This window comes from Sphaerodactylus townsendi, linkage group LG07 (assembly GCF_021028975.2).
Source record: "Sphaerodactylus townsendi isolate TG3544 linkage group LG07, MPM_Stown_v2.3, whole genome shotgun sequence".
In the NCBI taxonomy this organism is placed as follows: domain Eukaryota; kingdom Metazoa; phylum Chordata; class Lepidosauria; order Squamata; family Sphaerodactylidae; genus Sphaerodactylus; species Sphaerodactylus townsendi.
This window is the reverse complement of record NC_059431.1, coordinates 38309549-38452212: the sequence shown is the minus strand read 5'-3', so window position 1 is coordinate 38452212 and position 142664 is coordinate 38309549. Positions and strand designations below refer to the sequence as shown.

General features: G+C 42.3%; 1 protein-coding gene across 1 annotated transcript; it reads left to right on the top strand.

Annotated features, from left to right (window-relative positions):
• The first annotated feature begins 49565 nt into the window (after positions 1 to 49565).
• MAP1B (microtubule associated protein 1B) lies at positions 49566 to 127862 on the top strand. Its single transcript, XM_048503755.1, has 7 exons — positions 49566 to 49915; positions 58731 to 58832; positions 108230 to 108312; positions 111581 to 111721; positions 115098 to 121332; positions 123634 to 123872; positions 125510 to 127862. The coding sequence occupies exons 1-7, from the start codon at positions 49738 to 49740 to the stop codon at positions 125663 to 125665; spliced, it is 7134 nt and encodes a 2377-aa protein (XP_048359712.1). The 5' UTR covers positions 49566 to 49737; the 3' UTR covers positions 125666 to 127862.
• Positions 127863 to 142664: the final 14802 nt, after the last annotated feature.

Sequence of the window (142664 nt, the reverse complement as noted above, 5' to 3'; positions counted from 1 at the left end):
TAAGCCATAGAATATGAAGAATAAGGATATTGAAATAAAGTCCAACCTGAGCATATGTAGAATGCTACCTGTGCCAGATGTCACTGAGGGCCAAGATTCTAACATATGGAAGAAACAAAGGAATCTCCTGAGGCAATAAGCATGCTGTCCAACAGATGGTGAGAAGGAACTGTGTCTAACTCTTGTATTAAATAACGTGCAGAAAGGACTCCATGAATGCTGGTGATATACTGGTAACCCCGGACAAGCAAAATATTATAAAGGAGCAGGACAGGCATTAAAAAGGCTAAAATGATATTTTCCTGTTTTGATATCTTGCCAATTTTATTCGTTTGTTGCTCTTTTCATCAGACTCCACTATTCCTATTTTTTGTATTTCATATTTCCTTTCCTTTCGGCCCTTCGGAATTTCCCCACAAAATGCTGTCTTCGTTACATTCTACTTGGGTAATGTCTGAAATCAGGGCTTCTGATTTTAGGCATCTGCAAAAGCACCTCTGTTGAAATACATGCTGTTTGTAAGAAAATGTTAACCTGATCTATATAGATTCAGAAAAACAGATGAACTTAACTAAGCAACATGTCATAAATAAATAAATGCCAGTAGGGAAGAGTCCATAGTTTTGGACAATCAGGGTGGTGTACTGTTTGAATGGGGAGATCCATTGCTATTCTGTCATTAAGGTCACTGGTTGATTGTGGGCTGATTAGTGTCTTTAAGACTAAACTACTTCACAGAGCTATTATGAAGAAAAAGTGGGAGGGAGGGGGAAAAACATATAAGCTGCCCTGAGCTCTTTGCAAAAAAGATTACATTAAAATGTATAATTTAATTAGCTTCCAAAGATGGTGGACATTGTTAGTTTGATGACCTTTCACATGAATCCTTTTGTACCTCATGTAGGTAAGTAATCATCACAAGTCATCTTTGCTCAGTTCCAAGAATTCTTGTGGTTTAATCATTCCTTGCCTTTATGAGGTAACAGGAAGGGTCAGCTAAACAGGAGCATGTTATCGCCTGATCTCATTCAATATCAGAACAAAATAGGGCCAATACTTGGAAGGGAGACCACCAAAGAAAGTTCTGCAGAGGAGGGCAATGGCCAACAACCTTTGCTTCTCACTTGCCTTGAAAGACCTTTGGTAGGGTTGCCATAAGTCGCCTGTGACTTTATGGCATTTCACATAGACAAAAGGGGAAGAATTGCCAAGTTGAGATTTGGGACAAAGAAAGCAGAACCTTGAGAACCTGAAGGAATGAAGCTTACAAGTCTGTTCCTTCACAGATATGCTAGAACATTTCTGTGAACAGATACCGCACTCCCCCACTAAAATTCCTCCCTACAAAGTTCCATAGTGGTTTCACTAACCAAGCACAGATTGTCCTGGGTGATACCCTGGATGGCTCCTTGTGGATAGTCTTGGGTACTCCTTGCAGTGGCCACTATATCCTCATTCTGAATATAGAAGACATGAGTGATTGCTTTAGCAGCCTTCCTTGTGAAGTGTAAGCAGTGATACCCACTGCCTCCTTTTTCTGAAGACAGGCCCAGGTATGAGCAGCATAGCAGCAAGTAATAATTCAAGATTGCACACAACTGCATTGCAACAACTGCTTTCTGTGTGATTCAAAGTCAACATCATGCCAGACAGAAACTAACTAACCTGCACTGCAGACATGGCTGAAGATCAAGAATTCATTTCTCATGTTGGATTATCCCCAGTTCTTTTTTCCAGAATGTATTTCTGTACAGCGATTGTACAAATGATGGCTTTATGCCACGTTGCAGAGATCTTTTAAGTCATTGTTGGCTGAAGGTTTATAAAAATGGGACAAAACACAGTGAGATCCTGGCTAGGTTCAATTAACCTACCTAAGTCAAGATTTTGGAGACAGGAATACATTTTTAAAAGGCTCATTCCAAAGTCTTAAGTTAAAATGTTAATCTGGAAAGGATTTTAAGACATTTGCTGCACCTTCTTTGTTTCTGAGATTATATATGAAGAAATTACTTATGGAAGGAAGAACACACTCATAATCCTTCATTAAAGGAACTTAGGATCCAGGAGCCTCTTCCATGTTAGACAATGGGTCATGAGATTTTTTAAAACTTTTACTTTGTTTCTAAAAGTTAAAGTGATAGCAGTACAACAGCTTTAGTAACAACAGAGATATCTTTCTTCCCTTGTTTCCCACCTATCCTCACAAAACAAACAGAAATAGCTTGTATTATCTGTGGCCTTTTCTGCACAACCAAAATGAAACATTTTGAGGCAAGAAATAAAACATTTCCTTCAAGGAGTTCTGCAAGGTTTTTAGCCCAAAATGTTTTATTTCCAGCTTGAAAATGTTTTAACTGCATTCTCAATTTTAGCTACTCTTTTGTTGAAATGTTTTTAAAATGTTTTGGCTTGCTGTGTGTATCTCTTTAAAATGTTTCCCATGCCTCTCAGCAGTCTCAGGAGTTCTTCCTTGGTGCCATTTTCTGAGCTGCCTTGCCTGTTTATTCAGGTTTTTTTATTTTGTGTTTGTGTGTGTGTGTGGGTGAGGGGGGGTTATATCTTTGAAGCTTCAAGTGAAGAGTCTAACATGAAGAGTCACAGCCAAGACTTTGAAGCATTGTAGCATTGGATCCATGGAGAAGTTTAAAAAAAACCCTGGAACAAGCACAAATGGTTGCCAGGAATTGTTTCAAGGAGGTGAGTGCAAACACACATGTGGGGGATTGAAAACGTTTTGCAAATGTTTTCCAAACATTTTCATTGAGTTGTGTGGAAAATGCCTATGTTGAATCATTCTACCATTTTTAAATCTTTGTTATTTCTACCAATGCTAAATGGTAGCATTTGTAAAAATTGTGAAACCATTGCTGTCTGAAGCTACTTGGGCCCCTTCCACACAGCAAATGTATAGCGGGTTACAGTGGGGATAAAGGAACCTGCTTTCCTGTTTTCGTGTTCACATGCATCCATGCAGGCAGTGATGGAGCCCACGGAAACAATGCAGGTTGCTGTTGCGCTTTTGCATGGAGGTAAGTCTTTTTATTATTATTTACCTCCCACCGATGCGTAGCTACACAGGTATTCACAAATGAACCCCCACAGCCATGCTGATGTCTCATGATACCACAATATGACCATTTGCACCTGCGTGGCTACACAGATATAAGCCGCAACATTTTTAAAAAGGAAAGTGCAGTCAAATAAAGTGCCTCCTGCCCGGCCGTTTGCTCACAAGTGACTGCTACCCAGAATTTTTCAAAAGACTCGTAAGTAGCACGATTCTCAAAAAACCCGGTGTGGCGATCCCCCTCCCCCTCCTGCGGTTGAGGCTGAGAAGCCGTCCCACCGTCCCTTTCCGAGGTGCTGGTGTCCTCGTCTCGAGCCCCGGTCTTTGGGGTTCGTAGAAATGTCAGTTGCCTGAACCACAGGGTGTCACGCAGGGAGGGGGGGAAAGAGCCCCTCCTTCCCTTCAGGTGCTTGTCCTACCCACAACTGGGGTCTTTCGCCCCTCCCCAAGAAGCTGCTGTCGCCTGGACTGGGCGTCCACGCTCGCACCCCAGAGATGCGGCGGCAGTCCCCAAGTGGTGCCTGCGTTCCGCCTCGCTGCCCTCCTTCACCGCTTCCCCATTCTCCCTTTCCTCTCCTTCCTTCCCTCCCTTCTCCTTCTTGGTCTCTCCCTTCTCTCCTTCTTCTGCTTCCTCCTCTTTCCACTCCTTCCCCGTCTCTCCTTCCCCTCCATCCATCTCCCCTCCGTCCAGGCACTGCCTTGCAGCCCCTCAGACTCCCATAACCGCACTTCCCTCTCCGAGCTCCCTCAACACCCTCCCTCGCCCCGTCATGACCAGCCCGCCTCTCCCGGCCGCCTCCCCCTTATATCCCTTCTTCCTGGCTTCTGGGGCGTTCCCGGCTTCATGGCTGCGCCCAGCTGTCGAGATGACAAGCCGCAGCTGCGCCGCCTCGTCCCCGCCCGACCGTTTCGGCACCCTGCCGGGGCTTCTCAGCTGGGGCGGGCCGCCGCCGGGCTCAGCTGCCGGCTCGCGGCGAGCCCCGCCCCCCGGCTGGTCGAGTCCAGGGCGCGTTGTTGCGGTGACCCCCGGACACCCGGTTTGGGAGAAATAACATGGGGTAGACTCGCTTTAGGGGCAGAATCTGTGCAAAGTGCCCCCCAATGGTTTTTTCCCATTCTAAACCCATGTTTATTGGCCCGTGTGGAGTGGGCCTTGATGGGATTGAAAGTTTCACTAATAGGGATCAATGAGCAAATCACTGGAGAAGAATTAAATCTGTCAAAGAGAAAGTCATTCCTGAGAAGTTTAGATGTAAAAAAGAGCAAAGTTAAATACATGGAACAAGAAAAGGGATCAAGAGAAGGATTTCTTGAAAAGTGAGGCACAAGATTGGGCTTTAAGCAGAATCCAGAATTCAGAGACCTTTATTAGTCATATGCAACAAAGAGACAGAATAGATAAATTAAATCCAGTAAAAACAGTAAAGGTAATGAGAGCAGAATGCCTCTCATCAAGGATGCCTAGTTCAAAACGCGTGGTAAAATTTTGGCTACCATTTCTGTTATTTCAGCCTCAGGGTTGTTGAGCAAAAGAGTCATTTTTGCATTGATGGAAATATCCGAGAACCCAACCAAGGTTAAGGCAGAGAAGTCAGGCCTAAAACAGTTATACTTTGGGCAGAAGAGCAAGATGTGATCAAGGGAGTCAATATAAGAAGGGCAGAAAGAGCAGTGTCTCTGGTGCCAAGGGATGTTTGAGAACTGGCTTTGAAATAGTGACGATTGAAAGGAATTGCATGTTGCTCTTGAAAATGCCCAAGGAATTGGTTCGGATAAAGGGCAACACAGAGCTTTCGGGGAATAATCCAGAAGTGCAAGAGTGAACAGGAACTCTGTACCTTGCTGAGAAGATAATGATATTCCTGCTTTAAGCAGGAAAAAGAAAAAAACAGAGAACAAGAAAACAACAACAAAAAAGAAAGGCCGTTTCCGCACGGCCGTGGAGGCGCCTCCACGCCGGCAGAATTCTCGCCGGCGTGGAGGCGGAGGCCGTTCGCATGGAAGCATGCGGGCGGCCTCCAGACAGGCTGGCAGACGGCAGGCGGGTCCGCACGGAGCCGCCTCTTCCCCCTTCCCCGTCCCACTCACCGTGTCCCCGTCGTCGGCCTGCTGGCCATCGCAGCCCCGCCCACGCTGCCCTCCGACCTCCAGGGGTCGGAGGACAGTGTGGCGAGGTAACGACTTCAACAGGCCGGCTGGCAACAACAACAGCGTGTTCCCGGCAGTGCTGTTCGCACCGCGCCGCCGGGAACACGCTGTTGAAGGAAAAACAACCCTTTAAAGGGTTGTTTTTCAGGGCGGCTTGACGCCGCCCTGGAGGAGGGGGAGCAGAGTCAGGTCGGCGCTGCTGCGTTGCAGCAGCGCCGCCTGTGCGAATGGCTCCCTGGGGACGGCGTTTATCCCGTCCCCAGGGCGCCATTAATGGGCCGTGCGGAAACGGCCAAAGAAAAAGAAAGTAACATAGTAGGAATTACAGATTTCAGAAACAAATAAGATCCAGAAAAGAAATTAAAAAATCAGACACAGGAAGATAGTTTCTTCTGGGATATCAGGGGAAATGAACTAATGATGCAGGAAGGAATTAAAGCATGAATGGAATACATTTTGCCAATAAAGAATTGATCAAAGACCTAAGTAGAACTAGAGAAAAAGTAATGATGGCCAGACATAGAGCTGCACGAAGAGTAGAAAAAAAAATGCAATTTGGACAAGATGAGTATCAAGGGACTAGAGCTCAGTTCAGAGATGCACTGGGACAGAGATGAGGCTAAAGCAGACAGTGGGGAGAGTTTCCCAAGAAGTCAAAGAAAGATCTGAAGGTCAGAAGCAGGAAGTGAGGACAAAAGGGGGCACTAGTTAAAGACACTAGGGAGGCAGAACAGGCAAACTTAAGCTAATCATGGGCTAGATCTCCTCACAGCTGACAAGGTGTCTAGACTAAATAGGCAACCTGCAAGCCAGAGCTTCACAGACAAATCTCTGAGGCATCTTGGTTGGCCCCAGCTGCTATTTGCTGAGGCCCAGTGAGGGACTTCTGAGCTGAAATTGAGAGACTATAGCCCAGAAAGCACTGTTGGGCAGCTATTCCAGATTCTCTCTGTGTTTTCTACAGCAGCTGGCCATGTGATCCATGTTATAAGGAATGAGGTTAATAGAGAGCCAATCTGGGTGCATTACAATAAAAAAGTAAGGTTGTTAATATGAAAAGAGGGGGGGGGGAGCAACCATGAACTGATAGTAAAAAAACAAAGAATGTTAGATTAGCACTGAAGTCAGAAGTTTCAAGGTTATAACTAGCAGGTAAAGGAGGTTAGATTCTAAAGTTCTGGAAGCCCAAGGAGGCAGAAAGGGGTATGATGGATAAGGGAGTTGCAGAGGGCAGGGGCATGAAGGCCCCTGAACACCACAAATGTCAGTCCCCCTCCCTTGCATGCCAACCCTTCCTCCCTCCCTTGCATGCCACCCCTCCCTCCCATTCCTCTCCCTCTGCTATGGTGGCTGGGCCATGTCCAGATGCCGGGGCCCCTCCCCCTCCCTCCCCTCCCTTGCATGCCACCCCTCCCTCCCCTTCCCTTGCATGCCATCCCTCCCTTCCCTTCACTAGGGTGGGTGGGCCATGTCCAGATGCCGGGCAGCCTCCCCCTCCCTTGCATGCTTCCCTCCCTTCCCTCTCCATCTGCTAGGGTGGACCACATGGACAGAATGGAGTGAGTGGAGAGGATGACCAGGTGCCTGATTTCTGAGGAATTCTGAAATTCTTGAAAATCTTTTCTGTGCAGAAATGTGTATGACCCTTGCATGTAAATTGCCACATGTGAAGCAACTCTTAAGACTCTTGAGAACTCTGGATGTGAATAAAGTCACTGCAAGATGTCATATTAGTATTAATTTTGTATAAAGGTTGATGGGACACAAGAAAACAGTCATGGGAATGCTGTTCACATTCGATGATTCTTAAAAGAACAAAATATGGAATTCATGATATGCATCTATTTTAGGAATTGATTATTGAAGAGCTTTACACATATGTAGTCACCATCCTGACTGAATAAAAACCTGTTCAGTTCCTTCAAAGTGCTTTCAGAGGATGAGCTTATTCTCTAGCAGGAATGGTTTTTTCTTTCAAGGGAGGTGCAAAGTGATCAGTATGAGGAGGTTACTTATTTATAATTTCCTGTCAGAGCTTACTTCCTAACAGAAAGGCAAAGGCTGAGATTAGGTCTCCCAAGAATAGCATTTATGAATTATTTAAGGGCCTTGGAAATGGCTATCAGACTGATACTGTAGAGCTTTAGTGATGCAGTATAGCCGCTATGTATTTCTTACACTAAAAGCTTATTTTCCAACAAGATTGGCCAGGATTTAGTTTTATTATATTTATATTCTAATTCCCCCCCAAGCAATTTATCTGTGTTTCCCAGGCAATGATCCATCACTCACTGAGTGGACATTAGGAATGGGGAGAACTTTGGTGTGACTGCTTTCCAAACTTGCGTTATTCAAACTCGTTACTTATACATGAACTGAGCCCCTTCACCTGACTGCCTAAATGGTACATTTGAAGTTAGACTCAAATGTCAGGGCTTGGTCATGCCTTCACCGATAAATATCATTTACTTCTTTGTTGCAAGTATCAGCCATGGTTGTACCTGCACATTATGAAATCTCTGTATTCTAAGTCAACTGAGAAGATGGCATGTACCCTCCAGGGTCTCAAGGTTTCAAGCACAGATCACACGCAAATTCGTGAAGCTCAACAGAGTTGAAAACTGACATGATGTTAGGTGGGAAGATCAGGGGGGCCGGCAGCGGGACGGGGAGATCAGGCGGCTGGGCAGGAAAAATAAACTGGTTCTGCTCCGGTGGTCTTTGCACGGTAGCGGGTTCATTGTGGGATTTCTAAAAAGAATTGCCAAATTGGCGGTTTTTGAAAATCCCAGGATGAGGAAAATATCGTGAGACAACCCTATTTTAGGACCAGGAACCATGCAAACTTCTGGGCCAAACTAGAATATTTCCCTTGCTCAACCTGGGATATTTGGACTGTGCAGAAACAACCTATGGAAGTAGTGATCCTGTTAAATCTGACAGCTAAGGATATCCTACTTTCTTCACACACATTTCAGGAACTAATTTATTCATAGATAGAAAATGGCTTACGGAGAGCAAGAAATCATCCTGTTTAATATTGCCACTGTAATTTCCACAAGAATCCTGCCTTATCTCATGACTATAGAACCAGTGTGTGATTATAAATATACAGCACAAATCACTTGTCTCTGTGTATGGATCTGTCACTTCAGCTTATTTATTTAATATACAATTCTGTAATATGGAAGATGTATGTGAAGACATATCAGTGAAGACTAAACAAATCCCAAAGGGATGCTGGGACAGTTCTTGCTGTGAAGCTGGATGAAATTAATTACATTAATTATATGGAGGGGAAGAGTGAGGATCATACTGAATGAAGAGAACAAAGTGGCAGCAGCTGGTCTTCAATTAGCACAACACTAGTACTCCAGCTGGGAAGACCCCCCCCCCCCTCTTGAAAGTACCCCAGGGTGATCTCACCAGTGGAACTAAGCTCACCTTTTCACCTGGAATGTATCACTTGTGGTTGTGGACATTTTAAATACAAGGTAGATAACAGGCTATAGTAGTTTTTCATCAATAATGCCTATCCCGCTCTGCTCTAGTTCAAATTATAATTGCAAGAAATGCAACATATTATTTAGATATGTGAAAACAGCAATGTTTTATACTCTTCTGAAGCATTTAAGGACAATTACTGTCTGGCTATTATTCTGTCACTGATGCTACTGCCTCTGTGATAGCAAAATGCTAAAATCAAATTTTGATTATGGGGCATAAAGCTATATGATATTGTATCATATATTCATGAAACTAGTGTAGCAATGGGGGAGGGAATAAAAGGCTACTGAGTTCATGCTGGTAGAAGCAAAGTCTTCTGTACCTTGTTAAACAGCAGCCAAAGACTGCCTCAAATGAAGAAAAATAGCTCAAATGTATTCTGGATAGGTGCACCCCTTCTGCAATCAGTTTACTACTGGTGGTCACATTTACCAAAGCAAATTTTTGCATTATAAAACTGAGGCTTAGGGAATCCTTTAAACACCCCTTTGAAGGCACAATCAGGGTAATTGTGCAGTAGTCAGGACAGAAGGCATATCTTTTTTTCTGGTCTTGACATTAATGGTTACAATAAAGCAGGGATTTGTTTGTTGCTTTGAGTACAGAATTTGGTGAAGATACACAGAGTACAAAACAGATCATGTATATTGGTATATTGTATATCGGTGTGCCTCTTTAGGTTTTAGCTGGGAATTTTTAATCAAGTGGGCAAAAGAGACACGGTGTTTGTGTGAAGTCTCCATCTTCAGATTGTCCCAGACAAAAATATCCCAGATACCATCTGGTGCACAAATCTGGTAGGTGTGACCAGACCATAAATATCTGTAGGAAGGTGGTAAGAACTTCTTAAAGTAAAGCAATCACAAAAAGTCAAGATAACGATTTATTAGAAAAGAAAACCCAGAAATTACAAGATGTTTCAAAGACAGATTAAAAAAAAAACAGGGAAAGTTAATGGAAAATACAAATGTTCCTACAAAGTCAGATCTCAAAACCAGGCAGGGCTCCCGGCTTACTTTTAAAGGTGTACTTAGTTTTCAAGATGACCTCATCAGCAGCATGGCTAAACTCCATGGGAAGAAAGTACAAGTTCAGCCATGCATGTTGCACCTGATTCACAGGAGCCTGACTTTGGGTGGCAAGCACATAAGAAATGCTGGGCCACTGTAAGTTACATCACTACACTCTACGTGGAAAAAAAATGGAAGAAAGAAATTGAGATGAAAGAAGTATTTTACAACATTCACAGTTCAATCCTATTTAGAAATTAATAGGCTTATACTGGAGTAACTCTAAATAGGATTGCACTTCGAATAAGAAAGAAATTTAAGATGTCCAGTGTCTGTGCTAAAATAAAGGAAATTTCATGTTCACGTTTCAGGAAACAGGCTTTTAGCAAGAGAGAGCTAGAAAAGCTTTGTCCTAAGCACAAAACGGAGTGGATCAAATTGATCTGGCTTCAAATGGCAGCCACTAAAGTGATTCCTGACAAATCCCCTTTGCAATGTCTATAAGGTATTGTGAGCAGTTCTTCAGGAAAGATATTAGTACTGCTTAAATGGGAGGTTACCTGTTCTCCAGTTCCCCTTCGAAAGTGGAATGCTAATCAAGAGTACAACCTGGGAAGAGAAGAAGAGTGCATTGTTGTGTATGCAGGATAAGCATGGGCAAAAACCCCACAGGGACAGAAATATTGTAGTAATTATCTGCTTTCCATTATCCTCCTGGTTAATATTGCCTGTTCCTTTTGAAGACTGGGTGATTCTTTCAATTCAAGTGCAAAAAATCCTCATATGTAATTGGAGGGAGACACCCCCACCCACGTTAGCCAATTTCTTTGGCTTTGTGTAACTGCTTACTGTGCTTTCAAATAAAAGAGAACAGTCACTATAGACACTGTCATATCACGTGGCATTTCGTCTGCCTTGGAGATATGAAATACCTTTTTAATGAGACTTTTCTCTTGCTTCTCTCCCCTCCCCCACCCCCTTTAAAATCAATCTTTAGACAATACGCTTACAATATAGCATATTTATCAGGTTTACTTGAATAGAACCAGAAGCTCATAGAAACCACCTTTCCATGAAAAAAAATACATATATACATCATATCAATTTATTTGAGGTGCATTGTAATGGTAACTTCAGATCCTTCTGCTGTTTGGTAGAGTATGTATAAAAGAGAGGAATAAGAAAAAACACTCAATGCTTAGCATAAAAGTGAAGAGAGATTATTCTGAAAATGGCATAATATGGACCAATAACTGAAATGTCCCCATTTATGGAAAAATTATATATAGACTATAGGAGCAATAATGCTTCTATATAAATAGGAATGTATCCTTTCACATTATCCAGGCCTCCAATTAATATCAAACCCTGTTGTCTGTACTCCTGTGTTCAGGCGTAAGGCACTTTTTGTGGTGGCACCACACCTTCAGAAGGTGCCCCCATTGAGGGGGTATCTCATTTCTGGAAGCTGCTCACCTACCACCTATGAACTCTCTTTTAGCACCTGGCTAAAACATATCTTCTTGAAAACATACCCAAACTTTTAGGGTTTTGTCTTATCAGCTTTTTAATGGTTTTCCTCTCTTTTGTGAATAATTTTTATGCTGTTTCTGTCTAATGGCTTATGTTTTGATACTGTGGGGTTTTCAAAATTGTAAGCTACCTCAAACAGGACTCTGAAGAGATAGCATAGAATTGACTAACTAACTAACTAACTAACTAACTAACTAACTGAATGAATGAATGAATGAATGAATGAATGAATGAATGAATGAATGAATGAAGCAGTTTAGGTGCATATCCCCATACTCCAGATAACCTTTTATTTTTATTTCTTTTAAAAAAATATTTATATTATCCCCCGTCTCTGCCATTCAAAGTAGCTAATGATAAAATCTATAAACCAAATTCATGTGAAATTTTTAAAAATATGAAGCAAGACAAACTTATGGGAAGCTCAGGATCAAGATGAAACAGCTTTTGCCAATTGGCCATGCTGGCAGGGGCTGATGGGAATTGTAGTCCATGAACATCTGGAGAGCTGCAGGTTGCAGACCCCTGTACTAATGGATCTTGGGCTATAGATAGGGTTGCCACGCATGGCATGACATGACCTGGCAACTGAGGGGGGATAGGTGAAGTGGAGACTTATGAAGAGGGTGACATAATCAGCCAGTGACACAACTTCTGGTAAACCTGGAAGCGACAGCATTGTGCCGGTGACTATTGCTATTGCTTTTAGGTCACATCAGAAGTTGCATCATTGCATAGGGATGGTGATTGGACCTGTCCTGCTGGAAGCCCCCTTTAAAGCCATCTGTACTAGTGGCTGTCACCAACAATGAATTCCATGATATAATTACTGACTGAATGAAGTAGTGTTTCTTTTCTGTCCTGAATCTGTTGTCCATCAACTTTTCTGGGTCTCCCTGAGTCAGTATTGTGTTAGAGGGTATATTTTAAAATCTGCCACTGACCAGGAAAATTTGTTGGAACAAATTGATTGGATTTGTATTTGGAAGGAAGAAAGGATTCAGTCCCTAGATCCATGACTTTCTAAACAGTGTTACAATGCTAAATTTGATGCAAAAGCAGCTAGTGTTATGAGGTACCCATTCTGGCTAAGTCAAATGGCATTCAAGTGTACATTGCATGTGCAACATTGTTTTCAAGATTTACATAGGTTTACCTAAGTACAGCTATATTTGTGAAATTTATGGAGGATGGGGGAGAGTCCTTGGCATAAATTCAAGCTCTATTGGAAGGGCATGCTGGAAAGACACAGCCTGGAAGCTGTGTTCTGTTTTGAGGAATAATTTACAATAAATCTGAAGGGTATTTCAGGAGAAAAATAATCTATTGGCTTGTTAGTGCGCTCCATGCAACTGCTTTCTAATGCTCTGTGCTCACAGATCTTCAAGAGCAGTGGTGCTTCCTCAGCATTTTCCTTGGTTTGATGTCCTGGCTCGTTTCTGCATTAGCTCAGCTAGTGGCACATCCTTAAAAAGCAAAGCTAGTTTCTGCCCTGAAAGCGTAACTCTTTTCAAGACAGGAAAGAAGCCAGGTTCCAGGTGACCTGGTGAAAAGGGAGGTCCTGTGACAGGCCCTTTCTTAAAAGGCAGTATGGACGCAGATTTCTCTCCAATTGGTTATTAATTGAAAAGATTGATATTGATAAAATATTACTTTCTAAGATAACAACAATTTGTGAATAGAAGTCATTCTATGAATTATAAGAATTATTGAAATTATTGAATCAATATGTTCAGGGCATGTATTCAGCCTGGAATGACTACATTGTAAGTGTTTTTCTTTGGAGAATTTGTACGTTTGTTGTTTGACATGTGTTTATTGTATTTTAATTAATAAAATTAATGACTTTTTAAAAAAAGAAGCCTTCTGTTTATAGTGGACATTGTTTTCATGGAATCATAGCGTTGGAGGAGACCACAAGGGCCACTGAGTTTTTAAAGTGATTGTTTTACATTTGCAAGCCTGTATGAAGAATAGCGGGACTGATAAGGTGTAAATAAATGAATAGCTATGAACTATCCAACATAGTGTAGTAGTGCTGGGTTTAGACTAGGAGACTTGGGAAGCTCATGGTCCTCATGAAAGCCACTGGACAATTTTAGTCCAACTTACTTGACTGGATGCTATTGGGAGAAATGGAGTTGGGACCACATAGGCTACACCAGTGTGCAATCTCTTTGGTGACCAGGAAAAAAAATTGGGGATAATAAGTTTTAGGTAGAAATTGTTTAAATTAATGTTTTCAATAAAAAAATTTTTGGGATATGGGGAGGTATTTTTCTCTCCAGTCCCAAGGGGAAGATTTTTATATTCTTGTGGCCCTGCAGCTGATATACTTCAGGAAGTGATTACTCCAATTTTTCTCCATAACTGAGCAATGAACATTTGTATATAATAATGCTAAACTGTGTTGAGTACTGTAACATCCAAAGCAGCTTTCTAGAAAGTAAGAAAGTCTGAAGATTAAAAGAGAGTGTAATCCTTCTGCCAAGTCACCCCATTCTAATCACATTAGTCATTCTACATGCTCAGTTGGACATTAATTAACTTGCAGTATTGCATGCTTCAGCCTAGGTACCAAAAACATGGGCTTTGATCCAGTAATTTGGCTCCTGCCCCACACCTCCCCCCCTCTCTCTCCCTACCTCTCTATAGATATATTTATTGTATATATTTATTGTAGTTGGGTGCCTCTGAGTTTATATAATAAGGTATATGTATTTTTAATTGTTTGTATCATGTAAGCCACCCTGAGCCCAATCTATGGGGAGAGGGCAGGGTAGAAGACCAATATATAACTAAATAAATAGAATTGTCTGTGTTGAAGGAGGAGTGGGCAATGAGGAAGGGGTCTGATTGCAATAAATCCACGTGCCATTATCCGCTCTGCTGCTTGGGAGGAAATGCCTGCAACTAGCTGCTACTGCCAGAATGCCCTGCAACAAGTTTAAGGCAGCAAAATGTTCCCTCGCCATGACCAGATGTCCACAGTAGCAACCACCAAGCAGGGAAGCACTCAGCAAGGTATGGGGACCCAAATGGATGGTGGCTGTTCTTGATGAGCTGGAAAGAGAAATCCCTTTGTTTCCAAATTAGAAAACACTGAAATGCATCATTAAATTTTAACACTGTATTCCAATAAAAAGGAGAGAGCTAGAGGAAATTGGACAAGTGATTGATGTAGGTCTGGCCCACTTCAATTCTATTAAACTAGTGACATGGCTGGTGAACGTAATGCATTCTCTAGGCTTGTGTAGCCAGTATGTTTTGATTCTTGGTTGCAGCACCCGCAAGAAACAAGGCATAGTAGCTGTAAGCAGGGACTGAAGGGAATTTTTTTTGTGCTAAATATAAGACAAAAGCCTATCAGAAATTAGAGTCAACCAATTAGGGTCTACTTTTTAGCAGAAGTAGCTGAAACTGTTAAGGATTAAAACTATATTTGTTGTGGGGTGAATGCTGTACAAATATGTCATCCATTAGTATGTGACTCGAGCCATTTGCTAAACCAAAATAAGCAAAAGGTATGTATACTGCAGCTGCTATCTGACTCAAAGTAAGAATTTAATACAATAGGAAGGTGCAACCCAACAGGTGCCCTAAGCAAGAGATACAATACTAGAAAACAGCAAAAGTCTAAAGCAACTTATACAGAAAAGCAATAAACAACCATATACAGTGAAACAAATAGTAATCCAACCGGTACAGCAACGAAATGTCCAATAAGAATATTCAAGTAGAAACAGCTCAGATGAGTACAAAAGGACAGACTTTCCAGATAACAATAATTCCTGTTTTGTATGAGAATAAAACCCCTTTTCTTCTTCAGCAAAGGGGCTGTATATATAATGTACTCTTTAAGGAACTGCATAGTGTTGGTTTTTGCCCACAACTGCTGTCTCCTTTGAGCATCATGCTGTCCGAAAGGACGCTCCGCAGGAGTTGGATTTGCAGTCAATATTCTGCAATAATGCCCCCTCCCAACCTCTAAATCAATTCAGCCAAGGTTCCAAGTCAAAGCGCATGTGTATTACATAGTTGCTACAACCTGTAGATGGCCTGAACACATAGATAGTGATGCTTCATTCTACGCTGTTAAGAACGGCTGCCTGCTTTTTAGAGAAAAAAATCTGTGCTGTTTTGAAAGCTCTATCGATTTTCCTCATTTGCTGTATCATGTCCTGCAGAGATGTGCCATTTACAGTTAATGCAATTCAAATTTGGATCTGGGAAATTTATGGTGCTTCTTCAATGTAAGCTTACCCTACAGCTCAAAGGCAATGAAGTGTCCAAAATGAGGAGCAAGGTTTCTCATTAGCAACTTGGCCAAGCCTGCATCTGTCATCTCAGAGCAGATCTAAGAGCAACATAGAGCTGTTCTATGCATTATGTCTTATTTAAATATTTTTCGGGGAAAGTTATGGGTAGGATCAGTGGTGGGATTCAGCAGGTTCGCACCACTTCGGCAGAGCCAGTTGTTAAAATGGTGCTTGAGAACAACCAGTTGTTAAATTATTTGAACCCCACCACCAGAACCGGTTGTTAAATTATTTGAATTCCACCACTGGGTAGGATCCATCCTTATGAAAATCTCTTCATTTTTCTTTTTGTGTGAAGATGTGAACATGGACTGATGTCTTGCGGGTTGGCATTGGATGTGTTTTGCTGTATTGGTTTGTTTTGTAGCTGTGGTGTTCTTTTAACATGCCAATAAAGGCTTTCTGTTTCTGTTTCTTCATTTTTCAAGAATGCAAAGCTGAGTATAATGTTTCTAAAGAACTAATTGCTTCAAAACTCAAAGTGTCAAGGATAAGTTAACAAGATGTCATTGACCTCATATGTTTAGGAAAGTGTAGCTGTTCTGAAGGCAAGCTTTACCAGCACTTTGAGAGCATGCAAGCAACATCATTGCCCATCTTCCCTGCACGCATACTGCTATGCCTATCTATCATTGTAAATGAGTGGAAATGTAGCATGTCTAACCTATACTTCTGTTATGCCCCAGTGACTATTGGAGGGGGTGCAGCCTGCATCTCTATTCCCTCTACTACTCATACATCCCTGCCTGTTTGCCTGCAAAGGGACACAAACCAAGTTCTGCATTTAATTGTATGGTGAGAGACTTTGTGCCTGGAGAAGGTCATGGGATGGATGAGGACCAGTGGTGGAATTCAGCGGGTTTGCCCACCAGCAGAACTGGTTGTTAAAATGGTGCTTGTAAACAACCAGTTGCTAAATTATTTGAATCCCACCACCAGAAGCAGTTGTTAAATTATTTGAATCCCACCAATAAATTGAAGCTCTATCCAGACAATACTGAGGTGCTGTTGGCCAATGGAGAAGCTGCTCAGGGACTACAGAGTCAATATGCTCTGGAGGGATTTGCATATCCCAAAGGAATATGTTCATAGTTTGGGGGTGTTACTGGATCCTGGACTATAGTTGGCAGCCTATGTCTCCTCCATTGTATGTAGCACCTTTTATCAGCTACAGCTTCCTTGCCAGGTACAGATGTTCCTTGAAACGTGTGATCTGGCCACAATGGTCCCATGCTCTGAGTGCTTTAGATTACTGTAGATTAGATCACTGTAACAGTAGATTACTGAACAGTTTGGAAACTTCAGTTGATCCAAAATGTAGCATCCAAATTCCTAACAGGAATTTGTCATAGGAATCATATTACTCATGTGCTGAAAGACCTGCCTGGGTTACTCACCTGTTTCTAGGCACAATGCATTTAATGCCCTAAATGTGTTGGGAACAGGATACCTAAAGGAATATCTCCTTCCATACTATCCAGCCTGCCACTTAAGTTCTGCTCTCTGTGCCCTCCCCCCCACACTTTCAGAGGTGACAGAGATAGCAGCTATAGGCAGGACAGGTTATGTGATGTCTTTGGACTGTCCTCCCCATTGAGACTTGCTTGGCACCTACTTAACTGTCCTTTAAGAACCAGGTCAAAATAACAGATCAGAAGGTTTCCAACTGTTCTTGAATGCTGGAAATAATTCTGGTCAGATTACGATTATTTATTATATTAAAGACTGGATAAACCTAGTTTTCATTATTAGCTGCAATAAGTACTGTTCAAAGCAGCCAGTTCACACATTCAGCAAAATGGTATCTGATGACAATGTTTACTCTTGAATTGCTTTATAAGTATGTATGGCCGTTTCCGCACAGCGGCAGAAACGGCTGGGTCGGTGCATTCCGCGCCGACCCGAAGACGCTGGGACCGTCCGCACGGACGGTCCTGGGAAGAGGCGGGACGCCGGCGCCGCGGAGTCCCTGCTCGAGCGGCGCAGGCCAGGGGGGCGTGTCCCCAGGCCTCGGCGACGCGCCGGAGGCCCAGGGACAAGGTAGAGGTGCCGGGTGGCGGGAGGCGGCGTGGAAGCTGCTGCCGTTCGCTCGGCAAGCGAAGCTGCCACGGGCGATTCCTCGAAAAGAACGCTTCCCAGCGTTCTGGGAAGGTACGCCGGCTTCCAGTGCCGGGCTGGCGGCGGCGCTGGTGAGCTGCGCGCTGCTGCTTTGCAGCTGCGCCCCTCAGTGCGAATAGGCGGCCTGGAGATGGGTGTTTTTACCGCCTCCGAGGCCGTCAGCTTTTCGCCTACGCAAGCTTTTGAAAGCGGCCCTATGAGATTTGGATAATTTGAGACAGAAGGGAAAGAACTAAACTTTTACATAGACTTTTATGAGAATACTTTGAATTCTTTAGGCATCTTTTTTTAAAATAACAGTTTAGCCTATGAAAATGAATCTTTCTAACATGCCTTAAACGTTGATGTTGTGACCAGTCTGACTTCATGCATTTTTCATCAAGATCCTGCAAGACTGTTTCTTGTTGTTATTTCACAATGCTGTTGTTTCACAGTCTATTAGCCTCCTTTACCTTCTTTAGCAATTGTAGGCCCTTCGTTTTAACCAGGCCATTCAGCCATTTGACATTTATAGGAAAACTCCTATTATCCCATAGTATATAAGGCAGTAACCAGTTATCCCTTTTGTAACTGGTGGCATTTGATAATTTATACAAACGACAAAATGGAAGCAATAAAATATTTTCCTTTCAGATAAACTTGACATTAACATTTTCTTTACTTTGCAAGGTTCTCCTGTAGAGAGAAATTTGGTTTACCATAAATCTACACCAACATCCTGCATCTCAGGATTTATTAGTGGAAAGAATATGTTCCCTCCAGCATAGTTAAGTCAGTGCTCTCCATATAACATTGGGCAATCTTTCCTAACTGCAAAACAGTGCAGCAGATGAAATATTGACAGGCAGCAAGGAGAGTTACGAGAAACTGCCTGCTTGGGGAGAAACGGCTTTAATCAAGGACAGAGCTGTTGCCTGCTCTGCCTGCCTTCTACCTTACAAATTAGTCTGTTGATGGAAACTAATAAATTAGATGCACCCGAATAACCGGGGGCAGCCATTGCTGCCGGGGTGAGCAACGGAGCGAAATATGGGCATGCATGGTTTTGGCGGAATGCTGCAGAACCGGGTGCAATGATTGGCTCCCAGCCGTAAAGGCGGGAGGAGCCAGGGTATATAAGGAAGCCTCGCTCAGTCCGCGCCCTTCCCGGCGGCGAGACCCAGCAAGGCATGGTAGTTTTTGGTTGGTGTCTCGTGTAAGGCCCGGAAGGAGACTGGTTGCGGCCCTTGCTCACTCTTTTTCTCTATCGCTTCCATTCTTACTCACCTTCCTTGTTTTTCCTCTCCTTTTCTTTCCTTTCCTTTGGTCGACAGCTGGTCTCGAAGTCGGAATGGGGCCAAAGCGGGCCAAGAGCAAGGAGCTCCCCGCGGGGGGGCCGGCACCTTCGGGCAGAGCCCGAGCCCTCTTCAACAGGGTCCGGGCCCAGACCGGCCCGGGGACTTTGGACGAGGGCCCTGTGGTGGGTCGCATCGGAGCGGCTGCGCGGGCGGCCACCGCCACGGCTTTGGGCCTGTCCCCGACCGGCAGGGGCAGGCCGGTGGGACGGGGGGCGCAGTCCTCCCAGGCTGGGGAGGCTCTTCCTTCGACTTCCGATGGCGCCGGAGCGGTCCCCCGGCCCAGGCCTGCCCGCGAGCCGGGCCCCGATTCCACCCTGGTCCGGAACCTGGTGGACACGCTGCTGCACCTTTCTCAAGCCCTCGGCGGAACGGCGGGGGATTCGGGGACCCCCTGCGGCGCAGGGGAATCTGAACCCACCGCGCCGACGGCGGCCGGCGCGGCGCGGGCGGGCACCACGGGTGGAACGGCGGAGGACCTCCAGCTTTCCCCACCAGTCAGCGCGTCCACGTCGGTGGACACGTCCGTCGGTCCCTCCGAGCGTGAGGGCCGGAGGAAGAAGCGGTCATCGCGGCGTTCCCGTTCCTCCAGACGGTCTTCCAGCTCTTCATCGTCGGGTGAGTCTACCGAGGACGATGACTTGCAGGCTAGCAGGGAGTTTTGGTTCCAAGGGGAGAAGGTGCCCGCCCTTTGGCTCTAGCGAAGCGTAGACGATTGGGGGAGGTGAGCGTGGCGCCGTCCCCTGGCCCGGCCCCTGACGACAACGGCAATCCTCCCGGGTCCCATCTCCCCAGGAAACTCCGGGAGCGGGCCCTTGACGGGTACTACGTGGATATTTTCAAGTTTCCTCGGCGGGAGGGGGAACATGGCTTGTCGGGTGGGAAGGCCGACAAAACACGGAGGGACCCAGCGGCGGCTGAGCGGAATTTCAACAACTGGTTGCAGGGTTTCACCGAATACCTAGCCCTCATCGGGGCCGCCTACCCCCTGCGGGCTTGGCACTTGGTGGCCCATATGGCCCATGTGCTGCGGGCCCGGGCGCTGGCCGGTGAACCCGCGGCTATAGCCTACGACGAGGCGATACGCAAGAACGCTTCCCATAAGAGCCGTTTCCGCTGGGATCTCATTCACGACCAAACATGGATGGTCGTGGTCCAGCCTGCCATGAAAGGGGCCGCGGAGCCCTCCTTCCCGGACAAGTCCGCCAGGGCTTACTCAGGGCGGGCGGGGGCCAAGGGGCTCTGTTGGGAATTTAATAGAGGCGCTTGCCAGCAGCCCAAATGCAGGTTTGAGCACGTTTGCTCCAACTGTTATGGAAATCACAGCGGGGCGGGCTGCCCCAAGACAGCCGGCCGCCCTCCCTTTTGGCAGGCCCGGTCCCCTGGCGCCAGGCCCTCCCAAAAAGATGCCGGTGGCCAGGGCAGCGTCGCCGCCGCCCAGAAGCACTGAACTCCTCGCCCCTCTGCAGTCTTTGGCCCCCACACCCGTCCGGGTGGGGGTGCTGCTGGACTGGCTGCAATATTATCCCGACAGGCGCGCGGCGCGCAGCGCGCATGCTGGGTGATGGTTTTTCGACAGGTTTCAGGATCCCTTATCGCGGCCTCAGGAAGGCCTACCAGGCAAGCAACTTGAAATCTGTTTGCGATCACCCGGGAGTGGTGGCTGACAAGCTTGCAAAGGAAATCAAGGCCGGTCGCATCGCCGGCCCCTTTAGCCACCCTACTCTCCCTAACCTTCGGGTCTCCCCCATTGGCATAGTGCCTAAGAAGTCCCCGGGGGAGTTTTGTTTAATTCAACACCTCTCCTACCCCCGGGGCGATTCAGTGAACGATTACATCGACCCTGAGCTTTGCACGGTCCGGTACGCCACCCTGGACGAGGCTGTCTGCCTCATCAGACAGGCCGGCACGGGTGCCTCCTTGGCAAAATGTGACATCCAGTCAGCTTTCCGGCTCCTGCCCATCTCCCCGCTGGTTTTCGAGCTCTTGGGCATCCACTTCCAGGGCATGTGGTACGTGGACAAGGCCATGCCAATGGGTTGCTCCTTTGCCTGTGCCGCTTTTGAGGCTTTCAGTAGTTTCCTCGAATGGGCCTTCAGGCAGCGGGTGCCCTCCGGGCTGGTGACCCATTACTTAGATGATTTCTTGTTAATCGGCAGGCAGGGCACCAGGGAGTGCGAGGTCGCCCTGCAGGCTTTCCAGACCATGGTTGCCGAGCTGGGGGTCCCCCTGGCCCCCAACAAGATGGAGGGCCCCTTCCCCGCCCTCAGCTACTTGGGCATCCACCTGGATACGGTACTAGGCACGTCATCACTCCCTGGCGATAAACTCCTGGCCTTAACCAACCTGCTTCAGTCCGTTCTCCCCTGCGCAAATGCAGAGTGCGCCTGGTGCAGTCCTTACTGAGCCACCTCAATTTCGCCTGCAGGGTGGTTGCACCGGGCAGGGCCTTCTGTTCCCGGCTGGCGAGATCGTTGTCTGGCTGCAAGTCCCTTGACCACCACATCAGGGTCTCCCGGGGCCTAAAAGACGACCTGCAGGTCTGGCTGTCCTTCCTTCAAGGCTTCAACGGCATCTCCTTGTGGCAGACACCTCTGGAGCCCGGCTTGGAGTTGCAGGTGCACTCTGATGCCTCCGGGGCTCACGGTTTTGGTGTGTATTTTCAGGGTCAGTGGGCACAGGGCCTCTGGCCTCCAGCGTGGCACACGCAGGGCATCACCAGGGACCTCACTTTCCTAGAACTTTTCCCCATCCTGGTGGCAGTGCACATTTGGCACGATCTCTGGCTCAACAAAAGGGTGCTTTTCTGGTGCGACAACCAGGCGGTGGTGCGCGTGGTGAACAGGCAGTCTAGCAAATCTGCACGGGTCATGCGTTTGGTTCGCAATCTTGTTCTTACCTGCCTCACCTATAACATTTCTTTTAAAGCTGCTTTCGTTCCAGGTTTGCAAAATGAGATCGCTGATGCTTTATCTTGCCAGCAGGTGGATCGATTCCGGCGTCTGGCCCCTGGGGCGGAGCTGTTCCTGGTGACAGTGCCGGCGTCCCTGTGGAACCTTGGCAGCGAGCCGTCATCACAGGTGTTTTGAACTCGTTGGCGCCGGCCACGCGTAGGCAATACGACAGAGCCGTGCGCGACTTCCGGAACTACGCAGTGTCCAAGGGGCGCCCTGTCCATGGCGGGGTGGGCACAGGCCTTCTACTTGAGTATTTGGTACAACTCCATGGGCGGGGGATGCACCCACGCTCCATGGGGGTGCAATTGGCGGGCATCGCCTTTTACTGCAGGGTTTCGGGCTTCCCAGATGTGACCAAGGCGTTCGTTGTTCGTCGGCTGGTGGCGGGCTGGCGGTGGGTGGGCCTCAGTCAGAGGGACCTCTGGCGCCCAGTCACCAGGGAGGTGTTAAGGGCGGTCACCGGGGAGCTGCAGCAGGTGTGCGCTTCACGCAATGAGCGGTTACTTTTCGCAGCCGCTTTCCATCTGGCGCACCATGGGGCTTTCAGGCCTGGGGAGCTAGTTGCCCCCACCAGGGACCGGCCGTCCAGCACCGCGCTGCAAAGGAAGCATTTAGTCCTGTCCGGGGACATGGTTCACGCGTGGCTTGCCCATTCCAAAACCGACCAGGAAGGCCGCGGTGTCTGGGTCACCATGCCGGCCCTGCCGGGCGACGCCACCTGCCCCCTCGCCTCCCTCATCTCTTGGCTCCGGCACAGGCCTCGCGTGGGTGGCATGCTCCTGATACACGAGGATGGTTCCCCCCTCACCAGGTTCCAGATGCTGGCGGTGTTCAGGGCATGCCTGGCTCGGGCCGGGCTGCCAGCCGCCGATTTCGGGCTGCACTCTTTCCGAATTGGGGCCGCCACGTCCGCGGCGCAGGAGGGCAGGGCCCAGGAGGATATCTGCACCTTGGGGAGGTGGCGGTCGGGGGCCTTTCGGGGTTACATTCGCCCCCATCTGACTTGTTGATTCTCTTCACAGTGCCTCCAGGGACGCCGCAGACTATTTTTCGACAGGTGTGGGTCATGGGGCACAGCCTCATCAACGGAGTCGGGGACTACGCCTGCTCATCTGACTGGGGCCAGCATCTCGGACTTGGGGATCACGTAAGAATCACATGGCTGGGGCAAGGGCACATGCTTTGGCATGAGCTGGAGCCCAAGCTCATCGAGTACATTTTTCAGTTGGCCACACCAGATCTCCTGGTCATCCACCTGGGGGAGGAGGATCTCCCGGCCAGGTCGGGCTTGGAGCTCCGTCATGCGGTGGCCACCACGCTTCGGAGCCTCGCCAGGCATCGGCCCGGCATGACTTTGGTTTGGTCCGAGCTGCTTCAGCGGGTCCACTGGCGGGGAGCGGTGGACCCCACTGCCGTGGACAGGGCTTGCAGGAAAGTAAATAAGGCGGCCGCCAAGGTGGTGCTCTCCCTCGGGGGAGCGGTGGCGGACCATGCTGAAATCACCCGGGACAACAAAGAACTGTTTGCGCCGGATGGCGTCCGCCTGTCCCGGTGGGGCATGGACTTATGGATTCAATCGGTCCGGTACACCCTTAACTGTTGGGTCTGGGCTAGACAGGCTCAGGCTTGAGGAGCTTGGGCGGGGAGCTGCAAGGGGGGCAGCTCATGGCGGGTTTGCAATGGGTTCGCACATCTGGGGGGAAAACAAGCCTTCCGGCTGGGTCTCCCAGGCTTGTGCCCTGTGGTAGGGCCGGGGGTGGGGCGGGCAGGCTGGCAGGCCGGCAGGCCGGGCCACTGCCCGACACCCCAGGGAGTGGGGTTGGGTCGGGCCGACAGGCGGCCATGGGCTTAGCCGGTGCCCGACACCCCAGCAAGCACGGGAGGAGGCCGGGCTGTCAGGCGGCCATGGGCTTAGCCGGTGCCCGCCTCCTCAGCATGGGCGGGAAGGGTGAAGCCAGAGTGCTATCTCTGGGGCTTCCCTTCCCGTCAGTCCCATGGATATTGGGATGTGATGTGCGACCCGTTTGCCGCCCAGCTCTAATGTACATAGTTCTGTTTTGATTGTGTTATTATATATTTAATAAACTGGGCTGCGGCCCATTCCTTTTCCAGCCTGTCGTTGTTGTGTGATTATTGGGCGAAGAAAGGTCTCACCATCTGCAGCAATTGTAAAATATGACAGTTTTATGTGGTTATTGTTCACATTGTAAGCTACTTTGAGTCTACACCAGAGGTGGGATCCAACCAGTTCTCACCACTTCTCTAGAAGTGGTCACTGATTTTTTCTGAGTGCCGAGAAGGGGTTACTAAAGCAACCTCCCTGCCCAATAGGGACTGGAGGTGCGTGTGTGTGGGGGCACCACTGTTTGAATCCCACCACCATCGGAACCTGTTATTAAAATTTTTGAATCCCACCACTGGTCTACAGTGAGTGGAGAAAAATGGATTAAAAGCAACAAACTAAATGAATAAATAAAGTTTCAACAAAAGTCCAGTATGAGAAAAGGGCTGAGCCACTGATGAATGAAAATGTTCTCCCACAACCACTGAAAGTTTTCTTACTCTAACTACCCACAGAAATGCAGAATGGTATAAAAAGCCTGCTTTAGTCAGAACTCGAAAGTGAAGCAGAGTCAGTACTTGGAAGAGAGGCCTCCAAGCAAGACTGCAGAGAAAGGCAATGGCAAACAATCTCAGCTTAATCACTTGCCTTGAAAACCCACCAGGGTCAGCTGTAACTTGACACACACACACACACACCCCATACTACCCACAAGTCTCAGAGGCCGTTTCTACATGAGCACTGAGGGGTGTGTGTGTGTTGGCATAGTTTATGCCAGCGCACCCCCACGGGACCGTTCGCATGGACGGTCCCGCTGGAAGCGGCGGCGGCGCAGCCTTTGCACAGGCTGTGCCGCTCCCAAACGCTCCTTACCTCCAGTCGCCTTCTTTCACGTTGTGGAGGCCAGGGGACATGCCCCCCCTTGCCAGAGCGATGACGCTAGAGAATGAGGCCAGGGGGCGTGTCTCCTGGCCTGCACAATGTGACAGAAGGTGACCGAAGGTAAGGAGCGTTTGGGAGGGCTGGGAGAGAAACACCGGCTTCCACCCGGTGCCGTTCAAATGGCACCGAATGGAAGCCAGCGTTTCCAAAATACCTCGCTCCCTGAGTGAAATTAAAAAACACAGTTTTGGCGGGAGCCGGGCGCCGCTGCAGCAATTTGGCAGCATTGCCTGTGCGAGCAGTCCCCGCGAAAACGCTGTTTTACCGTTCCACCGCTGCTGCTTTTGGTCCGTGTGGAAAGGGCCAGAGACTATAGAAAGCATTAGTTTATATTATTATCTTCACCTTTGTATTATCTCCACATTCAATAAGTCTATAACACATTCTGCAGTTTAAAAAATAAGACTCCAGAACAATATGATGGAATTACTGTGGCCACACCATGATTTGGAATTAAACTGCAATTATGCAATAAAAGTGTATCATTTCCATCATTTTTCCAAACAACTGAAGTACAGATTAAATTTCTACTGGCATCTTGTGCTAATGTCAGACCTATGTGAATCGTCATTTTATTTCATCTCAGAAAGCTTTGAGTTGAACCGAGGGATGGTGGTTGAGGTTTCTACATCTGAGCAGATTGTAAAGTGGCAATCCCAGGCATATGGACTCGGGAGTCAGGCTCTCTGAACTGAGTAAAACTTGCTTCTGAATAAACAAGCATGGATGCTTCAGTAAACACTTCAGGTTTTATGACCTGTAAGACACAACAGAGAGGGATTTGTTATCACCTCAGATGTAATACTTTTCAGGCTGTTCACACATCCAGCAAAGAGTTGCCAGTGATGTGTTATCAAACATGTCACATTCATGCATACAACAGCATAAACAGGAAAGTGAGAAGCCCAGTAGGAATGAGATTCAAGCTGCTCATCTTGTCCTTTGAAATCAAGAGTCAAAACGTCTTGGAATGAGGGATACATGAGAATCTATGAACAATTTTTTTTAAAAAAAACAGAGTTTTCGGACAAGAAGTTGAATTTTGGAAGAACTTGACACTTGATGGATGTGTCTTTCTATTGAGTTTTCCCCAGAAGTCCATACAAAATTGTAGTTTTCCCCAGAAGTCCATACAAAATTACTGGTAAATCCAGAAAAACTAAGATACGTGGAAAGAACTAGGTATTTTACGGATATAACGGGGGTTGGGGGGAGGGAAGGTACTGCTTTAGAAGCTCTGAAAAGAATGTGTCAAAAATGTGGTCTATATAGTCTCAATAAACCTCCATGTCTTTTAAAAATGAACCTGAATTCTCATCTAAGGAACATCATACTAGCTGTTCTGCCTATAGATGCAGAATAAGAAGAGCCAACACCTCAGATGGGAAATAAAATGAGCCAAGTTTATTCAATTATTTATTTACATTGATCAAAGGGGATTTGAAGCGCCCGCAGGACAAACCCCATTCCAAACCTGTTTGCAGTGCAGGCAATTGATGAGATGCAGAAGAGTTAGCCCTCCTCTTGTTTGCACATCTCTGAATTTATGTGAAAGGTTACCCTGACTCTAAGCCATACACACAGCTTAGGCTCCTCCTTGCCAAGTCTTCAGGATGCTGGAAGGAGGTGTGCCATTTCCTACCCCCCTAGCCACTCAGACGATTCCTGTTCCAGGTCCATGAATTTAATTTATTAATTTGATGTGCTCTGTTAGATTTATATCCTGACCATTTCTAGCCAAGGCCGGACTCAAGATGGCTTACAATAAAATGAAAATACAACATCAATAACATAAAATAATAAAATAGTATTAAAAACCTAACATTTTAGCACACTTTGTAAAAATCCAGCCTAGCAATTCACTCCATATTCAGTCCTGACATCAGTTTTGCTTTGTTTGTCAAAGGGAGAAATAAGAGGGGGATACACAGGTTGAAATGCACAAAATCAGATGAAGGTAAAGGTAAGGGTAAAGGAAGACTGGCTTATCATCTGACTTAAATGGGCTCATAGTTGACCTGTACCAAAGACCTGGTGGAACAACTCCATCTTACAGGTCCTGTGGAACTTATTAAGGTCCCACTGAGTCCTGGTGTCATCTGACAGAGTGTTCCACCAGGCTGGAGCCAGGGTCAAAAAAGTTCTGGCTTTGGTTGAGGCCAACTGATTGTCCTTGGAGCCATGGATCACCAGAAGATGACAATTGGAGGATTGGAGTGTCCTCTGTGAGCAATAAGGGGAGATGCAGTTTCAAAGAAGGCACCAAGTCTCCAGGTTTGGTCTGAGGGTTATTTCTTCATTATCCAAAAGATGCCCCTGGGTGTTCAACTAAGCTCTACTGTGTACCATTCAAGGAACATGACCCAAACTGCTGCCACCATCATGGAACTAATGCCTTGGCATTATGAAACTGGTAGATATCCTTCTACCCTTTTCAGAAAGAGTAGGTGAAAACCCAACTGAGCGAGTGTCAATCTGCCTGAGTGGAAAAATTCCTACTCAGCCCATAAATGGGTGGCCGGCTTGCACCCACTCTAAAATAAAGGGAAGGGAGGTTGGGTATCTCCCTCACCAATAGTCAAAAAGAGGAGGAATGAGACTCAGGCCTGCCCTTATATAGGCTTCACACACACACCCTTCCAAAATCATCACAAAGAATTCAGTATCCAGTTATTTGGTTCATCCTTCTGCTACAGTGGCAAATTGCACTCCTTTTCCAGCCTCTCTGAGATTCAGGAGCTGCCTTTATGTCGGCTGTTCTCTTCTGAAGTAATTATGTTCTGAAAAAACCTAATAGCTACAGGGGAAACATTTGTATTTTTATCACTTTTTAACAACTCAAGTGCAGGTTCAATTTCTATTTGTACCTTCCAGGATTATCAAGCCTGGGTGAATCATTCCTTTCCTCTGACATACAAATACATTCACCAGAAACAAGTTAAGGAGAAGCAGGAGACTTATAAAACCAAATATACACTGTCTGTGTCACTGTAGTGAAGACTGCACAGGGAAGAAATTTGTAATGCATCATAAATAGGATATAGGAACAAGCCCAAACAAACAACCCTTGAACAGAAGTTTCTCAGATAGTACCTCTGAATAAAAGGGATACGGAACCAGTCACCCTCTGCTGTAATCACAGTGCTTGAAACCATAACAGCATATGTTCCTACTGGCAAGGGATATCTCTTATCTCTCTGTGCCTTCCAGGGACAGCCTCAAGCTGTGTTTCTCCCTTGAGTCTTTAAATGATAATGCTTGTCAAAAGGGAGAATGTAGTAAGGCGGGTGGTGGTGGTAATCCATTCAGCCTGAGAGTTGGCCAGCTGTAATTTATGGCAAAAATTGCATAGTCTTTTGTTATGTATTGTAATGTAAACTAAGTTATGTGTCCCATAATATGAGATATGTTAAGGGGGTTCACATTTTCTTTTACTACATGTACACAGTATAAATGGCAAAGGTCAATGACATGATTGACTGCAGTTTTGTTCATAGTAGGGAGAGTTAATTAATTAATTATGCTTGTATACCGCCCTCCCCCGGAGGGCTCAGGGCGGTGAACAACAGAACATATAAATAGAGCACAAATTAAAATCAATAAATATCAGAATTAATTTAAAAAATCATTAGGAAAATGGCTCTATAGATATTAAAACCAGACCCCATTAAAATGCAGCGTACCAATACCAAAGCGCAACAGATGGCGTCCTACTAACAAATCCCCTAAAAGAGGGGGGGGACGGCAGGGTCCACAGATGTTATAAAAAGGGGGGGCATCAGCGGCCGGCCTCCCCAAAGGCCCGGTGGAACAGCTCAGTCTTGCAGGCCCTGTGGAACTTATTAAGATCCCGCAGGGCCCGCATAGCTGGAGGTAGAGCGTTCCACCAGGCAGGGGCCAGAGCTGTAAAGGCTCTGGCCTGGGTGGAGGCCAGCCGCATCATTGAGGGGCCAGGGATCACCAGCAGATTGGCCTCTGCTAAACACAGGGGCCGATTCAGGACATATGGGGCAAGATGGTCCTGTAGGTATGGAGGTTCCAGGCAGCGCAAGGCCTTAAAGGTTAACACCAGCACCTTGAAAATGATTCAGAATTCAACCGGCAACCAATGCAGACGGCACAACTCAGGTAAGATGTGGTTTCTGGCGGCACCCCCTGTGAGCAAACGAGCCACCGCATTCTGGACCAGCTTTAATTTCCAAATCAGGCGCAAGGGAAGGCCCGCGTAGAGCGAGTTGCAATTGTCTAGCCTGGAGGTGACCGTTGCATGGATCACAGTAGCCAGGTCCGCTTGGGAGAGGAAAGGGGCCAGCCGCTGGGTTTGACGAAGATGAAAAAACACAACCCAAATTACATGGGCCACCTGGGTCTCCATTGAAAGAGACAAATCCAGGTGGACCCCCAGGTTGCGAACGGAGGAGGCCGGTGCCAATGTAGCCCCCTCCCACACTGGCGGCTGAAAATCCCCAACCTCCCCCTCATAGTTCATAGCTGCCTTGAGTCTAGGCTCCGCTGGGATAGGGTTGGGTATAAATATAATAAAATAAAAATAAATTACAAAACCTGTAGATTAAAAACAACAACAACAGATTGACTGTGAACTCAGGCAACAGCCCTACTTTGAACAAGTATGGAAAACAACAAGCAGCATTGACAGCAGGTATTCAGGAGGTAACCTTCACGCCAATAGAAAGTACACCTTTTGCATTAAGCAAGCACAAGGGGAGAAAAAATGGTGCTTTTTGGGAGTCATAACTATATTTAAACTGACATGTGTAACTCCCATGTTCAGTGGGAGTACAGAAATGCTATGGAGAGAGAATTACATGCACGTGCAGTCACAAACAGACAGAAACGCTTTTGCATACCATGAGTTTTGCCAAATGCAGCCTTGTATTTCCATCTTCCCTGGAAGCTTCACTCTTTTATCTCAAACATGAGAAGGCCGGTATAGTGTCAGCATTTTCTAACACTACATCAGCTGCAGCCTACAGAGGGGTGCTGTGGAAAGATAAGGCAACTTAACACATGCTTAGAAAAATTCCTAAAGTATATTGCTTGGGATTTTCCACTGATGACACAGAAACATTTCAAGGGCCCATCTCTAAATTAAATTAAAGCCCAGTGATAGCTCAAGTTTGTAGGAGTCCTCTTATAAATTAATAGCAACACGCTCCTGAAATCTTCACTAGACATGAGCATATTTGCAGATGTTGTATTTTTACCTTTTATTTTAAAGGCTATTAAAATAAACAGGCAATCTTGAATGCTTCAATTAGTTTATGATTGTATGAAATCAGTACAGTGATATCAACTTCCTTTGTTTTGACTTTGGAGGTATATTTGCCCAATCATTGTGAGCGAGTTAACTGTGTCCAATTTAATTTTGCTATATCAGTCTCCCAAAGCTAAGAGCCTTACAGCAGTATGACACAGTCACACAAAGCACCCCGCCAGAGATGACAGTAGCTGACTCCTCTTTGTCTCCTTTTGCATACTGCTGTCTGGGAATTAATGACTGCTATCTATAAACTGAGACTGTCAGTGATATTTCCATGTGATGTTTTTGCTCCACCTTCCCACTCTAATTGCAGTGATCTTTTTGTGCTTGCTTCCACACAACGTCATGTTCATTCCAAGCACAACATATGTGGCTTCTGAGACTTTCCCCTTTAAACCACAGTAAGAAATAAAACCCCTTTGCTCCTATCAAACTGTGGGGGGCTGAAAGTGAGTATCTGTGTGGACATTTGACTCATAGCCAGTCTAGAGGTCAAAGCTAAACACTGTCTTCAAACATCACAGAGCTAAACTCCTTTTCCACCCTGTTCTGTCAGAATGGGGCAGGTGGGTGTTTTTGTTCTTCACCTCCAGCTCACTCTGGCTTCCACAGAGGGGTGATTCCCCTCCCCTCTGAGAAAGAAGCTAGTGAGTCTTGTGCTGGCAGGGATTCCCATACACACACTTGTGTCTGTTTGCACATACCAACATTTGCACAGTTGTGTGTGCATAACAGCTGAATAGATTTTTACACACAAGGTCAAGGGACTAACATGGTATAGTGCCAGTCACATCTTTGGTAGCAACGTTTACTGTCAAATATATATTGCCTTCAGAGTTAGACTTTTATTTGCTGCCATCCACATATTGTGCCAAATTTATTGTTTGATCAGATTAAATGATCCTGAGAGAATTTCAGGTATCATAAAGCAAGCTATATAAAACTCAACATCTGTCACAGTTGGGTGGCTACAGTGCCTGAACCAAACATATGGAAAGTACTTTCCATTGGTTTGCAAATCTTTAATTATGCCTGAAAAGATCAACACATAGCAGATTAAAATGCAAAACAAATGTTAAAAACATATTCAATAATTGTTCTGAGAAAACTGGAATCAGTTGTGGTAGTGATGGGAAGCGCTATAAGATCACATCTGACTTTTGGCAACCCTGTGGGGTTTTCAAGGCAAGAGATGAACCGAGGTGGTTTGCCATTGCCTGTCTCTAGCTAGTAACTCTAGAGCTCCTTGGGAGTCTCTTGTTCAAATACTAACTAGAATGGACCCTACTTTCCTGCTCAGCTGCCCAGGTGCCTCCCTGCCTGAGCTGGTGGAGTCAGTCTTGAAGGTGATGGTTCTGGGGGGTTTCAATCTCCACATCAAGGATGCCTCTGACGGTCCAGTTCTGGACCTCATGGCCACCATGACAACTGTCTCAATTTGTTTCTGGCTTGACAAACTCAGTTGGATGTAGTCTCAATCTGGCCTCTGGCAGGTTGGATGTAATCTGTTAATTGGGGGACTTTAGGTCTGTCCTTTGTCATGGATGGATCATTACCTGGTGAACTTTGGGTTTCAGGTGTCACTTCCTCATTGCAGGGGTAGGGGATCAATTCAGAGGTTCCGCCCCTGGAGGAGCATAAAATCCCAATGGGGTCTCAGCATAACTGTCAACACTGCTGCCACATTGCTCTTTGGCCAATCAGGGAAGGTTTTTATTCCTTGGGATACTTTCAGATTTCTGCTTCTTTTTGGTGTCTGTCCAGAGAGTATAAATTGCAGTGCTGGGTCCTGGGCAGCCCATTCTGTTCCAGACTGAGGTTTTGAGTGATAGTTTGAGATTTGCCTTTGGCTCTTGAACTTGTCCTCCCTGTGTCTGATCTCTGAAGCATTTTTCTTCGGTGGATAACCTGCACATTGGAGTCCTTCCTGCCTCATGGAAAAGATGTTGAAGTATTTAGCTGAACCAGTTTAACATTTGAAAAATAATTTTCTTGTTTTAATTGCTGTTTGATTTAGTTGGGTGCTTGGGCTGGGGTGGGGGGAGGACGTCTAGAACCCAGGCTTGACCTGGTTCTTTAAAAGTTAAAATAAAATTACAAATTTGACTACTTGTTTTTTTCTTGTTCTATGAAAGTTAAATAATTGGGTAAATGCTCTTCCCACATTAACCTAGTTGTAATGGCAGTTTCCCAGTTCAGTTGTTAGCCCCTCATCAGTCCCTGATGTCATCACCCCAATCCAGAAGCCTCCACTGAACCCTAGCAGCTATGCGGTGGAGGGAGATGTTGGAGGTAATTTCAGGGTCACCCTCCCCATGGTCCAAACCCAAACTGCAAGCTGACAGTGACAGCTGCATCTAAATTGTTCCTTATCTTGTTGGAGATGAAAAGACCCACTAGGATAGAGCATAGTTTAAAATATTAACCAGAGGAGGAGAACCCAGAGGAGTGCCACAAGCTGTGAAGCCTTCAGTCAACAACTGTTCCTGAGACCCACCTAACAGTATTCCTTTTGAGTTCAGAACAGGAGAAGAAGATGGCAGGAAAGGGCAGAAGACCACCGAAAAGAGGCACTGCAAATCACCAGGTATGTTCATTTGCCAGTTTATTCAGGGATTAGTTTTATACTATATAAAAGTTGGCAAACAATACACACATAATTTTGATTTTTCTTTCATAAGAAATATGGTGAGGGCTGCAGGAATCTTAGCAGAATTGGGCAGCACAACATTCCTCAATCATAAATCCATCTCCATAACTCAGCACGGTAGACATGCAACTTTAATAATCTCCTTTCTTTCAAACAGAAATAGAGATTCAAGTGTTACCTGGAAACCTGATATTAGCAATTGTTGTAAATGTGTTTTCTCTCTTTTTAAACTTCACTTTAAGACCCTGACACCCAACAGTGTTGCTGGGGGAAGGGGTGTGTGTGATGAAAGGTGGCCACAGCTCCAACAGCGCAACCTGCACTGCAACCTACAGTGTGAGGCAGTAGTGGTGTGAGCCTCCTGAGAGAGGAGGATGAGGGTACACAGAGTACACCCTCCCTCTCCCCTTTGAAGCCCCCCTCCAAGGAACAGTGGTAGATTTGGATGGAGCAACGAATCTGAAAAGATTTCACAGAAGCAGGTACTGTAACAGTTTTCCCCCTCCAATAGGTTGAGTATTTGTATGTGTGCCAGATTGTCTTGTTACCTTGTGTGGGAAAGGTATTGCCCCATCCCCACAGTCTGGATATCTGGCCTAGAGGTCTGAGGTGGTTGTGCCGCTGGACTGTGTACACGTTCTGGTGTTGTAGTTTGATGCTTTGTCTGGTGAGAGTCAGGACTGGCAAACGTGTTCCCTCTCTTGGCGTTACAGTGTTGTGTATTCCTTTGGTTCTGTTAGGGTTTGTGATGGGTTCGTTGTTGTGTGGTTAGTTGTATGGTGAATTGGTTTTTTTATGTTGTTGTGATGTTAGCTGTAGGGGTGTGGGTGTGGGGGCATTGGGAAGGGAGGGCATGCTACTCTACTTTTCTCCTGGAGGAAAAATGCTCCATCCAATTGAAACAGCGGGAGAATGGGGGAAGAGTTGCTGTTCTGCTCCAATTGCATTGTGCTGGAGATTTTGGGAAGGCCTCTGGTGAGGATGTTGTTCCCGGTAGAGGCACCAAATTTGCCACACAGCTTCTGGTGACTCTCCTCACAGGAACCACCCAAGTTGGGTGGACTGTCCAATTGTACAAACACCAACTTTTCCTTCACTTGGGTGCCCATAGAATTGGACCCCTCCAGCTAAACTTCAGCAAATTTGGGTAGTTCCTATGAGGGGAGTCACCAGAAGCTGTGTGGCAAATTTGATGCCTTCACCTGGAACAAAAACCCTACCAGAGTTACACACCCACCAAATTCCAGCACAATGCAATTGAAGCAGAACAGCAAGGTCCATGTAAGTCTACAGTGGGAAAAAGCTGACCTTTTCCCCACACATAGGCTCATTCTGCACATGCAGAATAATGCACTTTCAAACTGCTTTCAGTGCTCTTTGAAGCTGTGCGGAATAGCAAAATCCACTTGCAAACAGTTGTGAAAGTGGTTTGAAAATGCATTATTTTGCGTGTGCGGAAGGGGCCCTAGATTCTTTCTGAAGCCTAACAAATTCTCCTATTGGAATTGACGGGGTTCCATTGGAAGCAATGAGAGATGGCAACTACCCCTTTGGGGATCCATAGCATTGGACCCCAGGAACCAAACTTCACCAAAGTAAGGTTTTTAATTTATTTTCTGTATCATTTTTCTACCAGGGCAACTTACAGAAGATTTCCAAGAGATCTCTCACCTAGGTACTGGCAAGATTCTTACCTGTTGTGTCATTTCTCCTCCAACTATCCTAGAATATTTCTTTTTTCTAAAAAAAAACCCCAAACCCTCCAAGACACATAAGAAACAGCCCTGAGGCACATTAAATTATTTAACGTTAGTTGGGACTAGACAACATTTTACTTTGTATTAAGCATACAATTATTGAATCTTACTTAAATCAGCTCTATATTCACAGATTCCCACTTAGTTCTATTCCTCTAGTCTAACTATGGAGTTCCATTTTGTGTATAACAGTTGAACAAACAATGTAAGATCAGTTATAAGCACCAGCAGATAATTATAAATGGCACTTGGCCACATTACAGTCCTGTAGTACTGCACTTCTTACAGCCTCCACGGTCTAATAGACCAAAATATTGCTCCCTTCCTTCCACATGACTGAAAGAAGAATAGTTCCAGATCAATAAACCATTATTGCTACTTCATCCATGCAGTTCATGGGCCTGTAGGCTTTCTGGTCTAATAGTGGATCTACACCTGCTGTGTGCATTGGATTGTTTATCTGGCATGTCCTTATTTCCCTATAGCACCAGACTCTCTATCCATCCTTCTTTAGATAGTTTCTGAGCAAAGAAGCACAAAGAAAGAAGAAGTGAATAGTCTTCTATCAGCAGGATTTTCTACTGATGTAGTACCATTTTTTCATTATATCTGCTTGTTTCCAGATTTCTCTAGTGCTAGCACACTGCTTATTAGATGCCAGGCAGCCCCATTCACAATCCCCATCCGCGTACCACCAGCAAAGGCCAGGAGGGAGTGAACTAAATGTTGGCTCCTCCCCCACCCTGGGCCTGCACCTGATAAACTGGCAGCGAAGGCGCAGGGACATTGCGGTAGTATCCTGTGCTGTATCCCATGACTGGGGGAGGATGGTAGTGGCCACATGGTGGTGGTTTTGCGCCTTCACCAGTGTAAGTGTCCTGGAGAGGGCAAATCTGCTGGTGTGGCTGCCCTGCCATTCCCTAAAGATGATTCACACCCCCTTTGATGGGGCTTTCATCCTATCAATCACGTTAATTTATATTGTGTCATCTACTGAGTCTTAGTGGTTAAGGCAGACTATAAGTCTTAGTGGTTAAGGCAGACTATAAATACAATAAATAAGCAAACAAACAAACAAACAAACAAATAATAAAGCATTATTTCTGATAGCTACCTTACGCATAAGGAATCCATAGTAAATGTAGTTGTTAGAATGGCCTAACCTAATGATAAACTCTGTTGCTGCTTTAGGTAGTTCTAAAAATGAGGTACAAGTAGGGTTGCCAGCTCCAAGTTGGGAAATACCTGAAGATTTTGGGGGCGGGAGGTTTGGGGAAGGGAGAGACTTCAGCTATAGAGTTCACCTTCCAAAGTAACCATTTTCTCTTGGTGAACTGATCTACGTCAGCTGAAGATCAGTCAGAATTCCACAGATCTCCAGCCGCAACCTGGAAGTTGACAACCTAAGTGCAAGAGGGGTTGTTAACTGGCCTGGAGAAAATGTATTAGCTCTTTAATAGAGATTTAATGTGTGGAAACGGACAACTGAAAGTTTTCATGGCATAACATCACCAGGTAAATAACATCCTATTAAACTTCAAAATGTCACTCTACAAATTTAATGACCTATGTCTAACCAGTATTTCTGCATGACTGGGCAAGTCAACCAGAAGTGATACTTTTTTTCTTAACTTTCCCTTATGTCACATTTTCAAATATAGCAAATACTATAGGACTTAACTTTTAGGCAGGAGTACTTTATTTTAAAACAAAAGCAGCTACAATTCTAAACAAGAGATAACTTTAACTGAAAAAAACTTTTAGGAATATTGGGTCTGCTTGATTCTCCAGATTCTCCTTATCTCTTTCTTTTACATATATTGAAATGTATACCATACCCAGGACCCGAAAACATATGAAACTAGTTCTGTCAACCCACTTAGAATATTTTTGTACTATGAATTACACTGATTTTACAAGGAAAAGTTGGATCCCTTTTGCAGTTTGCGAAGTGCTCATGAAGACAATGCAACCAACGCAAAGAAAATAAAATTGTACTAGGTTTCCCCACACCTGTCTGAGATGACAGCAGTATCAATGGCAATGATACTCTATAAAGAAAAATATGAACACTGTTTACAGAATGTGCATGTTTGTGGGAATAAATTATCTGAGGCAGGTTTATCATTGTTAGAACTGAACAATAAATTATTTCTTTCTAGAGGTCCCTACTTCCTGTCGTATCCCTTTAATCTTCACACAAAATTCAAAGTGATTTGAAAAAAAATCTATCAAGCAAAAATTCCTTGGCTCTTACACCTTAGAAAATTTTATACCTTAGAAACTGTGCTGTATTGAGTGAACAGCACAGGAGGGCAGAGCTCCCAGCATGTTTAGTGCATCTTTGAAATTCTATGCTCTGCACAAGCATTGTTGTAGGAAATTCTGTCCACCTCTGCATCTGGTCGCTCCAGCTGTGGCCTCCTGCATATTCAGTAACTGCTTGAATGGCCATTTTGCAGCCATTTCCCTACATTCCTCTGCAGGAGTGAGGGATCTTTTATGCTTTTGATCAGGCTAGACTTAAATGTTTGTTTTCCTTTTCATGTTCTAACAGTTGCCTGAATCCTAAAAATAATTCCTTAGATATTAATTCAAATATTCATATTAATTTGAATTAAGAACCGAAGTGTTTGTTCTGTTCTGTTTGTTCCTGTTCTCACAACACAATCATTGGAATGTTTACATATGCAGAACAAGGAGGACAGTGTCCTGGAGGCCACTAACAACCCCATCCAATGTGGGGGAGGGAATCCGTGCTGGAGGTGGAGCGGGGCTGCACCAGTGGATTTGCCCTTTTGGGGGCACTTTCCCTTGCAGAGGGGCAGATCCACTGGTGGGTAGTCACTGTGGCCCTCCATGGCACTCGAATGTGGTGCAGAGCACTGCTGCTGGCATAGTGGGGGTGGTCCAGACTAGGGGAGGAACTGACACTAATCAGCTTCCATCTGACTGTTGCCACTGCTATGCCAACGTCTGGGGCTTTGGACTTATGCTACCTTTTTGGTGGCATAAGTCCATTTAGCCATATTCTGTAGTCTCCAGAGTCTGACCAAGAAAAATAATTTGACTGACCTGGTTATATTTGTGTATGAATTCCACTGATTTAAATAGGATTTAATTATCCCTAACTTTCTCAGTATTGCCCTGTGATAAATAATGAAACAATCATATTATTTTCACTAAAGCCTGCGTGTTTATATGCACATATGGATAGATTTCATTACATTTATTCTATTTAGGCTTAAACTGACAAGTATTCCCATAAAGCAACATTCTATTAAATACTTAATAAAATAAAACCTTATAAATCAGCTAAAAACTTAGGATCTCTTTAAAGACACATTTGACAAAAATGTATTATACAACCATTCAGCAAATTGTAGCCTGTCAAAACCATCGCTGTGTATATTGCAGTTCCATCGCTGTGTATATTGCAGTTCCATTTCCAGTTTTACTGTGACTTGGCAAATTTGTTGCTTTTTTGCTTCTTATATTCAGAGAGTTAATGATCTCACATCTGTATCCAGTATCTGAGATGTCATTTGGTATGGAATCATTATATCTGACTTAATTATCTTTCTGCCTCTTGGCAGTTTATCATCACTAACATACAATAACAAATTATCCTTAATTCCTTGAGATGGTTTTCTTGTGCAAAAGAATTTGGAAAGTACATTTAACCTTTACGATGCCATTAGCATATGCCTATAATTAGTGTAATATGAAGACACAGATGGGTATCTTGGGTTCAATCATCCACTTATATGGATTTGTCTGTCAAGATTTTTGCAGAGTATTTCATTGCATATCAAAATAGAAATAGAATCATCATCCCCCTCCCCTCCTGACTTCATAGGCACTCTCAGCTCTCCTTTCTTCTTCTTTCAATCCCTTGGGCTGATTCTGCATGGGCCAAAAACAGCAGTGTGAAAACAGTGTAAAAGGGTTTAAAATGGTGTAAAAGGGTTTATACTTTTTCACACTGTTTTCACACCAATGTTTTTGGCCTGTGCGGAATCAGCCTTGCTCTCCTTCTCCTCCTTGTGATTGTTCCCCTGTACAGAATTTTCACTCAGCCAGTGGCTTGGCTCTCTTTCCTCTCATTTAACTCTTCATATACATTCTTCTAAATACAACTGTTCAACTTGTTCTTATGTTTAAGTACCCTTCAAATCCTGTTCCCCTATATTTCCCTAAATACATTCTAAACCGTGGTTTGAAAAAGACCTGGTTGATTTATGGTTAATGTTTTACGGTTAGCCTATTAAAGCACTTGCTTGCCCACTATTCAGGTTAAACATTCTTAAACTCTGCATTCTCTTCCTGTCCCCATTGGTGAGGGCATCATTCTTTCACGGTAGCCAGGCTGTGCAAGTGAGCAACGTCTCCCCTCTCATGCTGAGCTTTATTTTCCCAAGTTGGTCATGTTTCCAGGTGAGTAATCCAAACCCAAGTTAAGGAATCCGTGTGTATCTAATGATGCTCATGAAGAGAAGCACATCTGGTAACAACAGTTGGCAAGCTTAATGGGAACTGAGAAAAAGGAACTAGAGAGGTGATTCTATCCACTGACAGTTTCATGTGCTAATGAAAGTAAATGTTATATATCAATACCTTGAACCATGGGCCAATGAAAATCTGGACACTTTTTCTTTATAATTTAAGTTGCATATTATGTTCCCTAATAAATATGCATAATCTCAATGGTGCACACAGTAGTGCTAGAACAGTGTGACCAGCAGTCTTTTATACAAAGCATTGGGGTAATTGCAAATTGATTATAAAAACTTATTAAAATATGTCAGTTGGGTTGGTCAATGTTGCTGTGGTTAAATATCTATGAACTGAAATGTTTCTAGGATGTACCACGGAAGATCCCATGTCCTGCTACAGCCTATCCCAGGGGTCTGCAACCTGCGGCTCTCCGGATGTTCATGGAGTACAATTCCCATCAGCCCCTGCCAATCGGCTATGCTGGCAGGGGCTGATGGGATTTGTACTCCGTGAACATCCGGAGAGCCGCAGGTTGCAGACCCCTGGCCTATCCTCTATGGCGGTTTGTAATGGGTTTGTGTGACATGGCTATATGGCATCTGGTGATGGTGAGCACAGCTGCAGCTGCCCACTCAGCTGTGGCAGTATGGATTCCTGACAGACCTTGATGCTAGTACAAATGTCCCAAGGGTTCACCAGTGACCATCCAAATAGCATAAGAGTGGATTATAAGGTGATAGTATACAAGAGTATTCTACCAAAGCATTATTAACAGCTACAAAATGCATTTCCCTGTATGTAAGTATAGGGTTGTCACTCAGATTAAGAAATCTCAATTAATTATATGACCTTTAGAATTATGGCTTATTCACCACTCTGTTTGCATAGTTCCGACAGAGGAAAGACATACTTTGATTTGAGATGATGCATTCACATATTTCAGCAAGCATCGTTTTGAAAGGGAAATTCTGTTTCTAAGATTCTGCCACCTGCAAGTTTCATGACTAGTTGTATGAAAAATATTCTTAAAATACTAGGAAGCAGCTACCCAATTAATTGATGATACCCTTCTAGTTGATTAGAGATTGTGGTTGATTAATCTCACTAATTGACTAAATTTTGCAGATTTTTTCAAGAATGTACATGTGACTTAGAAATATCCAAAACCACATTTTTAACAATATCAGAACACTTGTAATATAAAATTAAAGTGGGAACTCTGGTAAACAGGTCTCACAGAAAGTACCAAATATTAAACAACAAAGAAAACTTCAGTGTGTTTTGATTACCTCTTCTTCAGGGAATTTTGTATTTGCCTATATGCTGGGGTAAGTCCTGCCCGAGGGACCTGGAGAATGGAAGCAAACAGTTGACTGCATCTCCTAGGCAACAGGGTTGACTCTCTGAATAGAAGCAGGGAGGCTCACAAGATGCTGGCAAGAAGTGGGGATCATGTTTGATTATCCAGTCAATATAAGGCCAGGTGGAGCAAAGCTGAAAAAGAAGCTCTGTAGGCTTCTTTCTGACTGACATTTGAAGGTGGTGGAAGTGGGAGAGAACAAATGAGTTGCTTCTTAACTTCCTTTCCTCTGAAACAGTGTCATTGCTGCCAAACAAGGTCATGCTGTTCCTAACATGCTGTGGAGAATAATTGGGTTCTTTATTACCAGTTGGATTATAAATGCACTATACTTGCTACAATTATGATGTTATTCAATATACATTATATCCTGCTTCACTTTTGCCAGTTTTTCACTCTAGAATCAGCTAACATTGGCTTGGGACTTAAATTTTCTTGTTTTGCTCATTTTGATACAGATGTGAGAGGAGAATTCATAATGATTTTACATCTCAGAAAGAAGACATGATGTAACTTGAGGCCGCCCTATTTCAGATAGGTGCTCTAGTATTTGTTCACAATTAGTTACCTAGTTGGCAGCCTAGGTTTACTGACTGCAAATAATCTGTGAGACAGCACTTACTGGCCTGTGTTTTTATGATTATCATGTGGATTAGTTAAACCAGTGCCTAGTGTTAGAAATTATTGTCCTAGTATTAATGTATAATATCAAATCCAAATCCTGCCTAAATCCAGCACCTATAGGAGGAACAAAACCCTTCAAGAGAGGCCTTGAAGGAAGGCTCCTAGCAGTAATAAGAAGAGTTCGCATGTTTAACAACTGAAGTTATCAGTCAGTAAAAGGGTAAGATCCTGCTGTCACTTGACCCTTTGCCTCTTGGATTCTATCAATCACTCTTCTGTGGAGGGAGTAGAGACACTTTTAATTGGCCTGGCAATTATGAGTGCCACTCAGTTTCTCCCTTCTTGAACTAAGTTAGAAGCTACTTTGCAAAAGAAAAAAGACAATAAGATGTCCTTTCCATTGGCCTGCTTTGATCCATCATTATTTTATGTATCTTTTGTTAGTTGATGAGTTGTATTGATGAAAAAGATATGTGGGATATAAATAAACACACACGCAAAGGTTGGGTAGAAACTTAGTCCTAGGTAGCTACTACTTTGTGTTTCTAAGTAGGTACTACTTTGTGTTTCATCGGGCAGCAATAACCATTGTGCATTTTACTGTATGCAATAAGTTTGAAGGTATATGTTGTATTTGTGCTGACTTAGCTCAAGACTGGACTGCGACTGAGCTGGCATAGCTCAAGACCAGTGAAAGACTGGACTGTGAATGTGTATAATCAAGCAGTGTTCATTGTAAAGCATATTGCCTGCAAAGCATATAGAAAGTACCACTGGTTTTAAAGAGCTAGTCAGTGTGGCTGCAGCTACTCTAATCCTTTAGATCACTGCAGACAGCCCATTTTCTCTTGATCATTGACAGCAACTGTATTTAATGAGGTGGAACAAAAGCAGGTCAATGTGGTATATAAACACATGGATGGAAGAAGTAGATGGATAAAATCAGAAATCTAAACGGTAAGCAATAGTCTTCTCTTTCCCACTTTGTCACTTGACTTTCCTTAACATAAATTGCTATTTCTGTGTAGAAATGGCATTAGTATTATTAGTATTAATATTATTAGTGTTATTTTTATCACTGTAATTGTTTGCACAATGAGTTCCATTGTTTACTGTATCTTTGATTTATGCAATATTCAGAGTGGCTACTCAAACTATTCAGCATTGTAAATAGTCAGTGAAATATCCTCTGGACCTGTGTCTCCTTACCATTATCCATCCCAGTCACAATCCATTATGTTTCAGTCTGCATTCAGTCTTCATTGTACCCCTATAAAAATAAAAATTATATCAGTACAAAGCAAAACCTAGGGACTAATGATTGGATTACATTAAATGCCTTTGGATTTGATTGTGGCTATCAGCTCCTCTTCAGTTCACAATTAATCCAGAATCTCACCCTTGATCATAATTTTCCAAATCAACAGCAATCCCTTTATTAAGCAGATGAGAGCCAGACAACAGAACCAAAGTCTACCGATGGCATTGTAAAGCCAAACAGGATTTTTTCCTCTTAATCATTTATGAACTGAAATAATTAATTTCATTGCACTGCAGAAACCAACAGCATGCACTGGATTTCAGACTTTGAACTAACCACCACCACCCTTTTGTAATTTATTAGCAACTCATTAGCAACTTTCAGACTAAGTAAACTCAATACATTATCTAATATTACATTTAAGAATCAGAATATGATGTGGTGCATGATGGAATAAAGTGTGCTCTGCAAATGTAGGATGTTTTCTTTAGCACTCCATATACATTGAGGAGGCAATAAACAAAGCTTTTCTACAGCACTTCCAAAAAATGACTGTACTAATTTAAAAATGGCTTATGAAGGACCTACCAATGAAGTCTTCCATGTAATAGTAATCTGTTGGCTGAAGTTCAGATCATCTATTGGACTGCTGTTATATTAATCAGAACTAATCAACATTTGTAAGAAATGTGATATGATACTTCCATTCTTCCTTTTAAGTTCTTTTCTAGGGAAATAATGATTTAAAGATCAACAACAGAATACCCTGGAATGTTAAAATTTTCAATCAGTGGTTGCTGGATATTGTGATTTTAAATGTTAGAGAGAAATTGTTTTAGACTGGGTGCTGTCCATGAGCAAGAAAAGCCTGCCACACGAAGGCCACAAATTCATTGGGAGCTTTGAAGTAAGTAAAGTGGGGCTGGCTAAAAGGGGATTTCAGGCTTACTTCCTTTAAGACATTGTTTTCACTACTACAGAACTGTTTCACTTTCTCCAACAATCCCAAACTATCCAGCCACCAGTGGAGTAAATCACTATAAAACATTGAAGTGTATAAGTTAGAAGAAATCTGCTATGTTGCTTTACTGCACACATCCATTTTCTTCTACTGTGCAGACAGCAAAATAGCAGCAAGTGAATAATTATAATTGTGCAATACCCAATGACCAGTGGATCCAGCACTTGCATCATTACAGAGAGAACTGTGAACAAATCTGACTGCAAGAATGTTATGCTTATTTGACCTGTGAATCGCAAAGCATGTAACATAGCTGTCAAAATTTTTGAGATAATTGGGTGAATAGACCAGGGACTAAGGGGACAGGTTTATTTTTAAGTGGAGAGGTTATCTAGAAATTACTTGGAAGCAACAAGTCAAGAACCCCCTTTTAAAGAGAAAACACTCACTGATTTCCTTAAGATCAAACACTGAAGTCAAGAAATTGATAAGATTGTACCTCTGAGAAGTGCTCAATCCATCTGGATAGACAAAGAAGAATATCCACTATGCTTGATCACTCTCTCACAGTTTCCTGGAAGTGACCTTCAGAAGATCCTCTGCAAGGAATTGGAGTTCACTTTAGATCACAGTATGCCTCTCTCAAAACTCTCTCAACTTCACTGAATGACATGCTTGGCCTCTAAGGGAAGGCATTCTGGAGCAGTATATTTATACAGCTCTCTGTGGTACAAGGGCTCATTCTCACATAAAGGATTCCATTCAGCACTATAATTATTGGCTAGTTGGTAAAACTAAAGCACTGGGGCCCACCTAATCTCTGAAGGAAAAAAACCACACATACACAGTATCTTTTTATAAATGTCTGAGGCAAAAGTTGAAGGATGTTATGATAGCAAGACCTGAGGGAATAACACTAGTCATGGATGCACAAAGGAAGTGAAGAAGCACATAGAGGCTCTTCTTGAAGCCTGGGGCCAGACTCTGTGCCACCTACACAAATAAATCATTTTAGTGCTAAGAACAAGCAGCTCTTCCAAAGAATATGTTTTTGAATGCATCTAAGCCCTTGCCCACGTTTCCTTCCTGTTCTACTTATTCTGTTTGGGAGCATTTCACAAGCATTTGGCATATTAGAATAGTTAACATATACCCAAGTGATATCTTGCCTATGAATGGCCCACCAAAGATAAAACCCCACAGGTAGGGGATTCATGCTAGGGATGCCAACCTCCAGGTGGGGATTAGAAATCTGACAGTGGATCTCTAGATTACAGAGATCAGTTACCCTGGAGAAATGGCTACTCTGGTGGCTGAAGCGTTTGGCATTATACTCAATAACATATTGAGTATATACTACCCCCTCCCACCAAAGAAATCTCCATGAATTTCTCAACACAGAGTTTACAAGTAACTCTATTTCATGCAGCATACTCTTCAACAGAAACATTTAGCTGTCAACAAAGTAATATACATGTATGCATCAACTTCCTCCCAATTCTGCTTATTATCAATTGCTTACAACACGATTCCATTCATTTTTTTCATACTCAATCCTCCATTTTCCTAGGAGACAGTCAATTCAAGGAGTACAGCAACAACTCCTGTCACTTGTGCTCTTATTCTCCTCCACATTCTTTACTTGGACAAGTATTATTTCAAGAGTGATTAGGCATTCTTCTGCCTTTTGAAAGTATGTGAAATACTCTTGACAGGCTAGCCTCCAGAAGATGTGTGATGATCAAACAATGCAAGATCCAAGGATATTCTCCCTTGAAATGAACGCACTATGAATGCAGCACTTACCCTGACACAGTTTGTTCTGCAGTGGGGTCACCCTGTGTTTCTTAGTTTACACATGAGGAAATGCCCTGCTGATTCCTCTAAGCGCAGCCACCATGTTGTTTGTCCCCTGTTTCCAGGTTGGGAAGCTGCTTTAATGATCTAACGTTCCTGGAATAGACTGAAATCGTCCAATTTTTGTTAAGATAGAGAAAAGAAGTCTCATTGATTTCCTGGAAATGCCAGGCGAGGAGTGGGTGGAAGTTGGAACTGCTCCTGTGTGGAAGGGGGAAGGTGGGGAGGAACAGAAAACCTGAAGGAAGGCAAACCACACTAAGCTGCTTTGCCTTCCCTGCGCATGAAGGGGAAAAGTTGGGGATTAGCTGATCTACAGTGTGGTGAGTTCAGGAGTGGGGGAAACATGTGTGCAACCAAAAATCTGACCCAAAGAAAATGTATACTTGGGGCAGACCACGAGTGACTAAAATGGCCTATAATGTTACAAGAAACACAGAACAAGGTGATAAGGAAAAGGAATCTGTGTGGCATGTATAAGTGTACCCTAATTCTCCTTCAGGGATCAGATGTAATACTTGCAGGGTAATTTCACATGTAATATACTATTACTCTAAATTTTCTTATGCATAAAAACAAGGATCTCATGAGGAACCCCAAAGTCTACGTTAGGAATCATGCCCCAGTGACCTATCTGAGACTGTATTTACCTCTCTAAGCAAAGAAGATTGATGCCTGCGCAGAAGGTTCTTATTAATTTTATCACCATTTTTAGCATTAGTTGATCCTTGTTATCATAGTGATGCCTACACATTATCCAAATAAATGGGGATAACCTGATATAGAACAAAAGGAAACACACAAAGTCAGCATTTCTTCTTATGAACACAGCCCATGTTGAGGATAGCTTTCAAAGGAACTTGGTTCTTTAAAGCAGCATATTCATTTCAAGGGATAATTTTAACACTGAACTGTGTAAGTTAGGAAAGAAGGTTGGACCTCATCTAACATGGAGAGCAAGACATAAAGCACACACCTGACCACACAGCATCACCTTGACCTTGTCAGGATGGATTTCAGAAATCCATGAAACATATCAATAAAATAGTTGACCACTGATTAAAATTATACTAAAACCGCATCAGCACAGCTGAAGAACTGAATGATACAAAGTTGAACACAGAACTAAGCAGCAAAGATGTTCATCTAAATGCCTAACAGAATAAGAAAGTCTTCAACTGTTGTTGACACTCCTGAAGGAAACTTACATGTACCTTTTTTACTAGAAGAAGTAAAAGCAGCTTGATTATGGTAATTTTCAGTGAGAACATCAAATAGTCCCCCTTCCCCTGCATTTTAAATTGTAGTCTCAAGGGCTGCATTCCCTAAAATAAATCAGTGTGGGATAGGATCATGGCACATAATGTGCATACATCATGTTCTTTCAGAGGGTAGCTGAGTTGGTCTGCAATACAGCTAGATTCAGTTCCAGTAGCACCTTAGAGACCAACAATGTTTGGTGGGTATGAGCTTTTGAGAATCAAAGTACCCTTAATCAGATGCCACGTGTTAATCTATCCTTTAAATCACCTGTACATAAGAATATGTGTCACAAAAGTACAAGATGTACTTTTCATTGAAACTGAAGAAATGTATGTTATTCAGACACATTCACCAAACAATTACAGTTTTACTGTCATTTTACTTGACTGGATGCCTGAATAATACAGGAAAGGTGCTAACTGAGACGACTTTCTCAGGAAAGAATATCCTGTTTTACAAACCAGTCCCAAACATTTATGGTGGAATACAGCTGAACTCCCTGTAGAACCTAAAATGACTAAACTGAGGCTATCTACTTTGGTCACATTATGAGGATATAAGACTCACTGGAAAAGACAATAATATAATGCTAGGAAAACTTGAAGACAGGAAATGAAGAAGAGCCAACATGGGATAGATTGACTCTTTAATGTAAGTCACAGCCCTTAGAAGACCTTAGCAAAGTTGCTAACAATGGGAGTTTTGGAGAACATTGACTCATAGGGTTGCCATGAGTCAGAAACAACTTGATGGCACTTCACACACACACACACACACACACACACACACACACACACACACACACACACACACACACACACACACACACACACACACACACACACACACACACACACACACACACACACACACACACCCTAACATCCTTGCATTATCAATATGAACTAATGTCTTGTATAGTGCATTATTAATAAACCATGTTAAGTCCCTAACATGAAATGGGCTGTTAATTAAGTTCTCAAAAATCGAACACCATTTGTTAACTTTATTTAGGCCCTTCCTGTAGGAAAAAACTTGTGTACTAATTAAAACAATGGATGTGGCCCCAGCTTTAAGGAAGGTGGTGAATGCTGGGCAGAAAACAAGACAACACTGTGTGTGGGTATAACAGTCCAGAACTTTTATAGTTTACAGCTGCTAAAGTTTGGATGTCATATGGCAAGAAATCCATGGTACTGAATGACCTTCCTGCTGCCCAATTTGTAACCCTCATCAGTTTGCCTGCAAGGGATAAGAACTGGGCATAAGCTACTGTGTGATCCCCAGCCACGTAGGGGTGAGGAGAGACCAGCAAAGCCCAGTGTGGGCATGCCTCCTTAACCCATGCCCTCAAGGCCCTTTAATGGGGCCCCCAGCTGGGATGATGCACATGCAGGTCCAGTCTTCCTCTAAAGGGATCAATTCCAATGCCAAAAACCACCTACCAAGTTGTGACAAGGGCAAGCAATGAAACCAAACAGTTATGACAATAGCAATAAAACAAGCATGCACAAAAGAAAAACAAAACAAACCTGTGCAGTAGAGGTGAGGGCTGGTTGGATAAAAATACTGAGGCAGAATGTGGCCAGGGTTCAGGGAGGGTTGCTTTTATGCAGAGCAGGTGAGCCCATATGAAAACTTGCTGACTAAGGTCCATCTGCTCAGCCTGCCCCCTTGGAATGGCCCCCTTGGAATGACTGCCTGACTGGGCATCTGGGCAAAGAGACACAAGCCACAGAGGCGCTGGGAGATGCTCGCTGAAGAACCACCAATCTTCTGAAGAAAGGCAGAAAATACTGCCACATACATCCTGGCTAAATTGGCATCTTGGTTCATACAGCCATAGTTCATATTTCTCAAATAGGTGTGATTTATGTCTGGAGTATTTTGGGAGTGACCACTCATTCCTTTCACTGAGCCCAATTAAGATGGGCTGGCTGGATGTGGAAATACCAACCATACCAATTCTTCTATCAGTCATTAATACTGATTTATTGTGTTTTTTTCTGTCGCACAGCATCCAAAGAGGTTCATGCCAATAAAATAGTGAAACAAAATAATGGCAGTTCTAAGGCACAAAGTATTACACACTAAAACACACTACATTGAGCAGCACACACTCTCCAAATGTCAATTTAATAAAAATACATCCACCCAATCAGATCAAACTGAACATAGGTGAGCCTTCTTTTATCATATGCAGGAAACTGCAATTTGAGCATACTCGGTGTATGCTCTGTGACAGGTTATGCTCCAGGCTTCTTTGTAATCATATAGAAGCTACTGGAAGTAGTTCACACACTTGTACACTGCTCAGTGACAGTTGCTTTCTTAGTATCCTTTGAAACATTGCAAAGGACTGTGGTATGTATGTGTCACACAGTGTGGGGCAGCTGCTTTGGCACATGATCTTGGGTTGTACCAAATAAGTTGGTGGGACTGAGCTGTAGATGCGTCACACACATGGCCTTGATTCACTCACTGGAAAAATATGCATCTTTTGAAAACTGCTTGTAAACTTCAAATAACTTTAACAGTTCTGGTAAAGACCCCATTCTTGCTTATCCAATAGTTGTGGGGTTGGTTTGTTTGTTTTAAAAGGTGGGCTTCCGCGAAATTCCGGGAGACCCAAAAGGGCCTGGTCTCACTGAGTCCATAAGTGATGGAACAACATCACTTTTCAGTTTCAGCAAGGGAGAAAGAGCTCCCTCCAGCCCCCTGCGACTTCCATCCCTTTGGTTTGTCTGTGAGTGCATGTGTGTGTAAACAGTCCCTCTGGATGTGTTCCCAGACGGCCTTTATGGTGGGCCCCGGGTGCCCTCTGCCCGCGGTCTGCCTTTCTGGGCATTGTTCACACACCTCGTCCTTTCTGCTTCCGGAGGCAGTGATGGGAATGATTTGCTGCAGATGACATCAGCTGTACACGGTGGATGCTGGCAAAGCAGCAGGAGGGACAGGAGCAGCGCGCGCGGATGCGCCGCCTCCGCCTCGCCCGGTCCCAGCCCTGCGCTGCGCTGTCTCGGTATAAAAGCGCCGCCGCCTCCCCGCCCTCCTCCACTCGCCCGGCTGCCTGGAGCGCGGTGGTATCTTTCGGCGCACGGGTTTTTCCCCCTCTCCCCTGCCGAGGGAGGCGCCTTTGGGAACTAAAGCTTTTCATTTTCCTCCTTGCCTTGGCTCCCCTCCCTGGGAGACGCGCGAGGCGGAGACGGAAGAGGGGCTTGCCAGGATGGCGACGGTGGTGCTGGAAGCCGAGTCGGAGCCGTCTTGTAGCCTCCCCAATGCCGTCCCCCCCTCGCCTAGCCTGTCTCATCGCTTTCTTGACAGCAAATTTTATCTGCTGGTCGTTATAGGCGAGCTGGTCACCGAGGAGCATCTGAGACGAGCTATAGCAAACATAGAGCGAGGTAAGACTTCAACGCGTTCCCCCAACCCCTTCTCCTTCAGTGTCCCTGAGAAGGAGTTACTTCATCGCTCGCCCATCAAAGGCTCGGCTGTGGGAGGGGGAGGCAGGGGCTGGAGGCGACCTACAGGTTGCACAGAAGTCCCCTGCGCTCACAGTCTCCGGTGCTGCCGGTGGCGGGAGGTTATACCTCTGCAATAAAAAAAAGTCAGCGACTGCATAACCTTGGCAGAGCCTCCCCCCCCCCCCCATCTTCCGTCCAGTGTAGTTTTGGCATGAAATCCATGTTTGCTGACTTCCTAGCCCAGCCGCAAAGAAGGATGGAGGAAATCTGATGCAACCACTCCCTTTGTGTGTATGTGTATTGTGTGAGTTGTGTGGGGTGATCCTCTGTCTGGGAGCTGCAGTGCTAGAGTTGGCAGCAACATCCAGTCAATCCACCCATCTCGTCTGCATCCCTTTCAGAGTCTCACTTCTTCTTGGAGTTGCATTGCAGTGTGGAATAAAAGGAGAGGCTGCAGCTGGATTTTCTGAAGGGTGTGTTACTCTTCACTAAATGGTTGCAGTTTGCTTTAGTAGATGGAAGAAATGGCTACGTTCCAATTCATCTTCCCTCAACCCCAGTAGTTTACTTAAAAATAATAATAATTAGAAACCTTGAGCTATGGAACAAAGTTGATTCCCCCCATACACTTCAAGGGAGGATTATTAATTCATAGTGTGCTGTTCTCTTGCTAAATCTTTATGTTTTTGCCGGGCATAAAAGAGAGTGAGAAATTTCAGGAACATAATGGGATTGGAGGGGGAGGTGGTTCTGAGGTATTGTAAATCTATCCAAGAAGCAGCATCTGGAGGGTGTGCATGGAGCTGCCGCAGCAGCAGTAGAGATGGGAGGAGGAAGAGGAGGAGGAAGGTTTCTTTGGCTTCTCCCACACAAAGATCTGCAGTTGGCTTTGACATTTTGCTGCACCAAGAGGCACCAGGAAGGTGGGATCGGAACACACATGCTGCTGATCTTGAGTTAGCACCACTCATTCCTTCTGCAGTCTTTCACCACCCCCACCCCCCAACTTGCTATTCACATTTATCCGTTCCCCCAGCCTGCCCGCAACTGGCAGAGCAGAGGTCGTTCCGGTCTTTTGCAGAGCCAGCAACAGTGCCTCCTTTGCTTTCTCTTTTTCGCCTCTTGGTGCTGCTGCTGGGGAGTCTGCCCAGAGATACCGGCTTGTGGGCGTGGTGCAGTCCGCAGTGCGGTCCCTATGGCAGCCCATAGCGGACAAAGGGCGTTTACACAGTCAAGGAGAAAAAGGAAATTACATTAAATATCCATTTGCAATCCATCTGTCTCTGCTGTCTTGAAGATTGAAGTTAAAAAGAAATTCAGAGAGCTGTTGCACTGCAGACTGTGCTGTTCCTGATAATAAAAAAATGCACCAGCTTCCTTTGTTTCTAACTTTCAGCCGCTCATTAGCTTTTCATGGGTTTTGCTTCAGGAACAAAATTGAGACTTTTATCAAAAGAAGTAGAATCTCCAGCAAAGAACAGAAATGCTGTTATAAAAAGCTGAACACTTTCTCTCAAAGCTTGTCATTGTTTGGCTACAGATTTCCAGCTGGCTAACGAACCTTTCCTTTTATAAAACTAACACAGTGGTCTATGATGGAAAGCAACAGTGAATTCCTTTTTGGATGATGCTCCTTAAATAGAATGTAATTGTATCATTCTTAGGAGTACTGATGTGCAATGCCCATAAAGTGAATGCTACATGTATTAGAAGGCCATAAACCTGGCACTCATGGCTTTTATACAAATAAGTTTTGATTGAATGCATTTGGATTTCCAGTGTGTTAGGGTTTTACTTAAAAAGAGAGAGGAAGAGATTTCAGAAACTTGCAATTGTCAGAGAAACCTTTAGGCAATGGCTTGATTATTCTTGCTATAAAGGTGTGGTTCAGCGTTACAAGAGGTACTTCAGTTGGCTCTTTGTACTGATGATTCACTCCATTTCAACCATTAACATTTGTAGTTTGTGGATTCTTTCTTGAATGTGTATTTCAGTGAGAACAAGGCCACCTGTATTAGAAATTGACATAGTCATGGACTCCTTTGTTCGGTGACGGGAAACTGATAATCTTTGTTTTGGATTCCACTGGTTATTTTGTATTTTAGCTGAAATCTGAACTTCAGCCAAACTGTATTTTACTTCACATCATACAGTAAATGGATGTGTTGTATGAACTGAAGGTATGATGTCATCTGGTCACAGAAAAAAAAATGCTTCAAGCCTGAGAAGTTCTGCACTTCAGTTTTCTTGTTGTGTTAGGTTGGTTATAGTTATTTAAAAGCAATATACATTTTTGATTTTTTTTAAATTAGAGGGCAGTTAATAATGTCTGTAGAATTGGGCATCTGGGCATATCATTGGTTTGAAGCCGAACTTGGACTGTGGCAGTCCGGAAATTTATTTCCATGAAACATGTATGGGTTTAATTAATCTCTTCTTTTTTTTGGAAAGTACTTTATGAGTTAAAAAGAGTAATTCATCACTTGAACTACAAATTCTGGTCAAGGCCTTCAGGACCTCAGGTTTTATAGTATCTGCTTCCCTTGGGCACCACCCTTGAAGATGCTGGATTAATGTGCATCACTGCAGAGAAATCTGAGACAAGATCATGTACTAATGACGCACCAGAGAGTTATCATGAAAGGCCCAGTGGATGAAGATTTTTTTTCTTGAAATAGTTCCAGGATGGGTCTTGAGTTTGAAGAGTTTTCACAGTTGCCCAGTGTGGTCCAAGCACCATTTAGTGAGCTTTTTACTTTAACATGCAAATCATATATCATATAACTGTTCAATTTTTTTTAAAAAAACAATGATTCTTGGATCTGTACAGAATTCAGACTTGTGGGTGTGTCCAGGTTGCTAGTGGAGAGCTGATTGGCAGACCTGCTTCTCTTCCCATGGAAGAAAAAACAATTCTGTCTCAGCCGGCTTTTATTATACTCAATCAAGCATCAATTTTAAAAATATTCCTATTTTTCTTCAGGCTTTAAAATTCACACTTTTCTTGTTGCTTCTGTATCAGAGCTTTTGTGTTGTGCTCCTGTTAGAACTGCTGAATCATGGTACTGCATTGTTAGACATGGTTGCTGTAGATTGTCAGTTTGTTACAATGTTGTTTATTAAAGCCATTGTTCTGGCTTTTGCTACTTTCATAAGTATATCACAGGCTGATGAGAGCCAGTATAAGTGCAGTGGTTAAAGCATAATGCTGGAACTGGGGATATCTGGGTTCAAATCTCCTATTCCACTACAAAGTTGGATAACCTTGGGCCAATCACTGGCTGATTCCGCATGGGCCAAAAAAAGAGGTGTGAAAACAGTGTGAAAATATTATAAACCCTTTTACACCATTTTAAACCCTTTTACACCATTTTCACACTGCTGGTTTTGGCCCATGCGGAATCAGCCACTGTCTTTCAGTCTAATATACCTCACAGGTTTTCTTTTGGTGGGGCTAAAATGTAGGAGGGGGAAGCATTTATGCTGTTCTGCATTCCTGGGAAGAAGAGCAGGGTTAAAATGTGGCTAAGCTCTGCCTATACTTAGGCTATATTTATATTATGGCCTATGTTTAAATCATGTTCATCGTTAATGATCATCATAAATGTGCAGAACACATGTCTATGAATTCTGCCTTATCACATGATCATATACACACGAAGCTGCCTTATATGATATTGAATCATTGATCTGTCGAGGTCATCATTGTTTTCTGTGACTGGCAACAGCTTTCCATGGTGTTAAGTAGAGATCTTGCATATTATTTGCTGCCTCATCCTTTCAACTGGATATGCCAGGGGTTGACCCTTGGAGCTTCTTCATGCAAAGCAAATGCTAAACACTGAACCAATGGCCTATCCCCAATCCTGTCTTATCCATGTGGTTTGATCCTGAGTATGATCATCCATTTCTTTTTTTCCCCACTGGAAGCCATAAGATAAGAACAACATATAACACTCTGCAAGGATGTGCTAATAAATGAAGGCAAAGTTCTAAGCAGACATCAACATCTTAATAGTCCTACATTGGGTAAAATAACTAACATAGGATGTAATGGGGCTTTCTTAGTTTTAAATATTTCTACCAGTGTGCAGTTGACATGATTAAGCATTTATGAAGCAATCATAAGCTGGTCAACTCAGAAGTAAGTTCTAGTTTTCTCAGTGAAGCCAACTTCCAGAAAAGTGTTCTCAGAATTGTAGTCCTATTCTCATAAATGTCCTGAACTTTGTATTGATATGAAAGATTTCACCTTAAGAAAGCCGCTGGTATGTACAAGTGTAACTGTAAAGGATTATACCTTCATTCTAAATTCTTTGGCCCCTTCCGCACATGTAGAATAATGCACTTTCAATCCATTTTCAATGCACTTCGCAGCTGGATTTTACTGGGCTGAATAGCAAAATCCACTTGCAAACAATTGTGAAAGTGAATTGAAAGTGCATTATTCTGAATGTGCAGAAGGAGTATAAGTGTTTGCACAAATAGCAGTTCACATAAATAGCAGTTTCTGACATGTTAACTGCATCGCACCACCACAGATTGATTACCAGCACCAGTACCTTAATGTCATCTGATGTTAACCTAAACATGTTTTTCAGTGGGCACAGTTCAGATATTTGTGTGAGACTCATAAGTCATGTGATGAAAAATCATGTGTGTTATTCCTGCCTCCATTTGGACTTCAATAACATTGGATATTTTCTGAGTTTTGGGTATTTGGATACATACTGATGTACTAATTCATTTGGTACATTGTTGTATATTTAATTATTTTTAAAACTTTCACAAGGATAATTATAATTCATGCAAAAATCAGATTAAATACCTTTCAAGTATATTGTAAATCTTATTTTATTACGAATCTGTGGATTCCATCTGTTTTTATATTCAGTTACCAGTTCCTCTCCATTTAAAATTCATCTATATGTCCCAGACTTTAACTCTGAAAAAATCATGGCAATCATTCCTAAATTTCCATTTTTCACAAACGTATGCATATCTCATTATGCTAAGTTGAAATAATCGCATGAAATTTTTTTGCACAGCCTTCCCCCCTTCCCCGCCCCATTTCAACTGATCCAGAAGCTGTGACTACAGCTGACATCAGAAATGCAAAGTCACCTCTATTGATGCCACTGTGTCTAACTGTAAATTAATGTATTACCTACTTCAAGAATTACATCTTGTTAAGAGAAAACCAACTGGATGCCCCCCCCACAAAAAGAGCTTTAATTACTGTTGCAAGTAAGGCCTTTGGAATCTGACTATTACTTGCAGATGGGTTTGCCACCTTCCAGGTGGGGCCTGGAGATCTCCAATTACATTTGATCTTCAGGTTACAGATCAATTTCCCTGGAGAAAGTACTTGCTTTGTAGGATGGTTTGTACAGAATTATAGCCTGTTGAGGTGTCTCCCCTATCTAAATCCTGCGCTGTACCCCCAAATATCCAGAAATTTCTCAACTCAAAGTTGGCAACGTCCTTGCATAACATTAAAAAGCTGGCACTCTTGAGGCACTCTCTTCTTAACTACAACATTACTGTCTCAGAGGCCCCTTCTGCACACGCAAAATAATGCATTTTCAAACCACTTTCACAACTGTTTGCAAGTGGATTTTGCCATTCCGCACAGCTTCAAAGAGCTCTGAAAGCAGTTTGAAAGTGCATTATTCTGCATGTGCGGAATGAGCCAGAGTCTAGCTGCTTCCTAATTTCCTCAGCAACATATATTGTATACTTTAGGGTTAAGATGCTATTATAATGCTCCAACTTACTGTTGTTCAGTTATTGTGAAGACTGCCTCTCTCCTCTCCTCTAACCACTCCTCTTCCGGTGGTGAATAAATGGTCTAACCTTAATGCTCGTGCAAGAATTAGCTTGGCATTATTTTCTTTAATCCACAAGTCAAACTGGTTAGAGATTCTTTAGTTTTCTTCTACACTTGAATTTTGTTTAAACTTCTGCCATCTGAAAAAGGCAGGTGAACTTTTGAGATGGGTCACAGCAACCAGTTTGTATTGATTTTAAAAAAACTGTATTTACTCTGCTGTGTACAACAGTTGCATGAAAACTAAAACTGTCCATGATGGTTATTTAGTAGCATTCACCTTTTATATTTTTTCAAAAATAATAACTATCTTTTTTTAAATGGACTTCATTTTAAAATATTCAGTGCAATATTTTATTTTTTATTTTTTTTTAAAAATGTAAATGGAGATGTAAGCTACACATACCCACACATTTCTAAAAAATTTGAAAGGAACCATGATACATAATACGTGCTTTTAAACCGCCCCTATATCCACGTGACCAGTTCCTTAACCTCTGTTATGGCCAAGTGATAAGCAATCATTGGCTGGATCTGCACAGTTTTCACAGAAACTTCATTGACTGGACTTCCTGAATAATGTTGTATATGAAGGACAACAGAGTATAAAGGGTGGGATTTCTTCAGAAGAAGAAAAATATATAGATTCCAAACAAAGACTGTCTTTTGTTAATAGATTGTCTTCATTAAAAATTTAGGAATCAGAGGGTTAGTTGTTGGAATCCCCATTCAAACAGATTCTGTGTGAATCAAAAGGTTGTTGTAACAAAAGCTATAGTACAAATCAAAGGCAAGAACGAAAAGGTAATTTGGCACGCTGCTGTATTTATTGTTATTTATGCTGTTACAACAGCATGTTGACTGCAGAGGGGCTACTAGAAAGTTCATATGTCATACAACTATGCCCTTGAGGGAAGAAATGAATAATAAGTTATTCTAATGCAGTTCAATGGATAAAGTATAGCATTCTGAACCACCTTATCTGAGATCTTCCATGGAAGTTTGCTGGTGGACACTCTCAGCTAACCTACATTATAGGATTGTTGTTGTGAGCATAAAATGGACCCAAGGGTGAATGTTGTAAGCTGCTTTGGTATTCCACTAGGGAGAAAAGCATGATATAAATAACTAACTCATATGGGAGGAGAACAGTGGTGGGATCCAAAATTTTTAGTAACAGGTTCCCATGGTGGTGGGATTCAAACTGTGGCATAGTGCCAATGGGGCTGGGCGGGGCATGACAAGGGCATGGCTGGGCATTCTGGGGGCGGGGCATTCCTGGGCGGGGCTGTGGCAAGGACGCAGCCACTGCACCGGTCCTTGGGTGGGAAACCAACGCACGCAGGCGCAGGTTGCCGGCCACGCCGGTGCACCTCCTGCTAGACTGCTTCAAGTTCTGCATGCTACTCCTGAGAGGCGGGGCGTAACTAAGGCAAAAATCACGTGGCAAAATCACCAATTAGTAACCCCCTCTCGGCACACACAAATAATTAGTAACCTACTCTCGGGAACCTGTGAGAACCTGCTGGATCCCACCTCTGGAGGAGAATGATGTATTAAGACCTCATCACAGATTGCTTACCTCCTTTAGTTGATATAATCATAATTTCCCATCATTTCCTAGTGACTGGAGAGAGGGTAAAGCGTCAATTTTAAAATTAACACTTTTAATATGTTTATATTGTAAAAATAAGTAAATATTGTGCGTGGGACTTCATGGTGATCTTGACTGAGATGGGATGTCCTAAACGCAAGGTACATTTTGATGTAAACCTGAAATTTTTGCGCCAAGCACAATGCAAATGCTCATTGTATTATATTTGCAGAAAGTGCAGTGTTAATGAGAATGGCAATTTCATATTAGTTTTATTTTATGTGGTACAACTGAGGACTATAAGCATAGCAAATTTTTATCTGTGCTTCGTATTTTAAAAATCAAATGTAGCTAAAACATTTCTGGGTAGAACTTATTTGGATTTCATGCATGAAACATTTAATATTATGCATAATTGCTACAGATTGGATTGATCCTATAACATAGTCCTGCTTTATATCCTAATATATCCAAATGAAATATATCCTAATAAAAAGTTCTTGAAGCACTGCTTACAACACCTGGAGCAAATGTCAACTGCATACATTAATAACTGAGAATGTTCAGCAGTCTTGAAATGCTGGACCTTAGAAAGGAAGCAGAATGTGCTGAACATATTTTAACGCGGCTTGTACAAGCAGAAAGGTTACAGATAGGTGTCTTCGTGGAATATAGATCTACCAGAAAGGATCTATGATTGATGACTCACAAGGAGAGGGAAAACCAGTTTCCACACCCCCTCTCACTGCTGGCTTTCTCCCTCCTCCCACAGCTGAGGGATTTCCCTTTGACTGCTGTCACTGGATCTTCTTTGCCCTCCTTACATTCTTCTCCCAGATTATCTGCCTTTTTTTCAGCTTCTTGAGTATCTCAAATTTGTTGATTTTTAAAAATTCAGATCTTTCTGCAGACATTTGGGTTCTCCTTTATTTGTAGAAACCTAAATAATTGATGTGGCTGGCCCTGCTTGGTGCATCTGTTTATATTCACGGAGCCCCTAGGGTTGGCAATTGCAACTTGGGAAATTCCTGGACATTTGTGGGTGGAGCTTGTAGAGGGTGAATTTTGGGGAGGGAAGGAAACAAAGCAGGGGTGCCAAGCCATAGAGTTCACCTTCCAAATCCAGAGTTTTCCCTTTTTTTCCAAGGGGAATTGAGCTTTGTAGTCTGGAGTGACGTTGTCATTGTAAGAGAACACCTGGAGATTGGCAACCATAGACCCAGTTTTTGGATAATACGAATATAAGGATTCAGATTTGGTGAAACAGAATTCAGAAATATGTGTTGTAATTCATGGAGATAAATACACATATTTTTCCTTTTGATTTACAGGAATCCGATCATGGGACACAAATCTGATTGAATGCAACTTGGATCAAGAACTTAAGCTTTTTGTGTCTCGTCATTCTGCTCGGTTCTCTCCTGATGTACGAGGTGAGGCATGCCTTTCTGTGTTTACTAGTAGGTGGCACACATAAACCAAATTATTCAGGATAGTTAAAACCAAAGTGGTCTATTAGTAAGAGCTCTAAGAAGATCTAAAAATGTCTATTTAACTTCATTTCAGTTTAGTATGTTGCATATTTTTGTTTTCTAGGCAAAATAGGATTTTGGGATATTATGCTGTTGTGTTAAGGTATAATTTAATATATATATAATCATTCGGGCTGTCAATGAAAAATTCTAAATGAAGGCCTTGCTGATAGTGGAAATTAGTCAAGCATTTTTATCTGTAGTGCTAAGTAGATTACTTGGAAGTAGTTTGCAACTAAGCATGCTACAATGCAATTCTGAATGGAGTTACACCCTGTTAAATCCACTGAAGCCAGTGGTCTTAAAAGGGTGTAAATCTGAGCTGCTATCTTTGCTGCATTTGAACACAACAAATGGGATTCAGTTTTTTGAGTGGATACTTGCACAGTTCTACATTTTCGCATCTTCCTCCTGCACTAGTATAGAATACTGTTGAAGTTGATATTAGACATTCTAATTCCCTAGTCCACATATTGGTCAAAACTGAAGTTCTTAGAACAACTGGGCCAGCTTGCAAATTTGAAAAAGCATGCAGTATCATGGCACGATACAAGTTTTATTTCTGTTCCAAAGGGCCAGGATGTATTGCAGAAACTGTATATAAAACAGAGAAGTCTCAAATAATTGGAGGCAGGGAAAAACAATGCAATCCTCTGCCCATCCACACAGTGGAGAATGTGACCCTTTTATAGGGTTGCCAACTGGTTTGGAAAATGGAAAATGGAGAGGACAGAATTTGGGAAGGACCACAGAGAGGTATGTCACAGAGTGCACCCCCAAAGCAGCCATTTTCCCCAGTGGAACTAATCTCTGCAGTCTGGAGATCAGTTATAATTCCAGAAGCTCTCCAGGCCTCACCTGGATTTTGGCATCCCTTCCCTCTCAGGAACCTTAACTGGCTGTAACTGGGATGGGTTGGAAATTTCCTGCATTTCATAGCAAAAAAGTCAGACATCTCCCTGGATCTTAGAACCAAGTCTTTAAATCTTAGTGTGAATTTCAAATACACAGAAATATGTTCTGAACAGAAGGGGAAAAATGTGTAGAACCATTTTGAGTTGATTCAGTGGCAAGCCTCTGGATGGTTCCTCACAATACAGTTGGTTTTCACATACCTGCTGTGAGAAGGAAAGAGGTCAAGTTGTGTGGTTGATGAATGTGTCAGTTAACAGTATGCTCTAGTTAAATAAAATGCCAGAAAGTGCTTATATGCATCCAATGTGACATTTCATAAAAGCAAACGAGCTGTTGAACTAGCTTTAATACACTGCACCAGCCCACTGTAGGAACCCTATCTAACCAGTAAGGACTCAATCTCTCCTTTTGAAGGGCACTGTGTGTGTGTGTGTGTTAAAACCCTGAGCTAACTTTCCTTGGTTAAACTCCAGGTAGTTAGAATTAGACTTACTAATGGCATGTGTTCAAAAATGTGTTGATCAGGAAGCTTGGAAGGGGTGTTACAATGGAGGAAAGGAAGAAGTAGGGACCCAGAAGAATCAATATTGTGACCCATGCTGTTTAATTTACTTATAAATTATCTGGAATCGGGGGTGAGCAGTGCAGTGATCAGATTTGTAGATGATGCCAAATTATTCAGGATAGTGAATGCCAAAGGAATTGTGAAGAATGCAAAGAATATCTCTCTAAGTTAGGCCAGTGGTCAACAGTATGGCAATTGATGCTCAGTGTAAGTTAATGCAAGGTGATGCACACTGAAATAAAATCAGTGATTTTATACACCCATGTACACACATACTCACACACCCTGATTAGATGAGGTCTGAATGATGGCTATTGAGTGGAAAAGAGATGAAAATGTCAACCCAGTGAAAATGTCAACCCAGTGTGCCAGAGGGAACCAAACACAGTGAAGTTCTGGCTGATTTTTCATCGTAAAAATGCCCAGTTATTAGCACGGAGAATAATCTGGTGCAGCCGGGAGTTCTTAACAGCTCCCGGTGCTGCGGCATGTCTGCCACGTTGTTGCCCCAGCGCCACTCCACAGCATTGGCCTTGCTTTGTGAATTTCCAAAACTGCCAAATTTGAGGTTCTTTTGAAATGCCCCTTTATTGCTCCGGTGGCTTCCGCTGCTGTGAAAAACTCCACAGTTCTGCTGCCATTTTTCCCACCTCACTGCTCTGGCTCGCCAGATCAATGAACAGGCACTGAGAATCAGCGCCCCCCCCCCCTCTTGCAGTGGGGAAGAAACGTGGAGGGAAAACCCTTGTTTTTTAGACAGAAAAGCGGATTATACAGGCGCCGCGAACGGGAGTGTGGCGATTCTCTCGCATACGCAAGGATTTTAGACAGGGGTGGAGGACAGCGATTTTAGATGGGGGGGCAAGGGCTCCGATTCTCAGTGCCTGTTTTTGTATTCAGAGTCATTTAAAACTGAAATAGTGAAAGTGAGTGGGGGGAACCACTCTCATAATTCAGCCAGTCAGAATGCGGGAAATGGAGGGTGTCCACGCATGCGTGGAAGACATTGCGGAAGAGCTCATGGTGCAAATAGAGAAGCACCGGGCTTGTGAAGAAACAGTTGGGGCATAATGCGCCACTGGCCCTGCCTTGAATCCCAGGAAGAACCAGGGAGCAGTGAAGAGTCAAAAGCAGGGCAAAAAGCACCACGACAGGTACGCTTCTGGATCTACCACAGGACATTTTGACCAAGAAAAATCAGCCTCTGAGTACCAGCGCTAGGAGGCAACAGTTATTGTTGGCAGTTATTAGTTAACCACTGGATGAAACTTGATGCTGCACTCGATGGACCACTGGTCAGATCTAGCAAGGCATCTCTTATTTATACTCTTATGTTCTGGTGATAGAATACTGTGTGACTTCCACCTGAAGGTGAAAAAAACAATCCCAGCATAGCAGAGTACTTTCTACATGAAGCAAGTTTTAAAAAATAATTAGGGGAACATTTTAAAATGTGATTACCCATACATGGAATCTGAAGTGTTAAATTTCATTCTACCATCTAATTTCACTGTGTGTACACCTAGAGGTTACCAGTTCAGATCTTTAAAAAATTCAGTGGTGGGAGTGCCATCAAAAGCCTGCCTTAACTGTAACCATAGCATTATGATTTCTTGCCTTACAAAGTGTTTCATGGATAGTAGGCAGCAAAATAGGCCAGGTTATAAAATCTGTATAATGACTACTAAGGAGTCCTTGGACCGGGTTTCACAATAATGTTTTGATTACTCCTGTCATGCTCAAATTGCAGCATTTATTAGGCCTGTATACTGTTGATATTTTTGCTAAAATCTGATTTCCTTGCAGTATTATTTACATCAGGCTAGATAAATATCGGGTACAGCCTCTTCCAAATTTAGCAAAATGTGGTGGTTTTGATTATTTCCCCCCTTGGCTCATTTTAAAAGAGGGAAACAAGCATGCATCTGCAGAATCAACATGGCTGCATTCCACCAGTACAGGAAACTGCTGATAATATTACTCCATGTGCATTATATTAAACTGCTTATGGGTCATTTGCCATTTGGTTTGGCCATACCCCATTATTTTTGCTGCAGTGGGAGAACTTGGATTATGGAAACTAGGCAAGATTTTGTCTGTATATGTTTAACTTAAAACAACTTCCTAAAATAAGGATAGCATTTTGCTAACCAGGTATTTTTTCTAAAAAATTGCTTATTTTCAAAACAATTTTGCGTGCCATTTCATTGACTACATCTTGGTATATCACATGCCCAGAATGGATGTGGTGGCACAACAGATTTTAGGATTAGGCAAGATTTTAGGATTAGGCCAAGGACACATTGAGTCCAGTAGCATTTTACAAACCAAAAAGATGTGCAAAATGTGCAATCTTGATGTCTAAGGAGCTACTGGACTCTAATCTAGCTGTTCTGCTGCAAACCAGCATGGCTCCTCTCTGAAACTTAGTTCACAAATATGAATCAGCCGATTTATATTTATATGAATCAACACATTTTGTACACCTAATTCATATTCATCATTGTTTTTGCTGCCCATTCCTTGAGAGATTCAGATGTAAAGCTTCTCAGCTTTGATCTGTGAGCACACTTCTTGCTTTGTACAAAGGTTTATTTATTTATTTATTTGTTCCACTTTTATGCCGCCCTCCCCTTGCAGTACAAACCTAACAACACTTTCCAGTAAGCTTCCTTGAATACAGCTGAATAGAGTTCTGAGTAGACTTGTTCAGGATGACTCTGTCACTTTGTCAACACTTTTGACAGTCTTTACAAGAATTGAAATAGTGCATATCCTTTGCTTCCATCCTGATGAGTAAAGAAAGATTATATGCATCAGGTTTTTGAATGGAAAGACTGAAAGCACTTGAGGATTTTTTTTCTTCTGTGAAAAGTATTAATATTCTAGAATTGTCTGGAATTGTTTAAGTTGTCATCATGCTGGATCACACTTTAATTTCATGTGACTGGAATTCATCAGTGACTATATGGCATACAGTAATGGATGTGTTTTCAGTACTGCATGGTCTTTAAACAATGCAGTGAGGAAAAATACAATGTTCAAGCTCTGTGAAGGATCTGTTCTTTAAATCTGAAAAATTCCAAAGAAAAAGTAGCCTGGACTGTCTGCAATAGCCTATAAATTTTTTGTGTAGAAGAGACTGCTATATGTGGAGTGATAGTTTTGAGAGTGAATCACAGTAGCTTAACAAATCTGTGGATAATTTTTGTACAATTGTCTGAAACTGTGAGGGTTTTTATACTTGTTGCTCTTAAGGAGAAAGAAAATGGAGACGAAGAGACAGAGGTTAGATTCATTTAGCTGAGTCATGCAGATGGATCCTTTCTTAGTTGTCCCCACAGAGGCGTTACTGTTAGCAACTGTGCCATAGCATCGCTGTCTCACTGCACAGTAACAATAAGGTGGAGAATACTGATGTCTTAAAAGGTCCATGATTTGTGTACACTTTGTAGGGGGAAAAGCCTTATGATTTCACTGAGTAGTTTTACTTACAAAAATAAAGTAGTATCAATAGGTGGCCAAAATGCCTTCTGGAAGAAGGAGCAGAAATTATTCATTGGTAAAATGATGACAATCAAAATCTTAACTTGGGGTGTTTTTTTTAACCTTGGAGACTAGAATTTACATCATTTATTTATTTTATTCGTTTACCCTATTTATATGCTGCTTTTCCCCTGCAATGCAAGTCTCAAAGTTGCTTTTAAGCTTTGAAATCATAGATAATAAAAAATAAGACTATAATCACTCAGAATCTTAATACATCTGTTGTTTACACCTCTATTGTCATAAAACATATGGGGAAAATGGCATATAACAAAAAAAGTTACAGAGACTTTTTTTTTTAAAAAAGTAGCAATCATCTGGCCCAAGGAGGTAGCAGCCTCACCCTTCCCTTCCCCAGGTAGCAGGGCTTTAGATCATCTCTAGGTAGGGGACAGAGTTGCAGGTCTGCAGGTGAAATGAGGAGTTGGCCATGTGCTGTCCAGAATAGAAGCAGCTTTCCCCTGCTACTAGTGAAGCATTCCCAGTATGGGAAGCTCAGATCCATGCAGGAAAAGCATTAAATCAATTACCATATATACTTGCATATAAGCCGAGTTTTTCAGCCCTGTTTTAAGGCTGAAGAATGCCCCCTCGGCTTATACGCGAGTCACCACTTACCAGCAATCACAAGCTGCTTGTTGCTGCCCTCCTCGGAGGGTGAAGGGGGAACCCCCGAGGCACCATTTCCTGTAGGAATCAACGTAAATCCAATTAATCCGTTCGAGGCACTCCAAAAAGTGCCTCAAATGGATTAATTGGCTCCCTCTGCCTGCCGGCTGGGGTTTAAGGAAGCCCAGCCAGCCAGGAGGCAGAGGGCGCTCCTTATTTGGGCACTGACATCAGGGGGAGTCACTGCCCAAATAAGGAGCTCCCTCTCCCTCTCCCTGATGTCACTGCCCAAATAAGGAGCTCCCTCTGCCTCCCCGCTGGCTGGGCTTACTCAAACCCCAACCGAGGTACCACTGTATCTATTTTATTTTATTGGTATCTATTTTTATTTTTGAAATTTACCAGTAGCTGCTGCATTTCCCACACTCGGCTTATACGCGAGTCAATAAATTTTCCCAGGTTTTGGTGGTAAAATTGGGTGCCTCGGCTTATAAACGGGTTGGCTTATACACGAGTATATACTGGTACATTGCACAGAAAGATAATAGAGATAAAGTGTCAGATGTATATATGTATGTATATATAAATGTAAAAGTGTCTAGTCACAATATGTGCTTTTATATATATTTGGAAGGTTTTTTATTTTAAAACTGCCTTTATATTGCTGAAATACATCCCCCAATGTAAGCCTCTGGCCGTGCAATCCTGAGGGAAGTAGGGTAGTTGTGCTGTACCAGGTATGGATAGCCATGGCACAGCTGCACCACCTCCTGAGAGGCTTGATGCTTTGTGGCCGGCAATCCAACAACACCGTTGCCCCTTCCCCTGAGAAAGTGGTCAATGCAGCACAATGGCCTACAACACTGATTTTGCCAGTGTAAGTTTGTGCAGGCAAATGTGGGCATACCCAGGCTGAAAGGGCTCAGGAAGCTGATGAAAGCAGGCCATGATATCTGGGAATGCCCTCTTTGGTGCCTGCACTGGAGGAGTGCTACTACTGCGGCTCCTCAGCACCAGGGTAAGTGCCAGCACCAGCATAAATGCGGCTCAAGTGGAATTGACTCTGCTGTGGGGCCGCGACTCACGCCTCCTCCTTAGAGGTGCCAGTAAATATTTTGCTTTTTGATAGTGTTTTGATTGTTTGAATATTTGATTGTTAGCCATCCTGAATCCAACCTTGATCAGGGAAGGTCAAGATAAAAATCTAAAGAATAAATAAAAATAAAATAAATACAAATAAATATTTTAAAATTGAGTTCTGAATACCTTCTGAATTGAGTTAAAGGTTCATATAGTTCAGACTCTGAATTTTCAAAAAGAGGGTCTTAAAAGGATGGTGTTTGAAAATGAGTAGGGGAGAATAATGTCTACGAAGAAGGAGAGTCAGATTTATATCCCCATTTCTCTCCTGCAGGAGACTCAAAGGGGCTTACAATCTCCTTTCCCTTCCCCCCTCACAACAAACACCCTGTGAGGTGTGTGGGGCTGAGTGAGCTCAGAACTGTGACTAGCCCAAGGTCACCCAGATGGCATGTGATGCACATAGGAGCAAAAAATCCAAACTTCACATACACGCTACAGGGGTCAGTGCTATCAGTCACAGACCAGGAAAGGGATTTGGGCGTCTTAGTGGATAGTTCCATGGGAATGTCAACTCAATGCATGGCAGCTGTGAAAAAGGCAAACTCTATGCTGGGGATCATTAGAAAAGGAATTGAGAATAAAACTGCAAAGATTGTCATGCCCTTATATAAAGCAGTGGTGCGACCGCACTTGGAGTACTGTGTCCAGTTCTGGTCGCCGCATCCTCCAAAAAAAGAGGGGATATTGAGGAGATAGAAAAAAAGAAGTGCAGAGAAGGGCAACAGCGGGATGATTATTGAGGGACCTGGAGCACCTTCCCTATGAAAGAGAGAGAGGCTGCAGCATTTGGGACTCCTCTTTAGTTTGGAGAGGAGGAGGCTGAGGGGATATGATTGAAGGGGATCTACAAAATTATGCATGGGGTAGAAAATGTTGACAGAGAGACATTTTTCTCGCTTTCTCACAATACTAGAACCAGGGGGCATCCATTGAAAATGCTGGGGGGAAGAATTAGAACTAATAAAAGGAAACACTTCTTCACCTAGCGATGTGATTGGTGTTTGGAATATGCTGCCACAGGAGGTGGTGATGTCCACTACTAACCTGAATGGCTCTTTAAAAGGGGCTTTGGACAGATTTATGGAGGAGAATTCGATTTATGGCTACCAATCTTGATCCTCCTTGATCTGAGATTGCAAATGCCTTAACAGACCAGGTGATCGGGAGCAACAGCCGCAGAAGGCCATTGCTTTCACATCCTACATGTGAGCTCCCCAAGGCACCTGGTGGGCCACTGTGAGTAGCAGAGAGCTGGACTAGATGGACTTTGGTCTGATCCAGCTGGCTTGTTCTTATGTTCTTATGTTCTTATGTGTGGGAGTGCGCAGGCTAAGCTGAATTCCCCAGATAAGCCTCCACAGCTCAAGCAGCAGAGTGGGGAATCAAACCCGGCTCCTCCAGATTAGAATGCACCTGCTCTTAACCACTACGCCACTGCTGCTCCTTAAGAGTTCACTGCTCATGAGAAGGAGTGGGGAATCAAACCCGGTTTGACCAGATTAGAGTCCACTGCTCTAAATGACCACACTACGAACTCCTTGTAAGAAGACCAGAAGAAAGGCGTGAAAAAGACTCACACTTGAACATTCCCACAGAAGTTCTAATCCTAGATCTTATTGGAGAATAATCTTTTCTAATCTATAGTTCAGCCTCCAGATACTTTTAATCAAACACGGATACCTTATGTTAAGAATGTTTTGACACCCCAGATGTTGTCCACTTTATGGCAGGAAGCCAAAGCTGACTGTGGGATGCAATCACTTTTCCCCCTATTCCACTACAGTCTCTAGAGAAGAAGAGCTTGCAGGTTTTGTAGCAACATTAGGAATGGTCAGAATTAAAACAACCTACACTTGCAATCCCCGAAAGGACATAAAACAACATCCTACAACCTAAAATTACATTCTTAAAATGATCCTCAGACAATAAAGTCTTTAAAAGGGATGGAACCCTTCATTTAAAAGCAAGGTTGCCAAACTCCTACTGGAGGTGAGGAATCACCAACATATATTTCCCACCATCACTCTGAGGACATTTCCTCATATGCAGAATAATGCACTTTCAATCCACTTTCAATCCACTTTGCACCTGCATTTTACTGTGTGAAATAGCAAAATCCACTTGTGAATATGGATTGAAAGTAGGTGCGAAAGTGCCCTGAGTGACTGAGGGGAGAAATCTGTAATGGCCATTAGGCCAGCTGTGTGATCTCACATCAGGAAAAACCCAGAAATGACCAGTTCTTTCTAGGAATTGCTGGAAACTGGACAGTTTTCTTACAGAGCTTCCAACGCTTCCTGGAGATGCATGGCATCACTTCCCGGTTTTTTCATCATGCCATCACTGATGGCCATCCTATGCGTCTGCCCTCCCAGTATCCCACTGGTTGCCCGGAGTGGCCTGAAGATGGGATTCTGACAGCATGGCTTGAGAAGAGGATCCCTTTACATATTACTGCAAAGAGTTCTCTTAAGTTAATGAGCTGCAAGATGTCGTTTTTTTCTTCACTTGCTTGGAAAGTTAGAGACGTTCGGTTAATTATTTTTATATATTGATGAGATATCAGACCTTCTGAGTAAATATGTCTTTTCAGCTTTTCTTTTACATTTTCAGTTATATGCATTTTAAATATTTGAAATTGAACTTACTCTTAAAACCCCATTTACTCTCATGTGTTTAAAGATGGGGTTAGCAGCCTGCTTAACAATACACAGGACAATTTGTCTTGGTCTACTGAATAATTGAAGTTTCATTATCAATTGTAAGCTGTTTGTGGAGCTCAGATTCTGGGAAATGTATTAGATTTAAAAGAGGTTAAATATTCTGAGTACGTAATAAATTCATCACTCTCTTCAAGTTTACTATTGTCATCCTTTACTACCTGCTTTTGTTGCTATCTTTAAAAATATGTTTAATTAAACAAAGTGGTTGTTAAAATCCTGTATTGCATATGTGTATGTTTAAAAGTTAGTTTATCTCCTCAGACTCAAGGTGGTATGTTGTTGTTGTTGTTGTTGTTGTTATGACTTTCTGTTCCTGAGGGGCTGAATTGTTACACAATCCCAAAATCTCTCAGAGGCTTTTGTAGAAGCCCAATTTGTATACATAAAGAGACCCTAATGGGAAGGGTTGCTTTGCATGCAGCAACTGCCCTCCCCCATTAAAACCTGTAATTACATCAAGAATATAATTTGTGTTAGGCTTCAGTGGGATAATGTCAGGCCGGGGATTATTGAGTGCAAGGAAACCTGCTGACACCATCGTTTTATGTAAAACAGGAAAATCTGATTGTGTTCATCTCATAATGATTCAGAAGGGGTACAGCCATTTACTGGGCAAGGTAATGGGGGCATGTAGATAATCACCCTTTACCACCAATTACAGGCAACACAGGAGGCACCAAAGAATTTCTATAAAATCATTAGTTGGTTAAATAGAACCACTGGTGCTCTAACCATCACAAGGTGCGATCAAAGAATGCAGGAAATCAGTACTTGAAAATGTGTCACCTTATAATTAAGTAACTGAATAGAAAACAACATAAGGGTTGCAAGTGTAGCCCTGAAGTAATGAATAGTATGGCAATTTGATGAAACTCTTAAAATGATGAGCCCAATATTTAAATCTTCTTTTTTTTTAAAAAAAATTAAATCTTCCAATGGGCAAGAGCCCTATTTATTGCTATTTCTGTCTGTCTGTCCTTTGGACAAATCCTACTTGTTTCCTATCCTTCCATAGGAAGTCATTACTTCTGATGGTGCCACCTTCACTGGGTTCCCGGTTTCTTCCCTCTGTGTGGCTGTGGAATAGAGAAGCCAGGGGTGGAAGGAATAAAAATTATGCCTTCGACCCCTGCCTTCTCTATTCCACAGCTGCACAGAGGAAATAAAACTGGCTGGGGTGGAGGTTACTTTGGCAGTTGAGCCTTCATTTGGATTTCTGGCAAGATGCACCATAATGGAGATGGTTAGTCCCAATGTGGCTGACTGATCAAATACAGTTGCCAGATGTTTTGGTTTTGCTTGTTTAAAAATTACTCTATTTTTAAATAGAGACTGCAACAAAAAATTAAATATGCAATTGAATTTCAATTAGCATGAACTCCCACCCACTATCTGTTACTACCATTTTTACTAACACTTTCTCCTGTTTCATTGTGTAGCACATTAACAGGTTTTTAGCCTTTTTCCATTTCTGATATTGAGAAGATTCCCCAGAAAAAAAAGTATGTCTACATAATCTCATGCTTGCTTGGCTGTTGGGATGATCTAAACATTCTGTGCTTGCAACTAAACATGAGGACATATTATGTATTTTATTGGATTTATATTCTACCCTTTCTCTTTAGCAATACTGCTAATTTAACCGATAGGTTTTGAGTAATGCCTCATCAGAGTCTGCATAAATCAGGCTGAAAAATAATCTTAGAATTATTTTTTTACTCGTTATAATTTAAGAAAAAAAAATTCTCAACTGCCAAAGTAACCTCCACCCCTGCCAGTTTTTTTCTCCCGCTAATGTATGTACCATCCTACCTAGGGATGGAGTAATTCAAAAATCTAAGAAAAAGGGTCAATAAACTATGTTCCAGTGTATTGATTTTCCCAGAAGTACATAAGTGTAGCCTCTCCAAATAGGGCACCTTCTTGTAACAAACATTCATTACTTGAGATGGTATAGAATTCAACCTAGCTAGCATAAAAGCTCTCCTATATTGAGCCACAATCAATTATTTAACATAGAAGACTTCTGGGGTAGGACAATCCCAGGTAAATTATAGAATGAACTCCATATGTATTGCAATATGAGAGCTTAGAAAATCCAAATCATAAAATGATCTAAAATTACCATTCTAGATCTCTCCAAATTCACCAAGTCTAATTCCAAAATTTAATTTCCAACATAGATAATTTCCAACATAGCTTTTATAATTTGCTTCCAATAGCTTATATGAGTTCTTTCTTAAAGGTAAATGACATAAGAACATAAGAACAAGCCAGCTGGATCAGACCAGAGTCCATCTAGTCCAGCTCTCTGCTACTCGCAGTGGCCCACCAGGTGCCATTGGGAGCTCACATGACAGCTGGTCTTTTCCAAAGTAAATACAATCTTCAACCACATCCTAAAGGCTGCTGTCCAAACTTGGATTTTAAGGGAATGAACACTCATTTCTGATCTTAAAACAGTACTTGCTGCACATCTAGGGACTCCAGTAAGTGTACGCACACATTTTATCAGTGGATGGTCCAGTGCTTGTCGGTAAGCTTCTACTGAAACTATATAGAAATTGGGTTACTACCCTAGAATTGGATACTGTATGCAACAGGAAGATAAACAATCCCACCCCCACCCTAGACTAATAGTTTTAGAAGTTGTCAGGGCATTTTTCTGAGCATATGTAACATGGATCTTTCCTCAGAAATTTGTCTAAAAGTGGACCCCTAAGTAAGAAAATTAATTAACTTGCTGTTACCTTTCCTCCCTGGGTCTCCAGATATATTTTGGAGATTGTGACTTCAGATTCATCATAGTTAACATTAGGGGATTCCTGTGAAACACATATATTAAAGAATGGGATTGAACCAAATAATATGAACTATATTTCTTCCTGCATCTTAATTTTTAATCAGTTTCCTCTGAAAGGTAAAATGAAAGAAATAGAACAGTCCAGCATCCAACATTATCCAGGCATATATTTCTGGGAAATGTCCAGGCAGGGTATGAAAATATCATTTCGCAGCAACTGATATTCAGAGACACACTGCCTCTGAACTTGTAGACTAATGTCTACTAGGTCTATTAGTGACTAGTGACTATTTCATGAATTGGTGTAGTCCCCCTTTACAGTTAAAGGCAGCAGCCAACAATGTATCTTGTATCAGAAAATATTATACTTTATACATCTGTGAATAGATATTTTGTTCTACAAATTAATTTCAATTGAACTTTAATTTAAAATGAACAGAATTCAAGCCATGCCATATTCTTCTGATCTGGTACCCTAAGTGGCTCTTTGGCTGGTGAACTGACCCAGAGAAAATGTCGGTATACATGCAAAACTAAGATATTTTGTCTGAATAGCAGGGGCGTAATCCCCATTGGGCAAAGTGGGCAGTTGCCCAGGGCACCCCCTTGTGGCGGGCACCAAAAATGCAGGGTTGGTTTGTGTTTTTTTGGTATTTTAGTGGGTTTTCCGTTTTTTGCCTGCAGGAGGAGCAGTTTTTATTTATTTTATTTATGGGATTTCTATACCGCCCAATCCCCAAAGGGCTTTAGACACCATTTTAAACTATGCTGTTTGGGGGTGGATTCCAGCATCACTTGTTTAAACTAGGGAGCCCAGATTCTCCTTTTAAATCCACCTTAAAGGGAGAATCTGGGGTCCCCAGTTTAAATAACATTGAAAGTGATGCTGTTTCCCCCAATTGGGGGGACTGGATACAACACCATAAAATGTTTTCATAACAGTAATAAAACATTTTGAAAGCATTTTGAAAATGTTTTTTAAAAATATTTCTGCTGTGTGGCATGGCCTATTGCTGTGTTCAGATTTGTGAGTTGGGACATGTTCTATAATGGGATGGTGACTTTGAAACAACCTGGTGTAAAAAATCATTGCTTGGTCACGGGGGGGAGGGTGGCTGCCTATGGGGGGCACCAAACTCCAGTTTGCCTAGATACGCCACTGGGCATAGCTACAAGGGGGCTGGGGGGGGGATGCGCGTTGCACCGGGCATGTGCCTGGGGGGCATCAAACTCAGGTTTTGCCCAGGGCTCCAGTTTGCCTACTTACACCACTGCTGAATAGGCATCACTACATTTACACTGACACTTGGGTATCATTTTGCTTGCCACTCATTTAGTTTGAAGAGTTCATTTTGATGCTTTGATAGCTTTTACTCATTCTTGAATAATTTAGTCTCTGCAACTTGATTTCTACACTCTTCATTCTTCATTCTATTTCCTTTATAAATAAATGAGACAAGATTGGTCATAATATTGAGTTAAAGCTTATAAGGTGGTAAAATAAGTTTCAGACCCTAACTGTTCTTGGATTATAGGATAGGAAAGGGAAAAGCCTATTCAATAAAATAGTGAATATCGAAAAAACAGCTTAAAAATTTAGTTTGTTGATATCACCAATATTTTAAAAAGAACAAAAAAGGCAACATTAAATAAGGAAGTGTGGGATATGTGTGCCTTAAATAAATTAAACATCCTAAAAACATGGGAGTAATTCAGACATGCAGTTCAAGCTATTATGTCTCTGTTAAGTACTGTCAAGTATCTTCCAGCTTATGATCGCCGTATGAATTCATGACCTCCAAAGCATCCTGTCATCAATAGGCTTGCTTAGGTCTTGTGAACTGAGAGCCATGGTTTCCTAAACTGAGTCAGTCCATCTCATGTTGGGACTTCCTTTTTTCCTGCTACCTTCAACTTTTCCTAGTGTTATTGACTTTTCCAGTAATTCTTGTCTTCTCATAATGTGGCCAATGTATGATAGCCTCAGTTTAGTCATTTTAGCTTCTAAGGAGAATTGAAGCTTGATTTGATCTAGAACTGAGTCTTTTTGATGGTCCCCTGTATCAGATATTCCATCTCCGGAACTCACACTCATTGTGCAGCCACCCTGATGAGCCGTGATGTTGAATTTGAAATGCTTTTTGGAGTTAAGGTTGAAGTGTCTGTTTTTGGAACGGTTTTAATTGAAATTTTAAACCTCACTGTGTTTTTATTGATCTGTACATCGCCCAGAGCCCTTAGGGGATGGGGCGGTATATCAAAACTATCTATCTATCTGTCTGTCTGTCTGTCTGTCTGTCTTATAGACCGCCCAACCCCCGAAGGGCTCTGGGCGGTGAACAACATACAATAACAATTACATAATGGACTGTAAATAATTTAAGTTAAAATGCAGCAGTTAATAAACGACTAACAACAGTGCCCGCAACAATTCCTGTTAGACTCTCCCAGAAGGGGAGAAAAAGAGTGGGCCCATAGATGGTAATGGGCCCAAAATATAGGAGGGGGCGGGGGCACTCATATCAGCGGCTGGACACTCCAAAGGCCCGGCAGAACAACTCTGTCTTGCAGGCCCTGCGGAACTCACCAAGATCCCGCAGGGCCCGGACAGCTGGAGGAAGAGTGTTCCACCAGGCAGGGGCCAGGGCTGTAAAAGTCCTGGCCGGCGTGGAGGCCAGCCGCATCATTGAGGGGCCAGGGACTACCAGCAAATTGGCCTCTGCCAAACGCAGAGGCCTAGTAGGGACATATGGGGTAATGCGGTCCCGAAGGTATGAGGGTCCCAAATAAAATAACAAATAAAACAAATAAAATAACAAATAACAAATAAAATAAATGTAAATAAATATAAAACTCTCCTCCAGCACTACATTTCAAACGAATCAACTTTCTTCCTGTTAACTTTCTTCTTTGTCCAACTTTCGCACCCATACATATTAATGGGGAACACTGGTGTGAATTATCTTGATCTTGCTTACCAGTGATACATTGGTGCTCTTAAAAATATTTTTAGCTCCTTCATTGCTGCCTTGCCCAGTCTCAGTCTCCTTCTGATTTCTTGGCTGCAGTTTCCCCTTGGGTTGATGATATAGCAAAGAAATAGAATATCTTTCACAATTTCAGTTACCATGGCAAATTTTGTGTCCTATAATCCAAGAACTGTTTAAGTTTGTCAGGACTGAAGTTTCAAAACCCTATATTTCATAGAATGTTTGGGAACTTCTAGACATGTTCTGTTGGAAGGATCATATAGTTGGTAGTATGAAATACCTCTAATTGAGGTCCTAGGCCCCATCTACACTTGCAGAATAATTCACTTTCAAAGTACTTTCAATCCACTTTGAAACTGGATTTTACTGTGTGGAATAGCCAAATCCACTTTCAAACAGTTGTGAAAGTGGATTGAATGTGCATTATTTTACATGTGTGGAAAGGGCCCTAGAGAGCTACTGTAGCTCAAAAGAGATAATACTGGCCTTGATTGACCAATGATCTGAAAGTAAGGCAATGCTTATGGGGAAATTTATTGCCCTTACACCAGGCAGGAGAACACTCAGTTCTGAAAAACTAGAAAGGTTAGTAATATTGTGAGTGTGAATTATGTATTTATATATATAATTGGAGCAGTCACATGCTCTCATCATGTTGTGTGGATAAAATGGAGGAATGATTCTGTCCTGCGTTTCTTGGAGGAAGGATAGGATAATAATGATGGATAGAATAATAGATGGATAGGATAGGAGGACAAGATTTGCAAGTATTGTGGCAGGGTAGTCCTAAAAGCCCCATGGGGTAAAGAGCAAACTTTATTCTCAGTGACCTGTTTGAGAATCAAGCGTGCGTCTATCTGTATGACATTTCAGAATAGGCTCTGAATTCACATCAGCTTCAGAGCAGAGCTTAAACCCACAGTCTGAAGAGCTGTGGTGTTCTGATGCCTTATATGGGCATTTGTGGGGCCTAACTTCTGTTCTGGGATCTGCTCTTTTGTTTCTACCAAGATGCACACAGCATATGCTGCAGTGATAGTGATTAACTGAATTCCTGTGTTTAGGGGGAAACGGAGTATATGTTCATCTGCCTCCTCCACCCCTTCCTTTTTGTCTTTGACAGTGTTGGCAAAGAGACTTAGCACTGTAGATCTGCTTCTGGCGGAATCTGAAATGTTTTTGCAAAATGAAACTCAAACAGGACGAAATATGGGCTTCTGTCTATTCAAGTTTTATTTTGCAAAAGAGTGGTGTGCTTTTAAGCACTGCCATGTCTGCCTGCAAGTATGTGTTTTTGTTGTTTCTGGAATCTGTTTGCCAGCCTTAATGTCTTTAAGTGCTTACAGGGTAAAAGATAAACCCAGGCAGAGACAAAATAGATGGATATACTGATTAGACTGCAGACTTTTGTTTATTTCCTGGTGTCACCTTCAGCTTCTGGGGAGGATGAAATAGTCTAATCTTCCCCCTTACCCTCAGTATGGCCACATATCCGAAAGTCAAAGGTTAATTAGAACATTTTTAAAGCTGAAGTTGTAGAGGTTGATTAAAATTCCATCCAGATAGATTATGATGTAGTAGGGTATATTAGTATGCAGACAGGGTTCTCGTGCATATCTTTCAAATGACGTGTGACTTGAAGGCACATCACAGTCTGGCAGATCTGCTGTGCATTACAGACCTGAAGCACACCATTATATTAGCACAATTTAATTAGGCAAGATAGAGTACCATGTTTCCAAGAGACAGGAAGATATATCCATATTTATTGCAAGGGTTCTCCTTATAAGAAAAATGGGTGTCCTGCTAAACAGGTTTCATCATTACTCAAAGATTCAGTCTAACAATTAAATAGTCTTTGTAAAAACCTGGTCTTAGAAGGGATTTATTTTGATGGATTAGATTGGTTTCTATTATGTTCCTTTGTCATGCTGCTTTAGTGCAGCATTTAAGCTTGGATAAAAGCAGTGTTGTATTTACAGAAACGACTCATCATTAGTTTATCAAGCCAAGCGGGAATGCTTACAAAATCAGCCCAGATGAATTGCTCAGAATTTTGCAATTTTGTCTTACTGTAACTATTTTCTGGAGTGGAATTCACAATATTGGAAACAGAGGTCTGGAATGTTACTTCCATGTTTTATGAATAAAGAGAAGCAAACACAGACTAACTCTTTGAGTGCTGAAAAAAATATGATCAGTTTACAAGTTTTAAGTGGTTTCTCGTACTCTTTCTTTTTAAGTTACAGAGGAATGTGATTAAAATCACTTCAATGTAAAAACAAAATGTAAAGAAAACCTCTTCAAAACTAACCACATTGTGACCAGGGTTTTTAAAAATATATGTTTTGGCACATAGGGATTATTTTTTAGAGAAAGTTTCTTTTTATGTTGTGCAGCAGTACTGTTGATTATGCCTGTGGAAAAGCAGCAACATTTTTTTTTAATTTCCTGGGAACAAATTTTAAAGGAATAAACTTTGTCTCATGTGAAATCAGTTGTCTGCTTCCAAAATTCTTTGTTGTTGCTGGAAGGCAACCAGGATGGAACCTGTAGTTAACCCTGCAGGGTCGTCGCTAAGGAATAGGCGAGACGCGGAGGAGGTTTCATCTGGCGGAGAGCGTCAGCAACAGGAAGCGCGGGATTTCGTGATCCTGACAACTCTTCCCTGTGCTGGTCTCTCGCACCTTTTATTAGGGTTTCCTTGTGGGCGTGTAAAGGAGGTGGGTAGGGAGATGAGCGGGAGACCGGGAGACCTGGAGATCATCATGTGATGCATGATCTCACCTGGCTGCTACGTGCGGAGAGGAGCATCAGCGTCTGGGTCTAATCCTCACCTGGGGGCAGGGGCCCATTGTCCCTTTGTCTGAGACACCTAGTGACTGTGAGCCAGATAGTTCATGACCCGTGACTCATAGGGGGATGAGGAGTGGGGGTGCGGTGCGACCAGAAGGCCGTAGGTCCGCTGGTGTGCCAACGTTCTACCACGGTGCTGCTGGGTCAGCAGGGCATTACTACATCTCCTCCTTTTTTACGTTTTAGAAGGAAGGCCGAAATGCTAGGGGGCGATTTAAAAGGACGCTTGTCCCCTCCGCCGTTTGGTCAAGCTGACCGAGCTGCTTGTGCAACATTAGAACTTGGTTGCGAGGTAAGGGAAAGTCGAGGGGCTTCTTACATAGGTTACAGGCAATATTAGACATACATTGAACGACCCAAGATCCGATAATGCCGCATACAATTAAACCAATGCAGAGCTGTACAATAGCACTTAACCATCCTCCCGCAGCCAGCTCCAGAGGGCTGACCACCATTGGGGCAAAACATCATACTTCAGATTAGATACAACTTCCTGCAATTCAAGACTTTCATATGAATCAATTGGGAATTATCAGAGAGATTAAAGCAACACACATATTACATTACATTTTCACAACCTTGGTGATGCAACAACAATAAGTAATCAATAGCTGCACGATTATCTAAGGTCAGCTTGAGCGAGTTCCTGCTGCTCGGAGGCCAGGGCATCCAGAGCGGTGGAGGTAGAGTTGATAGACTTCGCAAGGGCACAGGCCAGAACGGCCGATAGTCTTAGTGTTACATGAAACAAGTCCGGGGACTCCCACAAGGGGAGTCGCAAGGGAAACATACTCCGCCTTGGCTAGAGCCGCACCGGCAAAGGGGGGGTCGAGGGAGGGGCGGAGCTGCACCGGTGCTTGGGCTCCCGAGGTGAAGCCTGATGCAAAACAATGGTGAGACGGCAGTAGAGAGTCCCGCAGGCAGATAGGCGGGAATGCAACAACAGCAAAGAGGATAAATTCTATAATCAAGGCATGCAGTAACTTCCAATAATCAGTCGGGTCATAGTACTCAACAATTCCCTTTGGAGGTCGGCTCCAATGGGCATAAAGGGGCAAGGCATCAGACATTGCGCTATAAACAATATATATACAAGACATGCATGTTTGTAGATAGGCTTACATCATATAAATGAAAACAATAAACATAGCTAAACAGTACATAGGCTAGATGTAAGGAAGGAAGGCAACCCGTGGTTGCATAATTGTCCAATGCATGGCTCTTGCTGTTTGACTACCAAGGCTACAGAGCGATGGCGTTAGAGTCCATGGGTTTCTCAAGAGCGTAGGGAGAGCTACTGATAGTCTTTAGCATTGCAGGTTCAGTGACTCTCACGAGCAAGGTTGTGAGAGAAGGCGTGTTCCAACAATTATTCAAGCTGCTGAAAACAGCGGAGAGTTCCAAGGGTTAACCTATCAGGAATGTTCCTGGCTGCAATTCCAAGTTTCAGCCAGGCGGCAGAGAGGGAGAGAGAATGGCGGCTGTAGATGAGGAGCAGCGACACACAGCGTCAACCTTGAGCCATAGCTGGCCCAGGCTGCCATTCCCCTGGGGCAGCGAGGGCTGCGATCTCCGATGGAAGAATGGGTGTACTGGTTCCAGAGAGGTCCCTCCCATCTTGGCCCAGGCTGGGGTTCGCCCGGGCTCGCTCAACAGGGCGGCGGGGCCGGCTCCTCCAGGGGGCCCCGCGCCAGCTCCGGGATGGGGCTGGGCCGGCATGGCGAGCTGGACTCCTGTATGGAAGAGAAAACAAGCGACGCTTTTCCCCAGGGGTTTTGCGGCTGGCTGAGTTAGTTCTTATAGATGACAATGGAAAGCCCGAGCCCCTGAGTGGGGGGGGGGGCAATTTTTTGATAGAGAATAGAGAAGAGTACTTTGGATATGGTCTGCTGGATGAGACCTTGATTGGGTCAATAGGGAAACTACTCCCCTTTCTTTCGTTTGTTTTGGCCAAGCTTTCCTTAGGGGAAGTTGGCCCATTCCGACAAGGGTCACTTGCAACACGCAAGGCATACACAAGGCAGCCAATTGCCCGAAGGCTTAGGAGAAGGGAGAGGTCACAACCAGGTCGGCAACTTAAACTATTCGCAATTATAGTCATATCGAAATATAGCATTCATAGGAAAGATTTAGAGAAAGATGCAAAGAAAACAGTTCCTGGGCTTGAGGTTTGATCACACGAGCAATTTGAGAGGGGTTTGCAAGAAAAACCTTTTGTCAGATCCCAGATCTAGAGGTGGGAGTGGCCAGCCCATGAGAGAAGGAGGGTGTGCAGAAAAGAAGGGGGAAGGGTTTGGAAGTCAGCTCTACCTTCCCCTCCTGTAAGGAGACTTTGGCCGGTTTGAGCTCGCTTCCTACCTTCACAGCCGGAGGCTGTGTAAGATAGGTGTGGCTGAGAGACCCCCCTTGGCACTGTGACTAGCCAGGGAGCGCTCAGCAGAGAATGTGGGAGCATGAAAATGATTTGGCTTCATATGTAACTGGCGCCATGCGCCAATGTGGCAGTGTAGGCTCAGATGGACTAAGGAAAAGGTTCTCAAGGAAAGGTTTGAAGAAGAGTTTTGAGGGTTTAAACTAAGATGGAGGTGGCCTGAAGCAGGTCCCATCGGCCTCCTAGGGAGCACATGCACGAGCTAAGCGTCCTGTTTTAAGGTTGATGCTGTAATGGGTGAAGCCTTTCAAGGCATTGGCACACATAATCAAAAGGGAGAGAAACTTTAATTGAAGCATAAGAGCATAGCTTAGAAGCAATGGACAAATCCCTCCTGATGAAGGGAAAATTTTAGGGGTCTCTTGAAAGGGGTAAGACATACAGAGCATATATAGGCATACAGAGCCGCATAAAGTAATGAGGGAGGATTGCATCTCTGATTTGAGGTCTCGCTCTCTGGATCTTGCAGGGCGATTCCTTTGCAGGCTGTGATCCTGCTTTCCCTGAAGTACTGACGACTTTGCTGCCACTGGGAGCTTTGAGCTTAGGGCTTTGCACAGGCTCAGAGGCTACTTAGATCTGATTTGATCCTTACAGCTGCTTGTAGTTCAGTGATTGTGGACTCTGCAGAGATTTTGAAATGCGTGCCACTCTGTGGCACTGGCGGAGGCATGGTGACTTTGGAAATAGAAGGGGTTAGCAGAGCAGGAAGTATAGACGTAGGGGGGGGAGCAAGCAACGAGATTTAGATTAGCTGAACTTAGATCAGACTCGAGTGAAAGCATAGGGGCAGGATGATCGGATGAACTTGGCAGTTCCTGGCGCGGGATGTTTGTCCACACCTGGATGTGGATGGCTCCCTGGTGCGTGGAGTCGATGACCCCTGGGATGATGAACAATCCCTGTTCCACGGCAGAAGCTTTTGGCAAGACCAGCCTAATGGTCTCCGTGGGGATGGGATCACTATACTGAGCTGGAGCAGCGAAGATCTCGTGGGGAGCCCGGGAAGGGTTTGAGATGCGGGCCTTGGTTCCGGGCTGGGGAGATGCCCGGTGCGCGGCCTTCCCAGCAGGCTTTGGGAGCACCCGGTCTTAGACCTCCCTGGGGGTCTTCGCCCTCTGGGGAGACCCCCCCCTGAGCTGTAGGCCCCCCGAGCAGTCTACAGTCCCACGGAGGTGTCCTGGCTTGTTGCAATTGAAACACTCGTCTCGGGGCTGTCTCAGGGCAGCGGAGAGGGCTGTAGCTAGAAGGCTGGCTTGATGGGCGAAAGACCCGATGTCCTGGCAAGCTTTGAGCATGTCGGCCAGTTCAGGGTTCCTACCTAAGCCTGTGACTGCTTTGCGGCACTCAGCGGAGGCGTTCTCTTTGGCGGCTTAAGGAGTTCGCCCTGGGCCTCCCTCGTTGTCAACCTGCCTTTTGAGAGCTTCCTGGAGCCTGTTCACAAACTCGGCATAGGGCTCTTGGGGTTTTTGCCGGATGGTGGAGAAACTCAGGGTTGGCTGGCCGGCATTGGGAACCTTGATAAACGCCTTTGTAGGCGCACTCCAGAGGCGACCGTGGGTGGCCTCAGGCAGGACAATCTGATCGCTGGGGTTGGTGAAGCTGCATCGAAGCCGTAAAGCTGCTGCCAGTGGCGGTGTAGGCGCCCGCCAGAGGTGGCTGCCCTGTTGAAGCACTGCTGGCGGAACTCGCTTCCCAGATCACAAATTGTGCAGGAGCTCAGGAGCATGCGGAAGGTGGTTTTCCAGTCGTCCGGAACCATTAAGTGATTCCTCGCTGATTGCCTCCAGCATGCCTCTACCGTAGGGGCTAGTGATTCCTACGTCCCGCATGGCTTTGCGGAGACTCAGTGAGGATGTTATAGCTTAAGGGCGGTACTCGACAACCCGCAGCACTATGCCATCGTCCCCCACGGTATCAGTTGAGTGAACGGGGCACAACGCAAGGATGACCTCATCGTCTTCCGTCAGGGGTTCTTTCTTCTGCAGATCGTGGCTAATACGCTCTGCGAGAGTTTTGAAACCCGCGCCATTACGTGGCGCTGACGGAGGTGCGGTGGCTTCGGAAAATGAAGGCGGAGCAAGGGGAGGGGGCGGCTGAGCCGCTGGAGAATTTGAAATGGGCGGAGGAGCAAGGGGGGCAGAAGGAGGACAGGCGTCCAATTTAGTGGATAGAGAAAATTCGGGTTTGAAATTGAAGGTGAAAGATCGAAAGGAGGGCGGCCTACAGCAAGGGAGCCGTAGGTCTGCAGGCTGATGGCGACATAACATTGTCTCCCACGTCAGTAGCAGTGACATCGGCGCGCGAGGCTCTGTCGCGTAAGAGTCGCCCGATGTTTTCCCAGTCCTTAAGATTCAATGTCCCCTTCTGGGTACCATGGACATTGAGCTTCAATCTCCTCAACCAATTTGGCGCAGCTCCCCTCTCTTTTCGGTGACTCTGCCGCCTTTCTCTCACGCCTTCAGTTCGCTAACGTGCTTGTCATAAGCCCTGCTTGTGCAAACGCCCATACTCACCGGTGTTCCGTCGGACGAGAGAGTGTCCTAGGACGCGAGTCTCTGGATGCGCCGATCCAGAGGACAGGCGATACCGAAACGGTGGTCCCTGGATGCGCCGATCCAGCGGACTTCGGTACCGCGGCCCTTTCCCAGGCGACGGTGAGCAGGGTGGAGGTTCGAGGATTCCCGGGTTTCGGCACCAGCTTGTAGTTAACCCTGCAGGGTCGTCGCTAAGGAATAGGCGAGACGCGGAGGAGGTTTCATCTGGCGGAGAGCGTCAGCAACAGGAAGCGCGGGATTTCGTGATCCTGACAACTCTTCCCTGTGCTGGTCTCTCGCACCTTTTATTAGGGTTTCCTTGTGGGCGTGTAAAGGAGGTGGGTAGGGAGATGAGCGGGAGAACGGGAGACCTGGAGATCATCATGTGATGCATGATCTCACCTGGCTGCTACGTGCGGAGAGGAGCATCAGCGTCTGGGTCTAATCCTCACCTGGGGGCAGGGGCCCATTGTCCCTTTGTCTGAGACACCTAGTGACTGTGAGCCAGATAGTTCATGACCCGTGACTCATAGGGGGATGAGGAGTGGGGGTGCGGTGCGACCAGAAGGCCGTAGGTCCGCTGGTGTGCCAACGTTCTACCACGGTGCTGCTGGGTCAGCAGTGCATTACTACAGAACCCAAGTCATAATGCAACTGTAGAATTGCACCAGAACAGAACTGAGGGAATTTGCTTATCCCTCATAATAGTAACTAGTGTGAAGGCATCTTAACATTAGGAAAGCTGACCAAATGTATTTTAATCAGTAAAAACACAGTCCTGGATTCATGGTTTTTAATTAGCTTACGTCCACTGTTGAGAATAGGATGTCAAGATGTTATTGTGACATGATGATGTCATGATTATGGGTCACTACAGCCAATAGGAGTAGATGCATTTATTCCATTTCACTTTGGGTTAGACATACAGCTCAGCATACGTTGCTGGTATAAATATAATACCCCAGTGATTTAAGTATTTTAATATTAATTGTTATTAGAGTAATAGACTCTGTTTATTGAGAAAGCACCCAGAGAAAATACTAAAGATTGTCTGAAAATATGCTGGAGAAAAAGTCTCCTACTAATCTACGTTGGATTAAAAAACCCCATAAAATATAAAATTATCTGACTCTTGTGAGAGCGCATAAATGTTTCTTGGTGAAATTAGCATTCACCTGTCATTGGATGAGTGTTTTATTCTTGACTGATGGTGATCTTAAAAGCTTAACTGAATAAATTTTCCCTAACTAGGTTAAAGTGTTGCCAATGTTGACACCTTGTCATTCTGATGGAGTACAATTTATGAGACTCTCATTACACAGTGTAGGTATAAATCAGCAAAAGGAGGATTGCGCATCTACAATAACACTCTATGCATGCTGCAGTCTAATCATACTTGACATTTCCCAGAAAAATCACAAGCCCATTTCTTTAAGAAACAGCTGAGTATTTCTGTCTTCTGTGGACAAAAGTGAAAAAAGATGAAATACTAGATTACATATATGTTTCCAGTCATGCCAGCAAAATGTGTCTTTTTAAAACTGGTTGTCTTTCTACTAAATATAACGCTGAAAGTGATTTACAATCAGTAATAGCAAGCCACTTATTAAAACAATAAAAACAAAAGGCAGCCATGCAATTCATAGATACATTGTAGAAGAAAACAAGAAAGAACAGAAGTTTGTGACCGAATCTTATTGGTGAAGAGTTATGACCTGAAGTAAAATGGTGGTATAAAAACATGAATCAGGACCCTCAGATATGAGCCCTGCTTGCTAGGTTGCTGGCTTCTATAGATCTGTCATCTAAACAGTTACACTCTGAGTCCATTGTAGTCAGTAGGTTTAGAATGATATAATTGCACAGTACTATACTGTTGGTTTGGTACTATCCTTCTAGGGGAAGACTGCAGACAAAGCATCTTTGGATTCTGTGTGACCAGGAAGGTGCACATTTTTGCTCATTCTGCCCACATTGGTGTCATTTTTCTTACCCCAGCCTTTGTGACTACCATTTTCTTTCTACCAAATAGCTTTTTGGACTGAAAAAATAGTAATTGAGAAATCTCTGTAGCATTACAACATTATAATGATGTACACAGAGGTACTATTTCCAAAAGGTACTTTTAAAAAAACACCCACATCTCTAGCCCTTTTCCTTTAGGACATAAAAGGGGAAAGGTTCAGACTGTACATTTCCATGCGTAAATCTGCAATGGAAAGGCTTTTAAAAAAGAATCGAAAGCTAAGAACCAGGATATTGTTGCAAAAGATTATTAGTATGATGTACCTAATATTATTGTAATGTGTAATATTATTGTAATATTATTGTCTTGATTGTTGATTTTTTAAAATGCTCCAAGCCCTCCAGTAATGGTTGAGGGGAGACAGCAACTGAGGGATGACTGAGACAAGGCACAGCAGCAATGAGAACTATAGAGCATCATCTCCATATGGAAATTGTCTAAGTGAAAACTTCGTTGTTTAAGCTTTCCAGTTGACAGTTGACTGTACAGAGTTGGGTTTGTGGCTGAACTATAAGGGTAAGAAGTGTGTTTGTCTTGTTGCGATTTAATGATAGCTTTGTAACATCTTTGAAATTAGGCCTTTATTGTAATTGTAACTTGATTTTATTCACGAAAGCCTCATTAAGAACCATGTGCTAAGAGTTGTTACTGGTTGTATATTAACTTTCATTCATCATTCCATTGACTTCAGTGGGATCACAGTGAGTGGTCTGAAAATAAATCATAGCATTATATTTGATATATCTTAACTAACAGAATTCATGCTCTGCATGGATTCACTGTTTACCATACATGACATTTGAATGTAATAACATCTAGACAAACAATGAACTTCCATGACCAGCGGATCATAGCAGAGCAGAGCAAAGCCTCAGAAAATACATCAAGTGACTTTTTTCTGAAAACCTTTTGGCAAATTCCTCAGTCATCTGGGACATAGTCTTCAATGCCACCCATTCTGTTCCCTTTATCTAATAACTGAGCACTTGGGGCAGGAATAAACATGAACAAGCTTTTCTTTTAGTGGATCTTGATGCAAGTTTTTCTTTTAGTGGATAAACATTCCAAAGCAAGTAGAAGAATTGTTTTTTATACTCCAGATTAGAGTCTCTGCTTATCTCTAATTATAATCTGACACACTTAACTATACTACACCATTCTCGTTCTTTCTGAGTAGTTCTAGGCCTCTTAGTACACTTTTCAACTAATAGTTCCACTCCTTTTCAACTAACCGTTCTCTCTTCCGCAAGATGCAGGAAGACCATGTGAGCGTAAAGTGCCGTCAAGCAGCCAATTTATGGCAAAGCAGTAAGGTTTTCAAGGCAAGAGACGTACAGAGGTGGTTTGCCATTGCTTGCCTTCACACAGTAACCCTGGTATTCCATGATAGTTTCCCATCCAAGTACTAACCAGGGCCAGCCCTACTTAGTTACTGAGATCTGACAAGATCAGGCTAGCTGGCGGGCCATCCAGGTCAGGGCACAAGAAAACCATACAAGTCAAATAATTGGTACTCCAAATGCACTAATCTAGATAAGACTAATGAATAGATTCCTGAAAATAAATATCTAAAAAATCTCACCATTGAAGCATCCATCATTTCGAGAAATTAGCTGGCAAACCTAATTGGCAAAACAATGAAAGAGAAAGCCACAGGGAAATAAGGAATTAGAGAGGCTTCTCTGGACATCTGTTCAGTGGCTTCATTTTCTTCCACCTGCTTCCCCCTCCCCACTTGCATATGCCAACTTTTTACCTAAGTAGAATTTCAAATGAATTATTTGCATGGAATGCCAGATGTAGTCTTTTTCAACCAACTTTCTTATAGGGGAACAAATGCACTTATTTCTTGATAAATTATCATAGGGAAACTATATTATAGGGGGTTTTTCTCCCCAGTATGAGCGAATGATGTCTATGCTTTGGTACTGTTTATGGTTTTACCTAGGATTTGTTTATTATTTCAAACATTTATTAGATACCTTTCTGCTTTGAAGAACTCAAGGTGGCTTACAATATAAACAAAACAAGTTTTTTTTAAAGACTACAATTTAAAATTACTACAATTTAAAGACTACAATTTTAAAAAGCGAAAATACAGTCCTAAATAAATTTTCCTGTGCTGTTAGACCTTTTTATGACTACTAGTAGAAGAAGGCCACCTAATGTAACTATATAATATTTTAATTTTTCATTGTGCCCCAAAATCAATTAAAAAACCAAAATATATTGTTGATACACATTTTTTAAAAAGTTAATGAGTATTTCTGTTTTTGTAATGGAGCAAATGATTATGAATAACTGAAAAGAGCTTTGACACAGCTTTAATTATATCTTCTGTCCTTGACACTGCTAGAGTTTTTTTAAAAAAGCTGTGTACAGACTTTACTACAGCTTTGATAGTAATACTGAGGAAATCTGATGTTTTCAGAATTTGTTCTTGTACAGGATTACGTAGGATCCCAAGAGAGACTTAACAAAAACATATTTCAGCTGGTTATTTCTGTGCATTCCTGGATCCTTGAACTACTCACTTAGTTCTCTTTATAATCTTCACAATTTTATCTCTAGACATTTAAACTTTTGTGTGATGCTTGATCACTAGGCTGCCATTATTCTGACTCGCTTTCATAAAGTCAGCTCTGAGCCAAATTGCAATCCTGCTCAGCAGATGTATATTGGCTAATGCACAGGTGTCTTGTAAAAATACAGGGATGTAATAAGTTGAGGATTGCTGTCCTAATGTAATATTTGTTTACCTAGGAGACTGCTGACAGATTTGCAACTGAAAGTACGATAACACTAAAGATAGTATTACTTTGTGCACAAGAAAAGATGCCTCTTTATTGTATCATGTCATCTAGAAAAGTAACCATATAATTTCGATTTAATGAATCTTCATATGTTATCATGCATTACTTGGTTGTGTGGGCAAGTCTCTTCCTATCTATTTTCCTTTTCCTTTTGGTGAACATTTTTTGTCAGTTGTTAATGAAATAGTAGAATTCTAGATAAGAACTCACTAAAATTGAGCCCTCCTCTGGTACTATAACAGAACAATTTCCTTTAGAAGTATAGCAGAGTACAGAGGGCAATATTTTTGTGTGGTGGAATAGAACAAATAGAATTACATTATATTAGAGGAGATTTCATGTTCTGTATGAGCATGGCTTTAACAACAGTTTTGAAAGGACTGGTTGATTACAACTGGACAGAAAATTATGACAAGTATTCCGTCTATAAAGTACAAAAAATCACACCAATTTTAGATGTACTTGGAAAAGGGAATGCTAAGGATACAGTTTTGCAGTTTCAAGGAATGTAAGAAATTGTAAAACGATTTGCATTACATGAAAACTGAAGCAAAACAGTCAATGACTTATTAAGTCTGTTTAAAAGAACACAAAAATCAGCCTTGAAAGCAATTGCTGCTTCATTGGCTTGGCTTCCCACCAATTGGTGCACAGGACTCACTTCACAGGAAGTTTCCGCTTCCCAACCATTTACCTTAAAGTACAAAGTGACTCTAGGTGTCTGCTGTGTCAGTGGCTGGGTCCAGGGCGGCCCTAAGCATCTGTCCACTGTGGCCATCCCCCAGAGCAGCTTCAAGAATCCATCATGGCAGCATCATAATGCAGAAGCCACTCCTGGCATCTGCCTCTGCAACATCCATATCCAGCTTGTCTCCCAGTGTCTGCTGCTACCTCAGCCTGGCCCAGCATAAGAACCAGTAGCTGATTATGCACAAGGCATCTGGTGTTCAATGGGCACAAATGTGCATCCTCACAAGATTTCTTGTATGGATGTATTTCCTCAAGCCGCATTTTATATTCTCCCCGAGGCATACGAGACCACTTCTAGCATGAATTTAATTTTGCTTCACAGCCAGAGTGGACAGATGTCAGTGGGAACAGGTTTTCCCCGGACCTCTTCCCTCTGCCCACAGTCAACATGCCTAGTCTTCTCTCCACTCCCTCCCACTGCTTTGCACACTTGTCCTCCTGTTGCTGACCCCTTCCCTAAATGCTTGTATTGATACATCGATATCAAGCAGGGTCTCTTTCTGGCTCCACTGCACCTCTCCCGCTTCTTTTTAAAACTTTCTTTCAGACAAGCTTTAATTTTAAAAGCAAGCCCCTTTCTTGCAGCAGCATGCACATGATAGAGAGAGTGAGTGAGTGGGAAAGTGTGTGTGTGTGTATAGGGGAAGGAAGGGAAGAGAATATCAGAGAGATCTGTGCCTTTAAGGCTGTTGATGGGGGTGGAATTAAGAGAAGCAGAAAAGGGAGAGGGTTGAGACTTCAGGAAGTAGCGCAGCAAGCACTGGGCTTCCTCCTTACCTGTAAACAAAGAAATGTAAAGAGAGCCCTCTGTAAGTCCACTGCACAGAGAAGAGTCCCGAGGTAAGCATTCCCTCCGTAATCAGCCAATATTGATATTTTATGCACTTTTTCAGCTGTTGCATTATAGTATTTAAACTGTTGCATTATAATATGGGTTGGAAGCAGAAACTCTGCATAAACATGACTGCTGTCCGATCCTGGTGTGTGATCTAAATCATTAACTGAATACATAGAAATTGAAAGACTTGTCATCTTGTTATCAACTGGAAAAATTGTTCCCAAGATACTTACAGCATTGTTTAGCAAAATTGTTGATGAACTACGCTTTAAGGATTCTGAGTCCAATGATTAAACTATCAATATATATTTGATTGGTAAATATACTGGCGGCCCTGAAAGTATTTAGCAGAAAAGTGGTTTCAGCATCTATTGTATGGTTCCTATATGGATCCACACATAGAAATCCAAGCTTGAACAGCTGCAGTCCATCTTCCTTTATAAAATCTTTGGACTCCCATACTGCGTCCCCTATGCAGTCCTTTGCCTTGAGGCAGGACAGCACCTTCTGGAAACCAGGGCATGGGTTGCCACTTTCAAATTCTGGGTATGCCTCTGTTTCCACTCTGACTCGCACAGCTTGGTCCAACTAGTGATGCATGAGCTCCAGACCTCTGACTGATGGTTACTAATCGAGGTTTTTGCCAACTAAAAAATAAATTATTTGATCAGGAATTTCAGTACCTTCTGAGCAAGGTACAGAGTTCATGTTCACCCTTGTACATGCCCCTCCTCCTTCCCCCTTGCCCTCCAGGCCCGGCAGAGGCCCCAGCCATGCCCCATTGGGCCTGGACGCAACATGTTTGTGCTGCCCGGGCAGGCCTCTGTCTCTCCGGAGAGCTTGCCCACGGCCCACCAGGCCAGCCAATGGGCTGAGGCCTGCCTGGGCAGTGCGGGCACCTCGTGTTCAGGCTCAGCAGGGCGCATGCAGTGGCCTATGCCGGGCCTGATGTGGCAAGGGGGGGGGGAGGACCCCATTTTTTCCAATATGAAGGAACAGCAAAGAACGGAATTTAAAAATTGCTACTGATTTCTATATCTAAAGAGATATTTGTTGTTCTGAGAAGATTCAAGGAAATCTAATTTTGATTTTTATACATCTTCAATCTGAAAACATTCAACAATTGTACATTTTCTGTTCATTTTGTTTTAATTGCCAGAGAGAATCCAGTTAACATAGTACATAACTCTTAACTAGACACTTACTTGACTGATAAGTTGGTAGTCATTAGGAGTGCCATCTGAAGGAGAATTTCAGTCTTTTATGTCCATTTGGCAAAAAACTGTTCATAATAGCACTGTGAATCAGTGATTCTATTGACCATCAGATTCCCACAGTATACTTGAAGTGACTTGTCCTGTATCTTATTTCACTATTGGTTTGGGGCACAGAATTATGCAACTTTTAGAACCTTTGAAAGCTTTAAAACATTTAGGATAAAAAGTGGACAAATTCTTTTTCCAGGAAAATATTGGCCCATGTAAGGTAGTATTTGCCCTGGTTCACATACGAAACGGAATTGAGAAGGGATCAGAGATACCATTTTTTTTTCTTTGTGAGATATTTATTTGAGAGCAAAAATTAGTCAGGTCAATCCCACTTGTGAGGATTTTTTCATATAAGGAAGCATTCAAAAATATGATTCTACCTACAATCTGAATTAGTATAATATACTTCAGAATTTTGCCGTCTCATTCCTTCACCATTCTGCATAGGATAAAACCAGGGGTTTGTTATTAAGCATTTTTTAAACTAGCAAAACATCTCCTTATGCTATCACAAACTTTCCTCAGCTTTCTTGTGCAGGGTCCCAGTATTGTATCTTGGTTTGTGAGTCTTGATTAAATGTCTTCTACTTAGACTATGCTGCTCCTTGTCCCCTCAGAGTTCTCCCCCACTCATTCTTAACAAAAATAATCATCTTATTCTTTTCGAACCCATAACTACATGGAGTGTTTCTGTTGGCTTGTTACCAGACAAATCGGAAGACAGAATTAATTGTACATATGTTAAAAAATAATCTGCTTGTATTTCTTTTCACAAAAAGGGAAAATAGTATCTTTAGAATTAGTGCTCCTTGAAGGCTGTGAAGAAAACAATTCATTTTAATAAGCTGGTATTGAACCCCTGCAGCTGTTGTGGAGAATCCACATACCTTTCTTTGTCAGAAGGTAGTTTTCTTTAGGGAAGTCTCTGAGAGAAAATGACTGTAAGCAATAATAATGAATATCATTCAGAATGCACGGGGAAGGGGGCGATGTCAATAATTTAGGGGAGAAAAGAAATGTAGAGAAAAATAAATGTATATGTATAATATACTTTATGTCTTTATATTTGTTTGCTTTTACAAATGTATGAGAATAAATGTAATTAGTCTTTTAATGGCTACTGGACTCCTTTGTAATGTTCTACATCAGACTAATATGTCTGCTTCTCTGCAATGATAAAGAATAATTGATAATCTTGGTTAATATTCCTTCCATGTCTTTTTTGCTGTACTAGCCATAATTGGTTTATGACTTTCACAACCTTGGCGTCCTAAAGCCACTATGTTAACTGGGATCTCCTGACACTGCTGGTATATATGCTACTTCCAAAGTGGTATCTAAGTTGCCCTGAAGATGAGATGTTTTGTCAGCAAAGAATCTTGTTACAGCTGGTTCTCAGTGCAGTTTCAGAACTGAGACTTAATAAAACTCAGGTCACTGAGAAAATGCAGTAGATTGTGTGTTTGTAGTAAATATTCATAGTGTTTCCAACAACAAAGGAAAGTTTTGGCATCTGAATCAGTGAGCTCTGATTCACAAAATCTAATGCTGAAATAAATGTCATTATTTTTGAAGGTGCTACCGGACTTGTACATAGCAATGCTTCTTTAGTGAAGAGAAACTTGAAGCATCTACTTTAAAAAGTGTGGTTCATCCTAAAAAGAAAAATGTTAGGCAAGAATAATCTGGGCAATTTTATATCAGTTCTGACTGTTTCTTGTTTGGGTAAGATGCTCAAACATATGGTAGAAGACCAATACTGTATATTTTCAGAAGATCACCTTTTTTTGGTGAGATCTGGTCATGAGACTGGGTAACACTAGTGGGTATATCTATCTGTAGATGGATACAAGGAATGCCTTCTTGCTGTTGGACCTCTCTGTATCCTTTGACATGACTGATCATGGCATTATCTTGGACTGATTGGAATATTTAGCAGGTGTCCTCCAGTTTGGAATATCATAAGTTTTGCCATCAGTTTTGTTTAATATGATTTTGATTCAGATCATCTGGAACTTACTGTTGGAGATTATTAACATACTTATGGCAGCTAACCTTTTATATTTCATTTCATTAATAAAACATCCAGAAGCAACCAACTCTGTCCTAAACCAGTAGATGGAAACCATAGAGTGAATAAGGCAGAATGAACAGGACAGAATCCAGAGCTGATGCTCGTTGTTGATTGCAGTTGGAAGAACAACATAGGTCGAATCCCCACTACCGTCTTAGCCAGGTTTCAGAACACAAACTAACCAGGTTTGAGGGATGACCTCCCCGGTCGAATCCCCACTACCGTCTTAGCCAGGTTTCAGAACACAAATGACCCCAAACCTGATTAGTTTGTGTTCTGAAACCTGGCTAAGACGGTAGTGGGGATTCAACCGGGGAGGTCGTCCCTCAAACCTGGTTAGTTTGTGTTCTGAAACCTGGCTAAGACGGTAGTGGGGATTCGACCATAAGCAGAACCCTACTGGATGAGAGCAATGACCCATCTAGCCCAGCATCCTATCTCATACAGCAGCCAATCACTTTCCCTGAAGGGCCAAAAACAAAAACAGAGACTGAGGCAATAGGTTTCAAAGCCTCACGTCTTCAAAATATGGCAGTTCCATTTACTTACCATTTCTTGTAGTCATTGATGGATCTACCCTCCACAAATCTATTTGACCCCTTTTAAAGCCTTCTATGATTAGGGCCTTCAGTACCTCCCCTGACAATCAGGGGCATAGCTTACCAAAGCAGCGCCTAGGACTCACCCTGGGTGCTGTTCTTCCTGGCTGCCTCACCCCAGTCTCCACGTGGAATTTGAAGAGGCATGGCCCATTTGATACTAGCCTCAGCTGGATCCAGGTGAGCAGAGGCCAGCAGCAAATGGGTTGTGCCTCTCCCAAACTCCATGTAGAAATTGGGGCCAACCAAGCCGATTGGCCCTGCACTCAGGAGTTTTGGGGTGGGGCCAGCCCCACTGGGCAGTATTTAACTGTGTCCCTGCCTGAACTCCTTGGGTATATGGCATAGTTGTGAGGGCAACATGGCAGTATGTTCCCTAAGAAGTGATGCCTGGTGCCCTAGCCCCACGTGCCCCCTCACTACACGAGTGCTGATAATGAATTCCACAATCGAATTATTTATTAAACAAAAAAGTATTTCCTTTTGTCCGGCCTGTACCTATTGCCCATCAACTTAATTAGATGCCCTAAGTTCTAGTATTATTGCAGAGGAAGAAAATGCTATATCTATCTTCCCCCGCCCCCGCCATGCATGTCTCCCTTAGCATTATTTTTTTTAAACTAAGAAATCCCACAGACTCTTCCGCCTTTCCTTACAGGAAAGGTGCTCCAATCCCATGATCATCTTGGTTTCTTTATGTCTCTGCAATATTCTTCTGCCTCTGCAATATTATTTTTGAGATCAGCTGACCAGAACTGTAAGTAATATTCCAAATGAGGTCACACCATGACTCTGTACAAAGGCATTACAGTATTTACTGTTTTATCTTCAGTCCCTTTTCTAATAATCCTCAGCCTGGAGTCTATCTTCTTCATTACTGATTCATTTTAGTAGATGCTTAACACATAACCCTGCTAGTTATGTGTCAGAATCTTGTGGAACTTGAATTTGGCATGTGATTTTTGCTAAGGGACTATATTGTGAAAAGATTGCCACACAGAAAAATCAAAATAATGTGGCTAATCATTGATTTTACCCCAAAAAAATTCTATGCAGTTTTAAGAATTGCTAAAAGGTAAAGTTTCCCCTTCAGTCGTGTTCAACCCTGGGGTACCACTGCAAGCAGTGATTTCATAGGCAAGCCATTTTTGTGGGGTAGTTTGCCATTGCTTTTCCCGGCTATTCTTTACCCCCTAGCTATGTGCTAGGTACTAATTTACCAACCAAGGAATGGATGGATGGCTGAGTTGGCCAGGATATCTGACCCATAGGGAGCTCGAACTCCTGACCGTGTGAGTGGCAGTGCAAGCACTTAACCACTACGCTACGCAGCTCCTTCCAAGAATTGCTACTAATGCATAAATAATACAACAGAGGTTTACTGCCCCACCTTATTTTTTCTTATAATATATTAACAGTGCAATCCAAAATGGGAACACTGCTGTTGTGGAGGCAGCGGAAGGGTACCCAAAACAAACGTGCCTTACACCAGCACAAGGGGAAAATGTGTGAATGCAAGTTGCTCCTGTGGCAGTGCTCTTCCACTGCGAGAGCCCATGCCAGCTCTGGGGAGGGGGGGACTAGGGTCAGGGCTGAGTTTAGTCAGCTTTAGTCCCCTACACTCGTGGTTGACTTACAACATGAAAAATCATAATTCATTTGATTTTATGGGGTTCTCCTGGTGACAGGAATTTCCCTTCTTTTTTCTGTTTGCTGCGCTGCCCGAAACACCTTTGAAGGCAGTGCTGAGGTAGCACCTTTCCTGGCCACTCCAAACTGACCGACACCACACACACACACACCCGGATGAATTGCACTGAAAAGCTATTTAGATCATAAGTTTTTTTGTTTTTTCCACTGTATTTTTATTTGGTGTTCATTTTCTGCAGATAATAGTCTTTCTGAAAAAGTCAGTACAGTAGGGGGAAAATCTATTAAAAATAATAAGTGGTTTTGATAGTTTCCACTCCCTACTTATAACTATTACAAGACTAGAAAATTATGAGACTTGAAAAGAATTATGACATGAGGAAAAAACCCTAATTGTATCATGTTTCGTGTGCCTAGAAAACTGTTGGAGGTATGCTATTTTATCTAGAATTTCTTGTTATAAAAATTCTCGCCAAGTGAGAAGATGCTTGTAACATCTAAAGTTATTTTAATGCAGTTTCCCTCAAAACAAATACAACACCACTGAGCAAGCTAAATAAGATTGTATAATTTTATTGGATCACTAGACTAAAGGCATTTTGTTAAATCTGTCCCTATCAATTTTCCTATTTCAGCTGTTTGAATATGGTTCCCTTGAGATCTTTTACTTGACATTTTATATAGGTATTATTTCTTTTCCTCTGGAGACTTTCTACTCCTTCTTGCATAGCCTTTGTTCTGTGTCTATTGGCCCTTTTATTGCTGCTGTCACAGAAAGAAACGTTAAAGCCTAAATCGTTTAAGAGAGTCATCTCTGGAGTCATACTGGGCAAATATCCAGGCTTGCAAAGATTCCCAAAAGACAGAGCTTTTCAGAGACAAAGAAAAAAATTATTTTGATGGATCAGGAAATATCAGACCAGAACAGAGTTTATGATCAAGGAATAGCTGGACTTAGTTGACAGTATTTTCACAAGTAATACTGGAAATATACTTTCATCTATAATCTATCACCTAGGAGAATTACTAATGTGATGTACAGGCAGAGAGCTTTTTACTTGTGTGCTTTCTAGTCTGTGTAGCTTTTTTATGCAGTTAGCAGTTTCCACACATAAACCAATAAAGTGCATTTGAACTACTCCTTCATTATTAGTGTCATGTTGTCAAATTGGGCTCTTGTCACACTGTAGGTATGTAAGGATGTTTGTGACCACCAGAAAAAGCAGCAGAAATAGGTTTCCCTAGTTGAATAGGCCAATGCATTCCCCTATCCTGGATTTTTTTTTTAAGATCAAGGAGTGTCCTTAAATAATAGTGCATTTCCAAGATATGGGAAAGAAATTTTGGAAGAAAAACTGCAATCAACAAACGCAATAAAATGAAGAGTCTGAAATAACTGATCATGTTTTCAGACCAGTACTCATTCTACATTTAATGTATGTTTCCCCTCATTTTAATTTTCATTCATTCATTCATTCATTCATTCCCTTTATTAGGCATAGGATAAAACAACAATCAGACTAACAATAACAACAATAAAAGGTTATTAGGTGATCAACAGGAGTTCACAGTTGTTGATAAAGCTGTTGCCAAAAACTTTGCTATGTCTGCAGTACCATCATTTTAATTATATTTAAAATATCTATATATTTATTATTTAAAATATTTGCATCTCACTTTCCCCCTCACATAGATCCACAAAGCTGCTGATATCACTAGTAGTTCTCTTGTCTCTTAAGCCTACTTGCTGTCAGATTCCATTAGCAAGATGATGATGAACTTCCTGAGGAAGAAGGTTCTATAATCTTGTAGAACCACCAAGAATACCTTCCCTTATTTGGCCACTCATCATACATCTGACTGTGATAGTCTTTTGAAGCTGATCCTAACATCTGAATTTTTCTGTAAACTTTGAATAAGGATTCTGTACTGAGAGTTTCCTAGGGCTAAGCTGAAAGTTCCCTCATTTGGATTTTGGGACTTAAAGTGAATGGAAATGTTTCCCCAAAATACCCTCTAATTGTGGTACTATTTACTTTTAATCAATCCACTTTACTACTGTTGTTCCCCCTGTCTGTTGCTGCTTCAGTGCCATTTTTTCTACTTACTACTGCTTTTCAGAAGAACCCCAAATAAAGAGAATGTCTACAGTCCAGAAGCACAGCCTACATATCCCAATAAATGTGATGCTATTTGCCAAAACAAAGGGTTGCAATAGGGTTATGAAGTAGCTGGGATTTGGAATCAAAAAAGAAATTATTGGAGTGGGTGAACAAGGCATCTAATTATAAATCGGTTCTCCTGTTCCATGGTGCAAATTCAGTGCAGAAAAATGAATAATTATAGGCTCTTTATATCTCCTCCTCCTCCCAGCAAGAATTGGTTTACCATCCGATTTACCATCCGGCTTAGCTGAGGATGGATCTGATTGGACTCTGTGCTGCAGTCCACTTGCAGAAAGGAAGGCTAAGTGAATTGTCACAATTGCACTATGGCAGAAGCAAAAACAGACTTTTTATCTAGCATTGCAAGCATGACCAACCTATATTTCACATAATGCAAGGTGATTTAGCATTGATTAAAGTAAAAATATTGGCTTAGATCTCCAATCCGGCTTCTATTAGCACATGAGTAGTTAATTCTCTGCCCATAGGATTGACTACTGCCTGGTAAAAAAAATGCCCTATCGTTTAGTAGATACTTGATGTTATTTATCTATCAGGTAATGTGGCATGAAAAGCTTCACCTGACATTTTGGGGGACATTTTGGGCTGCTGTGGGAAGGGAGGGGCAGGTAAATTGTGCTGCCATGTACAGAATTTAGGTGGGATTCAACCTCTTCAAAATATTCAGGTGGATCATACCCCTATACTCCCACTCCACTGAGCAAAATTTGAAGTATTCCTCCAGCCTAAGAAGCCTTCTTCCAACTTAAGTGGCTTTTCTAGTGATATTATGTCTGTGCTATCTCTAAGGAGGAAACATAGACATTTTCTGAAGAACTAAATAATAAGGATAAGTAGGATAAATCCTCAGTTCTGGTTTGTGAATATTTTCAATGCCTGGTTGTTAAAAAATTTCTTTATAAATTAACCCATGAATTACTTGAGCACAAAGTTTCATGCCCCTGAGTCCCCTTGAGTCCTGTTGCCTTCACTGGAAAATAATCCCCCCTCCAAACAATACCTCAATTTCCCAAGAAACAGCATTCACAAGCACTAGAAAAGCTGTTGTCATAAGCATTGTAGTGGGCTTTGTTGTGTGTTTTTTGCTGTGGCATTTGTGCACTAAACAAAACTGGAAAAGCATTTTGATCTGTGAGATATATGACAGTTGTGGGGAAATGTTGGTCCCTGGTGATACATAATGGGGGTAAAAGGTCAGCTTTGTGTCTGTACTTGATTTATGGCAGTAGTTTGACAGCAAATTGAATGTCACATAAAGTTGGCAAACGATGAAACAAATCGATATTTAGGAAGAAAAGCTGATACAATTATTCTGTTAATCAACACCATTAGGTGCACAGAAGTTGATTTAAGGCATGTAGTTTACCAGACCATCGTTCACTGAAAAGGCTCTGGAACTGTTCAAATGCCCCCCCCCCCCCCCAGTATTCAAGCAGATAGCCAATAATTACTGCAATCCCTCGCAGAAATCATTTCATGAAGCAGGCAGTGTCCCTGTTGAAGTTTTTAAAGAGGTTGACCACCATCCACTTATTAAAATTTAGTAGTAAATATAAGGCCACCTTCACCTTTCCCTTAAAGTTCAGATAAAGGTCTTCTTTCTCCACTTCTACACATGAAGCCTGCTGGGTGACCTTGTACTAGTCACAGTTCTTCAGGACACTCTCAGTCCCACCTACCTCACAAGGTATCTGTTGTTGGGAGAGAAAGGAAAAGGAGTTTGTAAGTTGCATTGAGTCTCCTTACAGAAGAGAATGGCAGGGTATTAATCCCAACTTCTCCTCCTCCTCCTCCTCCTCCTCCTCCTCTTCTTACCGCATGATATGCAAAAATTACATTTTATTCAAGACTGGCTCATATAAATCTATGGATAAGATTAAAGATAAAAATTAAAGATTATATTAAAAATTAAAGCATTCCTGTGCAATAGAGAAGCCACGAAGCAATTCCTGTGCAATAGAGAAGCCCTTCCCCCAGACACAAGCAAAAAGCCAGCTGATGGTTAATGCCTGTGGTGTAGTGGTTAACAGCAGGTGGATTCTAATCTGGAGAACCGGGTTTGATTCCCCACTCCTCCACCTGAGTGGCAGAGGCTTATCTGGTGAACCAGATGTGTTTCCGCTCTCCTACATTCCTGCTGGGTGACTTTGGGCTAGTCACAGTTCTTAAGAACTCTCTCAGCCCCACCCACATCACAAGGTGTCTGATGTGGGGAGAGGAAGGGAAAGGAGCTTGTAAGCCACCATGAGTCTCCCTACAGAAAAAAGGTGGGGTATCAAACCAAACTCTTCTTCTTCTTCTTCTTCCCAGGCTTTTATTCTTCACCTGTGAGTGTGAACTAAGGTTGGAATTGCACTAACTAGGTGCCAATGCTAAGGTGCAAAGAATAACCTCCCAGTTTTTAGCTTGTTTGTCTGTTTTACTTTAGGTTACCTTGAAAACATCCTGGAGGGCTAAGCAAGTTCTCAAGTTATTACTAGGTATGACCTCAATGAGCGGAATAAATTTCCTACAAACTTTGTTCTGGTTTCTGGATTTTGACAAATTTTGGACAAATTGTAGCTTTATTCAGACTCATAAAGGCAGAGCTGGAAAATAATATAAACAAAATAAGTTTTACACTTATCTAATTTTAAGAGGTTTTGCATAAATTGTTTTTTTAATTTATGTTATTAATGCCTTTATATTCTGCTTTTATCACTGGGACTCAAGGCAGATTACACAGAATAAATCAGTACAATCAACAGACCAGTGGAGAATCACAGCACAAGTATTAACAGATTATATTAAATGAGAAGAAACATTGTGTAGTCAGAATCTACATGTAGCAACAGATAGCAAAATTATGCACAGTGGTACAGTCTATAGTCTCTAACCCTATAGCTTTAACTTCCTTTCTGAACCGTATTGTTACAATTAAGCTTTATTTGTTGTGCCAAAAGCCCTTTTGAGTAATTCAGCTTTACAGAGACTTTGGGAGCCTTCATGCAGAGCATTCCATCAGGTGGGGAACATAGAATGCAGGTGTACATGAAGGTTGTATTATACCGTCTATTAATAATCTGTGTTTTTTTTTTTGAATTTAACCAGTTTTCAGTTTGTTATTGTTGTCATTTTGTATTATTGTAATTTTGTATCTTATACCTCCCAATTTAGCTAGGTCTGTACAAGTGTTACTGAAATACTTCCTATTTTTATCTTCTTTTTATACTATTATATATGCTGTAAGGATGAACTTTATATTAGGGAACTGACACAGCTGTTTATAAAGCAATATTAACAACTCTATGGCAAGAGTGAGATGGGTCAGAGGTAGAGAAATTCCGATACCAACCAAATGGCTTGAATGGTATAAGTCATATTATATACTGGGAAACAAGCATCAGTTGTCTTAATATGATATTGGCATAGCTATTATTTAACATAATCACTAATAAGCTGTATGACATGAATAAGCATCTAGATATTAAAACGAAATACAGAATTGAAATTCAACTTCATTCTTGGGTGCTGTGTGGTTTCCGGGCTGTATGGCCGTGTTCTAGCAGCATTCTCTCCTGACATTTCGCCTGCATCTGTGGCTGGCATCTTCAGAGGATCTCATTCTTCTTCCATGTTAAAATTGGCTTGCTTTGATTTTGTCCAGTTCAGGAACCGTTTGAACTTTGCATGGACACGTGACTGGCTTTTCCATCATTTATTTTTATGCTGCTGGATAATTGATTGGATTTCATTGGTCTACTCATCACAAGACTCTTTACCGTGGAATCAACATGGATTCCCTTTGGTTGTGTTTTCATTTAACTGGTGTGTAGTTGAACCTGAAATTCAGTGAAATTTACTCCATGGTTGAGCCATCTCCCTCCCACTTCCTCTATGTCATCTTGCTTTTATTAACACTAATGCTTGTCCTTCAAAGAGCATGGCTATCTCCACTTACCTTTTACCTGCCCCAGAGATTAACCATTTCACATAAATAAGGCTATTTACTTGCATTTCTTAGTTATCCTGTTATGCATATGTAACCTCTAACTGTGGGTTCTGTGGGGCAGTACTTGGAATGAGTTGCAACAACAATTTTTAAACAACAAAATGGTTTACTTTTCTTTACAATTAACACTTTTAAAACATCAACATTTAACGTTACAATTCAAGGTCCTGTTCAGGTTGCATTTCAAGTCCTTCTATTTACAGTCTACTGATATTGCCAAGTCCAAATTCTTCTTTGCAAGTTGGCTGGCTCCTGAAGACTCCAAGGGCTTGATGAACAGGTTGCAACATGATGAAGGTCTCCAGGAGAACTCTCACCCATTACAACCACAAAAGAAACCCTTAACAAGGTGTTAAGGGCTTATAGAAATCAAGGTCCGAGTCTGGTAGCCTTGTTCTTCTGCAAAAGAGCTCTTTCAGCCTCTCTGCTGCTCCGAGTCTCCACCCCCTTACTGGGTCAACCCACTCTGGGCCAATCCATTCAGGGCATGGGGGTTACATTCTCCCCCACTAAAATTCTGTCGTCCCGACAGTAATTACAATGCAACTCTTGAAATCATTCCACAATGATTTCCCCAGAGATTCCTGTACTTGGAGGAACCACATTTGGTGCATCTGAATGCAGAACATTGTCTTTCCTTTGCAAGGATTTCCAACTGTTCCAAACTTAGCTGCACTGGAAGTTTGCAAAACTTTCCAGCAAATGTTGCCATTCAGCCAATTAGTTTGCAGAAGGGATGGGGGGTTGCAACTGGAATCCCCTCCTTCATGCAACTGCCAAACAGAATCATGTGCTTCAAATTCACATAGCAACATCTCTTGAACTTACATAACAAAACAGTTTTATGGGGATCAAACCCCAACTTGCTGCACACTTCCATTGCAAGCAATTTATATTTGCAATCTCACTTCCAAGCCCCACGCTGGTTGGGCGCCATTTGTAACCTCTAACTGTGGGTTCTGTGGAGCAGTACTTGGAATGAGTTGCAACACATTTTTTAAACAACAAAATGGTTTACTTTTCTTTACAATTAACACTTTTAAAACATCAACATTTAACGTTACAATTCAAGGTCCTGTTCAGGTTGCATTTCAAGTCCTTCTATTTACAGTCTACTGATATTGCCAAGTCCAAATTCTTCTTTGCAAGTTGGCTGGCTCCTGAAGACTCCAAGGGCTTGATGAACAGGTTGCAACATGATGAAGGTCTCCAGGAGAACTCTCACCCATTACAACCACAAAAGAAACCCTTAACAAGGTGTTAAGGGCTTATAGAAATCAAGGTCCGAGTCTGGTAGCCTTGTTCTTCTGCAAAAGAGCTCTTTCAGCCTCTCTGCTGCTCCGAGTCTCCACCCCCTTACTGGGTCAACCCACTCTGGGCCAATCCATTCAGGACATGGGGGTTACACATACAGCTGCTAAGGAGACAGACTACTATGCTTCATGGGTCATTGTTTTGACGTGGTATGATAATTCTTCTGATACTGATCAGTGCTTTGTGTTATTTTTCCATTCACACTCTGCTTAAATGCTTTTCTTAGGATGCCTTGTTTTGGCATAAGAATTATGCTTTCTGTTTTCATTCTGTGGGGGAGTGAAGCAATGGAAAGACTATTTGTTTGGACCATGGGGATACTAGGGAAGGTTTTTTTTTCTGTCTTAACAATTATTTTCCCTGCTAATTTTTAAGCTGAAGCTCTGAAATAGCAATGTGGGAACTGTAAGAAAAATGCTAAAAATGTGTGCTAGTTTAGTTCACAGATCAACCATCTATAACAGAATTTGAACTACTAGTAATATTCTATTAATCTTCTGATACCAGTGTAATCTGAAATAGGGGTTTTTTCCTTCTGTCCATTCCAGGTTGAGCTATCTGTTTCATAAAGTAGTCAAAAACTCATAAAGTGATGTGCTTTCATTAGTATAGTATTAAAAATATCATCTGTGATCATACAGACATTATGAAAGCATAACTTTGCTCTCTCTAACAGTAACATCCATTCTGAGGCAATGTTATCTGTCTGCATGAAAAGTTAAATGAAAAGCTCAAGCTGCTGTTTGTTACATAGCGCACTCTTTTCACAGCATTCTAATCACCACCATCTCTGGGTTATAACCTTTCCTATTACTTCAAAATACTTTTTGCCTCAGAGAGGAACGTTTTAAGAAGGCAGCTTGGGGATTTGAATCTGGGTCTCCCAGATTTTAGTCCAGTTCTCTGACCAGTATTCTGCACTGGCTTGGATCCAGTGCTAACTTTAAGCCTCTTAAGATGTAATGTCTATAGAAAATTCATATACCATCAAAATATATCATCAACTGGATATCTAATAGTGACATGTGGCCTCCATTTGTGGGTATCTGAATTTGCAGATGGAGCCACACAGACACTAAGCAGACTTTCCTGCAAACATTGTCTGCACATATGCAGACTTATCTTGATTATGGAGAGCTGGGGATGCTGAAAGCAGAGATCTGCTCTAGGCCTAATTATGGGGACAGCCCAGCCACTCCAGGCCCAGTGGCAGGTGATGGAAGCTGTTCTGAGGCTGGCAGCAGTGGGTGCCAGAACCCACTCTGCCCTAGCTGTGAGGATGATGGGTACAAGGAGCCTCTCTGGGCCAGGCTATGGCAGTGGTTGGTGCCAGGAGCCATTCTCGTTCAAGCTGCGCCTGCAGTGGACCTTGGAAGCCACTCCAGACCCTGGCAGCCGCTGCAATTCCCAGACATTGCCACCATTGCAACCAGGTGCTAAGAAAAGTAGTGGGGTCTGGAGCTATGCTGGACTTGGTAGTGGTGGAAAAAATATGTATCCCACCTGCAAGCCTTGCACCCCCCTCCCCCCAGGATTAAAATTTCAAGAATTCTGATGGATATTTCATTAAGTTTTTAATTAGGAAGAAAAAATAGTATTAAGCGCCACTGAAAGTTCATGTTGACATCTCAATTGACTGATCGGAGGAAGTTAACAGTTCTCTATGATGGAATATATTGTGGCAGCATTAGTGCATCAGCGATGCATCAGTGACTGCCATTGCAGAAGTAGTAGTCTGAGGTGCTCATGCTTCTTTTGCCATGGCCTTTATTTATGGTGTCAGTATGTAAACTTTATACAAAATGAATGACCTTGTCCACATAATGAATGACCATAAGAGAAAGGACAGCATACAATCGATAGCATTGTAAAGGGTCACTGGATATCCTGCTGAACAGTCAAAACCTGACCTACAGAAATTAACTCCCATTTAAAAGGGCACCTCATTTGATCATTGGCATCTTTAGCAGAGGGTAACAAGTATTACATAATGAGGTGCTAGTGGAGATAACTGACTACATTCCATATTTTAGCATGATCCTAAAATTGATGTAGGTGGACACAGCATATTATTCTACTTCCTAAAATAAAAATTCAACCCCTGCCTATCAAGGAAAAGATGCCAAAAATGTAGGATATAATTAATCATGAATTAATTTGTAGTTTTTTTTAACTTTGTAAATTTACTTTTGTCCCTAGTAGGTAGATACTATTTCCATTAAAATAAAAATTCAACCCTGCCTATCAAGAAAAGCAAGGTTTATTTCCATTAAAAAATACTCAGCTGTGCTGGGAAATAGCTTTCTGTTCACTCTAGGGGATTTTTCTGTTGATATAGTTGGTGTTCCTGTCGACACTGTGATTGACATCTGGAATGAGGAAATGTCACTGGTGGTTGACATGATCTATCCTAGGTGCCCACTCTCAGGAATTAGAGCCCACGAGAACCTCTATGAAAAACAAAGAAGGCAGCTAGAGCAACAGTAGAGGAAGATTCAGGAATAACCCAATTAGACACAGGCTAAAAGCTAATTTCAAAGCATATTCCATGGCAGTGATAGTGGCAAAGAGACAATAGCTTTCCACTGCCATTTGTGTTTGCAGAGCTGTTTTAGATAGTCAGAGGTCTATTGAGATCCAGCCTGCAGGAGAAGGAGGCCTGCTTGACTCCTGCAGGATGTTCTGGAACCCAATGGGATCCATGAGTCTCATGGGCAGGCCCAAATATGCCTGTTGCCTAATTGGGGTGGGGATAGCGATTTCCATCCGGACCTTAAGAGCAAAGTGGTCGGACCATGGCACTCTATAGAGCATAGGGCCACATCCACACCTGTCCCAGAGATCAAATCCAGAGTGTGGCCTCCTTGATGAGTGGAGCCCTTGATGTTCAAAAGGGAGAGACCTAGCATTGCCATGGATGACACTAGATCTGTGGCAATTGAAGATGAAGTCGAGTTGACTTGGACATTGAAGGCTCCCAATACAATAAGTTTGGGAAACCTCAGTGCCCACTCTGACAGATGGCAGGGTGTCAGTTGGTTCGCTAGGCAACTGGTACACCAACAAGACAGCCAGTCTCTCCTCCAAGTCCCATGACTGTATAGAAAATTAGGATATAAATTTTACAAATAAAAAAATAAAATGTGGTGGGAATTGGTTTTACAAAACTGAAACTTCTAGATCAGTGATGGCGAACCTTTTTGAGACCGAGTGCCCAAATGGCAACCCAAAACCCACTTATTTATCGCAAAGTGCCAACACAGCAATTTAACCTGAATACTGAGGTTTTAGTTTAGAAAAAATGCTTGGCTCCAAGGTGTGCGTTACTCAAGAGTAAGCTTGGTGGTGGTTGGTGGCTTTGCTTTGAAGCAACCATGCAACCATGCAACCATGAATCACGACCCTACGAGGGTTTACTCAGAAGCAAGCCACATTGCCAGCAACCGAGCTTACTCCCAGGTAAAGGATCGCGCTTTAGTTCTTTGCATGAAAATCAGTGGGGTTTAACAGTGCTTAACAGGGTTACCTATACGGCTTCCCCAAAACTAGGTCCTAGGTTTAATGCTAATAATCGAGCCCAGCAGCCCAGGCCAGCCTAGGTGTGTGTGTGTGTGGGGGGGGCGATTCCCCCCCACATGATGAACTCTGTTTGTGCGTGCCCACAGAGAGGGCTCTGAGTGCCACCTCTGGCACCCGTGCCATAGGTTCGCCATCACTGTTCTAGATGGTATAGTGGAAATTTGCTGTAAACGTTTAGGTAAGATAGCGTAAAAAAATTATAGATTCAGACACTAAAAGCAGGAAAAAAGAAAATTAAATAATTCACTTCAATTAATATTTGAAGCACATCACTCTTCTTATGATGGCACTGTAGGAATTGTAACAAAGAGAGCTATTGTTAAAAATAAGGGAGTTACTTTCTATATCACTATTAAAAAGTATGAAAACTAATTATGTTCTCATTACTGAACAATTCTTACTGGTTTGTATTTTGACACCCTTTTATAGTCATCAGAATTTCATATTTTACATAGGAATTTGTTTTGGCAAAAAGCTGCACAACCTGAATTTTCTCCCCAGAACACAAACCTCCATTCAGATGCTATGATAAATCATCTTTTGTATCCATGGTTAGTAAACAAATTGTATCAGAGATAAGTAACTAATCCTAAATTTGGTTGCTTCTTCTTTCCTCTTCTATTTCCCAGCGAGGATAATATTTTCCATGTATTACTCACTATACAGAAGCAGTGATTTGTCATTTGTGAATTCAGATGCCACAGCAAACCAGAGGCTGTTTCTGCATGGCCAGAGGCAGCAGCTTCTTACTGGCTTTGATGAAGTGGTGGAGCGTCAGAATCGTTTGCATGGTCCCATACGGGCAGTCCCGCTGTGCCCTCAGGGGTGGCTTCACATGGAGCCACCCAGGGTGTTTGCAAGGGACTTACCTTGCATTTCTCTGCAGCTCTTGGCAGCTGGGAAGACATGCCCATGCTGCCCTCCAACCCTCAGGGAACACAGGGCAGCATGGGTATGTTGTTCCAGCTGCATGGAGCTGCAGAGGAATGCAAGGTAAGTCCCTTGCAGACCATGGAGGGGCCAAAAGCAGTTCGCACTGCGCCAGCGAGAAGACACCGCTTTTCAAAAACCTCGCTCAGCGAGCAAGGTTTAAAAGTGGCTTCTTCATGTTGCTGGGGGGAGCGAGGATGGTGCTGCTGCGATGCATCAGTATCTCCTGTGCGAACAGCACCCTAGGGACACCGTTTTCCATCCCTAGGGCACTGTTATTTGGCCTTGCGGAAACAGCCACAGTTACTGCAAACAAAACCATCTTAGGTTCTGTTGAAATCCTGGTAGGATGCCATTTAAGAACCCTAGGCTGTTGAATTGTCTACTTTTGGCATTATAATGAATGAAAACATGTAAACTACAGTTTATCTTGATGTCTGAATGGAATCCTAGCATTGGCCATTTCCAACACAATCAAAATGAAATATTTTGAGGCAGGAAATAAAACATTTCCTGTTAGGAGTTCTGCATGGTTTTTAGCTCAAAACATTTTATTTCTAGTCTCAAAACATTTTATATGCATTTATGCATATATATGCATTTATGCATTTATATGCATTTATATGAATTTTTCCGGTTCTTTATGTGACAATATTTTTCAAACTTTTTCACTTGCTGTTCAGAGCTCTTTAAAACATTTATAAGCTTCTGTGCTATCCCTGGACTTTCCGCTTGGTGCCATTTTCTGAGCTCACTCCATCATCTCACCTATTTACTTCTGTCATTTTTTTTAAAAAAAAGGTAATATCTTTGAAGCCACAAAGACACAACATATAGGAATTGCAGGACAAGGATTTGAAGCATTAAAACTATGAATCCATAGAGAAGAAAAAATAAAATGGGAGAATCATAAAATAACAGCCAGAAAGCATTTTGAGGGGGTGAAGTGTGGACAAATGGGGAAGATTGAAAACATTGTATCTGTTATTCTGTACATTAACCAAAAAAAGTCTATTTTGAAAAATGATTTTGCTGCATTGTTAAATTTTTAAGGGAGAAGAACAGTTCCTAGATTTTAAAATAAAGGTATTTTAAGTGTGTATATATAAACAGTACTATATCAGACTTATCCAATTAAATTCTTGTTCACTGTATCCTTATCAATTTGGTCAAGGTTAACTAATTCATTTTTTTAATGTAATAATTTTTGCCAAGGTTCTTTTCTGGATGTTGGTCTAATTGCTAGCCAAAATGCCTGAATAACATTTCCTTCAGAAGCTCTATGCATATGCTAATTAGTCTCTCTGCTGTATTCAGAGGAAGCAGCCGCAAATACCATAAAAAATACCAATGCTGCCAAATACCCTAAAAAATAAAATGTCAACAGCTTGATTTGGGAGGGAAGAGGGATGTCACCTGTGCTCATGAATGTCACTTTTAAAAAGAATACATAGGCCAATTACCCACGAGGCAGCTGACGTGCGCTGGCAGCTGGAGTGTGTCGGGACAAGAAATCTTGTCCTAATGTCCTTCCTCCCTGGTGCACATTGAGAGTGGAAGCACATTGGGGTAAGCAATGTAGTCCCAACGTACTTCCTCCCTGTGGTACGCTGAGAGAGGAAGCAATTTTTGCCCCAACACACTTCCTCTTGCCCCGCCTGTGATTCTCGCTTTCCCCATAGAAAGTGAGAGTGCTTCTGGCATGACTTTTGTGCCAGAGCAGGGCAAGGACAAGGTGGAGCCAGCCAAGGGTAATTAGCTTTAGTAAGTTTTGTGCAATTACATGTGACGTGACCCAAAATCACAGAGAATCTGTTATTTTCAAACTCTTCCTGTAGCATTTTGCTGTTTTATTTAATAACACTGAAACATGAAGGAATCACATGAAACCAACATGGTACAAGACTGAGCCCAGTGGCGTAGCGCCGTGGGGGTGGGGGTAAGTGATGCACCGGGTGTGTGCCTGTGCAGGAGCATTCCAGGCCTTTGCAGTGGCGGGCAGGGGCGTGACAGGAGTGCAGGGCGCACGCATGCCCCGGTCGCAGTTCCCCCTTGCTCCAGCCCTGACTGAGCCTCTCCAGGAAATGTGAGAGATTATGTCTAAAAGTAAGAAATAGACTGCAGGACATACAGTTTAATGTCCTTTCTTTTTACATTTGCAGGTCAGAAAATCCTTCACCACCGAAGTGATGTATTAGAAACTGTAGTTCTCATTAACCCTTCAGATGAAGCAGTCAGCACTGAGGTAAAATCATCCTGAAATGTGTCAGTGAATACATAATGTATGTTAATGGGATATAAAACTGTGCCAGAACTGCATTTTAGAGAAAGTAGGACAGAAATATTAATATTTACTTACTATTCTTGAGCTCATGGTGCACAGTAGTAAATTACAGTTCTTCAGGCAAAGCTTTGCTCAAGACCTGAGTTTGATCCTGACAGACGTTGGTTTTGGGTAGCCAGCTCAAGGTTGATTCAGTGTTCCATCCTTTCAAGGTCAGTAAAATGAGTACCCAGTTAAGGGTAAAGTTTAGATGACTGGGAAATCAATGGAGAAACCAGGAGATGTGACAACCCAGCTTTAAATGTTTGTTGTTGTTGCTGTACACAAATAGTGATTTATATTGTCACTGCTAATGGAGAAAATTGATGGCCTACTCCTCATGTGGCTCTCCTTTATACAACTTTCAAATATTTGAGCTACCCAAGCAGCCCTTCACATGACAATTACAATACATATTAGCAGACCGTTTTTTCCACCAGGGATCTTTTTCCATGGCAGGACTACTTTGGCAAAGGCCTACGCAAAACTGCTAATGTTGATTGTTGCTGGGTTGAAATCGATATGATGGCAGCATTACTGGATATATGAAGTCTAATACGAGACACCCTGGCAACAGATTACAATGGCATAAGGCTGTAATGGCAAAGAGCTCAGTCAAGGAAGAAAGCTGTCATATCCAAAAATAAAACTCTTATATACATATTTAAAGTATATCATACACCATGCTTGCATTTATCGTTTGCCGTTTATTTAGTGTGCATTAAGTGACAACCTACAGGACATCTTCCTTATTTTAAAATATTTTACTATTTTTCCCCCCACACTGTGGGACTAATACCTATTTTCAGGATAAAAACAACAACACCACAATTTTAATTGATGAGGTGAAGGGTAAGGTTTTATTCCTTTGCGTGCCTTCCTTTCCTCTGCAATAAACCAAAACAGCCACTCTTTTCGTCTGAAACCCTGGAGAGGAACCATATCACTTCAGCTTGGGTCCATCTCCACTGGCATCCACTTAGCTTCAAGGCCCAATTCAAGGGTTTGGTATTGACCTTTAAAGGCTTCTATGGCTTGGGACACACATATCTTAAGGACCACCTACTCCCACATCAACCTGTCCTAACACTATGACCATCTTCAGTGAGCCTGCTTTGGGTGTCCTGTCATTTGAGGCTAGATGGGTGGCAACTGAAGAAAGATTCTTTTGCCCCTTCTAGTACTATCTTCAGTCAGCAGGTGAAGATTTTGATATTTTGTCTGGCATTCTTATTCACCTTTCTCTCATTTGTTTTTATTTTTTTTAATTGTTTTTGTTTTAATTGTTTTTGTTGTGTACATATGTATGCGTGTTTTTAATCTTGTTTGATATTTTTATGGCTCTGTGCCTTTTCTGTGTCTTGATGAATGGCATCTTAGAAATACATACATACATACATACATACATACATACATACATACATACATACATACATACATACATACATACATACATACATACATACATACGGATCCAACAAAGAACAAAATCAGATACATGCAACTAAAAGTTTGAGTTCAATTAAACTGTTAATTTGAAAACTTTTTGGTGAGCCAAGTTTAGTCTCTCATGCAGTTCACCAAGGTACCTTCAAGTCACTCTGCTTACAAAAGGTGGTTCAGTTATAAATGGATAGCCCAATAACAAGACTATAGTCTGAAAGAAACAGCAATGAAACGGCAATATAATTACAAAATGATACCACCTATACTAAACTTAATACCCCCTTTTCTAATTAACTGCTTTATATAAAATTTCCAATTCCATTTTACTAGGTTATAAGAAACAGGAAATCTCATCAAGGCTATAACAAAGCAAGTTGGATTTCCCTTTCCTACTAACCAACCAGTCAATGATTTTGATCCAGTATGGCTAAACCATCCTTAGGAGTTACACATACAGGGAACTATTATGGCAGGAGCTATATTACAGGAGCTATATTACAGGGAACTATTATGGCAGGAGCGCTGAATATTTTTCCAACTTCCTTTATTTTTCAGCAAAAGCAGGTGATCTCATAAAGATCTACCCTGGCCTCCACCACTTGAGCACCCAAAGTGTCTGCATGGAGATATCCCACTTTACAAATTGGTAGAATTTCTGAAAGTATGCACTTAGTGGTTATTTTATGTTTGTATTTCCTCTTGTGTCAATCACTATATACCATCCACAGATATCAATAAAATATGAAAGAATCTAATAAAGCAATCATGTAGCAGTGATTATAAATCAGCCTTCCTTCCTTCCTTCAAAAAAATTCTAATGACTTTGTACCAGAATCTGGCAGACATTCCAGACCTTTGCCACTCAACACAGGAAACAATAAAGCAAGAGAATTACATTCTTTAATGGATTTAATGTAATTAAAACAGATGAAATTTAACTGGCATTCATCAGGCTGCTGAATGTACTTCTCAGTGTTGTCTTCTGAAACAGACCTACAGTAAATGGACTTGATGTACCAAGGATAGCTTTACATCCCAACACAATTAGTGTCAAAGCAACATGGGATTTGCTTCTGATTATGAGATGTTCTACTGTTCCATGCTTTTTAATGGTATCCTTGAATGGTGAGCCTTCAAGCAGAAATTCAGGTCAATCCTGCTTTTTTCAGAGCACGAGATGGAATTATTTAGAACAATTGATTGACTGTCAGCATGCAGAATAAACAATAACTAGAAAGAGCTTTGATGGTGAAAAAATATTTTCAGAGGATTCAGTTACATTCATGTCAGATTCAACCCCAAAACTAGCTGAAGTCTGACAAAGGAAGCACAGCTTCTCAGTCGCATCTCTTGAGGAAAAACACCAGCCATGAAAGCTGTTTCAAAGCTTAGTCATTTTTGAAAACTTAGGGTTAAAACCCTAGGAACAAATGGACAGTGAGCCTGCACTGTACCCGGCTGCCTGGAGGCGGGGGTAGATGCAGGCAGCATGCCCCCCCTGTCTGGTTATAGGCTTGCATGCCAACAGTGAGGTAGCATCTACACTTGCACAAGAGTCACACTGCTTTAGGAACCCTTCCTCCCCTCTTACTCAGGATTGCATTGTAAGGGTCTAAGATTGGGGTCACAACCAAAATGTATAGACTTTTGTATTTAAATCTAAAGAGAAGTGAACCACTGACTCTACAGAAAGGAGGAGGTATTGGACATGTGTTAAATATATTGTATTTATATTTTGCTACAGGTGCGTTTAATGATCACAGATGCTGCAAGGCACAAGCTCCTGGTACTAACTGGGCAGAGCTTTGAAAATACTGGCGAGCTTATTCTCCAATCAGGGTCTTTCTCATTTCAAAACTTCATTGAGATCTTCACTGACCAAGAGGTTTGTTTTTAAACATCTTCTGCTTATAAAACTAAATGTGACTTTTATTAAGAGTCTTGTCATCTGCAACATGATTTATTTTGTAGATTTATACAACACTTCTTAACAGTTTTCTCAAAACAATTAATAAAAGAATAATAATCTAAAGTCACAATGGAATCTTAAAGAATGATTTTATTTTAGCATGTGACAGGCAACTGTCCATTTTGTCAGATTCATGGGATGGTTGTTCACTAGGTATATACATAACACACACGTATATGTATATATGAATGAGGTTATAAACGAGGTTATAAAAATGTATATGAATGAGGTTATAAAAATGTAAACAACAGGGTTAATTTTTTGATCCATGTGAAGAAGGCTCACTGCCTCTTCCTGTCTGTGCCTAGCGAGGACCCCACGGTACCTGTCGAAGTGAATTCTACTCCATAAAAACTTATGCTAGATATTAAAAAAAATGTTAATGTTAATCATGAAGGGTCTTGTTAATTTTTGATGCAAGACTAATATGGCTATTCCTTTGGAATTAATATCACAGTGTAGTATGCACAGTATTCTAATTTGCATTTACAAGTATACACTCAACCATGATCTACCAAGAGTGTGTATATTCTTCAAGCAGTGGCGAAGCTACAAGGGGACAGAGGAGTGTGCCGTGCACATGCCTGGGGGGCGCAGAAAACCACCCCAGGCTCCTCTACCTTTCCCCTCCCCCTCCGTGGCACCCCCCGCCCCCGTGGCGCCCCCTTCTCCCCTTTCCTTAGTTCCTTTCCTTTTTGAGAACTTTTTCAGGTTGCAAAAGGCCTGTTCTCAGTAAAAACGGCCTGTGGAACTACAGTTCCCAGGAGACCTTGGGGCTCACAAGGTCTCCTGGAAGTATAGTTTCCATTAGACCGTTTTTATTGAGAACAGGCCTTTTGCAGCCTGAACAAGTTCTCAGATAGAAAAGGAACTAAGGTAAGTGTGAGAAGGAGGGGCGCCGCAGGGGTACGGAAAATATAAAATGCTCATCGGGTGCAGTTTGGCCCAGCTACACCTCTGTCTTCAAGTGTCTTCTTTTTGGTCTTTAAACATTATACTTTTTGTACTTCATTTCAAAAAGGGAAGCATGAATCATCTCAGAGTTTCTGGAATTTGAGCAAATGCAGCCTCCACATTTCCAAGGCTTTTTGTTTTTTAATTCAAGCTGTTTCCTATAGTCATTGTCTGTGATTCTGGCCTACTATATTGCATTGTGAGATAGTAATTATTATAATTTCTTGAATATCAACATATTTCCTAAATAAATTTTGCTACATATTTCAAACCTGGTCAAGTATATATAATTTATCCATAGCAAATAATCCACTGTTAAGTAGCAGTAGAGTCTACATTTAATTTGTTTCTGTGCTGATACTTTTTCAGTTAAATTGTGAGGATACATCCACATGAATAATTTTTTTAGAGATCTGCATTTTGGACCCTTTACACCTTTATAGAAAATTAAGAGTTTGCACACAGCCAGCTTGACCTTGTTAAAGGAGTACAAAATGTGTGTTGAGTGGTCGGAACAGAAGTATGACAGCGTTCCTTTTCCTGACCACTGTTCCTATTCCTTTATTTTTCAAGCTCAAGTGGCGTTTTTTCACCTCTGCCAAGCATGCCGGCTGGTCCCTTACCTCTCCCAGTCTGACCTGGCCACAGTCATCCATGCAACAGTCATCTCCAGGCTAGACTATTGTAACTTGCTCTATGCAGGCCTTATGGTTGTAATCTGTATTCTTACCCCCACAGACAACTGGGTTGTCAGGACCTGTATTAAAGAGGGTGATTAGCCATGTTAGTCTGCTGTGGCAAAAATAAAAAGGAGTTTTGGCACCCTAAAAACTAACAAGCTTTTTATTCTAGCATAAGCTTTGTTATTGAAGAAGTGAGCTGTAGTACTCAAAAGCTGATGACAGACCTTTAAGATGCCACAAGACTCCTGTTTATTTGGACCTATTTTGGCATTCAAGTGCAATAAAAGTTACGCATTTATTAAAGGGGAGGTATGTGTATGAGGCATGCACACATTTGTTGCAGGAGAATGAGCGCAACACTGAAATAAAACAAAATGCCAAATGAGTACAAGTCTAGAGGAGGATGTCTTTTGATCATTGTTAGGCAGGTTTCTCAGGAGAGGAGCAGCCATGTCAGAGATTATATTTGACAACTTGAATCCAATTATTTCATAGGAAATCTTTTTAAAATGTAGATAGCCTTGAATAAATGTATCTCTTTTACTATTTTTTGAAGGTCAGGCACTTTTTCTTGGCATTTTCTTTTATTTTAGACTGTTTATGCTCTCTGCCATTTTTATAGTAGCACTTTGGTTTCCCAGGCAAAACAACACCTGCCATTAGGATATGTTCTGTCTATACTCCTATAAATTGGATTGTATTCTCATCTTTAGTGACATCAGAAAGAACACAATGCAGCTGTTCAACTGGCATTACTATCTTATTTTTATGTACACTGAAGATTCAAAAGATCTTTAATGGTATTGTGTGGCTGAGTTTTAAATTTCAAAATTATTCACTAGAATATATAACCTACTGAAATACAGGCAACAAAGACTTAAATCCACATCAGATAAACTATTTATAATACATTTATTTTTAATAACATAATTACAATTGTAATCCAAGGTTTACAGCATAAACCAGAAGCAGCCTAATCTAAACCAGCCTTTTAAAATATTGACTATAGTCTTCTCTAAACTCTCACCTGGATCCAAGTGCCTATGCATATGTTTGTTCCTCTGTGTTGGAGTTTCCCTGTACATTACATTGGATGAAGCAGAATATTTAGGCCTTTATATATATGAGGATGTCAATTGGAGGGGAGTCAAGCAAATTGGGGTGGGTTCTGCAAGAGAGAGATGGAGCTGGTTGCGTATTATGATGTTTGGTTGTGCTCCTTCACCTACCAGCACAGCACTATTTGTTCACTTCAATTTAAGATACCATTGCAAGGCATGAAAACAGAATGCTCACTGTGCATCTGAAGAAGTATTGGTGATTATATAACTTTCTATGAGTCTTGGGAGAATATCAGGGCAAGACTCTGTACAAAGCCACAGTTTGTGTGGTCCACCGTGCTGAATGTTGTCTATCACCCATGTCTATCACCCACCAGAGTCTAGAGGTTGTGTGGGGTTTTTTTAGAATTATTGCAGAATATGCATGATTTCTATCTCTTTCAAGGAAAACATAACAAGGTTTTATATTTTATGTGGGTACTGAAAAGCTGATACAATTTTTATGAAAAGCTGATACGATTAATTTAGTTTTTTGAGAAGCTATTATGATTAATTTAAAATTCACACAAACTTTTTTTCTTTTTACAATCCTAGATTGGAGAATTATTGAGTACTACACACCCTGCCAACAAAGCCAGCTTAACACTTTTTTGTCCTGAGGAAGGGGACTGGAAAAATTCAAACCTTGATAGGCACAATCTTCAAGACTTCATCAACATTAAACTCAACTCTTCTTCTATCTTGCCCGAAATGGAAGGACTTTCTGAATTTACAGAGTACTTGTCAGAATCAGTGGAAGTGCCATCGCCTTTTGATATTTTGGAGCCACCAACATCAGGAGGTTTTCTGAAGCTTTCTAAGCCTTGCTGTTACATTTTCCCCGGTGGAAGGGGAGACTCTGCATTATTTGCGGTTAATGGATTCAACATGCTTATTAATGGAGGATCAGAAAGAAAATCTTGCTTCTGGAAACTTATTCGACATTTGGACAGAGTGGATTCCATTCTGCTCACCCATATTGGAGATGACAACCTGCCAGGAATTAATAGTATGCTACAAAGGAAAATAGCAGAATTAGAAGAGGAACAGTCCCAAGGTTCTACTACCAACAGTGACTGGATGAAAAATCTAATTTCACCTGACCTGGGAGTTATATTTCTCAATGTACCTGACAGCCTGGGGAACCCTAATCCAAATTTTCGGTTAAAAAGAAGTGTGGAGGAAGCCTGTTTCACACTACAGTATTTAAATAAGCTGTCTATGAAACCAGAACCTCTTTTCAGAAGTGTAGGAAATACCATTGATCCTATCATCCTTTTTCAAAAAATGGGAGTGGGAAAGCTTGAGATGTATGTGCTCAACCCTGTCAAAAATAGCAAAGAGATCAATTATTTTATGCATCAGTGGACTGGCACAAGTAAAGATAAAGCTGATCTGGTGTTACCAAATGGTCAAGAGATAGACATTCCCATTTCCTACTTGACATCAATCTCATCTTTGATTGTATGGCATCCCGCAAACCCTGCTGAGAAAATAATACGAGTTCTTTTCCCGGGAAACAGTACTCAATATAGCATACTAGATGGACTTGAAAAACTCAAACATTTAGATTTTCTTAAGCAACCAACAGTTACACAGAAAGACCTAGCTGGTAACTTGGTTAGTCCAGCAGTAAAGCAAGCAAAACCTAAGCAGCGGACGGACAGTAAGGAAAGTTTGAAACCTGCCACAAAATTGCTGTCTAGCAAGACAGTCAGAAAAGAATCGAGAGAAGAAGCAACTGAAACAGGGAAATCTAGTCCACCTGAAAAGGGCGAAAAAATAGAAAGTAAAGAAAAAACCACCGTAAAAAGAGATAAATTTGCAAAAGCTGAGACAAGGCTTTCTGTGACAGAAAAGGATCTGTCAGCTAAGGAACAGCAGCTTGTAAAATCTGAAGTAGCTGAAAAACAAGCAGCAGATGTCAAACCAAAAGTGATAAAGGAGAAGCATGTGAGAAAGGAAGTGAAAGTAAAATCTGAAGAAAAGCATGAGGAGAAAATAAAACCAAAGAAAGAGGTGTCTAAGAGGGAAGAGAAAATGTCTGCTAAGAAAGAGGAAAGGTCTAAAAAGGAAGATGTCAAGAAAGATGTGAAAAAAGAATCTAAAAAAGAATCAAAGAGAGACATTCCCCCAAAAGAAGCTAAAAAAGAAGAGAAAAGGGAAATTAAAAAGGAAGAAAAGGAATCCAAGAAAGACTCAAAGAAGCTTCTTAAAGAAACAAAGAAAACATCTGCTTCTTTGCCTGACTCAAAAAAGACTTCAACAAAGCCAAAGTCACAAAAGAAGGAAGATTCTGTCAAAAAAGAAAGTGGAATTCTTGGGAAACCAAAGGAAAAAGTTAAAAGCAAGCCAATGAAGAAAGAGACAAAGGTTACTGAAACACCAGCTGCAGTGGCTACTTTGGGAGCTGTTGCTGCAACGGTAGCAGCTGCAGGTGGAGCAACTACGGGAAAGGAACTTGAAGCTGAGAGGTCACTTATGTCTTCACCAGAGGATTTAACAAAAGACTTTGAAGAATTAAAAGCTGAAGAAGTTGAAGTTGTGAAAGAATCAAAGCTTCAGGTAGATATAATAGAAAATGAAGGGAAATTAACTGATATAGAACAAAAAGAGGATTATGAAGTTCAGAAAGAAAAAACCGAAGGGCCAGCAGATTCTCCAGATGAGGGAATAACTACCACTGAACCTGAGGGAGAATGTGAACAAACTCCCGAGGAGTTAGAACCTGTAGAAAAAGACAAGGTTGATGACAATGAAAAATTTGAAGATGAGGGAACAGGGTTTGAAGAATCTTCTGAGGCTGGTGACTATGAAGAAAAGGCTGAGACAGAGGAAGCTGAAGAACAAGGTGAGGAAGAAGATGCATTGCTGGGCATCAAAAAGCAAGGCACAAAGGATACAGTAGAAACTCAGGAAACTGAAAAAGCAATTACTGGAATTCATGAGTATGACAAAATGAATGCTCTAAAGTACAATGACAAGGCAGCATTTAGAATGGAAAGTGAAGAGCAAGATGAAGAAAATGTTGATGAAACATTTGAAAAAGCAGAAACAGAAGAAACTGAGGAAGAAGTTGAGGAAGAAAGCAGAACAGAGGATGTCAGAGATGAGGAAGAGGAAACTGAAAAAATGGCCGCTGAAGAAGATTATGTTATGGCTGTGGTAGATAAAGCTGCAGAAGCTGGAGACACTGATGATAAATATGGCTTGCATATAACCACTCCAACAAAGCACCCAGAACATCAGTCTCCAGCTAAGGAGCCAGCATCTTCAATTCATGATGAAACTTTACCTGGTGGTTCAGAAAGTGAAGTGACTGTTTCAGATGAAGAAAACAGAGAAGACCAGCCTGAAGAATTTACTGCTACTTCAGGTTATACACAGTCAACTATTGAAATATCCAGTGAGCCAACTCCAATGGATGAAATGTCGACTCCAAGGGATGTGATGAGTGATGAAACTAATAATGAAGAAAGTGAATCACCTTCCCAGGAATATGTTAATATTACTAAGTATGAGTCAGCATTGTACTCTCAAGAGTATACTAGGCCTAAACTTTCTCCACTGCCTGATGCTTTCAATGGGTTATCGGAAGGCTCTAAAACAGATGCCACTGAAGGAAAAGACTACAATGTTTCAGCTTCTACCATTTCACCACCTTCTTCCCTAGAGGAAGACAAATTCAGCAAATCTTCCTTACAAGATGCATATCACCAACGAGAAGACAAAGTTAAATCTACAAATAAATTAGAAATTTCAGAAGTTTCAGATGAGAAGCACAGCCCAACTAGAAGCCTAGATGAAAGTCCAACCGTTCTATCACCAGTTGCTAAAACCCCTCTCAGTGAACGTTGTGTGAACTTTTCTTTAACTCCTAATGAGATTGCAGTGGCAACTGAAACTGCAGCTCTCACATCACTGCTTGATAAGCATCATGAAATCCATGAAGAGCGCTGCACTAGTCCGGAAGATAAAACATTGGAAGTGATATCTCCTTCCCAATCAGCTGCTGGAAGTGCTGGTCACACACCCTATTATCAATCTCCTACAGATGAAAAGTCAAGTAATCTGCCATCTGCAATGCCTGTGAAAGCATCAGAAGTACCAATAAGCTTTGAAGTTCATGATGCCAAAGATGATATTGCGAAACACAGAATAAGTCCAATGGATGAACCAGTGCCTGACTCTGAATCACCTTTTGAAAAAGTGCTTTCCCCTTTGCGAAGCCCGCCCCTGATTGGTTCAGAGTCTTCATATGATACATTTTTGACTGCTGATGTAAAATCTCCAGCCAGAGAAACTGGAAGTCCGTTTGAAAAGAAAAGTGAAACAGATGGGCCTCCTTTGCAAAAGAGCTCAGTTTCTGAAATCCATTCTATGAGTGTTTTCCAAGAAAAACAAGTGGAAAAAGAGATGCAGTTTATAACATCAAAATCAGATTTTGACCTAGAAAAGAAAAAACATGATTTAGAATCCTCAGAAACTCAGTCTGCATTGGTTTTGGATGAAAGGAAGCTAGGAGATATTTCTCCCACACAGGTAGATATTAGTCATTTCAGCTGCTTCAAAGAGGACACCAAAATGTCAATTTCAGAAGGTACAGTCTCTGATAAATCTGCAACACCTGTTGATGAAGTTGTTGCAGAAGACACTTATTCACATATTGAAGGAGTGGCATCTGTTTCCACAGCATCGGTTGCTACTAGTTCATTTCCAGAACCAACTACGGATGATGTATCTCCTTCACTGCATGCTGAGGTAGGATCTCCTCATTCTACTGAAGTAGATGATTCTCTTTCTGTATCTGTTGTACAAACACCCACAACATTTCAAGAAACTGAAATGTCTCCATCTAAAGAAGAGTGTCCAAGACCTATGTCCATTTCTCCTGACTTCTCCCCTAAAACAGCAAAATCAAGGACACCTGTACAAGATCATAGGTCTCCTGAACAATCTACTATGTCAGTAGAATTTGGTCAGGATTCTCCTGAGCAGTCTTTGGCTATGGACTTCAGCAGACAGTCTCCTGAACATCCCATAGTGGGTGCTGCTATGTATCATATATCTGAAAATGGACCAACTGAAGTTGATTATAGTCCATCAGACATACAGGATCACTCTTTCCCACATAAAATATCACCCACAGACCAAACAAGTTATGGCCATGAGAAAGATATTTCAGAAATTATTTCCGTATCTCAGATTGAGGCGTCACCCTCTTCTTCCTCTGCCCATACACCGTCACAGGCAAGTTCTCCACTGCAGGAAGAAAGTGTATCAGGCATTACACAGCCATGTGAAATGCAACTGCACTCCATATTCCCAACAGAAAAAGTGCACAGTTTGGGAGAAAAACTTTCACCGAAGTCTGACTTATCTTCATTAACCCCACGGGAATCATCTCCTCTATACTCACCTAGTTTCTCAGATTCCCCTCCTGTGATGAAAGAAACTGCTGCTTGCCATTCACCTCCCTTATCATTGCATATGTCCCCAGATAAATCATTGGGCTATCATACCTCAGTAGTTCAAGATCCTTTAATGGCCCAAAGTCAAGAGTTGTTAGCCTGTACAGAACAGAAAGATGTTAAGAAAGCCATATCACCCGAGGCTCTTAGTTACTCTTATGACACAACTGGAAAAACCACTAGATCACCTGAGGCTATTAACTATTCCTATGAAAAAATAGGAAAAGTCAGTGGGTCTCCTGAAGTCCTTGACTACTCCTATGTTACAGCTGGGAAAATTACAAGAACACCAGGGGATGATAATTACTCCTATGAAAAAACAGAGAAAACTTCCAAGTCACCAGAAGCCTTTGATTATTCCTTTGAGAAAACCACTAGATCTTCCGAGACTGTCAGTTACTCTTATGAAACCACTGGAAGAAACGGAAAATCGCCTGAGACTGTCCCTTATTCATATGAAGTGTCTGGGAAGACCACCAGATCACCTGACACTGCTAGTTACCACTATGAGGCTGACAGGTACTTTGTTTCTGAAAAATCAGAAACCCGTCAAGATGTTGATTTATGTTTGGTTTCTTCCTGTGAATACAAGCATCCTAAGACAGAACTTTCACCTTCCTTTATTAACCCTAATCCCTTAGAGTGGTTTGCAAGTGAAGAGCAATCTCAAGAACAAGAAGAGAAGCCATTAACTCAGTCTGGAGGGGCACAGCCCCCTTCTGGAGGCAAGCAGCCTGCGCGCCTATGTGGTGAAACCCCTCCAACTTCAGTCAGTGAGTCTGCTCCATCACAGACTGACTCAGATGTGCCTCCTGAAACAGAAGAATGTCCTTCTATTACAGCAGATGCTAATATTGATTCTGAAGATGAATCTGAAACTATTCCAACAGATAAAACCATTACCTATGAACACATAGACCCTCCTCCAGTCCTACTGCAAGATCGTAGCCCTTCCCCACGACACCCTGATCTTTCAATGGTAGACCCAGAAGCGTTACCTATTGATCAGAACTTAAGTAAACCTTTGCGGAAAGATTTGAAAGAGAAGACAAAAACTAAAAAGCAGGGCACAAAGACCAAGTCTTCCTCTCCCTCCAAGAAGAGTGACGGCAAATCAAAGCAGATTGCTACCCCAAAGCCTGGTGGGTTGGATAGAGTTTCAAGAACAGCTTCTCCAAAGAAGAAGGAATCTGTGGAGAAAGCTGCTAAAAACATCTCTACTCCAGAAATAAAATCTTCACGTACTGAGGAAAAAGACAAGGAAACTAAGAATATAACCAATACTACAGCATCAAAGTCTGCAAAGACTGCAGTTGCAGGTAAGAAGAATGTTCAGTGGTAATCTATAGAGCTAATGTCTGTTTGTACCAAGTACCTTCAAACCTGATGATATACAAGCAAAATTTAAAGAGACGGTCAGTGGATGACTCAAAGTGAATCTGCACTTTCCATGTTACATGATTGCTGGAATTTCCTACAGCAGTGTTTCCAGATGTAAATATTGTGAACAGTGTACCAGCATCTTTAAAATCTCTGTGTGCACACCAGATATCCCTGGCCCAAGCATACGTTCACTTTAAGATGCACATCTGGTGACTTTTTATGCTAGAAATATCTCTACTCTGTTGCACTATACACTGGTAGAACCTGATGATGCCTTGCTTCACTGTTCTAGAGTAGGATGCCATGTTTCTAATGCACATTGTTGCTATTTTGGGAACAGTAAGGCAAAGGGAAATGGGATTGATCATGATGGATAAGGTTCCTTAGGTGCACCAAAATGATAAAAGCCAGAATGTTAAATGAATATTGTCTTGGGCACACAACAGAATGTCTTTTGCTTTCAGAAGAGTAACCGTATTTAAGTTTTCAAATTTTAGGGTGGGGGACACGATTTCCAGGAATCTGTGATCCACAGCATTTATTATTTTAGAAATGAAATTCTAGTTCCATTCCACAGGGCCACATGGCACCTGGATAGAAAAGGAGAACTGAGAGTACAGTCCTAAGCAGAGTTTTAAAATGCATTTAAATGCATTTAAAATTTTATCCTTCCCAGTCCCAACCAGGTAGAGTTTATAGCAGGTTACAACATGGTTAAAATTAAAAAGAAAACTAACCAAACATGAGTCCACATGGGACTTATTTCAGGTGATCAATTGTTTTTGTGCCACAAATAGCATGGTGGTTCAGGCATGTCCTGTCATTGTTACGACTGATTCTAGTTTATTTTTCACATGCTGGTATTCTCTTTTGAAGAAGTACAGTGGTGGCATAGAACTGTATGTCATGTTTTGTATTTCCACGCTGTTTCCCTCCTTTTTTGTTTTTGGTTATCTTTTTATTAATCCTTCCCATTTTGACATACATAGAAAGGCTTCCTTAAGGGGTTTATATGATTTCTTTTTTTAAATGGCAGTTCAATAATCACACCTTCTCTGTGAAAAGCTCTGATTTTGTCAGTTGTAATTTGAAATATCCACAGATAAATTTTTATTTTGTTGTACTGTGTATTTTGTAATGACCAGGGATATTTTTCTTCCTTGTTTTTATTATTATGTGGGCTTCGATATTATTTTAGAGCTAGGAGAGAGTCACTGCCATATTGGTATGCCAGTGAGGTGTAGTGGCATATTAGATTAGGATTAGGGAGACCTGGTTATAAATTCCCATTCTGCAAAACGTTCTTTGGGACATCTTAGAGCAGTCAGTCTCCCTTACCTATGATGAATCAATCCAACATGTGTTGCCCGTTACATGACTTAGCTAGAAATAAATATCTAGGCCCTTGACTAAGAAACCCCATTGATTATACTGATTTATCAATTGTGGATCTGTTGGATTGTGGATCTGCAAGAGTATTAGAAGCGTTGGCTAAATTGTTGTGCTCTGTTATTAGCAAACGGTCACTATTGAAGATCGTATTTATCACACTGGTGTTGCCATAGTTGCTGTTATCTTGCTGTTGTTGTTTTAATTATGCCATTAAAGGTTTATATATATACCCAGCCTCCCTTACCCTAATCTACTTCATTGAACTGTAATGATGAAAATATTTCATCATCCTGAGCTCCTTAGAAGGATAGAATAAATAATGTGTTAGATGATCGCATTTTAGGATGCCTTTAGGCTTAATAGAATAAAAACAACATAAATGGTCTAGCGGGTTCATCTCTAAGTCATGTTCATCTAAGTCACTCTATCAAACACTCATAGTTTGTTGTTTCTGGGGTCAAAATGGCAGATTACATGTGTCAACATTTTGTCAGAGTTGGTGTTACTCCAACTATTACCCGTATGGTTGCTACTTTTATACTTCTGTCAATTAGGCTAAGATGGAAATTTATTTATGCTAACCAAGAATGAATATATATATGTTTACCTTTCATTGAATCCTATTAGGATATCTTGGATTTTATATTATCCTCTTCCTTTTTTGGTTGAGTGGTGTTGTGACGGTATTGTGATTGTAAAATTTTCCTGTATTGTTTTGTTTTAATCATGTGTCCATGTGTGTAATGTTATGGCCCATGGCATCAACATAATAAACCTACATACATACATGTAATATTTAATTATCTAGAACTCAGACAAAACTTTTGCGTTATTTTTTTTTAAAGGACCTGGAAATGGAAAGTCAACAAAGTCTATAGCTGTGCCTCCAGGACCACCGGTGTATTTGGATTTGGTCTATATTCCCAACCACAGCAATAGCAAGAATGTCGATGTAGAATTTTTCAAGAGGGTGAGGTCCTCCTACTACGTAGTGAGTGGGAACGACCCTACAGCTGAAGAGCCAAGCAGGGCTGTCTTGGACTCCCTTTTGGAAGGCAAAGCCCAGTGGGGAAGCAACATGCAGGTAGGTTCTATAGTATTAACATATTAACGTCTAAAAATAAGAGAAAACTGGAACAGACATTTAAGCCAAGACCTCAAAAGATGTCAGATAGACAGAACATTCTATTGTCAAGCTTTACCTAATAAAAGTGAAAAAAGTTTCCTCATAAAAGGATAACTTCCTTTTTTTAAAAAAGCCCTGTAATAAATTTGACCCTATTTAAAGACAACATAGTAAAACTATTTTTTTCTTAATCATTTGCAGATGTTTGTGTTTTTTAGGAGAACACAATGATTGATCATTTGCTATTAACTAATTCCGAACCCTTCAATTGGAATATTACCAAAACCTTGCCAAATACAGCTTCTTAAGCCATGAAGGGAATATTAGGAGAACTGGATTCTGTCCTCAAACTGAACTCATAGCCAAACAACTATGTTGGTGGTCAGTTCTCTACAGCTATTTAGAAGGATTCAACCTCTTGTTTTCCTAGAATTTTGCTATTTGAAATCAGCCTCAACTCTCCACACACGCGCAAGCACGCATGCACGTGCGCGCGCGCACACACACACACAATATTAGCAGATGTGGAAATTCTTGAATGTTTTGTGGTGAAGAGGGAAAGAAATATGGAGTTACTTTGAAAAGAATCCAAAATATAGTAATTTTAAAGGTGAGTCCTACTTCCAAAAGTTTGAGAATCACTGTAATATTATATTGATTAAAACCAATACAAACTTTTAGCTGTAGTTGCCAGAATGTTTCCTAATGTAGAATGCTTTTCCACAACTGTCTACATGGTAACAGACTCTGCTCAGGGGCTGCTCATGTACACCTTTCCAATTTAGTATGTTAATAAGAAGACTAGCAATAAAGCCCATTGTGCAAAAACAAAACAAAACAACTCATGGGCTCTAGAAAACTGTTGCTGATCAATTCCGCATTTTTCATGAAACATTAAAATTCAACATGCAGATGCGTTTGCAGGATGCTAATCCTCCCAGGGTAAGAGATGTAGACCCCCTTCTGCTCATGATCCTGCACAACTCTTCAAAAAGTAAGCCATCACCAGTTCTCCTTACCTTAATTATAAAGTGGTCTGCGGGCACCATCCCTTTTACGTTATACAATGTGCCTGCATTCGCGCTGCCTACCCCGTCTGCTTGCACATCTGCGCAGCTCTTTTACAAGTTAGTTGTCACCAATACGCCTTCTCTTTTATGTAGATTGAGACTGTAGAGCCTCCGTAATCACCAGTGTCATTTTCTGGAAGCAGCCTTGAAATCAGACTTTAGTCTGTCAAGGTCAGTGTATATATTCTAACTGGCTGCTACTCTCCAGCATCTCACAGCTCTTATTACCTGATCTTCATAAAGAGAACTCAACCTGGGACTTACTGCATAAGAACCTTATGCTCTACCATTGAGTCATGACCCAGTTCTTAGACTAGGTCCAAGTAAGGACAATATGCCTTTAGGATGGAGCTGAGGCTTTGCAACATCTCTGGAAACATACCAACTTCTCATATCACTTGGTTTTCTGGACCGATTTATCCTTCATATGTCCCCATACTTAAGACTGCTTTCCAGTCAGTATCCACATGATGACTAATCAGGGAATAATTCCTTTTATTAATGTTCTCCCTTTCCTTGTTGCAGGTGACCTTAATTCCAACCCATGACTCAGAGGTGATGAGGGAATGGTATCAAGAGACCCATGAGAAACAACAGGACCTTAACATCATGGTTTTGGCAAGCAGCAGCACTGTTGTTATGCAAGATGAATCTTTCCCTGCATGCAAGATTGAACTGTAAAAAAAAAAGCAATGCATCACAACCTTAAACTTTGTTTCCAGAAATTCTTCAATTTGAAAACACCTTTTCTAAAAATATAATCCATCTAACTCAGCTGCTGAACTATATATACACCTGCAAAATGCTATACTGTAACGTAGTGATGCAAGTCACTAATCTTTTTTCAGTCTTTGCTGATTGCTAAGGGGAATAACAATATTCCCACCATAGGGTTCAAATTACTGCAAAATCTGCAGATCCAGGTTCATTTCCACTGAACACTTGGAAACCATGCACTAGAAAACACTGCTGACGTCTGTCAGGTAGGGGCATTTGCCCTTGAGAGAAACACAGGGAGAGAAAGTGTGTGAGAGAGATGTAGAGGAGAAAAAAAATCATTTCTGCATTACAGTCAAAGCAGCAATCTGTAGTACTGCCTCCTGTAGTCTGCCATCATGCAAAAAGAAAGGTTAATGATCGCATCAGTTTGAGTTCTCACAAGAGCAGGCGTTTTTAGTTTAGTAACAAATTAGCTAGAAAATTATGTGAAACTGAGCGAGGCTTTGAAGGGACATATAATCCAGAACATTCACCTGCCATAAGCAACTTCACTTCTAATGCTTCATTCTCGGGTAACATAATTCCCTTAGGTGATATATGCAAGTAGTTTGAACCCCATTCAGCACTATTCACTTGTTTCCTTTTAACATGCAAATATTTGCTCTAAGGCATGCTCCCAGTGAAAAAAAATCCATCAAGTCCACTCAGATTTGACAAACTTGCATGCTGAAACACCCAAGTCACAGTCAAGTTTACTGAAGCAAGAAACCAAAGCAGTTGGGAGTACCTATGGTAGATAATTTGCCTTAGAAAGTGACTTGAATGTACAAAGATACTTGATGCACTTATTTTTTAAGCAAGATAGCAAGTTTATAAAACATCTGTGTAGGATTATAGTTACATCAGTACAGAAGTATGCGTGTGCATGTGTGTTACTGGAAACTTCTCTGATTGGTCAAACAGCTTGGTGCTATGAATTATGTATGCAAGTTGAACACTTCATTGGTACACCTGAACAGCAAGCGTTTTCCTTTTGAAGTTTGTTTTCTCCCTCTGTCCCTGTTTTTCCTATATCAGAAAGGGTGTCCAGCATAAGAAATATAAAACTTAACAAAAACATATCGAATTTTGCAGAAAGGTTCTCTGTAAGTTTGGGGAGTCTTCTAAAATCTTCCTTTGTCTGACATTACGTTGACTGTTAATTTAAGAATGAATATTGTACAGGAGAATGTTTTTAGCTTTGCGTGAACTTTTAATAGATGAATTTTTAAACCGAAGTTTCATTTACAGGAAAATGAAAAGGAAAAAAATTCAGGTGAAGGCAATTTTTTAGTCGTTTTGTAAGACAGATGTTGTTTGCAGTTCTGGTGAGAATGAAGTATGATGTGGCAGTCACATATTTATTGAACACTGTTAAATGCCAAGGATTATTTTGCAGTGAGCACACTAACAAATCATGTGCTAGCAATCAAAGAACTTTGGACCGAAACTAGCTCCCTTTGAACCATGGAGTTCAGGGCTAGTCCAAGAACGGGGCAACCCAAGAAATTGTTCACACTCCAGCAATATTTTCAAGAAAACCAATTAAATCTGCTTGCCAGGAGGAGTTACACCAGCATCCTTGGAGACAATGCATGTGATCTTACAGAGCATGTTCCGATGATGCTGTTTGGGGCCAGCCTTAGTAAGCTTTTCCTCTCTCCCAGGACTGCTTAAGTGAAACTAGCTCAAGCTAGTCAAACAGTTAGTGATCTTAATATTTACAGATCCCTTTAATCATGACCACAAAATTCAGCTTCCTCAGAACATTGCCTTTATTTTTTTTAATTTTAGTTTTTAGTTCTTAAAGTTTAGAGAGAGAGAGAGATGTTGCGGATTGTTAAACCAATTCTCTGGTCAGTCTCAGAAGCCAGAGATGTTGCTGGGGTGGATTCCTACTGGTTATAGACTTGGGGCTTCAGTACCTTGTTCAGCTCTCTCTGCGGCCAGCAGATGTGGAATATATTATATCAAATCAGAAAAACCATGCAAATATCCTGTTTCCCCGAAAAGAAGACCTACCCCGAAAATAAGCCCTAAGCATGATTTGTCAGGATTTTGGGAGGATGCTTGAAACCAAAGCCCTACTCCAAAAATAAGACCAGCTGATCTGGTCACATGGGGAGTGCAAAATCATGGAAAAAATAAGACATTCCCTGAAAATAAGCCTTAATGCATCTTTTGGAGCAAGAATTAATATAAGACCCCGTCTTATTTTCGGGGAAACACGGTATGCATGAATTATTCAGATTTCATTGTTGCCTCTGTTTTAAAACCTACAATACTTAATTTGAAACCTGCTATTCGGTTGAGATAATTTTGGCTCAAAGAGATGAATCATCAAAGAATCTGAGATAGCTGAAGTCATATAGAAAGATTACTATTGCTAGCAGATTATGAGCACTGAACAGCATGTGCTCTGTATGTATAATGATTGCCACTATGGTTTACTTTGCAGCGTTCTATGGAATTTATACAAGTTCTTTTCATCTACAGTAGGAATTTGCATTATTCTGTGCTAATTATTTTTTGCAGAGGGCTTTCAGTTCATTAAGCAATGAACATTTACAGCATTTTATTTTGTATTGTGTAATGTATTTCCATTGTTAACAATGTTTATTGTTCTATTGCTTTGTTTAATAGATGTGCATTTGCACTGCTAGTTTTTATATTTTTTTAAAAATACTACCTTTTTAATTTGGGCCATGTAGCCCAGTTAACGCTGTGAAAGATTGTTTGTCAAAAGTTTTATGTGTTTTTTTAAAAAAAGAAATTCTAATATTTTATTTTTGTTTGACATTTTTAGCAATGCTGCTTTATTTATTATGTCACCATGGTCCTTCAAACACATGTGTACTTGCATTTCGTTTTTTTTAATTGGACCAATATATGTGAAAGTCTTTATAGGTTTGGGGTGGCTAAATCATTTTAAAAAATCCAGATGATTGTGGTACAAAGACAAAGGGAAATGTATTGTGGAAAGAAATCGCTGAGGTCATACCGATACACACCTAATTTCTAATACCAGCATCTTAGTCCTAATGATAGTTTACCTCAGCTGAATCCTGCACAAAAGAGGTAGGGTAAGATTACCCTTCCGAGTAGCCTGTAGGTTGACGCACTCAGCACTGTATTAGCTAAAAAGCCCTCATGTTGGTGCTTGAGTGAACCTCCACCCCCTTCTCTTCCCTGGTTTCATAGTCGCTTTTTGTAGCACATCCACAGAAGTTGCTGATATGGTACAAACATGACAGGCCTTTTGTCCACAGGGGATGAGACCGCATGACATCATTGTATTAGGCACAGCTGCTGTATCTCATCCTGCTTGCTGTGTTAGCACAGTAGCAAAGGTATGCATGCTTAGCTAAAAGTATGTTGGACATAGAACTGCAGCATTAGGATACCAACTGTGCCAACACAAGCACAATTATACCCTTCTAAGTCCATTGAAGTCAGTGGATTTTGAAGGGTGTAACTGCTGAGGATGCCATTGCATGTTACTAAAGACATGTTCCACTTATTAACCAACTTCGCAGAACTGGTTTTTAAAATTATTTTTTCTGTATTTTGTAATTAAGCATACTTTAAACATTTTATAGACTGAAAGCACAGTCCTTGGATAATTTGCCCAAAATTGGAGAGTATAACAGTGAGCAAGGAACATGGTGATTAATCTATTGTGGTTGATATCTGGTCTGCTTTAGCAGGACTATTTTTTTTTAAGTCTGACCTTTTACCCCCAGTTAATCCCAAATCTCAGTATTAGACATGGATACATTTGCACTTCTGTATGCAAAATAGAAACAACCTCTTCTTCCCAGAAGTGGCAACTCCAGCTGGTCCTATGTATATCGTGTCCCAATACGTGTATAAAAGAATACAGAGTCGATACAAATCAAATCAAATTGTTGTATGAGTTACACTTTCTATGATATTGATATATTTTCAAGTGATTTGGGAAACGATATAAGCAGTGGTGGGATTCAAATAATTTAACAACTGGTTGTTTACAAGCACCATTTTAACAACCGATTCTGCCGAAGTGGTGCGAACCTGCTGAATCCCACCACTGGATAGAAGGCTAGTGAGTCTATTTAGGAAATATTGTCTCTATTATTTTATACACGTGTTGGGACACTGTGTGTACCTACTGGATGACTTTGAGACAGCTTTTTGTGCTGTGAGTCACATGCAGTGTAATTTGTGCTCGTTCTCACTAGTGTTTAGTACATTGACCCCCCAATTTTTGTTTGATGTGGTCATATATACATCAGCAGTCCAATGAAAATAGATTAATGAAAATTAGGAGAAATGGGACCCAGATTTGGCTTTCACATTTTTTTCATTCTAACAACTTTATTGCCATGATGTTTGTTCATTGTACAAGGAAAAAAATGAAATTGGGGTTGTTTTACTTTGCTTATTGTTGAGCTGCACTTTTTTCTAGGCTATCACAGACCTTTTAAAAAGCCTTTATCCATGCTTGTTAGTTAATTTATTCCTATATGAAAATCTCTGTGACTTGGACCGAAAGATCCCACAACACAGCAAGGGCCCCCTAATTTTTACCTCCTGCTTGTAGTGCCCATGCTCCTGAAAGCTGGATCTTAATGGTCATGGGACCCACCAGATAAGTTTTTTTGTGGGGAGAGGTTTGCAGAAAACTATATCTGTGGGCATATTGGTGAATCCCCTGTTCCACACAAAATAAGTACGTTTTGTTTGTTCAGAAGAATTGTTACATCCAAGTCTAAGTAATCTGCCTCAGCCTTCTGAAAAAGGGGAAAAATTAAGAGGGTATAAATAAAAAACCAAATTGCATTTTTTCCACCACACTTTTAAATTACACCTGTCTTTAAAAAAAAGAGGCTCCTCTTGATCAAATTGCCTGTGTAACTACTTAAATTGTGTTGGTCAGCACTGTACACAATTAGCTTAGTACCAGTCAACCAGGAAGTACCAAAAATAGCAGATTCCTAGAAGCATGGTTCAATACTGATTGGTTAATCTGATTTTGCGTGTCACTATTTGAGTGTTTAAGAGCACTTACTTAAGGTAGTGATGGCATTCTATCTATTGGTAATATTCCCCAAATCATGCTCTTTATAATAGCACTACATCACTAATACAGTGACAATTTCAGTCAAGATCACAGTCCATTTCCAAGCTTAATGTGCTTTTCTTGATGTGCTTTCTCATCTTCCTACAGTGGGTCTACTGGCAACAGATCCTGCCTTCTAATTCCATCTCCCATACTTCTCCCGTTTTTTTCTCACTTCGCATACTGTGATGAATGGCTCCAAATGTGTATATGAATGTATTTAACTGTCTTCAATAGCTTAAGTGGTTTAGGCACTTTCTGAAACTGAATTGACAAGCTCTAATAATTTTGCTAAAGGAAATATCTGCCCCAAGACCTCCACCTCCAAGAAGTTATGTTTCATTTTGGAGTTTGATATTCTAAGCCTTGCTTTTGCCCACATGCAACTAGAAATTCTTGCTTAAGGGACAATACTGTTTTGTGGTCTGGCATTATTAGCAATGGAAAATTGTTACATTTGTGCTTAAGAAAAAAAAGTGCATTTTTTTCCCATTTACTAGTTGAGCAACCCACTCAAAACAGTTTAGGGAGAAGCAGTTCTTGCAAAGCATTTGCAGTTGCATTACTCGCCTTGTTAAAGATGTTTGCTATTTTTAAAGAAAAACCTATTTGTTGTGATCTTGCAAAAATACATCAAAATGCAGCATCAAAACCCTGAACATTTGGGGGAGAGGGAAATGCTTCTCTGCACCGAATTAGCTTGAGACAGGGATGTTGAACTCATCAGCTGCGAGGGCCAGATATAACATAAATGTAAATTGGTTGAGTCCGGGGGATGGAGGGTGGGCCTGCCTCAGCTGGCCCCAGAAAGGCATTGGGAAGGTGCCTTGACTGGCGAGCTGGCAGTGCGGGGTGGTGGCTGCCTTGAGAAGGCTTATCAGGCCCACGAGCCAGCTCGGACAAACTCCCCCTTGCTCCCAATCCGACCTTGTGAGCCCAGCAGGCACACCAGATCAAGGGTGGGGGCAGGGAGGCTTGCCTCAGCTGGCTCTCAGACCTGATAAGCCCCCTCAACGGGCCAGATCCAGCCCTCAGGCAGCATGTTTGACACCCCTGGCTTAAGAGTTCTGGCTGTCCAGAACTAGTCATTATAGTCATACAAGACTAGGCTGTAATCAAAGTGCAGTTCTAAAGTCCCAGGATGCCCACATGTTTGCATGCAGCCATATCTTCTTCCAACCCATGGAGAGAAAGTCTTGTTCCTGGCTGAGAAGTACCTCACACACACACTCCTCTCTCTTGTTCTGAATGGTCTTGTTTGTGTCGGTCTGCAGCTGTGTATGGTTTTATGTCTTATAATCCTTCATCACCTCTATTCTATCCAGTCATATCTAATGTAGAAAATTAGTTTCCAGTGAAAGTAATATGTAGTGCTTTTATGATATTTGTGTGCAATATCCCCCTTCTGTTGAGGATATTTGATGTAAAGGAAACAAACTCAGTTCCACAATAAAATACAAAAATAGTTCAAGTGGTGATAGTATGATTGCTGTCATTCATGTAGACATGCCCCCTTGTATCCCTTCCTCTGCTCAATCCCATATATGGAAACAAATACTAACAATGATTGTCTACTGATTTGTGTTCGGTATTGCCTTGCTTATTAGGTATTGGTATAAAACAACACGAGAGGGGCATTTATCATTATCTTAATCTGCCTGTGAGCCTTTGATCCCCATCTGGCTGGATGCTGCTTGGTGGCTCTTTGGTCTGATCAAGCACTTCAAACTCTCTTGGAGTTTGTGCTGAAACTGCAATTTCCATCCCATTTTTTCAAGTCAGGATATCTAGAAGTTACGGGTGGCAAGTTAATAAGCTGATGGATCTAACTGAGCTAGCATTTGGTGAATATTTATACTTAAGCTTTTTAAGCAGAGCTTTGTGAAGGTTATCACAATTTGTGTTGTGGCTCCCATTCTCTGACAGCATAATGGCTTTCAGGATTATTTAAGACGTGGCTGCATGATGCATGAAATGGCAGGCTCAAGTTACCATCACCAACCCACATGCTCAAATAAGACAGATCTTTCCCACATTCCACCCCCAGCAGTCCTTTCCAAACCTTAGAAAATTTATTCCTGGGGGCTGGGGGATCTGTGAGGACTAGCAGCCAAGGGCTAGAAAGCTGCAGCGGGGGAGGGATCAAAATTGCCTTCTGTTCCTTCATTGGGTACAGATTACAGTCACAATGGGTGTGTCTGACAATCAAATCCACACACTCCAATTAAAGCACTTTTCAGGCCACTGCTTACAGTCAGCATGCTCATTCAGAAAGACTGATAATTGCATTTGACCCCTCCTGCACTTTACGATGCGTGTACAATTTCAAACTGTTTGGAGTACCAATTAGAATTTAGTCTTTCAGTGGTATAATGATAGTAGTCCCACCAACCTAGATGAAGTAGTTCTAGGATCTGAGGGATCCTCCTTGTGGGTTCCTTCAAGATTGCATCTCATCATCTTCTTCAGTTGTACTGCAGAGTCAAGTAACAAACCCCAAACACACATACAGGTAAGATCAGCACAATAAAAAAGTTGTTTTCCTTCCCACTACAGCCCTATGTCTTAAAGCTTGTTCAACCTGCCAGCTTTCCAATGCAAGCAAAGGGTGTTGCTAATTCCAAAAGGTACATCATATCAAGCAAGTCTTCTGTAATTAACAAACTATTTGCAGAAGTAAACTTGTGTCAGATGATGGTGGAAATGCCATCAAGTCACAGCTCACTTACGGTGACCCCATAGGGCTTTCAAGTCTAGAGATAAACAGAGGTGGTTTGCCATTGCCTGTCTGGACTTCCTTGGTGTTCTGCAGAGGTGTATCTACAGAAAATGGCATCTGGGGCAAGTACTGAAATTGTGCCCCCCACCCTTTGCTTGCCCCCATCATGTGACCAGTTGCCCACAGAGAAAGGTAATATCAATTTACAGATGTGACTGCATTTCTCTGGCTATCTAACCAGGTTGATGGACTACACACCTGTACATCTGATAAGGAAATTCTGCCTCAGGCAAGCTGGCTTTCCTGGAGCAGCTGCAGAAAAAGGGGGGGGGCTGGCTTCCTGGTGGCCCAACTTCATGTTGCCTGCCTGAGATTGGCTCCTGCTGGCATTCAGCGCAGCCCACTCTCAAACCTGCCATCCTCAAGAATGTGTGAGGAAAAGTTTTGCCTCACTTGCAGCAGCAGCAGCAGCATTGTAGAATGTTCCTTTTCCTCCTTTGGCAAACAATTGCCAGGGCACTTGCTGAGCCCCCCCAAGCTGCCTTGCAATGGATGTGACTGGGCTGGATACTGGCCAGAGGAAAAAATCCCTAGCAGGCTCTCAAATTTGACAAACAAGACTCCCGGGCTGAGCTGGACCTACCCCTCCCCTCCAGCCACCGCCAGCAGCTCCAAGGAGTAGAGGCAGAGGCGTGGGCTTAGCTAGCTGGGCATCCAAAGCCTTTAATCTTGCCTGGCCCAGACTCACCAGGGGTACTTTCTTGAGGGCGGGCAGCAGAGAACATGCTGGCGCATTAGTTGGATGGTGGCATCACTGCAGTCCTCATCCCCTCCCCCAGCAGCACAACAACCTCAGCCTAGTCAAGATACCCCACTGGTGCCACAGCCACTCAGCTCCACAGAAGCTGCTCCTTGGAGCAGCAGCTGCCTCTGCCTCCTCATCCTGTGGGCCACTGCCATGCTGCCTCTGCAGGTCCAGAAGCCCAGGGAGAGGGAGGGAAGGCAGCGAGAGCCATGGCACCCCCAGTCATGTGGCCCCCAGGGCAAAGGCCCTGGTTTGCCTGACCCAAATTACGCCTCATGCCCTTTCAAGCACTAACCAGGACCATTCCAAGATCTGATGAGAGCCGGCCATCCTGGGCCAACCAGCTCATGGCAATAGGCCACCTTTGTGGCTGATAGCTGTGTACTGTTATCATAGACTGTGAACTGGATTTGGTGTTTTTTTAATGAGTCTGAAGGCTGCATAAGGTGAAACCTAAACTAAAAAAGTACGTGTGTATTAATGGATACCCTTAAAACAAAAGCAAATTGAATCCCTGGCCCCAAACTAACAAGGATCAGTGAACACCTTCTCCAGCAGAATCACCAAGCAAAGTAATTAGTCCAGTACACTCAGTAATGTTTTTCACCCAGCTAGCCTAGAGGGCCATCTTTATTTGCACACTATTATTGGTGTTATTCTACCAGCTGCATTACTGTATCTAGATTCAAGGACAGCAAAACACTCTGCAGCATTCCATCCAAGCTGGAAGGAAGCAATTGTGTCATTTACTCTTGTGAATAATGGACACTGACCTTTTCTATGAGATTGGAAGTGTGAATAATAAAGGAAAGGTAGAGCTGCATATTTGCTTACCTACTCATTGAAGTATTTGGTGTCTGCTGTGAATTTGAATCAGCAATTTGCATTTCAAATGAAACAAATAAATGTAACCCTTCCAATGCTGCTGATCTTTTCCAAGCTAGGCCACAGGAGATCTCCCACCAGGAGCTGCTTATAGATTAATTCAAAGGGGCTCTTTGAAAGTTGGAAGCACAGTAGATATAATCAAATGTACTTACATTCGGCATTACTCACTCTGCAAGACATGCATTGTGTGTACAAAAACACAAGCTCTTACTGGGAGTATTGCATGGACAATATGCTGATTGCTTATACCGCCACCCCCTTGTGAGATCTTTTCAGGAGACAGGATCTATCCAAAGAGGGAAAAATTAGAAAGGGGGGGGGGTTAAGGGAAAGGGGGGGTTAAGTAAAAAACCAGGTATTGAACTGTGCTTTCTTGAAATTATTTTCTAATGTTCAATTTTCATGCCGCAAACTGATTTTCTGTGTAAACCTTGACATTTTAGAGGCCGTGATGCACACTAGCTAAGAGTTACTCCCTTGACATAAATGCCTGGAACCACCCAAAAAGGTGAAAATAAACCAACAATCAACAAACGTAAACAGTAAACCAAAAAAGACTGAGGAACAAGATTATGTTTTTGTATTATAATCTAAAACACTACTATTGTTCAATCGTTTTGGTTACTTGGAACAGATGAACACATGTACAACACGTTTGGTTTACTTGGAACAGATGAACACATGTACAGCCCAATGTATCCACTAAGTCATTAAGGTAACTTTCTATAACAAACTAGCAGGCCCGGCCACGCGTTGCTGTGGCAATTGTCCTCATCACAGTCCTCAGCCCACACAGATGTCCATGCAGGTCCAATGATCCCCAGCATAGCCTTTTGGGGTGGTCAAATGGGATCCCTCTTTCCCTTTTCAATGCACATCGTTATATGGTGTTGTCTTGTTTTTTTAGCATAAGGTAACCCTTTCCATTCCACAACGGAACTGTCCAGAGTGCAAATCCCGCTGTCCATGAGGCTGGTTGACACGCACAGTCCTGGCTTGGGTAAGGCAGAACTGGGGCAAGCAGGCTATCCCAGTCAGGCAGCAGAGGCAGGGTGGTGAGGCGCTCAGATGGAGGCCAGCTCCCTGGGTTTTTAAAGGGCCATGTGCAAATGAAGCGGAGCTGGTAGTGTTGGTTCGCCCTCACCCCGCAGATTTTCTTAGAAGGAAAAGGCAAACTCCAGCTCGCTTTTAGTAAAAGAGAGCTGTGGCGAATATGGGTGAGGAAGTGGGTAAGTGGTGGTTGGAAGTGAGGGAGGGCAGAGTGAGGTGTGTGAGGATGAGCTGGATGTGTATGAGAGTATGTGTGTTGTGTGGTAGTAGTGGGTGAGGCACAGAGAGTGAAAGTTACCTGCATGTGTGTGGGGGAGGAACCCCACCTGACCTCTCACACGGCAAAGTGTGTATGTGTTTCACTTCCAGTCATATTACCTAACAGTATTACCTATTTACTGTTTTAACTGCTCATCTGTGGCCGTCTGCGTGAACAGTTTTAACTGCTCATCTGTGGCCGTCTGCGTGAACAGTGTAAGGGCATACCAACCCCCTCAGGCCACAGACATGCTGCATGAACATTCTAAGGGTGACAGTTAAACACAGCCAGCTTCATGGCCTGGTGCACCAGGAAAAAGACGTTTTACCTGGCTCAGGTATGGACTTTTGGCAATTTGAAGGTCCGATTACTTGCCCGCAACAGGGAGGGACGTCATGTGAAAATTTGGGGGCTTCTGAGGGAGACCATCAGGGACAAACACACGTTTAGATTTTTATAGATATAGATTACCAGATTCCTGAATAGAAATTACAGGAAATTATAGTTCATGAGGAGATATGCCAATTGTTCAAATGATCCTGGTAGCAGTTTTTTGCAGTCCTCTGCATGTAAGCTCTCTGGGTATTTGCTGAACAGGTGGAGAGGCAGAACAGGCATGAGGGCTCTGGCCCTGTCCTCCACATGATCACAAGCTTGTGAGGACAGCACTTCATATGTAGGTGATATGCTCATGATCTGAGGGCAGGGCTAGCACCCTGCCCCCCACTCTCCCCCCACACATTCACTTAGCAAACACAGGTGTTGTATGTTGAGGGCCATTATTGCCTGCCAAGGTCTACCTTCACATAATGAAAAGGATCATCTTCTGAGTTTGCAACTCAAATTCTGTTAAAGACACAAGGCCAGATTTGTTTCTGTCCTGTTTTCAACCAGGTAATACCCTCTCTTTATGCCCTCAAAAGAGCCACCGAAAAAGCTAAAAAAAAGAACATACACAATAAAATCACATATCAAAAACAGCTAAAATGAACATGCAAAACCAATTAAAATCAGGAAGGAGAGATTACTGAGGTAATGGCAAACAACACAATTATTTTTCACTTGCTGGCAAAAGGAAATGAGTTAGCTTCCCGAAGGAGAGTTTCAGTAGTTATGGTGTAATGACCAAGAAGGCCCTCTCCTAGGTCAGAAGGCTGGGGCACCCAAAGCAGAGCCTCAGAAGTTGATACAGTGGTTGGGTAGGTTTATTAGGTGATCCTTGCGGTATGTCAGTCCCAAATCATACACAGCTTTAAAGATCAACCCTGGCACCTTGAGTTGTAGCCAGAGTCAAATTGGGAGCCAGTATATATAGACCAAGGTTGGAGCAATATGGTCTCTATGAACCATTCCAGCCAGAATCCTGGCTGTAGCATTCAGCACTAATTGGCAACTCCAAACATTTTTCAAGGACACCCCTTGAAAGGGAACATGACGATAATCTAATCTAGATGTAAACAGGGCATGTTCCTTAGTGATTAGATAAGTTCTGCCCAGGAAAGGTGGCCACTAGTTAACACGACAAAGCTGATAAAAGCTCCTGGCATCAGTTGCCATCTGTTTTTCCAGGTCCAAGAGCACCCCCAAACTTTCTGGGTCTAACAACCACACCAAACTACAGCACTGTTCCTTCAAGTGAAGTGCAACCCCATCTAGAATGAATGACAGGTATATCATAGATCAGACTTTCACCAGCAGGACTTTGGGGGATTAAGCTTCAATTTATTAGCCCACATTCATTCCAAAACTGCCTCCAGGCACCAGATCAGGGTTTCAACAGCCTCCCAGGGATTGGATGGAATCACTCTGGCCCAGCAGCCGGCGGCGCACCCTCCGCATTGGCCGCACCACTTCCAGTGCCCTTTTACCTCCTGCTGGCTCTTATCACTCTGTGGAGGCCAGAGGACACGCCCCCATGACCATAGCAATGCCTCTGGGGTCAGAGGCCAGGAGGCGTGTCCCATGGCTTCCACAGAGTGACCTGAAGCTAGCAGGAGGTAAAAGGGGACCGAGAGCGGCGCAGGGAAAACGGATGGAAGCCGGCGTTTTCAAAAAGACCCACTCTTTGAGAAAACACTGTTATAGGGGGGAATGCCGCCACTGCGTGATCTTCTCCCCAACAACAGCGTTTTTATCGGCCCCACGCCAGTCTAATAGCCTGTGCGGAACAGGCCAAAGAGAACTGAGTATCATTCACAAACTGGTGACTACCCAGCTCACATCTCTAGCTGATCTCATCCAGTAGTTTCATGTAGATATTAAAGAGCATAAGGCATAAGATGGAACCTTGCGGGACCCAACTGGCAAAAGACCAAGGGGCGGAGCAGTAGTCTCCCAGCACCACCTTCTCAAGGTGGGACCAGAACCACTGCAAAATCATACCTTCCAGTCTAGAAAGGTGGCCCAGAAGGATATTATTACTGATAGTACTGAAAGCTGCTAAAGGGTCCAAAAGAATCAATGTAGTTGTACTTCTGTCCCTTTCCAGAAACAGGGTTATCAAGGCTGCTTCAGTCCCATAAACAGGCCCAAAACCAGATTGGAAAGGGCCCAAACAATCTGCTTCATCCAGGAATACCTGAAGTTGTCTAACTACCACCCATTCAATCACCTTGGTCAAGAATGTAACATGTGAGACTGGTTAAGACTGGGTGCAGTGTAGGCCTCTTTAGAAGTTGCCACACCACAGCCTGATTGAAGACTGAAAGCACCATATTCTCTCAAGTATACATTCATTATTTTTCAGATCTAGACATCTATCCCTTTCCACCAGGAGACTGTATGGCACTTGCCCTTCTTGGTTGTCTGAAACAGATGGCAAGCATCACATTTCCAAAGATCCTGCCCACAGACTGAATAAGCTGAAAAGTATCCCAAACAGGTAGACAAGTCAAAACCCTGGAGCTGCTAATGCAGACTCCAAGTCAGAGAGGGCGCAAGAGATTTATCTGCAAAATTTTGAGAAAATGGTCACTGTGGGCCAACAAGCAGTCCACAAGCAGTCAAAAGGCATCTTGCTGCCACAGGAGGTGGTGATGGCCATTAACCCGGATAGCTTTAAAAAGGGCTTGGACAGATTTATGGAGAAGTCGATCTATGGCTACCAATCTTGATCCTCCTTGATCTCAGATTGCAAATGCCTTATCAGACCAGATGCTCAGGAGCAGCAGCATCAGAAGGCCATTGCTTTCACATCCTGCACATGAGCTCCCAAAGGCACCTGGTGGCCACTGCGAGTAGCAGAGTGCTGGACTAGATGGACTCTGGTCTGATCCAGCAGGGTAGTTCTTATGTTCTTATCTGGCCACCTAGCTCTGCTCTACACTGTGCAGATTAAATAGTGCAAGAAGTTTGTTCTTTCTTTGCCACCCTCACTGCCACAGAACACCTTTTAAAATGAGCCTTCACCCTTGTTATTACTGGATTTATTCTAAGTGTTCACTGTTACTCTAGCCATCTTCCTTGACTTTATTGTTGAAGGGCAGAATATCTTCCTACCTGGAATAACCTTATTTTCTAAGAAGGAAGCCAGCTCTAAAGACTGGACATAATCATGCTGGTTTATAATAGTATCTCCCAGCCTTCTAGAACATCTGAGAACCAGAAAGGAATATACCAAAATGTGCCTAAGAGTACTGAATAAGCTCAGTTGGCCCCTGTGATTCTATTTCCCCTCCTGTGACATGAATGTAAGTCTACATGGGTAAACTATTGACTCACCACCATCTAAAGATTTTTCTGCTGGAATGTTTTAATTGTAATTATATAAATTATTGTGATTTTAATTATGTTTCTTAGCCACTCTGAGCCTGGTTTAGGACTGGGAGGGCAGGATATTAAGTTGAATAAAATATATACTTCCTGAAGGAGAACCTTCAGGCTCACATCTTGTCACATCAAGGAGCTTTCACTGCCTGCCTAGCAGAGTAACACAGGAAGCCATGAAATAAATGGAGAATGTTTAAGGTCTCTTGGAGCAGATTTCAGAAAGCCTAGAACAGGGGTAGGGAACCTGCGGCTCTCCAGACGTTCAGGAACTACAATTCCCTTCAGCCCCTACCAGCATGGCCAATTGGCCATGCTGTCAGAGGCTGATGGGAATTGTAGTTCCTAAACATCTGGAGAGCCGCAGGTTCCCTACCCCTGGCCTAGAATAAGGAATATATAAGAGTCTTCGATAGAGTCCCTGCTATGAGGTTATGGGACTGTAATTCATAAATTATAAGAGTGATGTGGTTTATTATTTAACATTTTTATATGCCTCCATTCTCTTTCCAACAGACCTCACAGAAGTTTAAAATACAAAATACAAAAGTCAGCACCAGTCAACTACGGCACTTTGGCCGTTTCCGCATGGCCAGAGCAACAGCTTCCCACCAGCTTAAATAAAGCTGGTGGAGCGTCGGGACCACTTGCACAGTCATGTGCAGGCAGTCCCAATGCCGCCACTGCCCACAGGGGTGGCTCTGCACGGAGCTGCCCAGGGTGTTTGTGAGGCACTTAACTTGTTTGGAGGTTCTAATGGGAGCACAGCTATCGTATACCCTTGACCGAAGAACGGCAAACTCCTTCTATCTGGGATGGTCGTCCATTTCCATCGAGCGCGCAGCTTCGGGAGAGATGCACATGGAGCAGTGAGGGAGGTAGGGGACATCCGCCTAGCCAGCCAGATCAGCCAAATCAGCCCTGCTGATCAATGGGGTGACAGATGTCGCAGCCAGATTGCCCTCACATCCGACACTTAACTTTCCTTCCTGTGCAGCTCTGGACGGCTAGAAAGACACGCCCATGCTGCCACGGCAGCATGAGCGTCTTTCCAGCCACCCAGAGCTGCACAGGAAGGAAAGTTAAGTGCCTCGCAAACACCAGAGGGGCAAAAAGCAGCGCCCTCACGCCGGTGTGGTTTGCACCGTGCAGGCAGAAAGATGCCGCTTTTGGAAAAAACTTGCTCCCTGAACGAGATTTGAAAATGCCATCTTCCCACCATTTCGGGGGCCTGCACATGGCGCTGCTGCATTGTGCAAACAGCACCCCAGGGACAGTGTTTTTTCCGCCCCTAGGGCGCTGTTTATTGGCTGTGCGGAAACGGCGTGTTACATAGGTCCCACCAAAAATAAACTAAACCCAATTTTGTTTGTCAATCCACAATGGCTCCATTTCACACCCAGTCTTATAATATACCAATCTTGTGTAATTTTATCTCATCCTTCCTCCAAGGTAAGGGTCATGAGTCTCCTAAGAGAATGTGTCTCATCCAAAAAACTGACAACCTTCATGGCAGAACAGGGTTCTGAACCCAGATCTACCGACACTTAGTCCAACACTCACCACAGCAACGTCCTGGCTCTCACAACAACAAATTAAACTGCAATACAGGAGTTTGCTGCACCATTCAGCAGCCAAGCTGCTCTTCTTGTGCAAAAATCAGTGTTGAATATACGTATCATGATAGTCCCATACAAGATTACCATGTGTTTATGTTTCACAGAAACTGGACTGTCAACAGGAACAAGCAGCCAAAGCAGAAGGGAAAGCAGCCAAGGAAATGGTAGAAATTGATCTGCAGGTGCATCACAATGCACGTACTTTGAAAGCGTCTGTTTGTGTCTGCTGTGAAAGAGCATAACACTGAATATCAGATGAAACTCGAGGTCCATTCAGGGCAGCATTTTCTCCACAACAGTGGCTAGCTTTTAGAAAACTTTCCAAACAGTACACAACAGAGACAATCCTTATTAATCAAGGTGCAATGCTTCTAAATAAGCTGAATCCATTTTTAGATATTGAGGTTATTAGCCATTAATGGATCTAGGAAGGACTGCTTGTGATTCTCTACACTTGAGGAGGGGATGTAGCCAGAAGAAGAGAAGAAGAAGAAGAGTTTTGGATTTATATCCCCCCTTTCTCTCCTGCAGGAGACTCAAAGGGGCTTACAATCTCCTTGCCCTTCCCCTCTCACAACAAACACCCTGTGAGGTGGGTGGGGCTGAGAGAGCTCAGAAGAGCTGTGACTAGCCCAAGGTCACCCAGCTGGCGTGTGTGGGAGTGTACAGGCTAATCTGAATTCCCCAGATAAGCCTCCACAGCTCAGGCAGCAGA

What these genes read in the sequence shown, in the direction of transcription:
- MAP1B (XM_048503755.1), top strand. Translation starts at nt 49,738, where the DNA reads ATGGCGACGGTGGTGCTGGAAGCCGAGTCGGAGCCGTCTTGTAGCCTC. An exon ending in GTTCTCTCCTGATGTACGAG is followed by an intron (nt 58,833 to 108,229) that starts GTGAGGCATGCC and finishes TTACATTTGCAG; the next exon opens with GTCAGAAAATCCTTCACCAC. An exon ending in AGATCTTCACTGACCAAGAG is followed by an intron (nt 111,722 to 115,097) that starts GTTTGTTTTTAA and finishes TTACAATCCTAG; the next exon opens with ATTGGAGAATTATTGAGTAC.